The sequence below is a fragment of the Ambystoma mexicanum genome, chromosome 2q (assembly GCF_040938575.1).
Source record: "Ambystoma mexicanum isolate Mex_15411 chromosome 2q, UKY_AmexF1_1, whole genome shotgun sequence".
NCBI classification, from domain to species: Eukaryota; Metazoa; Chordata; class Amphibia; order Caudata; family Ambystomatidae; genus Ambystoma; species Ambystoma mexicanum.
Genome location: NC_090924.1, coordinates 529,695,914 through 529,840,092, shown reverse-complemented (window position 1 = coordinate 529,840,092; position 144,179 = coordinate 529,695,914).

The window sequence follows — 144,179 nt, the reverse complement described above, 5'->3', positions numbered from 1 at the left end:
ACCATTGTGAGCATTCTAAAAAAGTTTGTGGCAGATTCTGGGCCAAGTTGGGACATCCGATTACCGCTTGTCCTGATGCCATCAGAAATGCACCATCTTCTGCAACCAAAATGTCTCCATTTGAGCTAATGACCGGACGAAGGATGGTGCTACCACAGCATCTGCTCTACTGAACAAGAGAGCAGACACTGATAAACGCCTCCACAACTCATGAATATGTTGAGAATCTAAGAAAATGCCTTTAGCATGCTTTTGCGTACGCTCAGCGGAATCTAGAGAAATCAGCAGAGGGGATGAAAACTCAATATGATTTAAAAACAACCAAAAAGCAATACCAAGTAGGAGACAGGGTCTACCTGTACAATTTTCAAAGGAACCAGACTAACGAGAGAAAATGTTTCCCCTCCTGGCGTGGTCCTTTTGAAATTGTAGACATATCACCTGTCGCCTACAGAATCTGTATCCCCAAAGGAGAGCTGTCGGAAGAGAAATGGGTCCCCATTAATCAGTTAAAGAGTTGTCAATCCAGGCAATCTTTGCAGCTGATTGAGGAGCCCAAGGAAACTCAAATAGAGGAGACACCTGGAGAATAAGAAGCAAGAAAAAGAAAAAGCAGAAGGGAATAGGCAGGTCCATAGGTATATCTATCTAACAGGGAGTACTTTTCGTCATTATCATTGCAAAAATGTATCACAAAATCATGGTGTAAAAGTTCAATAACTATCATTGCCTTTTTAAGTCATTTGTCTGCTGCTAATTGTAAATGTGTGTCTTGTTGCACTGATAGCAACCTTCCGAGAAGACTGTCAGTGAAAAAATTCTAAAACCTGTCTTTATCTATCTTCTATTTAGTACTAATTCCATTCTTTCATAGACAAAGGAGGACCTCCCCGGGGACACAGAAAGGGAAAGAAGGAAAGGGAGTGTCGCTCCACACTCTCCAAAAAAAGACGAAGGGAGGATCATGGCATACCACTCCCTAATGGAAGAAGAGCTCTGCCCAATGAACCCCACTTTGCCCTATTCTCCCTCAACAAGAAGTATCGGGAAAGCAGGAGTGGGGGGAAATCTGTGGGGTACATTTACCAGCCCAGCAGAACTCCCCCACATTACCGAACTGCACTTCAGCAGTTACCAGCAGAATGGGTGCACTGGCTCTATTGAGCACTATTGCCTTGCATCAAAACTGCGTTTTGCAGTCACCAAAATAATGGCTGCGCTGTCTTTACCAGGCACAAATGGTGCGAGATGAAACATAGAACACCCCGAGAATTGCTGCAAGTTATTCTCTTCATTTGCATCAAAAAGAAGAATTCAAAAGCAGCCTAGTGCAGCGCTGCTATGTTGGCAGCTTGAAAGTTTCCAATTAAAGAAAAGGAAATGTTCTGCGTTAAAATGGCTTTGCACTGATGCCATTTCCATTGTTTCAACATTACACAGTTGGTTGCAGTAAGACACATTCATGCCCATTTCTTTAGGCTATACACCAGCAAGGGAGGACAGTCCTAATCTGTGACATAGCAGAGAAAGTCACTCCAAGCTGCACGGCAAACATTTTACTTTTGCAACAATTTAACACAGTCAAACCCTTCAGAAAAAGCTCTCTCTCTCCTTTTGCTTTATGTCAGTTTCAGAGAACCCTTGTGTTGGACAGATATCTGTGTATTATAAATTGACTGAAAGCACCACATTTGTAAAGCAACATCCAAGAAGAATTAACCCACGTGTAAAAGGGTGCTTTTGCCAAAGAAAAAAATGCCTTTTAAAAAGTGAAATGTTAACCTAAGGCCCTGTGCTTGCATAGAAATATGAGGAGGTATGGGGGTTTGTTGTAAAATATATATACAACACTTGCTTTCTGGTTAGAGAAAGAAAAATAAAGAAATAAATATAATTACTGTGAGGCCAGCAGAACATGTTTGGCAGGCCCTGGATTCAAAGGGCCCTGCTTCCCCTGGGAACAGATTCACTTTCCCCAAGTGGACCAGTCCCTGGGTGCATGAAAGGGGCCAAGGTGGAAAATCTAGCACCCTCATCAGATGAAGCGGCAGTGCTCCAGTATGAGACAATGGACTGTCATGGCACAAAGGTGTGAATTCCCTGTCACACTGCCCCTCAACTCAAACTGAAGGACTTCAAAGGCGAATCCATGCCAACACTGGGCTAAGCTGCCAAGAGCCTGACATTTGGCTGGGGTTTGGAAGGAATGCCCATATTTGGAAAACAAAGCCAGCCCTTTTGATTTCAGAGACTGTTCAGATCATGTCATTTATTTCAGTAATCAAAAGACATATTAATGTGAATTTATGACCGTTTAGATGTCATGTTTGCACCATTAAAATAAGATGTTGTGCGTGTTCCTAGCATGTTGGGAATGCAAACACCAGGAAAATGTCATTTCTGGGAAAAGCATACATGGTACAGCTTTGTAAATTAATGAAAACATGCCCTGTGATAATATGTATACATATATAAAATTGTAGAATTTTAGGTGAAATGTTTTCCATGGAAATGGCAAAAGATTGCCAGAACGACTAAACAACATCGTACAAAGTTGGGAGTTGGAATGGCATGTTCTGTGTAAAATATTGAATCTTCCTATGTGATTTTTAAAAGCGTAACAATTGTACAAAGGTGCATTTTTGTGTCATAACTGATTTTGGCTAAAGCAACTGTGGGGTGGCCATGTACATAATAAAGCACACACCATGAAACTGATGTCATGTCCCTGAGTCGAACCGGCTAACAGGGAGTCGGTGACATCCACAGCTGACCTATCCGATTTTAAGAGGTATGTCCAGCTTGAGTCTGCCCCCATAGAAACATCCTCTAATGTCATGCTCCTTATATAAGGGGGAGGTGTACGGAGTTCTGGACTCTCTTCTGTCTTTTCCAGCTCCTGCTCATCCAGTATTCCAGACATTCCATATTCACCCTGCAAGATTCCAGAAGCCAAGCCAGAGGTAGCTGATCTTACCCAGACTGAACCTCTGTTCCAGAATTAAAACCCTACTAAAATCCCAATAATTCAGGGGGAAAGGCTGTGGTACCCTTTTTGGGAGTATCCTGTGACCAACAGGATTTTGCTGAGCTACCTGCTTGCCCAGCTGATGAACCTCACTGTTTCCAGTGACCAGACTAGGCCCAGCTGTCCCCTTCTAGGAGAGCCCACTGCGCAGTGGCCAGTTCTTGCCTCGCTGTCCAGAAACCCGGTTCACTGCCCTAGCTACCCCATTCAAGTGCTCGTTATGAGTATTTCCCTTCCCCAGTAACCACAAACTCCATTCCTTGCTTTGTTACCTTGTATTAGATCCAGTCCCATAGAGATTTTATAACTGCCCTAGCAAAATCCTTAAAATTGTCAGAATCCTCTGTGTACCCTGTTCTTAGGAAAATCTGTAGTGATCTCCATGTGTTAGCGCTGGTCCTTTCCAACCATTTCAGTCTGTGGTATGTGTCCATAGCACTATTTGGAATAAATTAATTAAATTCCCATCTAAAGAGAAACACAGCATGAAGGGGTTCTAGTAGCAAAGTAACCTGTTTCGTGGGCACCGTTCCTCTTTTCTAGGCACTAAAATATAGTCTCAGTAGAACTGGTAATTTTCCTTTTGAATTCGATTTTTCCCGTGTAGTGAAAACCGATTTTTTTCTTTACCCTTTTAACAATCCCATCCTGCCATTCCTTCAGAGTTATCCTTTCAGATCCTACCTGTGAGGTGTCTCTGTCCTTTAGCATTAAAACCGAATTCCGATTTTGCCTGTTTAGCCCAGTTTCCAAGCTGGGTTGCTATTTTTGACCCGTGAAACCAAGCAAATGCAATTTCTCCAAGACTGATTTTGCTGCACTGTGTTTTTCCTTCCAAAGTTGATTTCTTGAACTGTATGCCCGTTGTTAGTACATTGCCTTGTAGCTTGCTAGTTTTCTGACTTCTTTGATACTGATATACCCATTTTTGCCTTATTCATTCAACCGCACATGTAAAACTAATAATTAGTAATTCTGAGTGCTATTTTGCTCAATTTTAAGGGTTTTCTTTTTTTAAAAATGTATTTGTATTATTTTCCACATGTATAGTTACTAACAACATAACATTATCAAACAACCAAGAATTCCCTGACCCCCCCCCCCACCCGACCGGGTAACTCCGCCTGTGCACGTCTTATCTGGGAAGTCTCTTACGCCCTTCACAGGAATATGTACAATATCCTTATTTTGTGTGGGCACCATTGTTCTTTATAGTCTGATTGGAGGTACTCCAGAACTAGCCCCCAATTGTTTCTGAACTTTTCGTGTTCTCCTTGAATGTTGTATGTTAGTAGTTCCATGGCCAGAAGTGACCAAACCCTTCTGGTCCGGTCCACTGTGAGTGGTGGGGTTTTATGTTTCCAGTTATGTTATTTCCAGCCACGCCCCTATTAACCTATTAATAGGCTCATAAAGTTCCTTTTACAGCCTTCATTATCTCACTGATGTGCGTATTGATGTGTCTGAATCGTTTGTTGATCCATAACAAATGTCTGGTGGAGGTTGTTGCTACTGCCCTATCTTGCGTCTCCCCTATTTTTTTCCCATTTTCCGGAATCCATTCCTTCAGCACCCAGAGCTGAGCGGCTTCATAGTATTTCTTAAAATATGATAGGGCGCACCCCCCCCCCCCTTCTGTGTGCCGTCAGGACCGCGTTTAAAACTCTAGGGGTTTTATATTGCCATACATAAATTGAGACCATCTTCCTGAGTGACTTAAAGAACGCTGGGGGGATTCTTATCGGGAGGGCTTGGAATAGGTACATTCGTTTTGGGAGTATCGTCATTTTCACCGCTGTAATTCAACCCCACCGGGAGGTTGTTAATGGGTTCCAATTTAGTAAGTCTTTTTTAATATTAGCTACATTTTAAGGGTTTTCAATCCGATTTTGACTCCCATTCAGGGTGGATGGTCAGATTTTCATTCTGTTTGTTGCCTAGTAGACTCCTTGCTACTACTTTCTACCCACACAAAATTCGGTTAACATGGGTGAGAGGGAATGTTGCTGGGGTAAACATTAACTGTGGTGCTATCTGAAAATAATACACAAAAGTAATTTTGCTTTTATTCAATTGTGAATTGTATATCTTACGTTAAAACATCAAACTAAGTGTGTTCTATCATTTACCGTGTAATTATCACCACACTGGTGATTGCTGCCCTATATTAATTTTGTGTGATTTTCATTGGAATTTAAAAATAAATAAATATTGTATTCTTACACATGGCCTGGTTCATGGTCCATTGCGACCCGGGGTATTGGTAAAGGTGGGTGTGAGACAGGTTGGGTGCCTTCTCAAACTGAATTAGTAATAAATAAAATAAAAGTGTTTTAATTGTGCTCTGCATCCCCGGCCAGAAGATAGAGTCCTGGTCTGGAATGTACCGTGCCTTTAAAATCCTTAACATTGTTCAGACCACAGATACCTATGGGCGAAGAGGGGGGACAGACCATCCCTCTGGAATTAGAAGCAGCCATAGTACGAAGGGAAATGATGATGCTCGAAGGGACGGGTGATGAGGGTAGACCATGGAGGACAGTGATAGCTCTCGAAGAAGGGTACAGGCTGACTGACAGTACTGATGATCACATGTTTAGAGAAGAGCCAATAGATGATGCAGTAGTGTTCTTTATGAGCATTACATGCTGGATAAGAATAAAGAAGAGGGAAATCCCACAGAGAATGCCGATAATGTGGCAGCGTCCCGCATTTTTTGATGAGGATTTGGAGAAGGTACCAAGCTTCCTATGGGCTACAGGCCCTTATGACGTAGGATTATTAAAGGGAATAGGGAAAATCAAAATAAAGCTGAAGCCAGGAGCAATTTTACCTCGAGCAAGACAGTATCCCATGCCTCGAGAAGCTGATGAGAGTATATTCAAGACCATTTTAGCACTGATGAAACAAGGCATTCTGGTGCCAGCAGAATCATTGTGCAATATCATGGTGTTTCCTATCAAAAAGTCAAAGGGAGTGTCGTGGAGATTTATACAAGACATGAGACTGATTAACCAGATTGTTCATGCAGAGTTTCCTTTAGTTCCTAACCCTGGTGACAATACTATGCAGTATCCCAGTGGAATCACGATATTTCACGGTGATTGACTTGAAAAATGCGTTTTTCTCAATCCCGTTGCACAAGGACTCACAAGACTTGACTTCATTTACGTTCCGCCAGACTCGTCTGAAGCATAATAGGCTGCCTCAATGGTACTGTGAGTCTCCATCGATCTTTTATAGAGTCCTACATATGGACTTAGGCAATATTCATTTGAAAAGTATGGCGATATAGTACGTAGATGGCATTTTAATTTGTAGCACCACAGAAGATGAGTGCAGACAGGATTCGATTAATTTGATAACTATTCTGGCAGACAAGGCATACAAGGTAGACAAAGAGAAGGTACAGTACTATCAAGAAGAGGTGTTATACATAGGACCGTTGATTTCATATGAGGGAAAGAAAGTAACACCTGAAAGAGCTGAGGCAATTATGAAAACCGCAAAACCGCGCACGGTAAAACAGATACAACACTTTTTGGGGCTATGTAATTATGTTAGAGCCTGGGTTTTTGACTATAGTTCGTACACAAAACCTCTCTGGCAGGATTTAAAGAAAGCACATTTAAACGAGGAAAACATGTAATGGACTGAGGAAATGGAGGAAGGATTTGAGGAGTTGAAGAAAGCAATTTGCACAGCTCCTGTTTTGGGAATCCCGAATTATGCAGAGTTTTTCTTATTCTCGCACACAAATGGGACAGTCATGACAGCAGTGCTTACACAGAGGACTACATTGGTGTACAAGCCTCTAGCATCTTATTGTGGGATTTTGGACCCAGTTATGAAAGAACACTTTCCTTGCGAACAGTCATTGGTTGCTTTTTGTGGAACATGCTTTGTTTGACATTTTAGAGAAACCCAAAAGTACATTGACAGACCAGAGAGCTTCTGCTTATGAAGTAATGATTTAGAATCCAACAAATCAAAATTGGCAGGTGTAAAATAGTGAATCCTGACACATTTGTAGCTGAGCCAGTAACAGAGGGTGATCATGTGCCTGTACGTACAAATTATGTTGAGTTTTATGATGATATACCGCGTGTGAAAGAAAATGCTTTGTCAGGAGGGGAAATTCTCTATATTGAGGGTTCTTCTAAAATTGATCAAACAAGTTGGGAAAGACATTCTGGCGCAGCTGTAGTAAGGCATAGATTAAATGGGGAATTTGAGATTGTAGCAGGTATAAGGCTACCATCTCACTTTTCAGCACAAGCAGCAGAATTAGTAGCGCTTATTGTCGCACTCAAGAAACACAAAGGACAGGAAATGATGATGTACAGTGACTCCGCCTATGTGACATCAACCGTACACGCAGGACTACTACATTGGAAAGGAAGGGCTACCTCTGTGCGGATAGCACTCCAGTGCAGCACGCATCAGTTAAATACACAGCTCATATTAATCTAACAGATTTTATCTCTTGCAGGAACGAAGCCGGAGATGTAAAAGCCAAAAGGGTTGCATGTTCTTCAGATAAATCGAGTTTTGATACTCCAAGTATAAGAGAGGGAGTAGCCATGACCATAATAATGCGAGAAGGGTTCAATCATTTGCCAATAACCCAATTAATGGAGATTCAAGGAAGTGTACTGCAGGAAGAACAGGAATTATGGAAGTGAAGGGGGTGTTCTTTATCCCCCACAGAAGCATTATGGCAACAGGATAGCACTGGAAAGCCAGTGATGCAGTATCATTATAGAAGATCGCGCTAGAACAGTTGCATTACCCCGCGCACGAACTACGGAGCGTCTTGCTGCAACGATTGTGGTAGACTGGTTGATTCCGAATTTGTTGGAGCATGTTGCCTTCTTTATAGTGAATTGCATTGTGTGTCAGAAATGTACTGCTCGGGATACACTGAGAACGATTAGAGTAGTCATTCCTCGACCAAGTGGTCCTTTTCAGCATTAACATATTGACTATGTTGATATGCTTCAAGTATGTCATGGATACAGGTATCCGATAGTGGTGGTGTGTCCCTTCTCCGGGTGGAGCGAGGCAGGTCTGTGTACGCACCCTGACACCACTTGCGCAGCAAAGTTTTTAGTATGTGAAGTCTTTCCAAGATGGGGTGTGTGAGAAGTGCTGAGATCCGATAATGGGCCACATTTTGTCAATGATGTATTTGAACAGATAGGACTATTATTGAACATTAAATGCAAGTTTACTTCTGTTTATCACCCACAAGCAAACGGGATATGTGAGAGACTCAAAGGCCTCCTTAAACAAAGGATTGCCAAACTCAAACTGACTTTGAAGAAGGGATGGCTATATTGCCTGCCCTTAGCTTTGTATGCCCTACGCAATCAGCCTGGGTAGGAACACCACCTCACTCCCCATGAACTATTCACATGGAGGTGAATGAGAATGCCTCTTACACGTCTATCGAGGAGTAGAAGTGATGCCCAGAGTACAGCTAAACTGTTAGTTTAGTTTATTCATTTGTATTGCGCACCAGACCCGAGGGTATGAAGGCGCAGGAGCAACAAGGTTATTCGCAGCTAGGTTACATGTTACAATGCAGTACAGTAATTACAATGGTTTTATGGATACAATGCAGTAAATACAGTGGATAATAGATGATTGAAGCAGTCATGAAAAAGGCAAAAGTTTACCGATTTATAAATATACATATTTACAGTTAGGTAGCGGTGAGGTGGGATGAAAGGAATTAGCGGTCATTGTTCTTTATCCAGTGTATGTAGTTGCGTCTAAAGTGTGTGTAGGTTTGGGGTGTTCTTAGAGAAGGTGGTAGGGAGTTCCAGTGTTGTGCTGCTTTCACCTGGAAGCTGTTACCACCCATTTTGGTGCGTTTGAATCTGGGAACTGTGAGAAGATTAGTGTTGGAGGTTCTAGTAGGTCTGTTGGAGGTGTGTTTACTTATTCTATTGACTAAGTAGTGGGGGGCAGCGTTGTTGAGGCATTTGTGTGTTAGTGAGGCTACTTTGAGCAGGATTCCATCGGTTGTGTTGAGCCAGTTATGGGCTCTCCTAATGATGGAGATGTGTTCTCTCTTGGGGATGCTGAGCGCTGCTCTGAGAGCGTTGTTTTGTCGCGTCTGTATTTTGTTAGTAACTTGTTTGCTAGCTCCCACGTAGAGGGCATTGCAATAGTCCAGTTTTGATAATACAAGAGCTCTGGCTAGAGTAATGCAGCTCTGGGTGGATAAGAAGGGTTTGGCTGCTCTTATAAGTTGACATGTGTAGGCCGTGGAGGATGCCATGGAGCTAACCTGTTTATGGAAGGAGAGGGAGGAGTCAATGTATATTCCTAAGGTTTTTACTTCCTTAGCTACTTTGATCGTGTTCCCGTCTATAATGAAGCTGGTGTAGTTGTGGTCCAATTTGGCTAGGTTTGCGGTGGAACCAAGTATAATGAGTTCAGTCTTGTCATCATTCAGGCATAGACTGTGAGATGCCATCCATGCCTGGATGATGAGGTACACCCTGTTCACCAAGGCCAAATCATGGTTGTAATCTCCCTTCAGCAGGATGAGGATCTGGGTATCCTCGGCATAATTAGTGTAGGTGATACCCAGACCATCTAGATCATCAAACAGGGGCTTTGTGAACACGTTGTATAGTGTAGGGGAGACGCATGTGCCCTGGGGGACTCTGCAAGTGATGGGGATGGGGCCGGCGGCAGCTGTGGTGGAGAAGACGCGCATGGATCTGTTGCTGAGGAATTACTCAATCCAGCCAAAGGCTTCTTGGGAAAAGTGGGCAGCTGAATCCAGGTGATTGCATAAGATTTTGTGATCAACTAGATCAAATGCCACGGGGAGGTCAAGGAGAAGCAGTAAAGTCGTTTTCCCGTTGTCTCTAAGAGTGTCAATTTGAGCATTCAGGTCAATAAGGGCTGTTTCTGTCCCATGTTGGGGTCTGAAGCCTGATTGTCGGATACCAAGGAGATGGTGTAGTTCAAGGTATTTTTGGATTTGTTGGTAGGCTGTCTGATCTAATATCTTGAGCAGGAAGGGGACGGTGGTAATAGGTCTGTAGTTGGTGGGAATGGAGGGGTCCAGAGAAGGCTTTTTGAGAAGGGGGAGGACCCAGGACTCTTTGAGGTTGCTGGGGACAGTGCCTGACGAGAAGGAGGCGTTGATGAGTTTTGTGATGAATGGTGAGAGGTTTCTTGCCGCATCTTTAATAATTTGTGGGGGGCAAAGGTCGCCCTGACAGTTAGATGGTTTTTTTGGCTGAGAATGATTTTTTCCACTTCGAGAGTGGAGACTTTGGAGAAGCTAAAGTGGGAGGGGTTGGGCAGAGGGTGTTGGGGAGTGGGGTGCGGGGTCGTGTTAGTGGGGTTGGTTGGTTTGGCTAAGGAGTCTTTCTTATTTTTGATTTTACTTTGGAGGCTTGTGACTTGGTTGTTGAGGGCATTTTGGACACTGGTGCACCATTGTTTGTCCTTCACACAGGTGTCTGGGGTTAGCACAGGTGTTTCCAGTTCTTTAATGATCGTAAAAAACTCTATGGTGCTGGAGTTGGATTGGGCGATTCTCAGGTTGTACGACTCTTGTTTGGCGGCTATGATTTCTTTTTTGTAGTTGGACGTTATTTTATTGAGCAATATTTTGTTTTGGTCTGTGGGAGAATGTCTCCAAGCTTGTTCCATTTCGCGTTTTTCTAATCTAAGGGTTTTGAGGTGATTGGAGAACCAGTGGTTGAGATGCTTTTTCGGTTTACATTTTCTTAGTTTTAATGGTGCAATGGAGTCTAGGGCAGTGCGCATAGTTTTGTTATAGCCTTCTACAAGGTCGTGAGGGTTGGAGGAAGCAGGGACTTGGTTAAGAGTAGGGAGGATGAGAGGTATCAGTTTTTCCACTGTGATATTTTTTTTACTTCTCGTGGGGAGGGCTGAGGCTAGCACTTTGCTGGTGATGGGGCTCGAGGCTTCGAGGTAAAGGAGAGGAGATGGTGGTTGGACCTTGATTGAGGGGAGTTATCTGTGATGGAGGCTGTGCAGTTGTAGTCTGCTACCCAGTCGAGGGTTCTCCCTTTGTTGTGGGTGGGGCCAGATACTTTTTGGGTAAAGCCTAATTCAGAAAGAGTATTCTTGATGAGGGTAGCCTGGTGATCTTTGGGGTCTTTAAAGCCTAGGTTGAAGTCCCCTAGGAGGAGGCTGGTGATGAGCTGCATAATTATTTGACATGTATGACCTCTAGCATCGCTCTCATTTCAGATCAAATCAAGCATCAGGGGTGTCAGTCTCAGAACACAGATGAAGACCATTCAGCAACCGGATCTCCTGAACTATTATCGGCACCTAAACTATTTGTTGGTGACACCATTCTGATCAAAAATTTCACCCAGAAGTGGCACAAGCCATGTTTCAATGGCCCCTTTTGCATTGAAAATATAACCCCATCAGCAGTGAAAGTCCAAGACAGTTGAGCTTGGCTTCACTTGAACGTCATAAAATTGTATGAGGCGAGACCCCACCTCCCACAGCTGCCGATCCAGAAGCAAGCCAAGAAGAAGAATTTCAGCGTGTACAGCCTCAATCGATGACGAAGAAGGACGATAAAGCGACCAGTTAATAAATGCACATTTTGGATATGGACTAGGGTTTAGTTGGACACTCCTTATAGATATTATAGAAGGAGTGAAAACCTTTGCTGTGAGCCTTAGGAATCTGTTGAAAAAATGAACTTTAGTAAAATATTGATGTATCACGAATATACCTGAACTTGATTTCCAGTTTGAAGATTGGAAACGAGAGCAATATCCAGATTTGTTTCTCACTGAGTATCTTTTTGGTTAGCCCCATGGTTCTAACCGATGGGGATGTACACAGACATGTATTTGCTGTTTTTGTATTTATCCTTCAAGCTTATCCTGCGCTTGTCAGAAGAGACGTTGATGTTCACATTTTTCTTTTTACAGGATCCTAAAAATGGCCTTGTAATCAGGAGACTGCTCATAGCGATAATAGAAGAGATATTGCAGTTACAGGAATAAAGTGTTTTTTCCCCCCTTAAACAATTGTAGTAAACATGAGGAATGTTGAAGCTAGTACAATTTTAGGGAATGAGCAAGCCCGACCAAGGAGAGAGAAGTGGATGTCCATGGTATTGTGCATAGTATACGGCTGTACAATTACACTCCTTGTCTTTCTATCTCCCTTCATTTCCAGTCTTTATTATAAAAATACTCCCATTGAGGTAGAGGCCACTATGAGTTCCACTACTACAGGAACTGCTTTTGATTTACTCATTTCCACAGAGGTAGAACCTCTTGTGGTTCTCCCCAAGCCAAGAACTCTTTTTGATTTACTACATGATTACCATGCAAGCACTGACTTAGTGGTGGTGAGACATAGGAGAAATGCAGAGGAAGATAATGAAGGGATAAACACTTATCTAGACAATACAGCACACTTGGGTAATAACATGTGGTACCAGCACATGAAAAAGGTGGGGAAGAGTCAATCTAAGGAGAGTTGCTATGTTTGTTCCCTAATCCCCTATCCTTTGGGAACCTCTAAAATATTCATAGCCACAGAAGTATCAGTGAAAAAAGCACATTGCCTGACACATCTCACACTTTGTCTGACAAGAGGAAAGCTCCAAGGCAGAACAGCATCCATAGTGTGGATGGATAAAGCGAAACCTCAAAGAGAAGACAGTTATGTGCAAGATTTAAAGATAAGAGAATAGCCAGAAACAAAGCATCAAATAATAAAATATGAACAGCCTGGAAAAAATGGAGCAGGAATCAAAATTGAAGAAAACAAGATTCTGCAATTCAAAGATAAGAATGGGAAGGACATACGAGAATGCTGGGAAAGAGGTCAACTACAAATCAAAGGAACAGTGCGTACTCACAAAGGATGTGTCGATGGACTAATTGTGTGCAAAGCAACAGAATTAACCAGACAGTGGGAAGTAGTTGTGGCAAATGCAGAAACAGAATGCTAAGATCAATGGCCGAAGATTGCAAGATTGTTGACATGGATCGACGATAAGGGTGGACCATTGAAGATACTACCCCTGAAGGATGCGTCCTTATGCTTCAGAAATAATGGTACGAGGAAAGTTGGAGAGAATCGTCAGTGTGGCTGAATGTTTGATGTAACAGGCATTAAGGAGGGTACAGCCGTCCAGATGGATCATTATTGGGCTTGTGGGTCCAGGGCCTACATGAATCTGCCCAAGGACTGGGGAGGGACGCGCTCCTTGGTGCTTATCCATGTTCCAGCATTAGTGATTCCTCAGAGTGACCTGAACATTGCTGAATTTCCGAAAGCAGATGCCCATTTAAGAAGATCGCTTACATTTCTCAATCAAAGAGAGATAATTATTTCTCGGCAAAATCAATAGAAGCCTTTGATGCTATTCCACATGAGCACAGGTTGTTTAGCCAGACTGCTGCAATATTCACAACTATCTTTATGCCTTGGATCCAGACAATGACGAATGCCAAATGGTTACAGATAACCAGATGGGAGCCTCTGCAGACCATCAACACCACTATAAAGGGATTCAATGCGATCAAAGAATAATTGAGGGCCATAAGGCTGATGATCCTACAGAACAGATATGTCCTTGACATGATCACTGCGATGGAAGGAGGAGTTTGCGCCAAAATTTGGCAACCATGTTGCACGTTCATACCTTCTCACGATGACGAGAATGGGACCTTGACAGAGGCCATAACGTTGCTGAAAAACCTGCACAACAAGATGGAAGACGAGAGAGAGGACATTGCAGATGACGGTTGGTTTGCGTCTATCTTTTCATGGGTTCCACAATGGATGGCGAACATCTTCAAGTTTCTTGGAGCGGTATTAGTGATAGTGATGTTTGGATTCTGTGTGATCAGGATAATAATTACTGTGTAAGAAGACAACAAAGAAGGCAGCAGGAATGAAGATCATGATCGATGTCGAATCAGGGTTGGGACCCGTGGAGTTGACAGAGGAAGATATCAGAAAATATATAGAGGCCACCATCGTAGCACCTGAGGGAGCTAAGTTCCTGCATCCAAGAAATCAAAAGAAATATGTAGGATGATGGGTTTATTGTAATCTGAATGGACAGTGCAGCTACATGACCTGGTGTGTGGATGAACATGTAAAGTCAGCAGGATCCCTGAAGGGAGTAGTAAAGATCTGTACTCCGAAGAAGCACTTCTTCAAGAGAAGAAATCCAAATGTGGAGATTAATGAAGGTGTGGTTGATGAATCAACCAGAGGGGGGAGTGTAGAGGAGCAGCCAAGTGCCCCTGCAGGAAGTCCCGCCCCCTTCATGCCTATATGCTGGAAGCCAGAAATCGTGCCATGCTTGACACCAGTGGTTGTGACTATTCCGCTGAGAGTCTTTGAGAAAAGGTATCCACTAAGAAAACCTTATCTAATGTATCGCGGAAGAGATGACAATCTCATGGAAAAGGTCCCAGAAGGAATATGAAAAATCAAAGAAAGAGAAGTTGGTGACATCACAAGAGACGAGGGTGACACACTGAGAAGACTGGCTGTAGAAGAGAACATATGGACCTTATAGAATCTAGTGATGAAGTAAAGAGTGGAGTAAACTTTCATATGCAAAATGAAGATTGCACGTGTGAAGAGTACTGCAGAAAATGCAAGCCGTTCAATAACTGTACAGATGCAATAACACAAGTATATTGATCATAGAAGCTAGCTATACATAGTGAATAGACTGCAGGCGAAGCCATCATTATATAGAAGCTGGACATCAGTGTCACAACCTTAGTAAACTCAAACCCGTGGAGAAGGGCTGAAGGCTGTGTCGCAGCAAAGAAGCAGCTGGGATGGTGGAAGAACTGAGAAGGGCTGCTTGGCCTGGTGTCAAGGACTGGAGCAGCCAAGAACTGGTTATCTATTCTTGAAGACAGTGAACATGGGAAGCTGAATCATCCCTTGTTAAGGTGCTAAGAAGGAACACCATGAGTGCCAAGTTTTATTCATTTAAGACAATTAAATGCAACAAAATGGGCCAAATTGTGGTCTGCTGTCACGTGAGCTATGGATGGAAATAGACGTTGGGCATGCGGCTCCAGAACTAAGATTGCGCATGCTCACACTCCCTTATATTCTCAGAAGAAAGGATACTTTGCAAGGCCAAGTTCAAAGACAATCTTCATGGCAGAAGGCATGGGTGATGAGAGATGATGGGCTATTTGGGTGGGGAGGTAAGGTCGTGTCCACCTCCTACCACCTGGGGTAAAGCTTACGTGCTGCTAGTGAGCCGAATGATCCAGAAGGGCACGAGCATGCCAACCAATTGTAGAGGGCCATATAACGAAAAGGCCTTATAGTTTGAGAGCCAATGATATACCATGTATCTAATAACTGTTGAAGATTACTTGCACTAGGTGTGGGCAGGAGTTGTCCTCCTGACTGTAGAGACCCAATCACAACCCGACCCCCTTTTAGAAAGTATACTTAGATGATCCTTTTTAGCCAACCACAACCCCCGTAGGTTTCGCTTATTTGCCACATAGTATGATGCCACGTATGAAAGGTTTTTACTATATAAAGGTGTTTTTTATGCTTCAAGTGAGATAATGCTGTACAATGTCCGTTGATGTCCGTTGTAACTCCCTGTTTTAGACAATTGCTATTAAAACAGTAAAATTGACTTTGCCATCTTCCAGAGTTGTTTGATTACTTTGTGTTACTCTGCATCCCATCCACTGCATGACACACTACCTGCCAAGGCCATAAGGTCAATACATTCACATCATCCTACATTCATTCACCTAACAACACAAGCATGCACGCATCCATACACATAATTTAAATTTAAAAAACAGAACATAAACAAACTTACCTTGTGCCGCGGGCCTTTCCTTACCAGCGATCAGGCCCCTGCTAGCATGAACAGGAATCTGGAGCTTCCTGGTTTCTGCTCATGGGTCGAGGAGCCTGAATGTGGGTGACGGGATGCCCCATTTCAGCCTGCTCCGTCTGTATGTGCAAGGAGGCGCAGCAGCGCCCACTTGCACATACAGACATGCAGTTCTCCAGCCAGCATTTCCAATGAGCCATGCGAGGCTTGGGAAGCAAACACCCCCAGCCTTGCATGGCTCACTGAGCCTGCACTGCTAGGGAACTTTAACTGATAAAGGGAAACAGGGTTTCCCTATGACAGTTAAGAGCACCCCGTCTGCTGAAAAAAAAAGCTTAGGGAGTGCTCGTATTTCACTGGGATGGCTCCTCCACAATGGGTGAGATGGGGCTAAGACCCCGTGGGTCGACACCCCTCGCCCATCATGGACGAGCCACCCCTGCTCCTCAAAACAATGTTCTTCACTCTTCCCCAAACCCCAGCTGAAATGAAGCTGTACTCAGTCGGGCTACTCCCCTGAGGATCAGATAGTTTAACTTGAAGATCACCATGCATGGACCAGTTTTGCATAACATCACCCACCTGATTCCCTGGACTCTAACTTCGGTCCATAGCAGGAATCCCCTCAGAGCATCAAAAGGCAGGACATCCTTGCCATTGGACTTGCCAACCATATAACCAGTCAAACCCACCATAACATTTTCTTCCTTAGGGCCCGGCTTATCCTCTTAGCTCTGTCTCAGGGTAAAATGGCTGGACAAAATGTGAGGACACATTCCGGCCCGCATCTGCATTGCATATGCTACATACGTCCAGGGTCCCTTGAGAGCTTTTTCTCGTAATTTTAGTTGCAGAAAGTGCAATGAGTTGGTACAGACCAGTCTTAACGTTACTGGCAGATTCATAGATATCCATATTATGAGGCAACCCTTAGCCTTATCTCTAATAGTGGGACTAACTGAAGAAACAAAGGTAAGAAATCCCTGACCATGGATTGGGGAGGTAGCCAGGTCTCCTCCAAGGAGAAAGGTTATATTCAGAAGGAAAGTGGAGGAGAGACAGAAGAGGTTGATGGTAAAATCAAGAAAGAACAGACTCTGAGAGAAGCACTGGAAAAGGAGTAGGCAAGTCTGAAGCCTTAGTAGCGGGAGCAAAGGAAGAGAGGATGCACGTGCATGTGGCAAAGCATTGAGGAGGTCCAGGAGGATGGAAAGAGGGTAGAGGAATTGGTATGGAGGAGAGGTCCCATTAGGTATAAATGACCCATTACAGAGGAGGGTGAGGATGGAGCTTTTGGAAAAAGAGCCTTGACCCTTTGACTTGGATGTGGCGAGTGTCCTGAAACCAAGCCTGTAGACAAATTAAGCCACCTGGTGAAAACTATTTGTGTTTGCCAACGGTTACCTTAGACAACTTCTACTACTAAGTGGGCCTAGCATGCGTGTACAGGCCAACATCGAGAATGAGAAGTAGAGGACCAGAATCTGCAAAACCAGGAGACAAGATGTGGGGGAACACTAACCAACCCCAGGACTGTAAACAACGGGGAATTGATAACATTTTCTGGGAGAGGAACCCAGACTGCTGTCTGCAAACTGAAGTCTCGAAATGCTGAGCTAAGAAGCTAGTGGAAAAGCCATCAAGTTTTACATAACCCTTTTCTTATTTTGGCCCAAATCTGTAACTATCCCTAATAAACTCTAGTTTAGTTATAAACAATGTGGGACTCATCTCTGTGACAGGGGATCGGAAGGGTGGTTCAAGATAGAAGAGAGACAGGATGGTCAATATTTATGAATGAATCATAGTTGAAGGAAAATGGCTATCCAATGAGAGTAAAATAGTCAATCATTTGGGGCACGGTATAAGCGCAGTACATGGGAAACCACTGTCAACATCCTTCTAGTCAGAGGGCTAGGTTTGGCACAAGGATTTAAATACAAGTGATAATACACCTAGACTGTCTCTGTTGTCAGCAGGATGAGCAGAAAATGGATAGCAACATTACACTGCTGATTTTTACTTCAGTCATACGCCGAACCTGCTGCTACATCAGGTATACTCTTAGTTTCATGGTTACACTAAGGAGGGCCTTGGTGTATTTGGGAGGCATCTGGAACCTGGTTTTTTGTTGTGGTTGCCTAGGAGTTACTTGTTTTCAGCAAAAGCACTTTTGAAAAGGTGGGTTTTTAGGGTGCATTTGAATGCAAGTTAGGAGATGGGCACAATCCTGGGTTCCTGATATTAAATAAGGTACAGTACACGGAGAGTGAGGTTTTGACACTTTGAGGCTCTTATTTAAAAAATCACCTAAACCCCACCCCCCCTCCTCAGTTGCACCTTAGACAGGTGTCTAATTACCCCTTTTCTGGGCTCCCATCATTCTCTTTACTCCCCACTTTTTATTTGAACCATTTTAACCTAGGCAGCTGCTGTCTGCCTTTAACTTCCAGTCACAGTCCTCGTTTGCCAATTATTTCACAAATATAGTGACCCCAAAGTACAGTACCTTCTTGTGCAGTTCTCCACACTTACATCGTCCAGTCTTCTTGCAGTTGACATTTCTGTATTTGTACCCGCCCTGCCGCTGGTGGCTGTCAGATGTAACCACCCTGCTGTTTGGAGCAGTGCCTGATGAAGAGTGTACACACCTATTTTCTTCATGGTTTTGATAACGAAGGAGACTGTCATTCTTGTAGCTTGAGCAGCCCTTATTTTCCCAAGTGACAGTGGTGTTGTTAATGTTGCTTGTATATCTCTAATGTCTTTCCTTACTTTCTTCTTATCGGCTAGTGAGCACCTTAATTTCCTGTGTGGCGTTAATGTTGTTTATGGGTCTTCTATAGCCCTCACCTTCTCGGTGGTGACACCTCTTTAATTCTCCAGGCTGCCCTAACCCTTTTTTCCTCCATGGTGGTGATTGCTTTCACAAGCTGCCCTTCCCCCGCTTGCCTCGCCCACCTGAGCAGCGGAGAGCCCCGGCTGCATAAGAAGCGTTGGCCAGGACTCCAGGTAAGTTCCTTTCACCCCGTTCTCCCCACCTGGCCCCAGGATGAGCAGATTCCCTTAGGCCCCTGGGTGACTTGAGGAGTCCCACAAATGCCGCTTGGTCGGCAAGGTCATTTATCTTCACCGGCTGCCCCAGGGCGGGCAGACTGCTCCTAGGCCACCCAACCATCTTCACCCAGGCTGCCATGAGCCACATGGCCTAGGTCTTTGATTCTTCTCCAGTGAACCCGGACTGGCCCCTGGGTAGACCATGGCCTCACAGGCCGCTCCCCGGTTCGGGGACGCCCACCCATGCATCCCTGGGCAGGGGGTCATTTCACCAGGCCGCACACACTATACTGCCCAGGCTTTCTGTTCATCCTGGCCTGCCTGGTGTTGCCCTCCCCCCCCGGGGGGCATTGCCTCTCAGACCATGCCATACATTTCGAGTTTGCCATAATCTTCTTCCCTTTTTCAACTGTCACTTCTAACTGTCTGTTTCTTCTTTTAATTCCTTTCTAGAATCTTTGGCAGGTAAGTCCATTATTGTTGGCAGTCCTCTGCTCATTGTCCACAGTCTCAGTGTTCCATTTGTTCCTTATGGTGGGGTAATATTGTACATCCAGGTCAGTCCTTACAGTTAAAGCACATAGTTACATTTAATAAAACTATTTGTTATCTTCCTTACAACACCCTTGAATAACGATGATCCGCACACTGCAAGGTAAGGTTTCTTCAAATGTTTATTCACTTCATGTAACAGCAGTAATGGCCACAACCCTCCTCCATCCTCGGCCAGCCTGTCTTCTTACTCTCAACCTTCCAGAATGCTCATTCCAGCATGAGAATTCCATCCATGCGTTCCAACTAATGACAACCACCAAGTGAGTGAATACAACACATGTTCCCCCTTTCAAACAGACAAACCACTTGATAGTTAATCCATACACCTACTCAGATTTCACCAGCGCAGATCACTTGTCATCACACTCAGGTTCGTGACTTTGGACACCCTAAGGGGATCATTAAATCTCGATTCAACCTTTTGGCACACCGTGTGGTGATTTAATTTTGACTACATCACCCACTCTGATGCCCAACTGCCCCCCTCCTTTTCTCCTAGCATACCTCCCCTTCAAACATTCTTTTTTTTAATGAACTTGTAATCCACATCCTTATGTGACTCTCGATCCCTGTTTCCCAAAATGTTTCCCAAAATGTCCTCCATCCATTTTGGAAAGCTTGCATCGCCATGGGATCTTGCCCTCATCAACACAAATGGTGTTCTGCCAGTACTGGGATGTTTCCTTACCCTGCATGCATTTACTACAGAAATCATCTCCTCGCCTGAATCCAAATTCGAACCTCTACATAACTGAATTAAAGCTGTAATCACCCTGTTAACTCTTTCCACCACTCTTGGGGATGATACAACGGTGTGGTCAAATATTTGATATCATTCTGCTCTAAACACCATTTTAAGTTGATACAAATGGTGTCCGAGATTCTGTAACAATCTCCTTTGGAACACCTTCTCTTTGAAAAATCTCCTGCATGAATTGTATTGCCACATATGTAGTAACTTCCGTCACAAATTTCACTTCAGGCCAATGGCTATGATAATCCATCCACACCAAAATGTTTCTCCTTTCTGCTCTTACTCCATAAAAAGGACCCACTATGTCCATGGCAGCCGTTGACCATGGTGCAGTCTGTACCTTTGAAGGCACCAATGGGGGCGTTTTAGTAATCAATACTATGCCACGGTTCCCACACTGGGCACATCCCCATACATAACTGTCAAACTCCCTACCCATGCCCGGCCACCAAATATGTTCCCTAACTAACATTTTTGTGGCAGCCATACCAGAATGCCCAGCATGAGCATTTTGTATAATATCGCCATGAATGTCCGGTGGTGGTATCACTCGTTGTCTGTTTCTCGACATCCCACCCTCTGTAGATAATTCTTCTACCACTATGCTGAAAGGTTTCACCTTCCCATTTTGATTTTTCAATGGCCACCCTTGTGACACATACTTGCATACTTCCTGTTTAAGGTTGTCATTACATTGTGCAGCCATCCAACTCTCTTGCGTTACCGCACATCCAATCGACAGAAAAACTTCAGCAATTGGCATTGCCCCATTAACCATTATTTCTGCCTCTTCTTCTCCTGCTACAGGGAGCCTAGATAAACAAGCGGCAACTTTATTATGCTGACCCTCCTTAAACTTCAGTTCGTAATTATACTTAATCAACCTTAAAGCAATACTAAACAGTCTGAGAGATGCTCTCTCCTCACCACCCCCACTTAGTACCTTCAATAGTGGCCTGTGATCCGTGCACAATATGAACAGCGCACCCCACACAAACTGTGTGTAATGCTGTGCACCCCATGCACAAGGCAGTGCTTCTCTCTCAATAATTGAATATCGTCTCTCTGCTGGTGAGAGAGTTTTTGAAGAAAAACCAACTGTTGCTTCTCTCATTTTTTCATCTTCTTGTCTCAAGACTGCTCCAAATCCTCTAATGCTAGCATCTACCATTAATGTAGTCTTCTTTGTCACGTCAAATGGCTTCAAGGTCAGAGCTCTAATTATGCATTCCTTGGCTTTCTCAAAAGCTTCTGTTGTTTCTCGAACCACTCAAACTTCACTCATTTCCTCATTAGTTCTCTCAAAGGTTCAACAACTGACGCAAAGTCTTTCATACATTTTGTGTAATATTCACACAATCCTAGGAATGATAAAATGTCTTCCTTATTCTATGGTTCAGGTGCTTCAATTATGCTCTTAACCAACGATTTCTATACTCCACTTGACCTTGATACAATTGGCACTTTTACCATTTGACAGTCCTTCCGTATTCTTGCAATTTTTCCATTACTTGGTTTAACTCATGTTCATTTTCATCCTTGGTAGAAATTAAGATATCAACTTGAAAGAGCATAACGCCTGGGATCCCTTTAAAACGTCCCCCAATGAGTTTCTGGCACACTGATGCTACAGATGCTAGCCCAAATGGCATCCTATCACACTTAAGCAAACAGCACAGCATTGTGAATGTTGCCAGGTGTTTGCATTCTTCCGTAAATTTAATTTGGTGATACACACTCCTTAGGTCCATGGTTGAGAATCTTGCAGCATCTTGAATGTTACGTGTCATCTCTGTTATATTGGGCAGTGGATGCATGTCTATCACGGTTATCGTTTAAGCTCCTTAGATTGATGCACAATCTGATTGTATTATCCAGCTCCATCACTATCACCACAGGAGAAACCAACTCTGAATTCTCAACTCTTCTATTATTCCTTGTTTTACCATGTCTTGTAACAATTGCAGTGGCTCCATCTGTCTTATCCGTACCGTACTTTTAGTCACCGGTGTAGCTTCAATGATGTTAGTACCCCTTTAAGATGCCATTACTTTCTAGGAATTCCTGTGGGTACTTTGCAATCAGATTTTGTTGCTGCATATTTTGTTCTACTACCAATACTTGATCCTTTGCCCTGGGCCTCAGTTCCATATCAAATTTCGCTTCATGTCCCCAACTGAGCATGGGTGGCCCCTTATCCACAACATTTATTTTTCCGACAATTTCCCCTGTCCTTGAATCTCAGCCTTTGCACGAACCAACCTAACATGCCGATTTGGTGTCTAGAATATGCACATAGAAATTTTGTAACTGGATACAATGTCTTCGCTGCGTGTTCCAGTTTCTCTTTGTACACATAGGGCCTCATTACACGTTGTGCGTTCAAAATCCACAATTACCGGCATGGCGCTCTTAACGTGTCCGCCCTCGCAAGAGGGCGCTAATAGCGCACCATTACGAGTACGCGGACACGAGCATAGCGCCATGCCGGTAATGACCCAACCGCCATGCCGCTAAAGACCCCAAAAAGTCACTTACCGCCCTCGACGAAAGTGCAGATAGCACCTCCGCCCTCACGGTGCATGCAAATAGCGGTCACCACTATTAGCGGCGACCGTTAAATTGCGTAACGGGAAATAACGTCATCGCACAGGAACGGGAAAGAGCACGGCGGCCATCTTTAAAAACACAATCCATTGCCATCCTCTGCCCCCTGGACCTGTTTGTGGTACTTTGCTGTCTGAGATTCACTGGAATACCCTTACCATGCCCAAGGCACTGAAAAAAAACAACTGACCACCAGCGGAAAGAAAAGTTTTCTAATGAGGAGTTACTCATGCTGACCCAAACCTTAGCAGACAATGCTGCAGTGGTCTTCGCTAACGACATGCGGCAGGAGACCCTCCTTAAGAAAAAGGCTATCTGGGCTGAAGTGGCAATGAAAGTAAGTGTCGTGGGCACCTGCACCCGCAATGTACGCGAGTGCAGGAAAAGATGGGATGACCTGAGACTCTGGGTCAGAATGATCCTGGCAGAGAATCATAACACTGCCACCGCTGGCGGATCTGGGTCACCAATCAAGCTAAAGGAATGGGAGGAGACATGCGCCAACCTGATCGGATTCGAATGGATCTAGGGAGTCGGGAGGATGGAGCATGGCAGGGCAGACACGTCGGATGGAGGTAAGTGTACTGATGAAAGCATGCAATGTGTATCTACAGGTCCCCACAAATGTCAGCCCAGACTCACCTCATGGATGGCCATACATCCACACATGCATCCCACCCTGCCCATGTCAGTGCCAGACCCAAACACACACACATGCACACATCAACAGAGCCAAGTGCCACACACAACACTGCATGGATGAGCCACTGAACTGGCACATCACCTGCACCCTTCACAATGAATTGCAAATGCCCACAACTGCATTGATGATGTATCCTGCATTAAGTACATCGAACCCTAACCAATGCCATTCCCCTTCTTGTCCCCGACAGGGTCACATACTGACAGTGAGGATGCATCCCAGGCACCCCCTGCGCAGAAGAAGAAAAGGCCACAGCCCACCGAGGACACCCCCACGACATCAAGGGGAAAAGGCGCAAGGCTCCATTTGCAGGGTTCCAAACATCGTTCAAACGCCACTGCCAAGGCCACACCAAACCCAACAGCCCCACCTCACGAGGTTCACTCACCACCACCACTCACAGCCATTGAGGGACCACCCTCAGCTACTGCTAGTTCGGCAGGAGAGGTGGCAGCCACTGCACCATTAACTGATGTGGAGGACCCAACTGAATTCGAGCTGGGAATGCACACCCCAAGCCCACCTGGAACCCCCGAGCCATCACTCCATCACACACCTGGCTCCAACATCACTGGTGACGAAACCATGGGATCCTTCAGTAGCCCCCTGGTGCCTCCATCTGTACACCTGCCAGCATCACAATGCACAGCAGCCACACCACCAGAGGCCGACACTGCCCTTGACCTGGCCAGCATCATCCAGCGGCAACAGGGTCTAACTGTGCTGGTTGGTCAGCATGTGGCGGAGGCTGCCCGTCTCAGGGCGGAGATTGGGGAGACATCCAGGCCCTCCAGGGAGAGTATGGAGACTTGCACAGACAGGCTGTGTGGGGAGCTCATCAGAGTTCGTGAGGTTCTCACACGCATTGCGGATGCAATGGACCGTTAATTTCCACCACCACCAGCACCAGGACAGTCTGCCACTTCTTCGTCCGCCGGTTTGCGGCAGACAAGCCCACTCCGGCGCTCCGCACACACCACCAGGCGCTCCTCCCGTCAGCCTCCAAATGCTGGATCAGGCAATGACCAATAGGGAGTGAATATCCATGCTTCCGCGTGCATGCCTGGATGCAAAAATTGTGGAAGACACATGAGGGACAGTTGTGGGGTGTGGGGGTTAGGGTGTGATGGGACAGTTGTGGGGAGTGGGGGGTAGGGTGTGATGGGACAGTTGTGGGGGGTGGGGTGTAGGGTGTGATGGGACAGTTGTGGGGGGTGGAGGGTAGGGTGTGATGGGACAGTTGTGGGGGTTAGGGGGTAGGGTGGTGGGATGTTTGGGTACATGCACATTTTCCTGTTTGAGTTCATAAATACACTGGTGTTACAGCAAAACACAGGCCTGGACTTCTTCATTGTGTATGTTTGATTTATTGAGGCCAGGGTCCATTGTTAGCTAACAAACATACACCAGTGCACCACTAGCCATATCCAGGTGACAGTACGAGAACTTGTTACTCAGAATATTTGGTTGATCAGATGCTGCCTCACAGCACGTCCCTCCTGGCCATCCCCTCCTGCAGGACCTGCATCCCCTTCACCTCCATCCTCATCACCATCATCATCCTCATCAGATGATTCTATTTCAACATCAGGGGGCAGTGGCACATTCCGTCTGATACACATATTGTGCAGCATGACACATGCCATGGTGATCTTGGCCACCTTCTCATGGCCATACAGGAGAGCGCCACCAGACCTGCTAATGCACCTAAACCGTGACTTCAATAGGCCAAAAGTTTGCTCGATCACGATGCGGGTACGGGTATGTGCACGATTGTATTCCTCTTCGTGCCTGTTCTGTGGGTTCCATAGAGGTGTGAGGAGCCACCTCTTCAGGGGGTAGCCGGTGTCACCTATATGGGGGAAGGAATGGGGTCCTGTTACTGTTCACCTCAAGTGTGGCCTGTTCATTTCATTGGCATGTATGTGCATTTGGACGATGGATTACAGGCTACACCCAGTTGGAGTATCTATCTCCCCCCCCACGCACAGTGCCATGTGCTTGGCTTGCTACTCACCAAGTAGCCATGAACGCTGTCCCGTTTGTCGCTCCATGTAGCGTGGGATAGTTGAGTTCCGCAGGACCATGGAATCATGGGTAGATCCGGGAAATCGGGCACAGCAACGTGTGATTATCTTGTTGGCGTCACATACCATTTGGACATTGATGGAGTGGAATTGCTTCCTGTTTCGGTACACTACTTCATTGTGATGTGGGACGACCAATTCCACATGTGTACAGTCGATGGCCCCGATGCAACTTGGGATGCCTGCCAGTGAATAGAAACCGACTTTGGTGTTTGCAATCTCCTGGGCAGTCTATGGCATGTATATGTGTTCGGGTGCATGCTTCAGGAGGGCATCGATTACCTGGTTCAGTGTGCGTGAGAATACTGGTTGGGAGATGCCATGCATCTGCCCCACTGTATGCTGGTAGGTGCCTGTGGCCAGGAAGTGGAGCACAGTCACCGCCTTCAGTAGAGGGGGATGGCAGTTCTGATGTCTGAGGCTCACAATGTCGTGGTGTATCATGTCCACGATGCTGGTGATGGTATCGCGGTCCAGACGGTACAGGGTGTGTATCTGCTCAGGTGTTAGGTTAAATGGACTGGCTCTGATCCTGGGAATTGGTGGGTGCCTCTGTGGTATGATTAGGTGCTGTGGTGGTGCTTGCTGTGCCTGTCTTGCCCTCCTCCTCCTGCGTCTCCTCTGTGCTGCCTGTTGTTGCAGCTGCGCTGCTATCAGGTCCTCCAGGCCATGTAATGCTGCGAGTATTGGAACTATCTTGGTGTGGGAAGGGGTGTGGTGTGCTCCTTTTGAGCAGCCACAGTCTCCATTGCCTCCACCTGTGCTGATTGTGGCCACCTGTGGCAGGTGGTAACACTGCACAGTTATTTTAATGGGTGGTTCGCGATGGCGGTATTAGCGGAATGCCGGTACGGGTTTTGGGGGCTTTACCATGCCGCTATTGGCATGTCCGCTCGCCTTGTGATGGTGTGCTATTAGCGGCATTGCGTTATTTAGAGGATGGAGGGTCGCGCGCCCGTGGACTGGCTGTTATTAGTGGCACTGTACTTAGCGGTGCCGCTAATAGCGGTGAGCCGGGTCGTAATTAGCATGGGGATTTAACGTTACCGGTATTCCATTACCGGTAACTTTAAATCCCTACCGCCTACCGTGTAATGAGGCCCATAGAGTGGTATTATGGTGTGTAGGCATCCTGAATCCGCAATTAGTGACAACCTTTCCCCTGCAATTTCTATTTCACAATTTGGCCTCTCAATTTGAGCAAATTCACTGAGATCTTTATCAGGATCCCATACCATTAAAACATCCTTGCTATGAAAGGTCTCATTCAGCTCCTCCTTCTCATGCTCTGACTTGTCAATGCTGGCTTCGCTTAGTACTGCAACCTCCCTTCTCTCCTTATTGATGTTCATCCTATAACATCGGTTCCTACAAGCTTTGGCAATATGTCCTAAACTACTGCATATATTACATGTTTTATATACTGCTATGCATGCTTTGGAAGTGCCAACCTTATGTTGCCTTGCCTCTTCTCTATGTCTTTGTGTACTTACTTTTATCTCCTCTGTCCGCTGTTGCACACACCTGCGCAGTATTCACAGACACATTTTTTGTTATCTTTTTGCATGCTTCTGATGAAGGTTCTATGCTCTTATCAATGCGTATGACCTCTTCCAGAGTTGGTCTAGATTCTTCCCATATTCTTTCCCTTATTTGATCTTTGTTGGTGTGCACCATTAGTTGATCCCTTAAAACCTCATCAAGGAATTGGCCAGAATTGTTGCTCTTCCCCTCAAATGCTGCAAGAAAATTGTCAATGATTCCCCTGGCAGTTGATTCCTGGTGTAGAAACAATGGGCCTCATTCCGAGCCTGGCGGTAACCCTGCCGGTGCTACCGGTGGGTTGCCGCCGGACTCGGAATAATTTACCGGTGCCTGACTTCCCGGTAACACCGGGGGATTCCAACCCCGGCAGTCCGGGAAGTCAGGCACTGGCAAATTGTAGGTCCCCATTCCCATAGAGTCCTATTGGACTCTATGGGAATGGGGACCACGGAAGCACCGGTGCCGCTGCTTCCGTGACAGTCTGCCTACCTTGGCCGCTGTGACCGGCAGGGTCAGACCTGTTAGGCGCAGCGGCTCCGGCAGGCAGACTTGTACTTTGCCGGTCCGGCAACAACAGTGCTGGCAAGCTTACTGACACCTTTGTTTCCTGTCTGGCAAAGTTATAATGAGCCCCAATGTCTATCAAGATCACGCAGTCCTTTTTATTATATTGCCTTCCCATCCTTGTTACCACCGCTTCATAGACATTCATGCCTTTGCCCTCTTGAGCTTCCAATATGAGGTGAGGGGGGTACATTTCTACACACTTCTTGTCCCTCTGAAGCTAAATTATGCATGAATATGGATTTTTTGCGATCCCCCTACTGCCTTCAAGGTATGTATCGAATTCAGCTTTCCACTTTCGCCAGGGCATAGGTGTTCTGCCAGCAGATTGCAAAAATGTGGGTGGTGGGGTCTAAATGCTGCATATTCACTATATTTTTATTTTTAACTTCTACACGTGTGTCCCAAGATTCCACTAGATATTGTAAAACGTTCATGTCACTGAAGGTCATTTGTAGATGTAAGAATGGAGAGCTTGTTCATAAAATGTTTCACGACATAGAATAACCGTGCCCTGGTCACTTGAAACTGCGGCTAAACAACCGTGCGGAAGCGTTGGTCGTTAGTTAGCAAAGGTGTAGGTGGCATGCAGATGTAAGCGCACGTGATCAGGCCCTCTTTTCTAATTCAGCCGGATAGGGCACTCACTCCGTTCGGGAAAGTCATTGGGCTTTGTAAGTCGCACTGGTGAGGAGGTTGCGGGCAGAGCTGAATTTGCTGGAAAGCGATGCTGGGCGCTCACCTTACCAGGCTCAGACTCGCCCATAGGGCAATAGGCCCATGGCCGAACCAAAAACACAAAAAGTTGGCGTGGGCCAGTTTTTATTTGTTCAAAGTGGGCCACTTTTTTTGGCCAATTTGGGCCACTTTGAGTTAATTCACTCTGTGGCTAGCAGTTTTGACCAGTGTTGCTGAATAAATATTCTTTAAAATTCACAATTTACATCACACTTATCAAAAAACTCCCCCTTGGTTACTATTCAAACAGTGGCACAAAAGGAATGAATAGCCATTTGCAACTGTGGGCCACTTTTTCATTGGTGCCCCAGACCATTTTATGGCCCAGTCCGACCATGCACCTTACCCTCGAATCCAAAGGTGCATTTGTGCACACGTTGGGATCATCTGGAGGACTCATATTGGAGCAGAACATCTGTACAGGGCAGTCGTGGCCGAGCAGGTGGCCAAGCTCGTCGCCATTGTTATCTTCCTTACAACACCATTGAATAACGATGATCCGTACACTGCAAGGTAGGGTTTCTTCATATGTTTATTCACTTAAGGTAACAGCCACAGCCCTCGTCCATCCTCGACCACCCTGCCTTCTCACTCTCAGCCTTCTAGAATGCTCATTCCAGCAGGATCCTGCCATCTGTGCATTCCACCTAGTGACACCCACCAGGCGAGTGAATACAACACTATTTAAAACCCTCTAGGTGTCTTCTTTTTCTTTCATTGCCTCCTTTACTATTATCTCTTCTTATAACCCCCTACCTGGCAGGGCCCCATTTGTGCCGTGGGTTACAGTAAGGCAGATCATTTTCAGTATCAATGCTTTCGGGAATTTGTTCCACTTTCTGGAGGCATGGAATGCAAACGTCCGGCCCCCATGTCGGAATCTCTTAACTTTGCGTGGGATCCCGGTTTTTCCTATGTGGATCTAAGAGCAGAGATGTTGGACAAGCTGGATTGAGTAAGGCAAAGGGGTTTAAGGTGGATTTGGAACTCTATGGACAACTCACTGCAGTTAGGGGCAGGCGACCCACAAAGTACTCAGAGCACTACAATATACAGCACAAACCTCTTTCTTTGACAGTTTTCATTACCTATGTACCAACAGCTGAATGCTACCTGCAATAAAGTTCCTCGTGTAATATTTGGGCCCAGGTCTGTCCCTCTGCTCCTTTACACAGCTGTGTGCTTTTGCCATGGACACTGTCTCCCACAGTTCAACTGTTTCATCTTCTACCGTAGTAGAACACAACTCAGTGGTGGACCAAATGCAGGGGCCACACTCGCCTGAGGCCATTCCCTCTTTTCCTCCCTGGGCTGTTTCTGGGCTCTATTCACCCGCTTAACTTCGCCCTCTTGCTGGGCTGGTTCAGGTCTCCCCTACCGATATAACTCCATTGGTCAGGAAACAGGTCCTTCTCCCGTTCTAAGAAAGCACTGGGCTGATTCTGTCTCCCTGCCCTTCCTTACCACATGGTAAGTCTCTTCCCTACCAAAAACATTCCACCCCCAATTTATAATGATGTGTTACGCCCACCATCTCTTCTTCCCCTAATCAGATTGTTAATGCCATGCCTTGTCCTATATTGAGTGATTTCGTACAAATGCAGCCCTGAGCCAACATCCATTCTGCCTTCGAGTTCCAGACTATGCGTGCAGGTACAGGGTGACAACACGCACTGAACTCCATGCACCACTTGCACTGTTACTCAAAGCTTGGCAGCCTCATTCTCCTCTTCCTTCCTGTGTGCATTTGATAAGTACATTTTGACAAAGAAGGCAGTCTCAGTTAACCTGAAATGAATCTTTTAAGGGCCTACCACATCATGCATTGCCACATGCCAGAAAGGAAGGGGTCTTTCCTACAAGCAAGTGACCATCACAAGTAAGGAGGAACAGAACACAGTTACAGGAATGTAAAAATTCTGTCAGCCAGATCATTTTCAGGAACAGAATGGTAGCAAAAGGGCAAAACATCACAAAGTGGCCCTCTTGGCTAGGATGGATGAGGAATCCCAGCAAAAGTCTAAACCTGAGGATGAACCAACATAGAAGAAGACTTTTCACCAGAATGCACTCCTATGGGATATTGGTTCTAAGGAATGATATGAAGCTGCAACACCCTGCCTGCTTTCAGGATCTAAAAGGGTCCTTCTGTGAGCCACAGTGTCACCTGCTTGGATTCACTATGGGCTGGAGAAAAGACTGAGGTGTGGGAAAATCAAAAGTGAAATGTCCAAGCAAACTACCTTAGGGGACCAGAAGGCCAAAGTCCATCCCTAATCTGAGCCTACCCTTATAGGACAGGCGGTCTATAGTCCTTCCATACTCTAAAACAAATTAAGGCTCCCAAGCATATGACCAAAACAATGATCACCATACTTATAGTTCCCAGGAGTGGCGTGCCCGTACACATTTCTTTTGCTATGGTTCTGGCATGGATAGGTCGCAGTCCTGATGTCCTCTGGTTTCAGCCTCATCAAATGCCTTGGTTGATGCTGTCTTTGTCGTGAAGGATGAAGTAACAACTTCCTGCTAGTGTCTTTTGCCCGTAGGACAATGTGACAACCTTCTACAAGGTGTCTTATGGAAGAGGAGACCACCTCCTGCCTGGTGCCTTTATCCCAAAGGATGAGGCAACTGCCTACTGCAAAATGATAGTCAAGCTATTCCGCCCCGTTACCCCTAAGGCGCTCTCTGCTTATCAGGTGTAGGTATTCCCTCCTCTCTGTGGGTTCATCCAGGTAGCATTTATTTTTATTTTTTAATGTTTTTTATTAAAGTTTTTCAGATACAATGAAACATATGATCTCAGTATGGCGTTTTATCATCTTGTCAGATTTTCATTCCCATACTTCCCTCAATATCCTCCCTAGCCCCAACTTAGAACAGTAACTGTGTCACTAAGCAATGCTTTCGAAGCTGCAGGTTTCCTAGGCCCAGAGTCTGTGGAGATAGAGCGTGTTGTTGGTTATCAATCTTTTAGTGGTGCAGGAGTTTCTGGGCTTATGTAATTATTGTAGGGCCTGGATTCTAGACTATGCTGCATACACAAGACCACTTCTACAGGCCCTTAGGGAAGCACAAAAGACAAAGGACCACAGGTTACAGTGGACGGCCGAAATGATCAGACAATTTGATGACTTAAAAGAATGATTAGTTTGGCACCAGTACTGGCCACCCCGGATTATACACATGCATTTTATTTGTTTTCACATTCTGATGGTGAATTTATGACAGCAGTGTTGACGCAAGAAAGCACTATGAGCCACAAGCCATTGGCCTATTATAGTGGCACTCTGGATGCAGTGATGCAAGAGCAGTTCGCATGTGAACAATCTTTAGCAGCTGCTGCCTTTGCAATAGAGAAAAGTTCTACGATCATAATGGTGTGTTCAGTAATGTTTTATGTGGAACATTCTTTGTTTGCTATTCAAGAATGGTCAAAATCTACCCTGACTATGCAGAGATTGTCAGCATATGAGATCATCTTCTGTAAGCCCCATATTCATGTGGTTAGGTGTAAGACAGTGAATCCTGCCACCATTTTAACAGACATGCCTACTACAGAGGACCTGACAGCGCACAACTGTCAGTTGGATGTGCAGAGACAGACAGGGGCAGCAGTGATATGACTTGAGGAAGGGGAGTACAAGACAGTAGTCATGAAAAGGTTCCCTACACATTATTCTGCACAAGCGGTAGAACCTGTGGTGCTCATCAAAGCACTGAGAGCGTCACAAGGGTGTCGTTTTACAATATATTCTGGCTCAGAATACGTTGCAACAATGGTACACGTTGCTCTCTCGCGTTGGAAGAGAAGGGGGTTTCGGAGGGTGGAAGGTTCACCAGTGCAGCATGTGGCACTGTTAGAAATACTGATGGAAGCATTATCACAGCCATCTGTTGTGGCAGTCGTTAAGTGCGCTGCCCATACTCATGGGACAGACGAAATATCAAGGGGGAACACAGATGCCAATGTGGCAGCCAAAATGGCAGTGTATCTGCCAAATGAAATATCCACTGAGTACGTGGTGACTACCCCAATGGCAAACTAGCATCCAGTGCCCTACACCTCATTGCCATTCTCCCAGATTATTGAACTACAAGGAAGGGGACCTGAGAGGGAGAAGGAGTTGTGGTTATGGAGAGGGTGTAAGCAATCTCCGACAGATGTTTTATGGAGGCAGGAGAGCTCTGGAGAGACAGTAATGCCCCAGGAGCCGCTAGTAGTAGCATTTGAACAATTACACTACCCATGTCACAGTTCGAAACACCACATAGCCGCAGATGTACAGGAGGACTGGTTTATACCAAACATCCAGGAAAGTATTACAGAAATGGTCATCCATTGCACCACGTGTAAAAGTTTTAGTACAGGGATGACACTACAGATGTTACAGGGCACCTTGCCCCACCCTACCGGGCCGTCCCGTGAATTACACATAGACTATGCTGACCTGGGTGAGCGTTGTTATGGATCCAGGTACCTCATTGTGGTGGTCTGTCCTTTCTGAAGCTGGGTGGAAGCAGGGCCATGTGTGCACCCAGATGCCAAGTGTTCTTCAAGGTTTCTAGTGCAGGAGGTTTTCCCGCACTGGGGTGTGTTCAAAGTTTTAACGCCCGATAATGGCACACATTTCTTTATTGCATTATTCCAACACATTACAGCACTACTTGGCATCAAGCATCGGATGCGTTCGATTAATCATTCACAGGCCAATGGCGTTGTGGAGAGAATAAATGGCCTCCTTAAGAGCAAGTTATCCAAATTGTGTACCACATTGAAGAAAGACTGGGTGCACTGTTTGCCCTGGGCCCTTTTCAGTTTACGCGCGCAGCCAAGCAAAGATACCACCTGTCAGCTCACGAGGTGGGCCCTGGTCGGCGTATGCATACTCCCATATCCCGTGTAAGAAGGGCGCCTGACGCACATAGGGCTGCAGCGGTATTTGGAGAGGAATTAAAAGAATATTTGACGACATTTACTCAGGCCATTAAATGTGCCTCCCGACAGATTGCACCACCCAGGATTGTGATGACCGAAGCCAGATGCTGAACATACTACAGTGACAGATCCTGAGCACATAATGACTCGACCACTGCTGCCTGGGGACTATATGTTTGCAATTTTGTACGCAGATGGAACAATCCTCGGTTACAAGGACCGTACGAGGTGCTGTTTTGTACTCCCCTCGCAGTTACAGTGAAAGAATTACGCTACCGGGTCCACCTCTCTGACGTTCGTAGGGCACCTCCAGAGAATTGTGAGAAACCTGAAGGTGTCTCCCTAACTAGTCCCCGGGGATCTGTCATCCAGGTGGCCAGGACACAGCCATCGCTATTGGATCCAGTTCCTGGTGGTGGACCAGTGAGGGAGGATCACCTAGATGGTTGTCCTTGGGAAGTGGGAGTGGGACACTGACGGGTGAGTTGCAGTATCCCCTTCTTTCAACACCTTTTCCCCATCCTACCATGCAGGACATTCGAAATCACTACTCCCCTCCCACTTTTCTGACCCAAACACTTTTGAAGACACACTACAGAACAGACTAACAACAGAGCCGTTTACCTGACATGTCCCAATACAAGGGTCAGGCAAAGTCAGGCAATTGATCAGAATCACACACACCTGACTGCCCTTTCCCTTCTCCACAGGAATAAAAGGTGGAGCAAGAGAGCACAGTATGAGCAAGGCAGACTGCACGACAAGACAGCTATCCAGGTCCAGCAGTTCAAAAGGAGGAGAAAGGCGGTGAATATCGAGAGGCTGATGAGGAGAGACACAACCTTTCCCTTTCCGACGCAGACCCGCGAATCCTCTGCAGAGGGAATCGTGAGACCCATGACAATAGGTCAAGTGTGCTGCAACAGATGTCAATGGTACACAGAGTGTGTCGATGCTGATAAGCGGTAGTGAGGAAAACTTTTGTTTTGTTATTTGAGCATGTCAGCCCCTCGAAGGCAAGAGACTTTCTAGAGAAACGAGACTTGTCCATCGAGGCTCCTGATGAACTGGAACAGAACTGCCAACTCGTGCCGAGGAAGCTCGAGTGTGTGCTGTGCTCCAAGAGCCCACCTTACCCCGTACTTAAAACGTGAGGGAAGGGCGACTCCAGCTACCGCATCCTGACATATTATTTGAGAACACTTCTTTCTTTTCTTGAAAACTATCCCACATGCCTTTTTGTATTAGCTGTGAGGTTTGGCAATAGATTTCTTAGTATAGGCCCTTTTATTTTGACACAACGCCACAATAACTGCCTTAATTTCATTTTGATGGTTGATGCCTGCTCCCATCTTAGATTTAGGTTTAGTTTAGGAGTTTTTCAACCATGAAAACATTGTTTCATAAACACTTTTGAACTGTGATCACTTGTGTCTGTCTTTACTGTTGCCAACATGAGTTCCTCACATATGGTGTCAGTAGTGGGATGTGACTCAATTGAAACAAAATTGGGGACACCTACAATTTCAAAAGCATACTCGGAGAGCCTCTAACCCTTCCATTGCCACCAAGGAATCAATAGGGTTTGATATCTGTAGCAGTAGGGAAGCTATTATACCCCCTGGGAAAAGAGGAATGATTCCTACAGACCTGGTTTGATACCCCCCAGGGTGTTAAATACAATTAGCCCCAAAATCTGGATTAGCAGGGACGTTCTGGATAGCCGGGTTAGCGGGTGTTATGGACCGCAACTTCAGGGGAGACGTAAAGGTTCTCCTACAGAATCATGGCACAGTCCCTTCTGAGGTATGTTTGGGAGATCAAATTCCACAGGGAATCTTGGAAGGAGCTTTGTTCCCCTTAGTTTAAAGAAAGCAAACCAGATAAAACAGAAAGAGGTAACTTAGGCTTTGGTGAAGCTAAGCAATCTCTTAACATCGAAGACAGGAAAGGAGCAGAACCCACCATCTATCCTGACCTAGCCTTTGCCCAGCGAAATGATCCAGCCCTCGCTGAAGCTTTTTTACAAGCAATCCTAGAAGAGGAAGGCATAGAGAAGGGAAGCCCTTTTTTCTTCTTGAACCTTGGGTTACTTAACCGAAGAGAAAACTCCCCAAAAGGTTTTATAAAGACCCAACTAGTAATACTTAAAAGCCACCGAAAGGTTGTGCTAGAGATCACATATTACCATCTCACAGGTGGGCCTTTGGGACACGTGAAAACCCAGGCACATATTAGTGGAAGGTTTTACTGGCCAGCTATCCACGCCGATATAAAAACTTTCATACAGACCTGCGAAATATGTTAGAAGACCAGCCCGCACATCCCATTACCTGCCGTTCTGAATCCACTGCCTATCATAGAAGTCCCCTTTTCTAGAATTGGTATGGACATAATAGGACCTCTAGAAACATCTAAATTGGGTAACAAGCATGTCCTGTGATTGTAGATTATGCAATTCGATATCCAGAGGCTTTCCCCATGCAAAATAATACCACTCAGCAGATCCTAAAACAACATCTACCATATTTCTCTAGGGTTGGTTTTCCCAAAAAATACTAACAGACCAAGGTTTGAATTGTATGAGTAAGCTTCTGGCCGAAGTCAAAGAGCTTCTCCATATCACCACCCTGTGAACTTCGGTGTACCAGCTTTAGACCGATGGCCTAGTAGAAAGATTCAATAAAACCTTGAAACTAATTCTATAGAAACTGGTAGACGGGGATGGGAAAGACTGGGATCGAAAGATCCCATGGGCACTATTTGCAGTGAGGAAAACACCCCCAAGCTTCCACTGTTTCTCTCCCTTTGAGCTACTCTGTGGAAGAGAACTGAGAGATGTCTTGAATATGCTCTGGTAAACCTAGAAAGAACGAGAGTAAGCTCCCATTCCAATATCACAAATCGCCACTAGACTGCAAGAACACATGAAGTTGGTTCAAGACTTTGGGCCTCATTACAAGAGTGGCGGAATGGGTTAACGGGTGCTGCAAAAGGATGCGGACCCATTAACACCATTCCGGCACATTACAAGGTCCCATCGGCCCGTTGTTAGCTCCCTCCCCCATTCCCATTCAGCCCTATGGGAGCTGAAATGGGAATGGGGACGGTCCGGGCCCGGGTTCCTGGAGGGAGGAATTACCGGGCTCTCCGAACTCGGAATGGCCCGGTAATTCCCCATTCTGGGAACCCGGACCCGGACTCAATTTTGGCAGCAGCCATGCCGCCAATAGTGGCATGGCTGCCGCCAAAATCGTAATGAGGCCCTTAGTTTGTACTCATATGGAAAAGGCCCAGAGCCAACAAAAGGCCAATTATGATTTAAAAAATCAATTTAACAATGTTTTCTATTGGACAGAAAGTACTAGTCCTTTTACCCACATCAGAGAACAAACTTGTTTCCAAGTGGCATGGACCTTACGAGGTAATATAATTAACAGGGACGTGCACATATAAGATAGCCCAACCTGACCGAAAACAGAAAGTCCACTTATATCACATTAACCTCTTAAAAGAGTGGAAAGAGACCCTGTCAACCACTCATGCCAAAATACTAGAATGCCTGGATCCCGAAGATATAGATAACTTTGATTTAATTCCATCCGAGTTAGCTATACAACAACGGGAAGATCTAAAAGATGTAGTGGTCTCATTCCCTGATGTAATCTCAGAAAAACCAGGAAGAGTAAAAGGTGCATACCATTATATTCGAACCCCTAAAGGCAAAGTAGTTAATTTAAAACCCTATTGTCTACCCGAGGCAAGAAAACAGATAGTGATTGAGGAAGTCAACACGATGTTGAAGGCTAATATCACTGAGCTCTTCTTAGGTCCATGGTCCTCTCCTATCGTGTTGGCCACTAAACCAGACTGCTCCTGGAGATTTTGCATAGACATCTGTCAAGTTAATGCCATTTCAGACTTCGATGCCTATTCCATGCCACACATCGATGATCTAATTGATAAACTCAGAACAGCCACCTTTCTATCCACCCTAGATGTAACAAACGGGTACCGGCAAGTTCCCATATGTGGGCCCAAAAAGGAAACACATTGCGTTTTCAATGCCCCTCGGATTATTCCAGTTTAAAGTCCTCCATTTCGGCCTTCATAGTACACCAGCTATGTTCCAACGTCTTATGGATAACATCTTTCAGCCCTATTCTGATTTCTGTGGAGCTTACATTGACGATATTGTCATTTATAGTCAAACCTGGCAAGACCATCTCGTCCATCTTTATACCATCATGAAAGTCCTCAGGAATGCATGCCTAACTGCTAATCCAGCTAAATGCAGATTGGCCCAATCAGCCGTGAAATGCTTTGACTTTTTCGTAGGGAATGGGAATGTACAACCCCAACATGAAAAGGTCAAGGCAGTCTTGGATACTCCAACTCCCAAAACCAAAAGAGATCTCATGTCTTTCCTTGGTCTTATAGGATATTACCATAGGTTTATCCCAACTATTCGGATAAAAAAGCCCAGCTAACAGATAAACTTAAAAATGACAAACCTCAGGAACTCCATTGGAACTATGACGATGAGATGTGCTATAACATCTTAAAGCAGACATTATGCCAACACCCAATTCTAAAGCTAGTCGACTTCTCAAAAGAGTTTGTGCTTCAGACAGACACCTCTCTTACTGGGTTAGGAGCCGTCTTGTGCCAAATTAGCGACGGACTAGAACACCCCATACAATACACCAGTCGCAAGTTATTCCCACGTGAAAAAAACTACTCTGTGGTAGAACTAGTGGCCCCAGCCATCAAGTGGGTATTACCTATTGGGTTGAAGTTTTACACTGGTCACTGACCACCCACCCTTAGTTTGGATTAGCCAACGTAAAGAGCCGAAACCCTTGGGTCATGCGATAGTTTCTTGACCTACAACCCTATTGTTTCACAGTGGAACTTCAGAAAGGAAAAGACCAGGGATTTTCTTTCTCGGTTCCCCTGTGAAGCAAATGTTTCTACATCGCATGGAGGAAGGGCACGTGAGAAACCTAAAGGTGTCTCCATAACTAGTCCCCAGGTATCTGTCACCCAGGTGGTCAGGGCACGGCCATCGCTATTGGATCCAGTTCCTGGGGGTGGACCATTGAGGGAGGATAACCTGGATGGGGGTCCTCGGGGAGTGGGACACCGACGGTGAGTTGCGGTATCCCCCTTCTTTTAACACCTTTTCCCCATCCTACTACGTAGGACATTTAAAAACGCTACCCCCCCCTTTTCTGACACGAAAACTTTTGCACGACACACTATAGAACAGACTAACACCAGAGCCATTTATCTGACATGTCCCAATACAAGGTTAAAGCAAAGTCAGGCAATTGATCAGAATCACACACACCTGACCGCCCTTTCCCTTCCCCACAGGGATAAAAGGTGGAGCAAGAGAGCACAGTACGAGCAAGGCAGACCACACAATGAGACAGCTATCCAGGTCCGGCAGTTCAAGAGGAGGAGAAAGGTGGCGAATATTGAGAGGCTGACAAGAAGAGACATCACTTTGCCCTTTCTGATGCAGACCCGCGAAACCTCCGCAGAGAGAATCGTGAGACTGAGGACAATAGCCCAAGTGTGCTGCAACAGATGGCAACGGTACACGGAGCATGTTGATGCTGATAAGCGGGAGCAAGGGAAACTCCTGCTACCATTGTACCAGCCTTCACTCCAGTTACTGAGAAAGCCAAGCGGTTCATTGCAGCCGGTGAGTCGAGGGGAGAGCCGATAAGAAATGGGCTGTGTTGAGTGATAACTGCAAAGTTGTAAGTTTGAACCAAGTTCAATGAACTGTGAGAAGTGTTAAGGGGAGACCAGCTGCAGAGGGAATTCGGCACCATGTGGGTGCTAACTCGAGAGACTCTGGTCAATGCCCATGTGAAGGCGGTAGGAGATCCGCCAAGTTAGGTCAAAGTGGTCATAAAGGCGGACACAGAGCAGCACAGACTATGCATGGCGGAACGGCATACAAGTGACTATACAAGTGTTTGAAGACACTAACAGTGCGAGATAGAAAGCGCATCAAGTGCCCTTTTGGTAGAACACACAGGGGCTTTGCATCGATGGCCACACCCTCCTGAGCTATCTGGCTCACATCGAGTGTCATTGGAAGAAAACCACATTTGGGTGAAAAGGGATACAACTGCAAGATACAAACAGTACTCCAATCAAGAAGGAATTTTCCTCCTGGTGTGGCCCTGACAGAACTGCATGAAGCCACTGCATTTGAAGGCAGCATAACATAATTTAGTGGCTCTCCTGGAAACATATTTGGCTTACAGAAACTTGGCACCCTGTAAAGTGGAAAAAATCAGACATTGAACATTAGACAACATTTATTCACACCAATTTTGAATTTTCACAAAAGGAATTGTCTATTTTCTTGTAATATTTATGTCCTGATGAGGTGCACCAGACGGAAATTGTATAGGCCGTTCTGGTTGCCCGAAACTCTAGTCGACATCACCATAGAGCCTAGTCCTCCCAGAGTTGGCTCTAACTTGGGTTCATACAGAAAAAAATTGGTAATTTATACATGCTCAAGCGCAACCACTTTGGAACATCTACCCTGTCTTTGGTTTTCAAAATATTGTCAACTAGGCATTTTGAGCGAATAAGGCACAAACCCAAATAGATAGCGGGTTCTGATTACAGAACAGAATTATTAAGATTGCGACCTTTGCACAAGTACGAGTGATGGTTTGTATGAATGGGGATGAAAGAGTATGTGAGAAATGATGTGCGAGATGTGAGCTTTTTGGTGGTGTGATATATGTGTATTGGATAATTGGTTTTTAATATATGTTATATTAATGTGTTTCATGTGATTTTTTATAAACTTTTTTTTATGACTATATTTGTTTTATGAATAAAACAAATGAATTCTAACAAATACTGTCTTTTGTCTAGATTACATACCCTTTAAGTAGCGTTGTACTTTGGAAGGGATTATGTGGCGTTTTTACGCATGAATTGTATTATTAATGATTGGAGGGTGTGCACTTATCTACGGATAATTGCAGTTTTGTACCATACAGGAGGTCAAGCAAAATCTGTGTACAGTCGAAAGTCTTTGATCTATGAACTTGAGAAAGCAAGGGAATTGAATCCTGCAAACACATGTGAATGTGAAGTTGGCAAGTGTGAGCCTGACCAAGGGAGTCTGACGAGAAGGTGACAAGTCTAAAGTCCCAGAAAACAGTGTGTTGACAAGAGTAAACCCGGCCGAGGGATGTCCACTGAAACTGTTGAAAAAGGCATTAAGATTTGTGAAAGTGGGATCTATGTCGGAAGATGGAGATCTAGGGGTGAAGAATCCTCACCCTAAGTGAAGCCAAGAAACAAACTTTAATTTCGGTGAAGGACCTTTTGTTTTGTTATTTGAGCATGTCAGGCCCTCGAAAGCAAGAAACTTTCTAGGGAAATTAGATTTGTCCATCGAGGCTCCCGATTAACTGGAACAGAACTGTCGACTCTTGCCGAGGAAGCTCGACTGTGTGCTATGCTCCAAGATCCCACCTTACCCGGTACTTAAAACGTGGGGTAGGGAGACCAAAGCTACTGCATCCTGACATATTATTTGAGAACACTTCTTTCTTTTCTTGAAAACTATCCAACATCCCTTTTTGTATGAGCTGTGAGGTTTGGCAATAGGTTTCTTAGTGTAGGCCCTTTTTCTGTTGACACAATGCCACAAGGACTGCCTTATTTTCATTTTGATGGTCGACGCTTGCTCCCATCTTAGATTTAGGTTTAGTTTAGGGGTTTTTCCACCCTGCAAACATTGTTAAATAAACACCCTTGAAGTCTGATCACTTGTGTCTGTCTTTACTGTTGCCATCATGAGTTCCTCACAGAACACACTGGTGCATCAGTTATGTTATCGTAAACCAGGGGTAACAGTACTTGTACCCCCGATTACCTCACCGGCCTGTCCAGGGGTGATAAGGGTGTGGTGGCACGTGCAAGTGACCAACCAATGCTCAACTACTAGCTCCACATATTTCTTTTTTCTGGGAGTGTTTTTTTTCCTCCCTCTAGTTTCTCTCTCTCTCTTTTCTCTCCCTCTCATTTACAGAGTACGTCTTGTAAGTTTTTCCCTCTTTGTTGTCTTTTGTATCTGTGCTCCTATTTCAGGAAAGAAGATGATCAACACAATTAATGTACATAGTTTGTTAAGTAGGGACCTGAGGTGTAGACACACGTATGAGAGATTGTGGACATGTATCTATTATTATGGGTCAGTAATTGCTGGAGTATTGTGTGTGATATTGCTAGTACTACTGGGTGTGTATTGGGGGGTGTTATAAGGAGAGGTCCTATAAAGGGGGGAAAGGGGTGAAATGGGAGAAATAGGATTGTTTATCATCCAAATGGAACGATACATATAAATGTTAACAGTACGAGTGGATTTACATATATCAGTACTAATGTGAACACTAATAATAATAATGGAAACAAATATGATGACTCTAATATGCAGTTTGCGTCAGTGGAGGAAGCAGAGAATAAGTTGTTTACAACAAGTACGGGATTGTGTACCACTGTGAAACAGTATAATGTTATTACTGACAGTACTGCTAAAGCGGCCATCCTTGAGAATATGTCTAGAAGAATGAAAAAAAGAAGTACAACAAAAGTATGACACGTATCAAGGGCTGGGTTTTGATGTGATGTAGGATATTCATCAACCTGAGTTCACTAATTCATGGTACTCTGATAGGAGTGGGGAGAAACGCTGAATGGGAGCCGTTAAGTGTGTTCAATCATTCCACACACGTCAGGGACTCCCAAGGTCTTAGTATCAAAAGCAGTCCCAATTATAGAGGCACAATGCTTGGTTCATCTTGCGATATGCCGAATAAAAGGAACGTTCCAGAGTGTGCAACTGCAAATGGTGGGCCCAGATTTTGTAAAATGCACCGAAGACCCAAAAAACATCAAGTGTGTGGAGGTACCCTATCTGATGGTGAAGTGGTGGAAACATGTCAATAACAACTGGCAGGACATCACACCACCTTGCTTGGCAGAAAGACTCGTAACATATAGCAAGGAAACGATAGCACAAGTGGTTAACTTCTGTGCGCAAATATGGACAGAGCATATCACAAAGCTGACGTGGATTGCAACGATGGAAAAACCAGTGAGAGTGCACAAGGAAGAAGAATATAGACTCTGTTTCTTCAGCAAAGGTACAGTCTTTGTTGGCACAAAAGAACACTGTAATAAAACTCTCTTGATCACAGACATGAAGAAATGAATGGCGGCACTGATGGATTACTACTGGGTCTGCGGCCGACAAGCTTATTTGCACCTCTTAGCATCATGAAGGGACAGTTGTTCGCTGGCCACATTGCACTCAGCACTATTTATAATCCCAGAAGCACACCTTGTGGAATCAGAAAATACAATATTAAGGCTTTTACACCATGCAAAGAGAAATACACCAACACGGGCTTGTAAAGATTCCCAGAATCTTTATTGCAATACTGTACAGTTTACAAAACAAAGTACACAAATAGCTATTTGGCCGTCAATACATTACAGAGACCACCAGCAGGGTTCAATGTGACCAGTGAACAGGAATTGCTAGCTGGACATCAGCGTATTTATACAGTTTCTTCATAACGATGTCCAGCCTCCTACAAGTTAATCATGTACTGGGCTAGGGTTCGTGCCAGGTTCGTTCCTAATTTACATATCTCATGCATGCGGTTTACTTTTTAATACATTTGCTAACAAACACTATTATTCTCTGGGTTTAACTTTACACTCTTTACACATTTGTTTTAATACAGGTCAAACAGATGCTTTGCATGTCGTGTTCAAATGGCGTTATTGTTCTTGTATACTTGTAGGTTAACATCGCCGATTCAAGTAATCCCCTGATCCCGAGGTCAACAAAGGACAAGGTGTACATGACCCTAACATGTAGCCTGCAGGCAGGTTGGACATTAACTCTCCTACAGAGGTTGAAGAGGTTAAAGTAAGAACAAGAGAACACAGGTCGGCCATTTTAGGCCACAGGGTGACTTTGCACGATAAACTAAAATGGCGGCTTTAACCTAAAATTGAGGCTTGATTCACTTAAGGTCACGACCTTGCAATACGGATTTCCTCGCAAAGCGACTGGGTTTAGGCCAACATATACAATGAGGACGAAACAATATTATATCAGTTTTAACAACCTGAGAGGCCAACGAGTTTACCCACAGTGGAAAATTAAGATAAGATTTTGATGCCCACACAAGAGCCCCACATCCGGTTGGAAAAGGACAATTCCAACAACTGCAGGGGATGAAAAGATCGAATTAGATATCTACATTGCTTGCTGAAATACCTGAAGAAAATAGGCTTTTCAGTTCAGCAGAATCCTTTTTCGCCTCTTTACTTTTGCCGGGAGTGGAGGCTAAAGCCAATGCGAAATGACTGCAAATAGTGAGGTCAGAACTGGTCCAGCTTGTGAATGACGCAGAGAATGGGTTCAATGTGATCAAGGTTGAGTTGTGGGCGTTGAGACTTATGTCAATGCAAAATTGATACGTGATGGACATGTTAACAGCAATGGAGGGTGGGGTTTGCCAAAAGATTTTGGTGATTCCTGTTGTACGTTCGTGGCACCTAAAGATGCGGAGAACGCATCAGTTTCCCACATCATTGCAGCGTCCATGGCCTGGGTGTTCACATGGAGGAGGGAGGAATTCAGGACAGTGATTGGCTGGCTATGATATTTTTCTGGGCCCCATCATGGCTAGGAGCGATCATGAAGATGTTAATGCCCAATATTGTGTTCATCCTGGTCATTTTTTGCACTTGGCAGCTGGTTCTTCGATGCTGTGCCACCATGACACCTGATAGCGCAAGAATGATGTTATCAATTGCGTGTTCAAAAGCACCTTGCGAAACTAAAAATGCTCAAGTACAAACTGATGTCACACAGGGTGGTCCGAAGTATGAAATGTTCCTCATCCCGTATGGAGATGAAGTTGATCCTCTATACCACACTATCATTTCCCCACCCCCTGATTCAGAGAAATACACAGAGGTTTGGGTGGAGCTGGCAGGGAGGGAGGATGTATTTATATAACTTGTTCACCTGAAGAATACGTGTGTAGGAGGGGAGGGTTTGCGATCAGTGTGTAGGGCTTGGGTGCCAGTAAAGAGAACTCAGCTATATGTGGATGCAGAGACTGGGGAGCGGGAGCGCAGAAGTAGTCCAGAATGTGTTACTGTAGAAGTAACAAAAGGGGGAATGTTGGCAAGGGGGCAGCCCCCCTAGGTGCTTTAAAATAAGGCAAGATGCATTCAAAGCACTGTCATGAGCCAGGGGGCTGGGGGGGCAGTGAGAGGGACACCTTCCTGTCAAGCAGGACCCTATGTTAATATGACCAATTACAATTTAACTACATGGTGTGGCCTAAGGCACGGGCGGAATCACTATTTTGCGTAGATATTAGTAATCCTAGGTAGAAGGTAAGGCACCAGGCCCTAAATACATGAGGCCACAGAAATCTCCAGTCATGTCTGAGCTCTCATGAGGACTGTTCGCACCCCACCTGCCACACCGTCTATTCATTGTTCTAACAGTGTTGTAAAGATGTGTTTTTTTACCTAGGAGGAATGTGCCCTACAAGGTTGCGATCACAGACTGGCGCCTGGTGTGCATGTTAGCTCACACTGCCCAAAGCATGACCCAGCCCATTCCCGGGTGACCATGAGTTATAGCTCATATAACTGACTAACCCGTAAGATCCCCACATTCCATGACACCAGGTTCCCTTTGACTACCAACCCCAAAGTAACAAGTCCTGAAATGTTCAAAGAGGATAGACAGGGCATATCGTTGAAGCGACAATCGTGTGATTTGTATTGCGAGCTGCTGGGAGGGATAAATTATAGTTCAAAACGAGGGTGGAGACCTTGGAGCCAGATGGCATGGAGGGAGTGAGTGAAATGTGTGTGTGAAGGTTAGAGTGTCCTAGAACCTCCTGTGTGTCCGTCTTAAGGCCTGCCAAGTGCACAGTATGAGTGATAAAACAAGCTGCATAGTAGGAGTATAATTAATTTGTTTTCTGACCTTCGATGATGTGAGAAGAAGATGATCCCTGCAGCACCTACATGATTGAAGACAGACAGACTGGGCTGGGACCACTAAACTGCCATCCCTTATGGATAGAGGTAGTACATGTATAGGGTTCATCCAATCAGCCATGCTGGTTTTGGCTGTATGTATTGTGTCATTTATGACAATGTTTTGCCTTATAAGATTCTGCTTGTACTACTTTTTAGCAGAACGTTCTTAGCCGCAGAGTCCTTTGCTGTTGCTCTCATCTGCGTGTGAGATTAACCTTGTTATCCATACAAGATCGATTTGGGCCTTTCTTCCCTAGGGGCTTGTATTTTCTCTGGTGTGAGCATTCAGGGGCGTGGCTTCACAAGTTCAAACAGTTCCAGAAATCCTTGAGGTTCCCTTCCCCAGGTTTAAGGAAATAAGGTTCTAAAGAAAAGGGTCTTGAGGGCTCGGTCTTCAAGACAGCATTAAGGTTCATAAAGTCTCAGGGTTCCCTTGCCCAAGACTTCAACTTGTCAACTTGGTTTCAGTCTTTCACCTTTTAACACAACTCCAAATCCGCTGGACACTCCTTCTGGATTGAATTAACAGTTCACTTAAATGACTCCTTCGTGGTTTATTTCCACAATGGGCCTCATTACACGGATGGCGGAGAACCATGGCGCTATTAGCGCCATGGTTCATGCCGGTAAAACACCGGCACCGCCTTGGCGGAAAGGGGAATTACCGCCCCATTCCAAGGTTGGCGGGGCGGTAATTCCCCCTTCCCCCATTGCCCTTCCCCATTCCCATTTTTGCCCCATAGGGCTTAATGGGAATGGGGAAGGCGCTAATTACGGTACAGCAAATTGTGGCACTGTAATTAGCTCCCTGGGTCCCTTTGCGGGTTGGTTTTTAACGCCTGCAAAAAGCAGGCGTTAAATCCCCCAACCCGCAAAGGGACCTCGTAGTAAGGCGGTAAGGATTTACCGGTACTGGTATTTTACCGGTACCGGTAAATCCTTACCGCCATCCGTGTAATGAGGCCCAATGTCTTTAGCTTTCACTATTGAGGGTTCCCTGGTCCAGGCTCAGTTTTCAGACCACATGATCCACCCACTACATGTTTCGCAACCAGGAACCCTAGGCTCTTAAGAATTAATTAATAGAGTGCAGCAAGGCCAAAGACTGGCAGAGGATATATGGCACATTGTGGAAAAGCCAAGAAGCTAACCAGGAGAAGCCAAAAGAGTGTGAACCTTCATATAAAGCCAAGAGGCCGACAAGGAAGAAACTAAGTGAGTGTGAATCTGTGCACAAGGGCAAATACAGAAGAACCTGTGTGGGCTTAAGGTGATTTCTCCACATTCACAATTCAATTCATTGGGTGGTCTTAATAAGCGACCTTAGCTTTGATGGAGAGTGAATGGTTGGAGTACTGCTCATGGGCACAAGACTAGAAGACAGGTCTATTTTGGCTCAGACTTAATCTATTTTGTCTGAAAATGATTGGCCCACTCTGCAAAGATAGCAGATTAATCTCTTCCCAAGTTGGAATCAGACGTTTTCTGAAAGCCTTAACAGCCATGCAGTGGACATTACCTTCAGACTCGTTAAGTTGAGTGATGACATCCCTTTCATGCCTTTTCCTTCCCTATAATCCTACAATGACAAGGGAGTTGCAATGACAGGATTGCGCCAGCCCTCACATGCACCAACCTGCTCATATGTTATCAACTTATTCCTCCAAGAGAAACTGTCCGGGTTCCCAAGGTGATGAGATGGTCACACACCTTGTGGAAAAACGACTGAGCCGGCCAACCAGAGTGTTAAAACCATCGTGAATACGCTGTATTTCAGAAACAGTGCCTGTGGTATTTTTGAAATTCTCATGTCCTTGTTTCTTAATAAAAAGAAAAGGACTTTCAATCCCGGTTGAATGGCGGAGAGGCCTATTAGACAGCAGCGGATCCCACTTCTATCATGAAACAATAATGCAGAGAAAGATCACTAATGCTCCTTGTGGGGAGCATAAAGCTTCATGATGAAAGGGGTGAGAATGTGAGCACCAGAGATTCTCATATTCCCATCCCCATTGTGACACCTGCAGCATCTATACTTAAGCACAAGGAAAGGAGATGACTGGGAAACCACAGGAGCTGGCAGATGAGGTGAGCAATGGCAGAAGATCTGGGAAATGGGCAAGAGGCAGTTGAACCCCATGGTCTCACAATTGGTAGGACGCCAGTCCAGATGCCCCTAGCATAAACCTTGGGAATGTGGTAGTCAGTAGCCATGAGATATCAAGACCTGGTGGGGGCAGCTTCATAGCAAAAGACTGAAGAAGGAAGTGACTTTGTAACCAAGAGTGCAGCTAGCCGGTAGCACCCAAAATGCATTGTTGTGTAATGACAAAGATTCTGAAGAACTTGTCCAGTGTTCTGGAGCCATCGACTGCTCAGTGCATAGTGCTGTTGCACCTCGGTACTGGAATCAAGGCGGAATAAAGGTTCTCGCAGCAACGCACAGAATCTTAACGTGTAAGCATGTGTGGCTTCTTGCAAAACTTGAGTGCTCCGTTAATATGGACCCAGCCGTGGCACTGACCAATAGGACATTTCAGCCTCCCTCCTCTGCACTGCTTATTTGTCTGCCTGAATCCTACACTTCCTCCCGTTCAACAATTGCTCACTGAACTCTACAATCTGGTTTGTGGCTTCCAGCTGCTTCATTTCCCACAAGTTGCTTAGAAAAGCCACACCGCCCTGGTCATCACCGTGAAAGTGCTTTGGTAAATTCATTGCATTGACCATATTGATCACCATAGCATAGTCATAAAATGGCGGGCATTGTCACGGTTGCTCCGCAGATTAACATATTTTCTGGACCATAGTAACAAAGGAGGCAGGCTGATCTCTGTTTGAAGAGAAGAACGATATTGGGTACATTTAAGAAAGCATTAAGGATTAAGCACTTTCACCGAAAACAAAAATGCCAAACAGCATTTTACATTTCAGTGGGGGTTAGAAAGATAATATTCATGCTGACAGTACATAATTATAACAATAAGGATGGGTTATGTATACACCGATTCATCAAAATACTTCCATAGATCATTTGTTTATACAATTATTATTACCCAATCGAAATTGGTACCCATCTAACAACCTCAGAGAGTTCAAAGGCTGAGTTTGCCTTTCCAGGAATTTAACCTGTCAACTGCATAATCCCACACAGATCTCAGAAGCGAGCACTTAACCAGCTGAACTATATTTGCAACAAGAAGCAATTAATAGGCAAAAATAGATCACTGATTTTGGCACCTTGTAGCTTTCACGCCCCGGCTGGGGAGCAGACATAGTGTTTAAAGGCCCGCCAGCACGAGCTTTGGTAGGCACAATCTGCGGGCCGCTAAACACCATGTCCGCCCCCCAGCTGGGGCGTGAAACTATTCGCACCCCAGGATTTCCCAGGGTGCGGGTAGTTTTCATTTTATTTTCCTTCTGACAGGAGCACATCTTCTGTTGGAATGAAAAAAAAAGGAAAATAAAATGGCCGGTGCCATTAAAATAGAAAAGGGACTAGGTCCCTTTTTGGATGACAGCGGCCATGGAAAACAGGTTCCAAAATGGCTACTGCCATCCGAAAATGGACCTAGACTGTTTTCTATTTTATGGTGGCGGCCATCTTTATTCACTTTTTTTCCCACTGCGGGCAGTGAATGCATAATCTCTGTCATTGGTCAATCTGCTTTTCCCGGGTGCGAATGTTTAATAAACAAACAATTCTGGCCGGAGTTCCCCAATATCTTGCCCTCCTGCCATTTGAGAACGATGAATTCATTCAACATTTAACCAGCAAGTGTCGGTTTAAAGGTTGACTCATGGAAGGCGCACATACTGAACCCCACATGACCTTACTAACCAATAAATTTGGCAAGCACTTCTACAGGATGTGGCTTTCCCCTGCTGAGGGAACTGGAATAACAGTGATACTGAATAGTGTGCAGGAAGCGCTAGGCTGCGGTTTATCGAAATCCAGGACATCTAATGATAAAATAATAGGGCTCTGAAAGACTGCATCTTTAGATGTCAATATTTCAGCCATGAGGTAGGTGCAAAAATGGGTTTAATTGTAGACATTATTACAGAACTACATACTATGGAGCTCAAGTAGCATTCTTAGAGCTCACTTTTGTTTAGTTCTTTTCTGGCTCTCAAAACCCCCACTCACCCAAGAAATCGATCTCCACATCTTCTCATGGAGAGACAAAGAAGAGTAGTTGGACTCGAGGACACAGACTTTCCATAGTGCTTGCATATGATATGGCATTTATAACGCGCCTGCACAGGGGTTTCTAGGCGCGACAAGACAAGGAGGGGAAAAAAGGAAGGACATAACAACCATCGTAATAGGCGTTGTGTCATTCAGATCGTACAAGTGCGGGTATCCAAGTAATACTCTGTTCAGAGGTGCTCCCTTCGGGAAGCTCCAAATCGGCAATACGAAGCTCCCTTTTCTTTCCAAATGTGCAGCACCCTTTACAGTTTTGGCTATTAAGTGGCACTTCAGCAGCACCTATTAGGCCAAAACTGTTGGCATGGGAGTACAGATAGGTGGGCGATGGGAGCAGGGGCATGTAGCGTGTGAGTATTTAGGGATTTTTAAACAGTCATTGGCCACCTGTGGTCATGATAAACCCTATGGCCATTCTCACTGACTCCTGGCATCCTCCCATTCCCAAAGAAACCCTCTAAAGATCTCTTTGAGTTAGCTGCATCATGCAGTAACACCTAACTACAGGCCTTTATGGGGGCGGCCTTTATATCTAAGCAAGCTTCGGAAAGGTAATGGATTAATTGCAGTGTTAATCATCAGCTGGTGTGATAAAAGTGTCTTTAAAAAGTGTGCCTTCAGCCACCTGATTTTAAAGCAATATATGTGTCCTTCCGTTGAATTTCTGTTGAAAACAAGCATTGGCAATGCCAACAGTTTTGGGTATTTAATAGGTGTCGCCAGTCACTGCCATCATATGCCCAGCTACTTACACCTTTTGCCAGCTGTTGCTATTTTATGGCCCAATTTTACCATGAAAGTAGGGCCTGGCAAATGCCTATCCCCACTCTCCTCAAAAGCCAAACTGTTGGATTTGCGAATGCTTGTTTTAAACCACATAACGTCCACACTCACCAAACTATACTGTCTGCTTCCACAAACATGCATCACCTCCATAACCAGCTGTATTATATTCAAAGCTGTCACCGCGCATGCTGCTTCCTACCTGGCAGACATCTCCGGTGGTCAGCACATCACAAGATGCCACGACCTGGCCTTACAACAGCAGCAGAAATGCAAAAAAGAAAACTACGAGACTAGCATTTTTTGATCTATACCCCCAAACCAGTGGAACATCAGTCTCACTCCCACCCTCGTGGATGTTGACGGTTGCCGGTGTGCCCCTCCGGTTCCGTGAGCCCCCCAGCATACAGAACACACACGACACGGTCATCTCTGTCGGGCTCGACCGTCGCACTGGTGATCCGCGGCATGCCCTGTTTATTACGTGCACACGCGGCGGAGTTCAGTAACTCGCTGCGTGTGTGCCCTTAAAGGGGCAGGCACCAGAGTGGAGGTCAAAAAAAGAAATCAAGGCCCTTCCTTATGAAGATGCAACCCTTTCCTAACCTGCCCAGGACACAACCAGCCCAGTATTCCTCCTGACAACCCCGCTCAACCACGCTCTCCTCTGCATCACTCCCACATCCCTTCTCAGCACTGTTGCATGTTCCCCACTAACTGTACATGCTAACTGCTGTCTGCGACCCTAAATGCTATAGGGTTAATAAATACTATGGTGTATGGACTGTTACTCATCTAATGTTTGCTTGTAACCCCTACCAATGTTCAGTGCCCTGTTGCTTTCCAAAGCTATGGTCACACTCAATAAATATAACCAATTAATGTAATAATAACATGAGGTAATATGTGTTTGATGCCTCATCACAATGTGCCAAGAGTAGGTATATAGCACCCACTGCACAACCGCTATCAGTTTCTGAGAGCAAGAAGGGAGGTAAACAAACGAGCAAGAAAACCAGCACAGATAAGTAGGGCTGCCGAGCAAATTCAGCATTGAAATATTAAAATAACTTTTTACGTCACGCACTGACATCATTCCCTGATAACCCATGCCAGGCCTTATGTTCACACAGCAACTGTTCTATTTCAGAAATCCCACAAAGAAAGGCATGGCTCCCCTTTCCTTGAAAGACATCAGGAAAAAGGTGTTAAGGTCTCTGGGACACCCCGAGTCCTTTAGCCTGAATCTAAAAGCCCACTAAATTGTGGGCAGGTAAGCCCTACCCCCAGTTTTCGGACTATTGGAGCTGATGTCAGGGAAAGTGGCCCCTCACCTAAGCGGGAGGACCCTGCATGCGGACGAGTTAAGCTACCTGTGAACACCTTGCTGTTCATTCGGGCAACAAAGAAGGATATTCACATTGCCTGCTCATTGATACCGGCTGCTAAATGATGCAAACTCATGCACTGCAGAGATTTAATTCCACAGAGAGCTCCTAGAAGAAGCAGTACTTGTACAAGCCAGAGTACAAGTGGCAATTAGCTGCCTCCATGCACTTGAGAACAACATAATGCCTGAATACCTATTAAAAATGATATTCTAAACACAATGCCGCATGGGCTGATTAGGCATATATCAGGTACCACCACGCCGTCCGCGTGACCTTTCATGGTGCACCCGGGACCGCTCTTCCTTTCACTTCACCACTCTTGAGGCAATCAGGTCATCAGTGTCTCTTGGATAGACAATATACTTTCAGGCAGAAGTGATCGGCTCTTTCAGATGTGGTAGGTAACATTGCAGGGTCTGCAGGGCTGGCCTAGTCTGGAGACTAGGTGAAAGCTTGGGGCAGATATCCTAGCTTTAGCAAATTTGTGACAGTCCCGGGTTTTCACGCCATGTCCCCTTGTGCAGACAAGTCTTGGCAAAAAAGTGAAATGGCCCGTTTAAAAAACAAAACGCTGTGATGCTGGAACCTTAGCAGAGGGGTTCGCTGACATAGGGTGACGCAAGGACATATTACAGGTGCCGATAAAGCATGTTGTAAGGCCAGCGGTGGGCGAAAGAGTCAAGAGAAGGAAACGGAAGCAGGGACCTGGATAATGGAGAGATGAGGGAATTGGAAGGTGAGATAAAGGCAGCATGCGGGCAATGAGACAAAGGCCCAAAAGTAATAGAAAAGGTAGGGCTGCCCAGCGGTGGCGTCGCTAGAGGGCGGCGGGGGCGGAGGGGGCAAGGGGGACCGACGGACGTGGGCCTGGGCCCCTCCTCTGAAATTCTGGGACCCCCTTTGCTCCCCCCTACGTCAGCTGGGCTACTCTGCACTATCTGCAGTGCTGTTTTCGCCCGCACAGCACATACACAGGTCCGTAATCAACAAGGAAGAGTTGTTATGTTCCCTCTGCCGTCAACACCAGCCCCTCCAATCAGAATGTAGCACACAAAACTGTGACTGATGGGTCATTATCGACTTAATGGTTTTGTGCCTACATTCTGATGGGAGGGGAGGTGCAGTGGGGTTTGTCAGTTGGTCTGCACAAAAGCTTCTCTGTAGGAGTGCTTGTGACGTCACATTTCCTTTCATAGGCGGCCCCTACTTTTATCTGTGGCCCCCCTACTTTTGTCTTTGGCCCCCTCTGTGCCCCCACACCCCCTAAATTTGATCCCCGAGAACGCCACTGCAGCCCAGTGTCCCATTATTGTTCCAAGGGCAGTGCTGGTCATTGGGCCGGCTCTTGGCGGATCCGAGATCCGGCACGAGATATGGAGCCGGATCTCGGGATCCGGCCAGAGTCAGCCGCCCAAGCCATGAACGCGCTGGAATACTTAAAAAACAAAAAAAAGAAAAGCGCAAGCGAAGGCAGCATTTTACCGCGGCTTTGGCAATGCTGCCGTCGCAGGCACTTTGTTAAGTATTCCAGTCCACTACGTGCCCCGCCCCCTCGGGCACCGCCCCCCCCAAACTCCTCCCCGGCCCTTGTGCTGTGGGATCCCCCACTACATTTTTTCCATTTTCACCACTGTCTAAGGGTTCCACAATCAGAAGGTATTATCAGTAGTAAACCGATTTACCATGCAGTGAAAGACCCCAAATCGCCCCGGAAAATATAAAACTACCCTGAAATGGTTGCAATAAAACTATTACAGCAGTGAAATGCAGCAAATGCACCCCAAATCTATCTGGGTTTAAAACAGAACTTTGATGTACCGGCCTTTCCAAACTGTCTGTAGACTTGGCCATTATTGTCATGCTATATTATGCTAGCAGTTTTTTTTAAACTGCTCCAGTCACCACAGTAGTGGCCGGCAGCGCTCAGGCTTGTCTCAGGAGTGGTGTATCATTCCCCAGCCAGGGGGATCCAGATATTATTCTGTGGAGGAATGGAAGAGGGCATCCGAGGAGAGGAAAGATGACAGTGGAGCAAAATCCAACTAACATGAAAGATTTGCACAGGTGTGAGAAGGGATGGAAGGTAGGGGTGCAGGCTGTGATGGTTTCCATGCCTGCAGCTCAGTGAAGAGTGAACGAATGCCTGATCAGGAATTGTTACCTCTGCTTCAGCACATAAGGCAGTTAGTTACCTGTTCAGGATGAGTAGCAGAAGTATTTTAGTGTTTTGAGGGCTGTGTTTTAAAGTGATGTTGTCTTTGTTATGCGTGGTGGCCACATAGATATTAATTCATGGGTCGAGGTCAGTTTATGTGGGGCACAAAGGAATGTTCAGGTCTGGGAGGCCTGTTATATTACTATGAGTTGTGTTTTTGTTGTGGCCTCATGTTTAGGTTGGGTGGGGCTATAGTCTGTGGGACTTTAGTTTTTAGTTTGAGGTTACAAGGGGGCAAGAGGTAGCATTGAAATTGAATTTTTTTGACATGTCAGGGTGCAGGGTGGTCAGCATTGGAGTGTCATTTTGGACATGTGTGTGCGGGGAGGTCCTTATGAAGTCATTTTGGACATGAAGATGTGGGGATCTCCTCATGGATTTGGTTTGGACATGAGGGTGCCGGAAGCGCATTGGAATTGTCATTTGTTTGTGTTTTTTTTGGTTAAAGAAGTTGGATTTGTTGTGTCTTGTTGCTTATTCGTTTTGCCTTTGTATGTTAATGGCGCAGATTCCAGTATGGAGTACTGATATACTCTGGGAGCCCGGTTGGATTTCGGGATGGGTGGCTGGTGTGTCGATGTTTGGGTATTTTGCATGGCTATGGGTATGGTTTGTGTTAGGCAGCCATATGGTTATTATGACATTATATTTTGTTTTTTTATTAGGGCATGGCTGTAGTTGCTGGTGGCTGTTATTATGACATGGCTCTGGGTATGCATGCCAAGTTAGGTTTGTGGGTATTGAGGTCAGGCAGTGGTTTATGCCTTATCACACACAGGGAAGCCGAAGAAGCAACTATAAAGCACCCTCAATCCACTGACTAGTCATCAATCATATAATAAAGCCCCCATGAGGAGCATCACATTGCAATCTTCCACACATACACACTGTTAACAAACGGGGTCATGACCGTGTCATATATTTAGATCATTTATTCAGTAGAAAAAGTAGTAAAAAGAGTTAACTTTCTCTTCTTCAAAAAAGCTCGTGAGATTTAATAAAGAGAAATGTCTTTATCAAAAACAGCAGGTTTATCATTATATTATAGACATTTAAAATCAAAGCAATTATAGTGCTCCCGGGGTTAGTAAGTGCAGCAGTGTTGTGCTATTTAACATCTGCATCAACTCGCAATGTTTCGAGTTAAACACTTTTCTTAAAACGTTTTTGAAACAAAACATAGGGTTAGTTCCCAAAAACTCTCGAACTGTTGTGACCATCTTTTATGCACCTTACTCAAACATCAACTGAACTGACTCAAAGAATGACACCTGCTCGTCGCTCCTTCATACGTTCAACTGAACACAAAATAACAACCAATGCCATTCATATCAACATTATCATCTGTCGACACTTTGTGTTTCGACTTTGGAAGGGTACATCAGCAAAGGAATGTCCCTTTATTAAATAATGATGACCTTCATCAGGACCAGCACATATTTCAAATTCAGTTAATACCCCCCTTGTAGAATGTCAACAGCACACTTTCCACTTCAATAGTTGTCTCGAATGCCAAAACGATTGTTTGTGTCGAGTTAACCCCAGTTTACGACTGTTTTATATTCTACCAAAGGTGCACAAAAATGTTGAAAATCCTCCGGGCAGGCTGATAGTTTCAGCCATAGGGTTGATTATAGAACCCCTGTCTACTTTTGTAGACATTTTTCTTTAAACTTTTATGCTACAAATTAGGGCCTTTGTGAAACATTCTAGTGATATGATAGTTCTGCTGGAAGTAATGACAATTCAGAAAGATTATATTTTGGCTATGCTTGATGTTGAAGCATTCTACCGCAATATTCCACAAGAAGATAGCCTTAGGGTGATCAAGTTGTTTCTAGAAGAACGTTCAGATGAGACTAAGGCAGTACCAACAGATTTTATTATTGATTGTGCATATGTGGCACTGAATGAACACCGGTTTTCTTTTTTGTTTTAAAACAGCTTTACAATAAAATTAAGAGAACCAGCATAGGAGCAACGTTTGCCCCAGATCTGACTAACCTTTATGTTGCAGATTTTGAAAGAAAGTTAATGTATGATGACACTAATCCCTTTGGTGAGAACATTGTGGTGTGACATAGATACTGTCAGAGGTCAGAAATGCGAGACAGACACAAATGTAAAGTTTTCTCAAGGTTAGTCATTTATTAAATTAAACAGGATGGGATAAACACCTATCTTTCCCTGTCCTAACAAAGTGGTCCCTGCATAGCAAACTAAAACTAAGTATAAGTGACCCAGTGTCGAAGAATTCTCTGACCCTCACACTAATGCACAAAATCCAATTATACAAGGAATGTATGGCTAATTTTAGTTCAACAAAACACTTTATCGGTTCAAACTTAAAGAGGTTTGAAAGCATTCCTTGTGTCCAGGTTTGGATTCCCTTCCCCTGGATCAATTCAGGAATACTTTGAGCACAGTTCGGACTCAACAAAGTTCTGTTCAAGTGGCATGCCTGCTGGACATACCTCTGGACCAGGAACAACCGCTCCATACAAAATGAGTTACGCCCATAGAACCATTAGACCATTCTACTCAAAATGGAGGTTGTTCGATGCATTGCCCGGAAAACGGCGTCTGCATTGTTCACGTCGTTAAAATTCACGTGACTTAGGTCCGTCACGTGTATCACGGCAGTGCATACATAAGCAGCGTGGAAACTCCGATCGCTGCTTCTGATTAAGTCAATTTTGGCGTTTTTGTAGCTGAACTCCGGACCTGCATTCTCGCATTCCCTTCAGCAACTTCTTTGGCCTATTTTGAGCGTGTTTTCCTTCACACGCTAATTCCGGAGCTGCGTGTATCCTGTTCGCGTGCCAAATCTCCACGCGGATGCTGTCTGCAAGCACGGCTGTCCTGAGCTGCGTGAATCCTGTTCGCGCGCCAAATCTCCACGCGGACGCTGCCTGCAAGCGTGGCTGTCCTGAGCTGCGTGAATCCTGTTCACGTGCCAAATCTCCACGCGGACGCTGTGTGCAAGCGCGGCTATCCTGAGCTGCGTGTATTCTATCGCGTGCTATCCTGCACATGGTTTTCTGAACTATTTTTGAACCTTTGGTACCTGTGACAGTTAACAGGTGAAATTCTAATTTCTGTTCATCGTGGGAAAGGAAGTATTTCATGAACTATTGGAAAGTTATTGTGCACAGTACTTTGGACGCTATCCTGTGGTGCACCAACCCGGTATCTAGCGAGAGCCTTGTGCCGTTCGGGATAAGTCTCCCTTACTAATATTCCCTTCCTTTGTCGTTTGTTCAACTCCTGGATTTTCTTCAAGGAACTTTTGTGGATTACTTCAGTTTTTGCCATAAGGTCAGTGTCTGAATTAATGCTAAAACTGTGTTATCTTAGTAATTCGATTGGGACAGTTTCTTATGATACTTTATCTATCGAAGGCATACTTCCTACACAATTCCCACACCCTTTCCAGTGATCCATCTCTCTGCCTGTTTTATCCAGTCAGAGAGTTGTATCATTTGGAAGGTCTAATTTGACCTGCCTACAATCAAGTCGTGTGAAAATAGGATCCGGAAGAGCCCTACCAAATTGTATCCTTTATTGGTTACCGTATCCTTTTCAGTTGATACATTGGTGATTTATGACAGAATCAGAAGCCATGGAGGGTACGGATCCTTTAGCTGTTTTGACTCAGTTAATCACTGACTTGAGAAATGAAATGATTACGGCACAGGACGTGTTACGGCATCGAATAGATGTTATGCAAGATGCCATGCATGCCACTCCTCAGGGAGCACGGGTTTCAGTAGCCACTGCATCTGGATCTGGGACTACGACACCATCATTATCACAGGAAACTCTTAAAGTTGTTATGCCCACACAGTTTCCCTTGGCTCCCCCGGAAAGGTTCACAGGTGATCCTAAAACCTACAGAACTTTTGTTAATCAGTGCCGACTTCATTTTTTTTGCCGGCCTAATTCATTTCCTGATCTAACTACTAAAGCAGCATTCGTTCTTTCCCATTTGGGGGGTACAGCTGCTGCTTGGGCAAATCCTTTATTGGAATGAAATAGCCCTTTGTTGTACGATTGCGATGATCTTCTGGCTGCTATGAACAAAGTCTTTGATATGCGCTATGCTAGTCAAGCCACAGATCTGGAGTTGCTGAATTTACAACAAGACACTCAACCTCTGTTGGCTTACATTGCACGATTTAACCAAGTAACAGCCGAAACTCAATGGCCGGAAGACAAGACGACGGCTGTTTTCTACAGGGGTCTTTCAATGCCTTGTCCACGGTCCCAGTGGTTCCTACAGGTTGTTCAGAATTTCTTGATTTAATCTTACAAATTGATGCCCGAAGAAATGCCCGCAAAGAGAGAGAAAACCTTTCCTTCATGCACCAGTTCGTTCTGATACACCGGCACCTTCTTCGAATGATCCTGAACCAATGCAAATTGGTGCGGTGAGAAGCCGGTTGTCTAGAGCTGAAAGAGAGAACCGAAGGAAAAATAACTTATGTATGTATTGCGGTTCATCTGAGCATTTATTGGCGGCATGTCCTAAAAGACCAAATAAGCCTTCGGGAAACGCCAAAACTCGACAGTAGCAGGAGTCCCTGTGTCGAGTGTTACATCGGAGTCCATTACATTTCCAGCGCATGCACCGATAGCTGTTGAGATGACTTTACATTTCAATGATCAAGACTTGGTTTCCAAGGCTATGGTTGACTCTAGAGCCACTAATAATTACATCGATTTCACATGTGCCAAGAAATGTTCTATACCCCTTATAGACAAGAACAAACCTGAAACTGTTAATACTGTGGATGGATCGGTCTTGACTTCTGGTATGGTAACTCAGCAGACTGTACCTATTCAGATGACTTTATCAAATGGTCATTCGGAGGAAATAGTCTTCGATGTCATTGCGGCTCCTCAATACAAAATATTACTTGGACTTAATTGGTTGACTCTTCATAATCCCGCCATAGACTGGGCTATGGGATTGATCCAATATCCTTCCGTTTTTTGCAACGAACATTGCTTTATCAGCCAGGTGGTGTCAAATAAATCACATATGTTGGCCTCTATTGAGGGAATTTACACTATTAGTGTGGTACATCAGAGTGGTACACATATACCAAGTGAATATGCAGATTTTGCTGATGTGTTTGACAAAGGTCAGGCAGAACAACTGCCTCCACATAGGCAGTATGATTGTCCAATTGAATTAATTCCTGGAGCTAAAATTCCTACTGGTCGAGTTTATTCTTTAACTCTCAAAGAAGATGTTGTCTTGAAAGAATACATCGATAAAGCTCTTGATATGGGATTTATACGGCCATCTCAATCGCCGGCTGCTTCTCCTTTATTCTTTGTTCCAAAGAAGGAAGGAGATCTAAGGCCTTGCATTGATTACAGGGCTATTAACGACATCACCATAAAGAATCAGTACCCTTTACCACTGATTAATGTTCTGTTAGATCAATTAGGAACTTCCAAGTATTTCTCTAAACTAGATTTGCGCGGTGCTTACAATCTGCTTCGCATTCGCGAAGGAGACGAATGGAAGACCGCTTTTAAGACACAGTAGGGCCTTTATGAATATTTAGTGATGCCTTTTGGTCTTTGTAACGCTCCCGCCACATTTCAGTTCTTCATGAACGATATCTTCAAAGATATGATGGACCAATTCGTGGTGATTTACTTGGATGACATTTTGATATATTCATCATCTTTTCCAGAACATGTTAAACACGTCTTAGCTGTTTTACAAAGACTGAGAGAGAACAAACTTTTTGTTAAAGCCGAGAAATGTGTCTTTCATACACAAGAAGTGGAATTTCTGGGTTACGACATTACCAATCAAGGTGTTCGAATGAGTCGTTCCAAAGTGAAGGCCATATTGAATTGGCCTGTTCCACACAGTGTCAAGTCATTACAGTCATTTCTAGGTTTTGCGAATTTTTATCGCAGATTTATTCGTTCTTTCTCCAAAACAGTGGCCCCATTGACAGCTTTAACTAGTTCTAAAATTACATTCTGTTGGAACCAGAATGCTTAAGCTTCTTTTGAGAGGTTAAAAGAAGCATTTACCACTGCACCTGTACTTCAACATCCTGATCCGGATGGTCAGTTTATCGTTGAAGCAGATGCCTCCAGTGTCGCTACAGGAGCTGTACTCTCGCAGGTTTGTGCAGAAACTAAGGAGGAGCATCCAGTTGCTTTCTTCTCACGCAAACTTACCCCATATGAACAAAACTATACTGTCACTGAGCGTGAATTACTTGCAATCAAGGATGCTTTCCAAGAATGGCGACATCATCTTCTTGGGGCCAAACATCAGGTGGTGGTGTATTCGGATCATAGAAATCTTCAGTCATTCAAAACTATGAAATGTCTTACAGCTAGACAGGCCAGATGGCATGTTTTTTTTGCTCAATATGATTTTCAAATTACTTATCGCCCTGCCAGACAACATGTCAAGTCGGATGCTTTGTCTCGCATCGGTGAAGAGGTGAAAGAAGAATCATCGGTGCAAAATAAGTTGTTGGCAGATCACGTGATATGTAGTTGTTCTCCTTCAACCTTCCATAAAAAACGAATTACAGGAGTGGGTGAAACTAAATCCACAATTGATTCAGGAATTGAATATTGATATATACAATGGTTCGCCTTTTAAACAAGGAGTACTCTATCTACCAACTGGTACTACTCAGAACAAGGCCCTCAGTTGGGGTCATGATTCTTTGATTGCCGCCCATCCTGGACAGAAGAAGACTCTAGAGTTACTGAAAAGATGGTGTTGGTGGCCGTCTATAACACAAGATGTTATAAATTATGTTTCAACATGTTCGGTATGCAGTCAATGCAAGAACACTCCTGGCAAACCAGTGGGTTTACTCCAGTCTCTACCTGTTCCCAAAAAACCATGGGACATGATATCAATGGATTTTGTGGTTGAACTTCCAAGAAATAAAGGCTACGATACCATATGGGTGGTGGTGGACTACTTTACAAAATTGGCGCTTTTTATCCCATGTATTGGTGTAACAACAGCTGCTGGTCTGGCTGATCTATTCATCCGGCATATATTCCAGTTTTTTGGTCTACCTTCAGTGATAATCACTGACAGGGGCTCACAATTTGCGTCACGTTTTTGGAGAGCACTAAATTCGGCATTCCTAATTGATGACAGATTGTCTAGTGCTTATCACCCTCAAACGGATGGACAGACTGAGAGAGTCAATAGCACTATGGAACAATATCTGCGATGTTTGTGCCTGCAGTTTCAGTCAGATTGGCTCAATGTTCTGCCAGCAGCGGAGTTCACCTATAACAATTCCTATCATAGTGCCATAGGTACTTCACCTTTCTATGCTTTGTATGGGTAACACCCACGATCCATTCCTTTGGATTCCAGTTTGTCTATGGATACTCCTGCAGCAGGACGTAATTTTAGAGATCTTAAGAGTCTACAGAAGAAAGTTAAGCTGCAATTGGAGCAAGCTAAAAAATGAGACAAGACCTATGCCGATGCTCATAGAATCCCTGAACCTGTCTACAAAGCAGGTATGAAGGTATGGCTGTCCACAAAAAACTTGAGAATACCCGGTAAAAAGAAATTGTTGCCTAAATACATCGGGCCATATGAAGTGCTACACGTTATAAATCCGGCTGCTGTCCGTCTGGCTTTGCCACAACGGTGGCGAGTGCATCCTGTATTCCACATGTCACTCATCAAACCGTGCTCGGATGCTACTAGATTGCCTATACGGCCTGTTGCTATTTCTGTGAAAGGGTCAGACGAATATGAAGTACAAGAGATTCTGGACATGAGGTTACGGTCTGGGAAACCATATTATCTGGTGGATTGGAAAGGCTATGGTCCCGAGGATAGATCCTGGGAACCTCTGTCTAACATTCATGCTCCAGCTTTATTAAGGCGATTCCACTCAAAAAGGGGAGAGGCTGCTCCTTTGGGGGGTGGCACTGTCATGCCTGCTGAACATACCTCTGGACCAGGAACGACCTCTCCATACAAAATGAGTTACGCCCATAGAACCATTAGACCATTCTACTCAAAATGGAGGTTGTTCGATGCATTGCCCAGAAAACGATGTCTGCATTGTTCACGTCATTAAAATTCACGTGACTTAGGTCCGTCACGTGTATCACGGCAGTGCGTACATAAGCAGCGTGGAAACTCCGATCGCTGCTTCTGATTAAGTCAATTTTGGCGTTTTTGTAGCTGAACTCCAGACCTGCGTTCTCGCATTCCCTTCAGCAACTTCTTTGGCCTATTTTGAGCGTGTTTTCCTTCACACGCTAATTCCGGAGCTGCGTGTATCCTGTTCGCGTGCCAAGTCTCCATGCGGACGCTGTCTGCAAGCGCAGCTGTCCTGAGCTGCGTGAATCCTGTTTGCATGCTAAATCTCCACGCGGATGCTGTCTGCAAGCGCGGCTGTCCTGAGCTGCGTGAATCCTGTTCGCGTGCCAAATCTCCGCGCGGACGCTGTCTGCAAGCGCGGCTGTCCTGAGCTGCGTGGATTGTGTTCGCGTGCCAAATCTCCACGCGGACGCTGTCTGCAAGAGCGGCGGTCCTGAGCTGCGTGAATCCTGTTCGCGTGCCAAATCTCCACGCGGACGCTGTCTGCAAGCACGGCTGTCCTGAGCTGCGTGAATCCTGTTCGCGTGCCAAATCTCCACGCGGATGCTGTCTGCAAGCACGGCTGTCCTGAGCTCCGTGAATCCTGTTCGCACGCCAAATCTCCACGCGGACGCTGCCTGCAAGCGCGGCTGTCCTGAGCTGCGTGAATCCTGTTCGCGTGCTAAATCTCCACGCGGACGCTATCTGCAAGCACGGCTGTCCTGAGCTGCGTGTATTCTATTGCATGCTATCCTGCACGTGGTTTTCTGAACTATTTTTGAACCTTTGGTACCTGTGACAGTTAACAGGTGAAATTCTAATTTCTGTTCATCGTGGGAAAGGAAGTATTGCATGAACTATTGGAAAGTTATTGTGCACAGTACTTTGGACGCTATCCTGTGGTGCACCAACCCGGTATCTAGCAAGAGCCTTGTGCCATTCGGGATAAGTCTCCCTTACTAATATTCCCTTCCTTTGTCGTTTGTTCAACTCCGGATTTTCTTCAAGGAACTTTCGTGGATTACTTCAGTTTTTGCCATAAGGTCAGTGTCTGAATTAATGCTAAAACTGTGTTATCTTAGTAATTCGATTGGGACAGTTTCTTATGATACTTTATCTATCATAGGCATACTTCCTACACAATTCCCACGCCCTTTCCAGTGATCCATCTCTCTGCCTGTTTTATCCAGTCAGAGAGTTGTATCATTTGGAAGGTCTAATTTGACCTGCCTACAATCAAGTCGTGTGAAAATAGGATCCGGAAGAGCCCTACCAAATTGTATCCTTTATTGGTTACCGTATCCTTTTCAGTTCATACATTGGTGATTTATGACATCAAGGTAACACAAAAAGTATCTTTCAAACACTGTGTCTTTTCCTTTGACACAGCAAATGCCCTTTCCACAAATTTTCACAATTCAAAACAACTGGTGTTTTCCACAATATCCTTCTTGGAAAGGTAAATGGCTTTCTTTCATAACACAAGTTCAAAACCAAAGCAATTGTTCTTTTCAAAATGTCGAACAATTTTTATCATATCACACCTTCAAATGAACTACTTTTGTCAAGATTGCACAGCAACTTCTCTTGCTGCACCTTCTTCAAATAAACTACTCTGTCGGGAGAGCACACCAATTTCTCTTGATGATGCCACAGCTTGTATGGTATGGTATTGTTTATTTATATAGAACCTATACACAGGCAAGTGTTTCAAAGCACTCAAGGAGGGTGGGAACACGGGAAAAAAACAACAGACACTCAGAGCCCTTGTAAATCTGAGATGATAATAGTCTGCACAGGCAGAGTAAGTGCATAAAATACATTTAAGAGTATGGGATATAGCAAATAGGCCTGATGGCGATTCTGCAATTTTAACAGTACAATTAGGGGTGAAGACAGGGGAGAAACTGTCATGATGCCCGCTCCTGGGGAGCCGGTTCAAGCCCTGCGTCCCCGAAAGCGGACATCCAGTACCCAAGGAAGGACCCAGCAACCCCATATAGGGGCCCTTTGGCCACTGTCCTGGCGCCTATGGCGCCAGGCTCATAAAGGACATCAGTCCTGGCACCATAGGCGCCAGGCTCATTATGGGAATGCTTGGGTGCACTTACCTGATGCAGACCATGCTGCAGGATCCCGGCCTCCTTGAGGCCTGAAAGGAACTACTTTACCTGTGGGACTAATTCACCATCCGGGGCGTGGTCGGGGAAGGATACATACCTGATTGGAGGAAGGATGCATACCTGGAACTTCTTCTAAGGCTATTTAAAACACACCCGAACAGCCACACGTGCTTCGCGTTGTTCTGCATCTAGCAGCTGGACGCTCACTGTGTCTGCTCCTGCATCCTGACTTCTGCCACGCCTGCCAGCATCCTGGATCACCTGCAAAGGAAGAGAAGAAGAGAACAGAAGAAGGAAAAGTCCTTACCTGCTAAATCCGCATCCCGGAGACATCTCGCCGACAATCCTGAAAAGGAAGACTTTTATTTAAAAGCTCATCGCGTCGATCGCTGCAGTGCCGCATTCCACTCACCTTTACAGGGCGCCTCCATGTTCAGCAGCGATCATCCGGATTCGCAGTCACGCCCCAGCGCCTAGGGAGAAAAAGGCCAGAACAAAAGGTGACAGAGAGAAGGGAATAAGGAAAGCTAAATCTCCATGTTAAGACTTACCTGTTGATTCATTCCCTCTTCATTTCGGGTCCGCGCCGCATCCTGGCATTTCCAGACCCCGGCCCCTAAGGGGAAAAAGAGACATCAGCGTTAATGAGCGAATGAAAAGACATTACCAAAAAACGCTCATTAAAGACTTACCTGATTTCTACAAGGATTTCACCTCTCATCTCGGGTCGGTGCCTGTTACCCGGCATTCCATACCCCGGCCCCTATGGGGAAAAAGACACTAGCATTAGTACATTAATGCATGGACACAAGGGGAACCTCTTATCAAAAAACTTACCTGGAAGCCAAGCAAGTTTGGTTCTCACCAATCTGAAAATCCAGTGAAGTAACTAGATACCAACGCGCCCCTGCATCAGAAGCAGGATGGAGACCTCGTCCTTCCAGACCCTAAGGTGAGACGCTACGAGAAATCACAGAAGGGTTTCGAGGAGGGTGAGAGGGGAAAGTGGGAGGCCGATTGCATTACCCCGCAGACAGTTAATCCCCTATTTTCGCCTACAGAAGGATACTTCTGCGAGCCAGACAAGCCAGATTTGGGGGCCCGGTCCAGTCCGTCTTCCGAACCCTGCACATCACCTTAGAAGAGGTCACAGCAGCGCGAACCAGGCCAGCGCCTCGGTGGGAGTCAGGTGAGCGTAACAGAAACAGACAGAAGATCTCCAGGCATGGTGCATACGGATTGGGCAAGTGCATAGAGGGTCACAGGAAGGTGAGGATCAAGTGCACCCGGTTGGTTGAGACTGGGTAATTGCAGAGAGAGCCACTCTCTTGGGTTAATTCCTCAGTGCATTGAGTGTGTGGGTGGGGTGTAGGGCCCTGAGGCAAGCGCGAGAGAGGACTGGCTGGGGTCCGGGTACCAGGAGACCCTGAGGTACATCAGGTGGCCACTCAGCATGCTGTAAGGAATTGGAGGAAGAGAGGGAAATGACAGAGAACTAGGTTGGCAGGGTAGCAGGATAGAGAAGGAAGAGGAGAAGAGAACAATCTTGGAAAAATCATTTATCATAAAGATGATAACGTTAATACATTATTTGATTCAACAAAGGTCTTTCCACAACACCTTTTTACCACAAATATACTTCATAAAACCATCTTCTTTTTTCCTGGTATACTCGCCTGCCAGGACTAACTACTATGATCCCTTTCCTGGTATATTCACCTGCCAGAAAGAAAACTCCTAGAACTACATGCAAACTGGTGGCAATATCAATTCCAAGTTTCTCCACACCAATCTCTCTTGGTAGGAGAGTTGAACAATAATTGCCTTTTCTTATAGTCTCGACTCTTGGTAATGTGTGTTCCAGATTTCTCCAAACGGAGAACTTGATTTAGAAAAATGATTCTGAAAATATCTCTTAACTGTTTTTTGGTAGCCTAATGACTGTTGGCAGTTTGGGTTACAAGTTTCCCCCAGTTGTGAGCTTGTTGCCTCTGTATGGTTTCACAGTCTCTTAGCTGTTGGCAATGCAGGATATACGCTTTCTCCAATGTATATCTCCTGAAAGGGGATTTACGCATTTGTTGTTTTATTGTGGTTTTCTCATAGCCTTTTAGTTGTTGTTAATGCTGGTTGTAATCTTTCCCCAATTGTAGTCCGTAATGAAGGAACTTACTCTCTTGCCACTTCTGCTCTGTTTCTTTAATTGTTCGGTTTACACAATTATGAAGTTTCTGCTTTCTTTCATTAATTGTTTGGTATTTAAAATTATAAAATTTCAACAACTTTCGTATGCTGAGCAGCCAAGGGTCAGCATTTACATCTAGACAACTCACTGGCTTTTTTTGGTAACTCCTTCTTGTGCTCAGGTGTTGCAGCGGACCTCACATGTCCCGCACGCTCTCTCTCCTGCTTCCGCGTACCTTCGGTGAGGTGCACGCAGGTCTCCAGGTCTCGACAGTTCAGTTGATCTTCCAAAGCTTCTCTCTCACTGACACGCTGTGTGCTGAGTTGGGAGCACGTCTCCTCATCAGCTGGACGACTTCTTGACATGCCGCTTCCTCCTGTGCGTACTCTGAACTTCTTATTCATCTTCACCCTTTGTGACAACTTTCACTGGCGTTATTTCCGTGGCTGCTCTTGCACCTCGGATAACTTCTGCTTCCACAGCAACGCCTTTTGCATGGCCTTCGACATCTCCATCTCCTTCTCCTTCTTCCTGCAGCTGTGCCTCGTTTTGGGATTTAAATGTCCCGCTCAGGTGTCTTGGTCTGTAACAACTAGACTGCACCTTTTGAAAAACAGCATTCTGAATCTTCTGAGTCCTTCTTCCTCGTCTCACTACCATAGGCATTATGGGTACTGAAGTCCATATGGAATTGTGTAACAGTTTGTTCTATTTTACTTTCAGTTAGATTTTACTACTTTAGGTATTTAGAATTATTAGAGAATGGGGAGGTTGTTAAAAGGGTTTGTGATTCCACATTGGAGTGGGGATTTCTAGTTAAGGCGGAATTGGGGCAATTCAAGGATTTCACTTTTCGTTCTTGAAACCCTGAGGCACCAACCTTATCCTGTCTAAATGATTTCCAATGTCATGTTCATTTGGTATTTATATGGGAGGTACGTTGATAATATCCCATTAGGTATCTGGGAATGATTTGACTTTCATCCTCAGAAGAAGATGAATACTGAATCTCTCCTAGTGGAGTCACCACTTCCCCTTGATAGCTATCTTCTCCCATGTGATCCTCCCCCTGATAACACCCCCCGGGTTAGGATCAGATAGCGGCTGCCTTCCCCTGGCCACATGGGAGGAGACTTTAGGCTGGGGTTTGATGATGACTCTGCAGGATTTATCACAATACATTGATGACGCCTTTCTTGTGGAGAGGCGAATGCACTCTTCTGAATGATTTTTTCAAACAGCGTAATGATCTTAATGTTCATCTGGCTTTTACGATGGCATTGCACAATACAGAAATTCTATTCTTGCATATCATAGTAAAACAGGATGACATGTTGGCTGCCTCTTTGTGCAGAAAGCCATCTGATAGGAATAGTCCATCACATTATGATTTAATCCTCGATCCATGAAAGATTATCTAATTTACGAGCAGTTTGTTTGCATCAAAAGTAATTGCACATACAAAAATGATTTTGTGAAACATGCTTACTTCCTCCAGGAGAAACTAGAAAATAGGGGCAATCCACGCAAAATTGTAAAGCAGGCAAAGAAGATAGCTGCTAATTTGAATGGGGAATTTTTCTTAAACAAACACGCTCAAAAAGCAGGGCTCAAGTCGAGGGTACACGTGGGGGGACGGAGTCCACCCACTTTTTTCAGAGGGGGGACTGAGTCCCCCCCAGCTAAAAAAAGAAATATTGAATGTCCTCTTTGAATTTATTAAATAAAGCCGACCTCGGGAATCAACCTGCAGTCATGTTTGTATCCGGACACTTCATCACTGCACTATATAACTTGAGGAAAAATAACAAAAAACTAAATGTCCCATTTCGGTACTACAAGTCCCAGGGAAAACATTTGTATTGGTTCTTGGAGTTCAAAACATGTACATCTTTTAACGTTTTCAAAAACACTATTAGAAGAAAATATCCTCTCTTGGTTTTGTGTGTGTGTTGATTTTATGAAAGGCAAATGCCATTCGTCCTGTGCAATTTGGGTGGTTATTACAAGTCAATTTAATGAAATGTGCATATTTCACCTTGATATGCTAATTTCTGGCGATGTCGCATACCATTGCATTTGTTGATGAGTCCCCCCACTTTCATTTTTAGGACTTGACCCCTGCAAAAAAGGACACATTAGTTTGTGCCATGACTTACAGCCCACTGAGTAATCAATTCAGGGGTATGATCAGAAAAAACAGGCACATGTTCCAGGTTTTAAACTTTAAAACTTTCTTTGAATTTAAATGCAATGTGAACCATAGACATTCGTTGGTACACATGCAACATGTAAAACAGAAACAGACCTCGACCACTGCTCAGTGTGTTCCCTAAAGCGGAATCTCAACACCATTAGCTTAAACATGGGAACTAAGGCAATTCACTAATTGTAAATTTCACAATGTCATATATGGCATGAAGTGTGTTTGTGATTTACTGTATGGGGGAAAAACTTAACAAAAGGTGAGACAAAGAATCTGTGAACACAGATCCTGCATAAAGACCAAGGTGCAGGACAAACCATTGGTGGAACACTTTGTACAACAGAAATATTCGATTCAAGACATCTTTTGGTTTGTCATACAAGTTGTGACACCTGTTCAGAGAGGAAATGATATAGACGCAATCCTATGTAATAAAAGATCAAAGGTGGATCAGAAATGCAGACACGGTTGAACGAGGTCTGAATATGTCTATTGAGTTGAATGCATTATTATTTGCAAACTAGTAACTCTCGCCCTATACTGCAGGCTGAGGAAGGTCATCGTCTACTGCTGCTTTTACCTACACACACTCACTTTTTCTTTTCTCTGCTTAATTTAAGCAGTAGCTTTTAATATTATGGAATGAGGTAATAAGGGTCATTTTTTCTGTAGACCTTATTTGATACGTACCATTATTAAGCATTTCACTTGCGTGCAGTGTTAAGATAGGTATGCAGAGTACCCACCTTTTACTGGACCATCACGGCGAATGATATAGTGCCTTCTAATTCACAGAAAGTAACGGCTTAACGATTTCAGGCCATATAAGTAATGACACTACGTGCCAGCTTTCTTGGGCCATAAAGGTTCAGTTGTGTGATTGTAGTTGTGTAGTATCCGTGACAACTAATGATGGCTGACAGAATATCTATGATTAATTTAAAATGGGCACGAAGTCAGTACATAGCCTGAGATAAATCCTGATCTCTATATATACAGGAAGACTTTACATATGGAGGAATTACACACTTGCAGCATGGGCCTGACAAGAGCGTGTGTCATTCTCCAGATCAGTTCAGTTGATGTTTGAGAAAGGTGCATAAAAGAGGATCACAACTGTTCTAAAGAGGGGAGTTTTGGGAACTGATCCTGTGTTTTGTTTCACATTTTATTAAGAACAGTGTTTAACTTTACACATTCAAATTGATGCAGATGTTAAATGGCACACACTGCTGCACTTACTAACCCCTTGAGTACAATAATTGGTTTGATTTAAAATGCCTGTTATATGATGTTGAACATGCTGTTTTTAATGAATGAAAGACAACATTTTAAGATAGCTCATAAGCTTTTTTGAAGAAGAGGAAGCTAACTCTTACTATTTCTTTGTACTGAATAAATGATCTAAATATATGACCCGGTCATGACCCCGTTTGTTAACAGTGGGTATGTGTGTAAGAATGAAATGTGATGCTCCTCATGGGGGCTTTATTATATGTTTGTCTTAAATCTACATAGTTTACCGTTGGTTTGGGTGTGGCTGTATGTCACACTGATCACAGGCATTTATGCCTGTCAGCTTAAGTCTACATAGTTTATGCTTGGACTGGGCACGGCCGTATGCCACACATATCGCAGCCAGGAGCTAATGTCTCTTATATTTGGTCTTCTATTTGGTTACATTTAAGTGCGTCTGTGTGCCACACATTCCACAGAAAGCCTGTGGATGGCTGTTCATCCACGTGGGAAGGTTTGATAGGATTGTTTCTGCGTGCAAATGTTTTCGCATGGATTTCCCGGGATGCAAGGGGCATGATCAACATTGCATGCTTCATGATGTATTCCTTTTATTACGGGCGCCGTGTAGTGATTTTGGTTACTACATCACACCATGGTATTGTTTTTTGGATATACATGTTCCAGGTGCGTAGCATGGTTTAAATGGTGTATGACATGCGTCCTGGAATTACTCATATTTGTGTTCCTAGTGTAATCCTCAAATGCAACTCGTTTGGTGGCCAGTTGTGGGTTGAGATGTGGGGCTATTTGTGTTGTGTCTTGTAGGGGGTTTGGTAAGTGAAATATTGGTGTCTTCGCTGGTCCTGTGACTACGGTTATAGGTGTGTATGCTGAGTGGGGTCTTCCTGTAGTGTTGTGGTTTAGCAGTGCCCTTTTTCTGTTGTTGTGTGGTGTAACGGAGGGTTAGGTGTAATGATATTATGCATTGGGTTGATGAGTATGAGTATGTGATGTCATATAACCCTTAGTGTGTGCGGCTATGATACCAGTGTGGAACCCTGGGTGTGTGGGAGTGGAGATTCTAGGAGTGACTGTTGGAGAAGGACTGGACTGGCAGGGTGTGGGTGGCCAACGGTCTGTCGTCCATCACATGTTATACCTTGGATTTACCTTATGCATATGGATTACCAGGTATGAATCTGCTTGTACATTTGAATCTGTCATCCTCCATTACCCAAGAAGCCACATCATTTCACTGATCTCAAGAGCGAGCCACTGAAGTGACATGAGAAGTGATGAACCCCCTCTCCTCCCCACCAGACTCTGGTGTAATATACAGCCCCAGGATGAGCATGAGAAGCTTTGTAGGGCAAGCTAGAATAGGATTGGATTAGTATACAGCCCCAAGATAAACTAGAGTACCATCTGGATGGTATGCTACAATGGGATTATCAATGCCAATGAAAAACCTGTGTATAGGCGCGTTATAAATGCCATATCGTATATCATATCAATGGTGAACAGTATTTGCTCTGGTACCACTAACTGGAAGTCTTTCCTCGGGGAAAAAAGTGTGTTTCATTTTTGTATGATATGTAGTTGGTTGCATGCTGACGAGGTGTGAAAGTGTGTATTTTAGGCTGCTTATATGGTGCTTAACTCCAACCACAGGCACATTCAAAGAACTGGAGGTAAAGAACAGAAGCGGGGGAGAAAAGAAGTTGGGAGGAGTGGCAATAGAGAAAAAACCAAGCTGTATTGATTCAGATTAGCACCTTAAAGCCACTTCAAAGCGTTATAGTGGAAGAGGAAGTTAGGTGATTTGTTAGGGTGGTGGGAGTTGGAGTGTGGGAAAGGGAGATAGTGGCTGAAGGGGGAAATAGAGGACAGACGCATCAGACCAAATGATTAACATTTCAGTTAGCAGAGAACATTCAGAGCCTGCCACAGCTTTAAGTCAGCTGCTGTATTTCTGTGGGGTGCATGGCAGGGGTGGAGATGTTCTGTGCTAATGAGAGCCGAGGCCCATTGGACCAGACATGGTATCATAATGGTAAATGTGCTAATGGAGCCAGACCCACACTTTTGTGCCATCTCCTGTAATAGGTCCATGTTATTTACTGAAGAGACTCAAATGGCAACCAAGCATCGTAGCCCTGAATTTAAGAACATAAAGATATGGCATTTCACATTATAGCGCTTCCATGTATCCAGTTTCAGCTTGCATATAATGCTTAGAAAGACTTGTTGGTTGTTGAGGGCTTGCCAATGGCGAAAGCATCACATTGCAGAACCTGGGACTCCTATGTTGCAATAACTGATTAAAAAAATGACATGCTATTTTGCAAAAGTGTGAACGCCTTTCTGCTGAAAATGAACACGGCCAAATACCCAGTTCTGTGGGATGGCGGCCAACCATGCGGGTCTACAGTCACAAGAGTAAGGGACCGAGTGATGTTTCAGCGCCCATACAAGAAATGGTACCAGAAAGACTAACCATATCGGTTGCATTCTCAAGGCTGGATTATTTGCACAGGCAGTTGGCCTGGTAAAGACAGCAGGTCACTCCAAATCCTCCTCATGAGTGGTTAAGGGTCTGCCTTCACCACTCTGGCAGAGGGTTTGGAGCAGACTGTACTCCCAACAGCTTTCCAAATTAATCCTTGTTCTAAGGGTCCAAAAATGGAACCGCCCTCTTACATAGGCAATAGGCCACAGAAAATGTGTTCCCTTCTAGCCTTCTGAGAGAGATCTGTGCTCAGAATTGTCAGCCTGCAGAGGCTCTACCCACAGGTCCTTCTCTGCAGGGGACAGCAGGCTTAGAAGCCCTAGAAAAATCCCAAATCATGGGACCCCTCTGTGAACTAGATCTCTCTCTAGGGCTGCTCTAACTCTGTCTCCTTCTCTGTCTGCCTGCATCAAAAGGACACCAGCAATCAGCACCCTGGTGTGATTAATCTATTGTACTGGCATGGATGTCTTTGAAGCTACAGTTCTCATCTAATTCCCAAAGGGAGACATCCTGCTCTGTAGAGAAGTTGCCATACCTTCTCAGAGAGATCAAAGGGAGGGCTTCCTGGCTACACCCAAACAGAATCCAAACAAGTACTGAGAGGAATGAGTGGCTGTCCATCAGGCTGACAGTAACAATGCCTACATTTATAGTGGCTGTATAATCATATTGTCCCAGTTGCCACCATGTCAAACCCTAGACATGACCTATGTGTTTATTATAAACTGCCACCCAGCAGTTTACAATAAACGGCCAATTATCTTCTTTTAAAATGCTTGTTCACGTTCAAAGGTATTCCCGTTTATTGCAAATAAAAAGCCATTGCGAAAATTAGAATAACGAGTTATTTACATGCCAGCAGAAAATCCTTTGGAATACAACTTTGTTATGTAGTTATGAACAACCCCATCATATTGTAGGGTTCCACTACTTTGTAGCAACTTTGGCAAACATAATCATGTTTGCATTTTTGAGTAAACGAAATTGGCTTGCACATTCTACCAGTGAATTCCCCTGGCAGCCATACATGTTGCTGACATGCCAACTACTCATGCCCGGCGCAAGTATATAGAGGGTGTCTCATATGTGGATTTTTGTAAATACAGAAATTATTCCAATGGCCGACAGGCCCATCTTGGTAAAAACAATCAACATTGGTTTGTAAAATACAGTGCATTGTCTGAATGTGAGAATGCTTTAAAACATATCTGGGAGATTCCCCCTACCACAAATTAATCCATTATGGTCCGCACCAAACAGGCAGGCAATTCCCCATTGAACAAGAATACCACTGGCAGCTCCAGACAGTGTTTCTGTGTTGTTGGACGACATCATCAGTGAGGTGCAGGTGAATTGTGTCATCTTTCTTCGCATGCCTACTGTCACAGCAGGTTTGGCCTGCAGATGGTCGAGTCATTAGAAAATAACCCTGGCTCATTCTCACAACAAGATGAGGGGCTCGGGCAGACATGCCACAGAGAAGAAAGTGGCACACGGGAAAGAATGTGATTGTGGAAACCTATTGTAGACACTGTGACAAGTGCTGCAAGATTGGTGAAATATGTAAAATAACATTAATAAACGGTTGACCCTCTGATTTTATGTTTAGCATGTCATTCAAAACACAACAGATTCAAATGAAAAGTGAGCCACAGCTGGACCGCCAGAGCATTTTTCAAAGGAATAGGTTTCATGAGCAAACTATTAATGCACCTGGCTTCATTAACACTGCTGTGCAGTCAAAACCAATGACTACTGTGCACTGCCGGCCCTAGGATTTGCGGGGCCCTTTGCAGCATAAAATGTGTGCGTCCCCCTTATTTTCATAAATAGTGACCAGTGATATTATTATAGAAAATGATATCACAGAATGAGTCTTTAATACACAAAGGCATCACAGGAAGTTACATTAAAAACATGTTACCATGAGCAAGGCAAAAGGCAAATACACGGTGGCGTTGAGTATATGATTTGTTACTGTTAACATTGACCTATGTGCATATATCAGGAGCGAGGCCTTATTTTGAAGTAGCAGACAAAATGAGAAAGGAAGTCTCATCAATGTACCCCTGGAGTCTTCATTGGAGGTGGCGAGCAGGCCAAAACTGTTTGGTGGGGTGAAGGAATTGAAAGGGGAAGCAAGGGATCGCATAACAGAATGTTGCAATGACACTTGAGGAGGTTAGGTGACTGTTGCTGAGATGTTATGTTTATATCTTCCTGTTATTCATGTGGCTTTTTTGCCATTCCTGCTGCAAAGTGTGATGTAAAATGTGGTGTTTCAACTAGGGGATGGGTACGGCTCCCTCGCATCACTAGGTGTGGTAACTTTTGGCTCCATAGCGAAAAACTAAAGCTGACACCTATGAGTATATGCACAGTAAGTGCACATATCTTAAAGTGAAATATAGAATTTTGCTTCAATTGACCTTTCCCCCTTTTTTAAATCACATTAAAAAAAACATTCATCGACTCTGGAAAAATGACCCAAGAGGGGAGATTTTCCAATAGCTACGCTGGCAAAGTGTTAAAGGTGCCCACCTTTGGATACCAGCAATCTATAGTGAAATATTCCCGGGAAAACAAAATCCCAGAAAGAGATGTGTTTTGATGACACTTTTATGTGGCCTTGTGGGTAAGCATCTGCACTTGGAACATGACAACCGGGTTGAAATCCTTGTAGCCAAACACTTGAGCAAGTTTGCCAAACTCAAAAACACCCACGCTGGTTAGCGGCCACCCTCTGGAAAAAGTGTGCTCACCCCCATGTATCCTCTACTTGTGCCCTGAAAAACAACACATGGCCACAATGTGGGGAAATGACCTCTCCAGGATTACAACCTATTACCACATCCTGATACCTCCGTACCTGACGGTACGCATTACAAATAAAACAAATACAAATATACCCATGGCATGCTTGCCCTCTCATCGTTTCCCCTCACCCCCATATTTGGCTTTGAACAGTAGTCTGTTTTTATAAAGATGACTTAAAAAGTAAACAACCCTTAGAAAGGTATTCACACAGATATACAAATCCTTATCGAATGATGTTAGGCAAAAAAATGTAAAGCGTGGCATTATTCTCCAGTATCTCGAATGGGAGTCTACAAATACCAAAATGCAATTCAACCAAAGGCAAAAAATGGCCTTTGAGTTTTGAAAATGTACTTTCAAGATTTAGGGCCTCATTACAAGTATGGCTGCCTCCATACCGGGTTCCAGTACCGGGTTCTGTGAATGAGGAATTACTGGGTCATTCCAACCTTGGAGGACCCGGTAATTCCTCATTCACAAAACCAATCCCCATTGCCATTTGAGCCCCCGTAGGGCTCAATGGGAATGGGGATGGAGCTAATAATGGGCCCGTTATTCGCTCCTTTGTCCCCTTAAGGGACCTGCAAAGTACGTCTGGTCTGACCAGACGTTCTGTGCGGTTCCAGCTAGGGGACCTCGTAATAAGGCATCCCGTAATGAACGGTGCCGGTCCTGTACCGGCACCCTTCATTACGGGAGCGCCAGCCTCGTAATGAGGCCCTTTTTCCTAGCAAAACGTAATTTGTGAAAAGGTCACCTGTTTTTGTTTCATTGTTTGACAAATACAGGTTTTATGTATGGTCTGATGAAAATATTAATATTAGATACTACTAAAATAAGCACTTTTTCGTGTGTTAAATATGAACATCTGAAAAAAATGTAGTTAGTTTAAAATAGCTTTTGTGTGAAATATTTTGAGTGGCCTGGAGGAGGGTGTAGATTTAGGCAGCTAACTAAGCTTTATGTGTGCTTTTAGAATAAAAAGGACCCTTTGCATTTCTTAACATGGAAACGCTTTGCCCAAAACCATGTTCTCTCAAATGAGCCATGACCTATAAATCGCTCCGACTTTAAAAGCTAAGATAGAACAAAGAAAAGTGATAAACAGTAATTATGGGGCCTGCAGCATCTGATGGGCCCCTGAGGGGGGCATTTGTCTTAAGAGCATCACAGGGGCCTCACTCGGACAAACAGAAAAGCTTGAATCGTCCAAGGAAGCAGCACAGCCCCTCTTTAAAATAATGTGACTTGGGATAGTGGAGGCAGGTCTTGGTGCCTGCAGAGCCCCTCCCTGACTGCGGTGCCCTGTGCATGCCTAGGGCCGGCTCTGCTACTGTGCAGCAGTAGCACCTCTCCACTGTGTCTAAAGTTATGTGCAAAGATGTCACATTTGGTCCCCTGCAAACACATGATGTCGCTATTGACACAAAGCCAAGTGGATTCCACCGAGGACACAGCTCTAAGGGCTCGAGTTTGGGGTTGGATTCCACAGGTTTTTAAGGGATTATTGTTGTATCTGGGATGTTTAGTGTGACTGTCTGAGTGAATGCAGGGCCTCATAGTATGGTGAGGTGGAGCCTGGAGTGTTGGAGGCTTCGGGGTGACGGTTGGGACTTGGAGTATGGCAGGGAACCAGGACAGCTGCTTGTGACCTTCTCTCCTACCTTTCATTATATGCATCTATGTAACCAAGAACAATAAAGCATCATCTGTTTGTTACTTACCTGGGTCAGCCTGGTTCCTGCTCCATGTCATCACTGGCCCAGATACAACAATTATGCACAATTCAGGGGCAAACCTAAATATCCAAAATTACATACGTGAATTCCCCTTCTATCGCTCTCATTTCAAGCAAAATATTGTTTTTCCTTCTCTGCCTCACCTACAGTTGCTAGCCAAACATTCCTTCATTAAAATAGATAAAGTGTAGGCATGTGGATAGGTTCTCTCTTGGACAACAATGGGTGAGCTCCTGTGATGTAACTCCTACCAATTCCTGAACTTGCTTCCGCATCTTGCTTTTCCCTACCACCTCTCCAACTTATTTTCACTTGTCCTTTTCTATATATTACTTCTCCTCTTCAGTCGTGCCTCTCTTCCAACTCCTCCTTCAAACTCTCCACAACCTCTAATTTCTTCTTTTGTTGTTCTCCTCTTTCCTCTTGCACCCTGGCCTCCTCCAACCTCACTTGCTTCTCTTCCTCCTTCTGCACTTCCAGCCCCTTTCCTCTTTGCAGCGCTTGTGTGCTAACCCAGCTCCAACCTCAACTGCAACTCCAGAATCTCCTGCACCTCCAGACTCTACTGCACCTTTGGCTTCTACTCCATTCTTCTTTTTTACTGCTCTGCTACTCCAAACACCCACGCTATTCGCAGGTGCTTCCTGTATTATTACGGTCGAAGGCTCCATTCCTCTGGCCAGGCTACAGCTGTTTGAACCTGTGAAGTCTTATAACTGGGAGTGCGGGATTGGACCAGTGCATAATTCCAAGTGAAATCTGATGTAAACATTGATGGGCTCCAGGATGAGCAGACTGAACCTACAAAAGCTGGTCTGCCATGTTGGTTCCCTCATTAATGGGCATGCCTGGTGATGCACACACCTGGAAGTTTGCAAGCTGGGCTGGGCTAGCCTTCTTGCGAAAAGACAGGCTCACTGCTCATTCTTTGTTTCTTGATTGCCTGACATACTGCCTGCTTTGGGAATCTGGGGCTGAGCTTTACTTAAGCAAACTCTGATGTAACGTTATAATATTGTATAATGAGCGTGGTCCAGTCTTCTGAGCTGGTGGCATGCCAGCCTTGATCTGGTATCCTTTCTAATTAGCCAGTGTCAACCAACCCCCCAGACATCACAACACATTAACGGTGGTGGTGCCCGACCCCTTCAATCACCCCACACGCTCCCCACCCAGAATCAGGCAGAGGACATCATCACACACTCACACACTGTACACATATAGAGCAGAATCCCACGCTGGATCAGTGTTTGTGTTTAGTGGGACACCGCAAAGAATGCGTAGGTTGTACTAGAGAAGGTGCAACATGCAGGAACCTTAGGAAAGCACCACCTGCAGTATCGTGACAAAAGCACTTTTAATGAGTGTGGCGCGACCATGAGGCTGTCGCTAAAGGCTCTTTTGAGTTATGAAGGGTATACAAAAATGCCAATCAGGCAATGGTCTGCACAGTGATGCAGTGGTGCAACTAGCATGCCACCACGTTCCATACCACGAACCTATGTGGGGGTAATCAAATACCGACATGATGAGGATTGTATATTATGGGCCCATATCATCAGAGCGACCAAGTGAATGTAAAGAGAGGGTGACATGGGATAAGGAGACCATGCACTTTTAGACTCAGCTGTCCTGCTCCCTTTCCTCTTTGTCTAATATTACACTCTGTTGTCGTTCCTGAAGTCACAGATCAATGACAACTTTTGAAGAAGGGGCAGAACAGCTGCACCTGATGAACATGCAGAGTATGAGACGGAGGCTGATATTTTCCTCTACTTTGGACCCGCTTACCACCTTAAAGTTCTGAGTGACAGCAGATACGCCACTGGCATATGTATATGTCGTCACTAATTCCACTTCCGTCACGGAAGGGAAGAGGAACTATTTACTACCTTTTTCTTTATAATGTACCCTGTGCTTTATCTTCATGAGGTGCATTGGTCAAAAACGGACAATACATGTCAATTGATTCTGAAACAGGACAATGGGCCTCATTACGAGTATGGAGGTAGCCATGCCGCTTTTAGTGGCATGGCTACTGCCATACCAGGTACCGGGTCCGGATTCCTGGAATGGGGAAATACCGGGCCATTCCGACCTTGGCGGGCCCGGTAATTCCCTTTCCCGGGACCCGGACCCGGTACATCCCCATTCCCCTTTGAGCCCCCATGGGGCTCAATGGGAATGAGGAGGATGCTAACAACGGGCCCGTTAATGACGGGCCCGTTATTAGCATCCTGTCTGCTAGCGGGTCCCGCTAAGGACGCCTGGTTTTACCAGACGTCCTTAGCGGGAGTCGCAAGCAGACCACGTAATGAGGCGGTAGCGGGTTAACGGCACCGGAAGTTCTACTGGCGCCTTTAACCCTCTATCGCCTGGGTCGTAATGAGGCCCAATCTGTTTCGGACACTGCATCATGGCCAGTCGGTTCAAATAATTACGCATTTTGAGCACAAAGTACCAGGACAATGCTAGTTAGTAAAAACTCCAATGTTTTTACACTTTTACTGCCTCTAGCCTCATGCTCAAAATATGGGGTATCTCTATTTTTTGTTATTAGCAATTTTAATTGCATTTTCATTACATCACAAATGCAGAAGTGCATAACATCGTGGTTGCACGGTTAGTCTCTGGAGGATAGCTCACGGGCAATGTGCTTGCCTTGGAAGCAAGATGACGCTAAGTAATACAGGTTTGATCCCCGGGTCCGCGCTTATTGATACTGATATTGATATTTTATTTGTATGACGCTCATACACAAGTGTTTCAGAGCGCGAGGAGGGAAGGGAGGGAACAAGGGAGAACAAAACAAGGATCTTACTATGCCCAGTGACATTGAGAACAGGCAAGGGAAGGGGGAAAGTGCAGGTGCGGTGGGGTAGATGTGGAAAGTGCTGAGCAAAGGAATAAACAACAAAAGTGGTAGCGCAGCCAGCAGGTGGCAAGTACTAGGTTTAAGGAACAAACAGAGGGTGTCTGATAAGTGCAGCAAAGGGGGGGGGCGTGACTGTAGGGTTACAGATACAGACCCAAGTGCTGGAGTTGCCAGGAGGCAGTGCAGGTGCGCGGCAAGGTCAGCAGGTACCTGGGCACGAAATCGGCGGGTAACCAGGTGCTTAGAAACCTCTGGGTATTAGGCGCGTTATAAATAACCAATTACAAAAAGTTAGCCCTTAAGCTCGCGAATTTGCCTTTTCGTCTGGTTTCACATTCATTGTCCTCTTATTTACCCCACTGTGCCGTCTGCCAGATGCCATGCTTCTGCGCACCCGTCTTCGCTGAGGGCTTCCCGAGCCCACCAGTGCGTCACCTAGGGCCGCAGATTCTTAGCTAGACACTTATGTAAAGTCTCAGATTCTTGCTTCGAATAATTTCGACATTAGCTCATACAAATTGCAAAAAAACGTATTTTGTCACGATATGGGTTACATAGTTTGATGAGTGGAGAGGGGATCTTCAGGCAAACCTACAAAGCAAAAGCATGAAACCTCTCTATCATGTCCAAGGAAGGGAGTACATCCTTCCGTTTAACATAAATGCTGCCTCTTTTGTGAAGAGGGATGCATTTTTCTTATTTGTATATATGAAGTGTCAAATTACATCCCGTCCATAGCCCAGACTTTATGAATTGCAGCTATGCCGAGCCAAGATGTCCACACTGTGGGCCATGCAATAACTGGAGAAAAGGTTTGTTAAATTAGGCACCTAGACAAGTGAAATAGCATATAGTGAGATATTCTACGATTCGACCTATGTCCTTGTCGGGATGGTTTTGGGGTAAGCCAGCGTAAGGTGTTTGCTTGGCAGTTCCCAAGGAACTATGAGGCAACTGTCCATGTAAAAGGCTAGAATTCCAAACACAGCAAACACGCCAATCTCACTCTGTCTTTGTTCACTTACCTGTCTCCATATCTCCTCTGGTAAGGTCCTCACTTACTTAGCTCAAGGGCCCTCCAGGGCAAGCCAACAGAAAGCCATGATGGCCTGGGCAAAGCTAACACCATAATTAAAGGAAGCTTCCAGCAGACAAGGACGGGCTTGTATGTGATGCTTAAGGTAACAAGGAATTGAAATCGGGTCGCCATTTTGAGTTGGGACATTCAACATATCCTTACTCCATGTAACAGAACCATATTCCAGTAAGTTATACTACCTGCTTTAAAAGAGAACATTTCAGGAATCAGGAAAATGAACACGTGGCCGGTGTATGAATGCGCAAATGACTGGTTTCACCACTGCACCCATACACAAGGTATTTGCTATTTGTATGCCTTAAATCTAGTGGGAGCTAAGAAGGATCAATTGTGCAGCCTGTGGTTACTGCCCGTAATAATCCACAAGTCCCAAGGTGAACAGTGTGGGATGACGCGCATGCCCTTAAGTATATGCTACGTTGCCAACTTGGGTATCACAATTTATATTTATTTTACATAATCCGGATTTGTGCCACGCGTTTTGTAAAGCCCCGAGACCACCTATCGCAAACAGCGAAAGAAAACATTTTCTTTTCCCGTTTTATAGTCCGGGGCACACCTCAGGAAGAAACTCGTTCGGCTCGCTCGTTTCACAACCCATTTGGAAACCCTTTTTCTGCCAGAATTATGCTCACTTGCACTGCAAAGCACAGGAGGGCACGCGGCCAAGGGAAACACCGGATTGACGAACCATTCCGGACCCCCTATTTCTGGGTGGAGGGTTCTCTCCTGCAAACCAGCAGACCATTTCTGAACAAACATATTATTATTCCAAGTATATAAAGTATGGGAACATTAAATTGGAATTGTTCAAGGGGCAGGCCATCCAGGCAATGCACGCACAATATTGCCTGCAAGACATGACACAACTGAGCTTCAGACATAGAGGTTCCAAACTCATTGGATGCACAACATTGGGATTGTATTTCCCTGGCCCTTCTATAGCTGTGTTACCTGCAATGGTCCAGATGGTCGGGTCCATTCTAAGTGATGTCAATAGTCTCGAAGCCTATAAGTGTCACATATCCATAACATCCGAAAAATCAGTCGCTTTCTCACATTCCACACCGCAAAGACTCCCATCTCAACCCTCCCAAGCGGGCTGGATTGCTGCTCCAGCCGCCTCACGTGACTCCCTCTGTACCCCTTTTCTCGATATTCAACTTTGCTTGCTGCACCCTCTAAAACCTGTAATGACCATCACCCGCCTATGCCCAGCACTTCCAGGGTAGGAGGGCTATTCATGCACAATCATGCTCTCCTTAAATTCCTGCTGCCAGGTTACAGATGTATTCCTGGGATGACCGACACCACCCCCGACCCCCCCTAACCTGGCGAGCTCCATCCTTTACTTTATGTCCCCTCATACCCTGCCATCTCCAATCCTCAACCTCTTTGTTCCGTGCCTGCCATGTGCTACCAAACACTTTCCTTCAACCTACATATCCTCCATCACTGGAACTTCTGTCCCCTGGCACCAAGTCCATCCCCACTTTGTCATGTTCCAAAATATCCTGAAATCCTGAAATAGGTACCTCTTCTCACTTGAGATTGAGATTCCACTCCCCGATAGCGATAGCCTTCGTCTCCCATCTCCTTCAAATAGTTGTAACTATTAAATATAGCAATCCTCAAATAGGCTTCAGGTGAGGCGGGGTAGAGAGGCAGGACTTTAAAGAGGGGATTATGTGTGAGTGAAGACCACCCAGCCAGTGGAGTAACTTTGCTGAAAATGTTGGGGGGGACAGGTTTGGGGTGGAGGTATGGGGGATGGTGAGTCTTAGGGATCGTTTCTGCCAAATTGTTCAAAAAAATGTGGTCGAATGGTAGATTTGACTGAATTCGGTCACCACCATTAGTTCAAAGCCGAAGATACCGAACATGAAGAGCTGGTGTTGCGGGGGTGTCCCCCGCTCGCCATTTCGGTATTTTTTGCTTTGGCGGTTGCAGGGATGTCCCCCGCTTCCTCAGCATTGGTGACAGGGGACCCAACAAAAAAATACAAAGAAAATGGGACCCTGAAGCATCAGATCCGACTCGCATTAGATGGATGGATCTGACGCTGCAGGGTACAGGAGAGGCGGGGGATGGAGAAAACGTAAGTAGGGGGGTTTATGGGTGTGCTGGTGGTTTCGGGGGACCTGGGTTTGGTTTTTTGTACCAAGGTAAAAACGTATTCGCAGCGAAAATGACTGCGGTCAATTCCGCCGTGATTTTGTATCTCGGTCAAACAACCTGAATCCCTGAGGGATAACCCTAGACTACTACACCACAAGAGTCCATTGCTGACTCTCTGTTATAACTATCATAGTACTGGTGACGTATTATTTTTATTCAATTGGGCCCCCACACATCTTCAGCCGACCTGTCATGCACCCGGTGACACAAAATAACATTCGCAAACTTAATTCCAAGAGAACATACAAACAATGCATTATTTATCATTCATTCAGACACAAAAGTCAACACACATATGCTTGCATACGCTCTCACACAAATGCACCCACTACCTCTATTGACATACACTGTGTGCACACAAAATGTATATGTACATATAAAATAACACATGGAAACAGTGGCACAAAGTCCATTAAGCAGACCAGACTTTATCACCCCCTTATCCCTGAAATTAATTGACTTGACTTAGCTGAACTATAAAGCCATGGCCGAAAGGAACAGATTCACTGGAATGTCAGCAATTCCCTTGATTTTTCCTTTCATTCAAAGGCAGAAACCATCGGTTAATGCAGTGCAGTGGGTGACTAAGTATAATTGGTATCAATTTTTAAATGCCATATATCTCCAAACTTGGGTTCTGCACAGCACCTTATATATGTACGTGCTGATAGATTTTTTTTTACAAGATTTTGACTGATTAAAATTAAGGTATGCTTTCCTGTGTTCAAATGGCTCCAAGCAGTGGAGTACCGAGCGGGAGAGGCAGGGTGGGGCAAGCTGCCCCCTGTGGCTCTTTTAAGATCCAGACCGGGACATTTGTCATTGGGACACCTCTCCCGTTTGACACCTTTGGCAGGACAATGCATGCTGAGCAGTTCCTGCTCAGCACACTCATTGGCCTGGCAGCAGGACACCTTACCCGTTCCGAATGGTAGAGGTGTCCCACTGCCAGGACAATGTCCCAAGGAGCTCCGGGCAGCAGTGGGTCCTCACGTTGCTTTGTATCAACAGAGAATTACAATGTGAGCCATTAGGGAATGATGGGAGGGAGGGGGTACTATTAGCATGGACTTTTGTCCCTTTAGAAATGTGACTGGGAGGGAGTGATCAGAAGTGAGAAAGGTGCATAATGCTGCATGCTTTATGAAATAATGACTATGGCTTTAAAACCGAAGGGGGATTTGTTAGGCTCACATTAATCTACATGATGCTATTGTGACTTTGCATGCAGAATGGGGAGAATAAAACTAAAGCCATACTCCCATTGCTCAACCTATTTCTATGACAATATATATAGTGTATGGTTAGTTTACTATGAAAGGCTATTTTATTATGTAATGTGGTTTGTTTCCAAGGCATTGCTATAAATAATTATTTAACCACATGAAATGTAAAGCAAAACCTTAATAAATATCTATATCAACTAAACCTGGAAAGATGTGCGCGGTTGCTTAAATTGTCCACATCCCAGTTTCACCATTTAACCAAGTGTGTGATCCTGAGCAATCATTTAATCACATTGTACCTTATCTGCAAATCTGCAAGTGACTCTGATTCACTTCAATGCTTAAGTTAATGTATCATGGTATTATAATGGAAAAGCCTAATGACTATATAGAGTTGCTCCACATATAACAATAGTGCAATTTAGGTATTTTGAACCACAACGTTCTTTGTCACTTGGCTTATTTATGGCAACTTATTCTAAAATCACTTCCATGGTGCCTCCAAGTATCAAAGACTGATGATGCGCCTTGCAATTTCCTCTTCTGTGAAGTCACTTCTGTTGGTGCAATCCATATAATAGGAAGTTTGCATATGTTTTTCCTCATAGTGCTTGGACAGAGCTCTAATAGATGAGTTTCCTGCATCCGGAATGATCCTGCAGATTTTTTTTGTTTGTTGTGTGTTAAAATGACATCTTCCACTAAGGTCACCAAAAAGATAGATTGGGGCAGGGGTGGGTGGCTTGGGGGCTCCAATGAGACCATGTGGAATTCCACACACTGCATTTCGTTGCTCACCCCCTCAACGCCCACACTTTACAATGCTGGATATTCCTCTGCTTAGTTTGGTAAGTGAAGCAGTTTTTGGTGGCCTGTAACCTGAACCATGACACCTATTTACTCATTTGCACCAAACAGTCCTGAATAAGTGTCTGCAAAACTCGAAATACATTTGCCCTGCAACACCAGTTCAGTACCCTGGCTGCTGACTTTGAGTCAGGCCAGCCAGGCTGAGGGACTGAGCCACGCAGGGCATCCCAGCTCTGAATTTGTTGCAGCGCGACTGCCAGGTATCTCAGCATTATGTAATGAGACATTGCAAGCCCTTGCAGGGCACCCCAGCCAGGCTTGCGCTGTCCAATTACATAATTGATGATTGCGGCCCCCACTGCCCTCCCTCCAAAAGATGGGGGGACAAAAAGGCATGCCACAGAAGTTGGGGGGGGGACAAAACCCCCTGTACCCCCCTATAATTACACACATGCACCCAGCCTGGCATGGGTAGGTGGAACTGGACATGGGTGGTGAAGTTGAAGGCTTTATAATGAGCTTTGTGGGGGCAGGGGATTGGAACTTGCTAATGACATGCACATAGATCAGGGTTTTGATAGTGTGAAAAGAGAGGTGTGGTGCTCTTGCTCTTTTTAGTTTGTGGAGGTGGGTTACAGTGGAGGACTTGGCGGTGAACAAAGACCAACACGTTTTGTCCACATTACAAGCACGATGGAGGAAGTAGTTTACTTTACAGGTGCATACATGGATATATGTATGATAGTGGATTCAGTTTGCAGAGGCATTATTAATGAAACAACCAAAAAAAAGATCCTAAAAGCTTGGTGGCGGCCCAAAGACAGTGTGGCAATCATTGAGCAATCACAATTCTATATCACGGTTAGCCTATCTTGCATGCATCATTGCACAGTCACAATTCTATATCACGGTTAGCCTTTCTTGCGTGCATCATTGCGCAGTCACAATTCTATATCACGGTTAGCCTATCTTGCGTGCATCGTTGTGCAATAGCAATTCTATCACAGGCGTAACAGGGGCCCCTGCAGCCCCCGCGGTGCAGGGGGGCCTGCTCGCACAGGCCTGGGAGGGGGCCCCACTTGGATAAAAAATTTAAAAAAAAATGTTTTTCAAAATCTTTTTTTAAAATTTCTTTTTTAAATCAGTTTACCTTCATAAAGACAATATTTCTGTAACAGAAATAATGTCTTTATGAAGGCAGAGTGACTACAAAAAGAAACTTTCTTTTTGAAGTCCGAGAGCTCCCCGTACCCCATGACATGGAAGACCCCAGGATGGAGGCCTCCATGTCATGCGGTGGGGGAGCCCTATGGCTTCAAAACGAAATAGTTTATTTTTGAAGTCATTCTGCCTTCATAAAGAAATGATTTCCATTATGGTTTGGTCCTTAACAGAAATAATTTCTTTATGAAGTCAGAGTGATTTCAAAAAGAAACAATCAGTCGCCAAACTTGTGCTTTTTTCCGGCACCCACGAATGGGCAATTACCGGGTCATTACGGCCCTGCCGGACCCGGTAATTGGCCATTCGGGGGCACCGGAAAAAAATGCACCCCATTCAAATTTGATCCCCATAGGGTTCAATGGGAATGGGGAGCTCGGATGCACCAGCACCATTCAGAATGGTGCCGGTGCATCCGACATGCTCTGCCCGTGGGTGCCGTTATGCCCGCCAGGTCAGACCTGGTAGGCGGGAAGGCACCCGGGAACAGAACTCGTAGTTTTCTGGTCTGGTAACAACAGTACCGGCAAGCTTACCGGTACTGTTGTTACCAGACCAGCAAACTTATACTGAGGCCCAATTTCTTTAAGTAATAGGGCTCCCCTCAACCCAATGACGTGTGTGAGTGTATGGTGAAAGGGTGTACGCTTAAATGTGGAGGTGGCTGCCTGTGTGAGTGTATGGTGAATAGGTGCACACAAATGTATGGGTGACTGGGTGTGCGTGTGTGCGTGTACAGTGAAAGGATACACACTTAAATGTATGAATGGCTGCCTAGGTGTGCCTGTATGGTGAAAGAGTGCACACTTAAATGTAAGGATGGCTGGGCGTGCATGCGTATTTATGGTGAATGGTGTTTGTGCTTGTGTTCAGGGGCACAACAAAACCTACATTTCGGGGGGCTGATCCTTCAAATTTTGGAAAAGGCGTTAACTTCACGGGTGATGGGGGAGGCAAACTTATTTGTGTGGGTGCATCTAACTTCTTTACGCATTTTAATGAGACTATTCTAGTGCAGCTTCAATGTTACAAGCAGTTTACTCTCTCCTTTAAGTGAGAAAGCACCCACTTATGAACTGTTGTGAGAATGAACAGTCTCCTGTTCCCTTTCTACCCTACCAATCACTTCCCTGGCATGAAAGTACTAAACCCACATCACAATTTCAATTTCCTAAAAAATGTGGCATTTGGTTGCAGGTACTAACAGTGAAATGCTTTACATTAGTAACTACTGGGCCCTTGTTAACAGCGAAACCCAGGTGCCATTTAACATCTGTGTCCTGTTCTGTCCGGTAACTGCTCTGAAGGTCAACCAGGTTGAGTCAACATAGCCCAAAGTTTCTGGGGGTGAGTGCTGCAGCCCAGTCAACTGAATATTGTTAGGCCCCTACTTGTGTTAATGCCTTAGTTACTTATTGGTAATCGTCATTACTCTTAGCCCTATTCTTCCTTGTCCCTGTATTTGTGTATGAGGGAGTACTTGTGTAGGAGGGAATATGCCTCATACACATGCACTGGGATGAGGTAGAGGTACATGCAGGTAATGCCTGAGTTAGCTACCTCTATATTTATTACTCCTAATCCCACTCTTCCCCATCCCAGTACTTACCTATGAGGCAAGGAGCCTCAAACGTAAGCTCTGGGACAAGGAAGAGGGAAGTGAAGGTAATTCTGGGCCAAGGGGCTCATTCTGGAGGTTGGGGTAGGGCATGGGAGGGAGAGGGGATGTGTGGGTGGTAGGATTGTGTGATAAATCATAATGGTTGTCCATGTCCAGGCTAAGCCGGCATGATATGTGGTATTAGTGGCTATCGTTTTGGTGCACCCAGTCTAGTTATTCCTCAGTTTGGTATGACTTTTTTTTTGACTGCGCATTTCTGATAAAGCAGTCCTGCTAAGTGTAATTACCTGGCTAGATTGGCATTTGGATGCTGCCAGTCTAGCCATTTCTTAATGCAGCATTGTATATTTTTTGAGCATCTGTGATAAAATGATATGATATAAGTCTATTAAAACCCGCCTATACACAAGTGTTTCTTGGTGTGACAAGCAATGTAGTGAAGATAGAGGGTGGACAAGGCAAATGATCTTACTAGGCCTTGTGTCATTCAAATCGTGCAAGTGCGAGAATGAGAAATGCAAGGGGAATTGGAGGGGGGAAGTGCAAGGAAGAAGGGAGGGGAAACAGGGCTGTAATGCTCTGAGTAAGTGCAGCCAGGACATTGAGGCTCTAGGTAGTGCAAGGAGAACAAGGGACTGTAGGGCTACATTTACAATCCCTAAGTGCATGGTAGGCCGGAGGCAGTGCAAGGGTGACTGATCAAGAAAGAGCCTGGACTCAGTGAGACTCTAAGGGTAGCCAAGCAACCAGTCAGTACAGCAGACAGGTAGGTCAGGTAGGTCAGCAGGGGAGGGAGAGAGCAAAAGCAGAGGAGAAGAGGAACGTTTTGAGCTGCTTCCGGAACATCAGGTGGTCCACTAAAGTTTGAGAGTGGCAGGAAGGCCATTCCAGAGGGAGGAACCTGCAGAGGAGAGAGATCTACCCCCACTCTCTGCCTGAAGAAGCGTCTAGCCCTTAGAAAGTTGCAGGTAGCCGGGGAAGGGCTAGATAAAAAAGGTATTTTGGAAGAGAGCGTTGGATGTAGTGTGGGCCAGACCCCAGAAAGCCTTGTGGACAATGCAAAGGGTCTTGAGCTTGATTCTTGCAACAACCGGGAGCCAGTGGAGAGATTTCAGGGCTGTAGCGATATGATCCATGGGCTTGTGGCCAAGGATAAGTCTCGATGTCCTGTTCTGGAATAGTTGCAGAGGGCAAAGAGTAGAGGAAGACAGCTTGAGAAAGAGGCTGTTGTAGTAGTGCAGCCTAGAGAGAAACAGGGCTCTGGAGATAGTGAGCTTCTGGGGTAAAGTGAGAAAGGGAGGGTCCCTTTGAGTAGGAGCAGCTGGTAGGTAGTGGGACTTCTTGGCAATGTCCGAGATGCTAGGAGAGAAAGAGAGAGTGGAGTCGAAGATGACACTAAAGGTTTTTTGCCTCGCAGGAAGGAGAAAGAAGAGGGCCCAAGGTAGGCGGCCAGAGTGAGAGAGGGAAACCAGGGACAGGGGTCCCAATGAGACAGATCTCCATCTTAATGGCACTAAGTTAGATATCGTTGGAGGTGCACCAATCCTGAATCACGGATAGACAGTCAGGAATGAGCAAGAGATGAGAGGAGCCTGAAGGAAAGCGGAGTGTCATCCCCATAACACAGTTAGAGGAGAAGGTAGAGATCAGGTGGGCCAAAGGGGCCATGTAGAGGTTGACAAACCAGGGTGAGAGGATAGAGCCCTGGGGAATGCCACAGGTAGAGAGAGAGGTGGCAGAGAAAAGGGACCAAGTTGGACCTGGGAGGGGCAGTCCAAGAGGCAGGAGATCAGCCACTCCAGGGCCTGATCCGTGATGCCCAGATTCTCACAGAGTCGATTGATCAGGATGGGGTGGTTGACTGTGTCGAAAGTAGAGGAAAGATCAAGGAGGATTAGGACAGAAGGAATTCTGGAATCTTCACAGGTGTTCAGGAGAGAAGTTTCGGTGCCTCTGGCAGCTCTGAGGCCAGACTGATGGTCATGGAGACAACCAACAGATGCAATGTGGAGAGTAAGCTGGGAGATGGGCAGCTTTTTTCCAAGAGTTTGCCCAGGAATGGGGAAAAGGAGATTGGGTGATAGTTTGCCGGACAGGTAGGATCAGCAGATGGCTTCTTGAGGAGTGGGTGCACAAGGGATTGCTTAAGGGGAGAGGGGAAGGTTCCAGCGGTGAAAGAGTGATTACAGAAATCGTCCAAGGTGCAGCGAGGGTGTCAATATGGTTCTTGATGGTTCTGGAGGAGCAAGGGAGCACCTGTTTGGACGGCACTTTCATGGATCAGACTTGTCTAGAAACCTTGTCGGGTGTTGTCAGAAAGAAAGAGGAGAAAGGAGGAGGAGAGGTAGAGATGGCCAAAGGGGGGGCCGAGAGAGGAAAAGGGAGAGGAGGAGGAGATAGTGGACAGGATATCTTGAGTTTTAGCGGAGAAGTGAGAGGCCAGAGCCATACAGATGGCCTGGGAGGGAACAGGAGAGGTGGAGACCGCAACAGGATTGACCAGCTCAGTGCAGATTTTAAAGAGTTTAGCTGTGTTGTTAGAGGCAGCAGAGACCCGGGCTTCAATGTGTGCTCTCTTCTTGATGAGTGTTATTGCTTCGACTGGCTTTTTGCGCAACAGTCTAAGTATGTCTAAATGTGGCCTGGCATGCTTTACTGTAATGTTATAACGTCTAAACTGGTCTACATTGTACAGACAGTGGGACATGTTTTCAATGTGGCATGGCATTTTTAATAGCAACGCATTAATGTTCCTGTGCACTGTTGGTGACTTGCATGTATTGGATTGGTGTTACCCTACAAAACAATGGCAACACTCTGGCTTTTTAGCCAATTTTTCTCAGAAAGTGTGCTGTATATTGCATTACAACACATATTTATATCTTTCTCCTAGTACAGTGTGCGGTATACCCCTTCAGCAGCACGTTCATGCGTATTGTGCTAGGCCGGCCCAGAGTGTGGCACGTCCCGTGATTTGTTGCCGAGTTGGGGGGGGGCCCTCAGCATGGCTCGCAGGGGGGGCCCCACATTTTGTGTTACGCCACTGAATTTTATATCACAGGTAGCCTATGCTTCGTGCATGAGAATCTGCCTTTGCCTGCTCTCACATGGCAATCAAGAGGCTGAGCGCTAAAGCCTTACTCTGGGGAGAGGCAATGCTCTGGTTGTGGACAATCATATGTGTGTGGATGCATTAACCCTCAACTTTGCGTCCAAAGGTTGTTTTTAATCAATGGTTTAATGCATTTATGAAGTGTCGCTCTTACTGCCTTCACAAGTTGTACAATAGTTTTCAGATTGAAAGTGATGTGGACAGCTGCATGATGTGATAGCTGCATGTGTCATTCCTGATGCTGCAGTATAAAGATGTACACACAGCACATGCTGAGAGTGCAATAGCTCTTTTGTCACTCCCTTGGAATCGGATGGTGATGGCAATGGGCCTCATTAGGACCCTGGTGGAGAGGGTATTACGCCAGCGTAGTGCATGGCGTACCTCTCCGCCATACTACGAGTTCCCGTAGCGCCATGGAGGTTTTCTCCGCCTGGTTTTACCAGCCGGAGAAAACCATGGCGCTACGGGACCTCGTTGTTAATTACGCCACCGTATTTTACGGTGGCGTAATTAACTCCTTCCCCACTCCCATTATACCCTATGGGGCAAAAATGGGAATGGGGAAGGGCAGAATGGGGATTGGGGATTTACCGCTCCGCCGAGGTCGGAATGGGGCGGTAAATCCGCCAACCCCCATGGCGCTATCGGCGGCTTTCCGCCATGCTTCGCGGTGCATTTAGCACCGCGAAATCCGCCTGGGTCGTAATGAGGCCCAATGTCTCTAATGAAGAGCCATCTTTTAATAATAATAATAATTTAGCGTTTATATAGCGCTATGAACCCTCAGGTATCTGAGCGCTGCTTATTATTACCCACGGTGTGTGGTGCTCATTTATCGACCTCTGAAGGATGAAAGGCTGAGTTTGGCCCTGCCGTGATTCGAACGTCAGCAGGCTCTGCACAGATGTCAAAGTGAGCGCTCTACTCGCTGTGCTATCGGACCGGCCGACCGACCCTTTTAGGGGCCTCTTCGAGAAAGTTGAGCCTGTTACCTCTCTTGGGGAGCCCACCGGCCCAACATGACATGCTGGGTGGTACCAGGTGCCTATTTGCAGTTCTCCAAGACTGACCTTTGCCCAAAATGTGGTCTTGTGCAATCCAGCGACATTTGACACTGCAATTAGGGTGGAGCAACCCTTTTGTTTAGACACTAACCAGCAAGGGAAGGCCTGGGGTTCCATAACTCGAGGTGTTGTCCCAGCAATCCTACAAGCATAACCTGCTCATCTTCTCCTTCCCTGTGACGGAAGAGCAGTAACAGGCCCTCTTTCGCCGAGACCTTTAGAACTTCACTTGACCAAATAGTATTAGTCGTCAATAGAGGTTTTCGATGGTCTTAACAGTTGTGTATCATGTTTTATTTTATTTCCTCATTTTTAAACTTCTAAACTGTCATGGTTATTTTCTTTGATCTAATTGTATGAATTTGAAAGCTTTTATGGTTCAGTGCCGAAATAAAGCAATTCTGACTCATTGACTGAGAACTGTTTGGGGTTCAAGGTCGATCCCCGTGTAGAACAAAAAGAAGAGGTTAAGAGGTAAGTGGGGTAAAGACTTGCTCCACCCCTCTGGGGAATGCTACATTTGTTTTACAGATGGAGTAAGGGAGATGCATACGTTTCTACCTCCTCTTTCCTTCGATGCCTGCGTAACCACCATGTATCAGGCCATCATGATATTCTCATGCTGGCGTCCAGCTATTGCAATGCTATGGAATCCATCTTTTTTAAGCATCCTCTAATAGCAGGTGGACTCCATAAGAATTCATTGCAAATGCTGTCTCAAAAGTGTTTCAATTATGCCAAAATGGAGTGCAAAAAGCAAGAAGTGAAGTCGAATTCTTAGCCTTTACTTTTGCACTCCGTTTTGCAAAAGTTGAAAATTGCAATAAGAGAAGCCAAAAGCACAAGTGCTAACATTGCATGTTCTCTGCATGCAATTTACACTCCCTTTAAAAGGCCTCCCTTTGTGTCTTGTGCTCCTGATGAGACAGTAACAGCCTTGCGGTCTGCCATGCCTTGTCCCTTTTTAGCACACACCATTTTGACTGATTGACTAAGGTGTTTTAGTACCGCTGCAAACCCTGCAAAGGACCTTGGAGCGTGGTTAGGAATGTTTAGCCTATCCATTGGCTGTCCAGTTGTGTAGAGCTTTAGTTTCTGAATTTTGAGCTCCCTCTATCTTGGTATGCCACCTTAGCCATCTTTCCATGGATTTGTAGTCTACTGTTCAAAAGCTATTGGGAGAGTTATCCCAATCTGGGGTGTTCAGGGAAAGAATTTACCCACTGCCAATGCATGAGCTGAAAATGGAATGCTGGAGCGAGGTACTTGCTTTTTAAAAAAATTCTAAACAATTAATTTTTCTAATATTCTAAAAAAGGTGAGAGGTGTTCTCTTCTGCTGACCTTTATTATCCATAGATGTCTTAAATAAAATTGTGAGCAATTATTATTTTTATTTTATTTAAAGTGTTTAGTCACTTATTGACTTTTTTACACTACCAATAAAAACACAATCAGTATCAAAGTGCCGTACACACTACTATTAAAATAATTACCGAATAAAATCACAATCCTTATTAGCATACATATGACATTTAAAAACAATGCTAAACAGTGCTACATTAACAGAATTCATTATTCATCTCATTCTAAAATCAGTTGATTATGATGCAATTAAAAACGCAGTAAAGTGGGATTAAGTTTGTATGTACTCATTTCATTCAGACCCTTTCCAGTGTGTTCAATAATCTACTGGCTGCTATTTTCCATTCCGACAGGGCTGCGGCTGACACCAACAGTGACTCCACCCTGAAAATATGACTCCACCCTTCATCTGATGAAGTCAGGGTAAACTTTGCATAGGCTCTCGCAAAAACCGGCCAGGCCCCCGTCATCTCCCAAACCAGGAGGGTCTGTAACCTTATTGAAAGGATCAATCTAATGAGGGCTGGTGCTCTACATTTGACCACGTATGTCTTTGGGATCCCCAATGTAAATCCTTGATGGGAATATACCACACATTTTCGGAGGGACCCTATATGAGTTAATGCCTGGTCCGCGTAATGAGTTTGTGCTTTCTTTGGAACCTTGGCCAGGTTAAATTCAAGCCATGAGTCCGGGATTGGGAACACCGCAATTTCCCCCAGATATCCTCTGACATACAGCACTAGCTTCCTGAACGAGCTGCCATTTGAGAATCTCTGCGCATGATGGACCGTATGGCCAAGTAGTGAGTCCTTTCCCCCCAGCTCATAATGGATTTTTGTCCAAAGATTGCATGTTGCCAAGGCCCAAGTTGTTGCTAATGAAGGTAACCCAGGTTCGAGCCTAATTGCCTCTACTGGGGTACCAGGCGGGAGGTTCAAAAGTGAGCGGAGAATCTTCCCCTCTAACTCATTAAGGGGTGCTACCAACATCCAGGGGAAGACCTCTAATGCATACATCATAGTTGGAACAATCAATGTTTTATAAGCCAGGATTCTAGCTTCAATACACCTTCCACCCCGAGTATTGTTCAGTTTTGGCAAGGTAAGCCACTTGTTATGTGTAATATCTTCAGCTAAGTGGGTACTTGACATATGTGGCCTGATTAAAATGCCCAGGTATCTGTACTCCATCACTCTCTTCAGCATCACTTCCCCCAACCACCAGTTTTGGGAGCCCTTTGTATGCAACCCCTTACTGCATACCATGATCTTAGTCTTGTATTTTGACTAAGACCCAGGTTAGTCGCAAAACTATGTAGTGCATGCAAAGATCTCTGGAGGCCTATCTCAGTGTGGTCCAGTATAACTACATCATCCCCATACGACATACACGGAAGGGCCTCATTCTCATATTGTGGGGGGAAGTTTGACACCTCCATCAGCGTGTGGACTAGCTGGGAAATATACAAATTAAACAACAGGGAGGCCAATGAACACCCCTGTTTCAATCCCTTACCTGTGACAAAATGCTCTGATAGCTCCCCATCCTGTGACAATCTGATTCTAACCTCGTTTCCACTATAGAGTGCTTTCATGAAGTAGAGCAGAGAGGGATCTATCTGCCAATTTTCCAACATCTCCAATGGTTTACCTTTATCCACACTATCAAATGCGGATGAGAAGTTTACAAAACAGATATAAAGAGATGTCCCGGAGTGGGCGTGCGTGTCCGACGTTAACGTCAGGAGGGTCCATATTGAGTGGGTTGTGGCACACCCCTTTCTAAATCCTGTTTGCTGGTTATGTAGTAATCCCTTCTCTTCCTCCCAGGCTGTAAGTAGTTCTAATAAGAGGTTACCAAAGGTTTTTTTTTAACTACAATCCAACATAGCCAATAATATACAATTGGCTGGGATGTCCTGGGGCACTTTTTTGTGTACTGGGATTACGATTCCAGTATTCCATGTTCTTGGAATAGTCCCTGTTTCACAAATATGTTTAAATAATTACTGCAGGATATGTGCCCACAGCATCACGTCGGCCTTCAAACCAGGTTTGATAGGCCATCTGGCCCGACCGCACTCGATGCCTTTGCTTTATTAATACATGCCTCTAGGTCTACCCACCAATGAATGTACCATGGGTATATCTTCATCTGGTCTCTCTTGGCCACCCTTGAAGTTCCTCTCAATAAAACCAGCCCAGTTATCCACAGTAACCCCTAACAGTTGCAGTGGGTTTTCAGGATGCCTTTCTAGCCCTCGTAGCCAGTGCCAAAATATCCTAGTATAATTTATCCTAATTAGCCTATTCACATATCTCCACCCCATACCATTTTCAGAGATCCAGTGATTCCTTAGCCAGTTCTTACAAGGGGCCCTTAGTTTAGCCAATTCTTTTTTCTGGTCTTTCTCCAGGAGTAAATGTTTTCTGGATATTTTTTGGACAGCATAGTTTAGCTCCTGCTTTTTTTTGGCTATGACATCATCGTAATGGTGCAATTTACTTTGCGTGCCATTCGATTTAACAACACATCTATACTCCGATGGGCCAAACAAGGGAGTCAAGTTACTTAGATCTCCATTACAAAGTGTAAGCAATTCCAGCTCACTCAACCCGCTGTTTATCAGTGAGCAATTAATATACTCAATCCTACCTGCTGACCATCGGAGTCTATTTCCCCCTGGATTCACCTCTGAATTTCCACTCAATCTTGTCCCCGGGTCTATCTTTCCCAATACTGGTTTACACTCCGCTAAATGGGTATTTGTAATATGAAGTCAATCCTACTACTGTATAAACCATTTGTCCAAGTCATCTTATTTACCTCTTCACCTTGGGCTAGTGGGTGGAGATGAAATTCTGCCAATGCCTCTAACCATTCCCTGGCCCTCCCTTTCTGCCCCCTCTTCCTAAGGGGCCCTTCTTCAGCCACACCTTCATCCCCACAGTCCATGTTGAAATCCCCTGTTATGATTATTATTCAATCCGGGAAGAGTAATACCCAGGCTGTAAGTGTCTCCCACATGGTGTAAACTATTTCTGACATACTTATACATCCCGGTGGATCATACAGGGTGCTATCCACTCCTATACTCCTCATCTGAGCAGCCAGAAAATTAGAATGGGGCAGGCCGAGGCAGAGCTCCGAAAGGTTGACAGACATTTTTCCACCAATACATAGGCCACCTTTAGGTCTTCCTTTCCCCAGGGCCTCAGCCAGGCAAAATATAAAAGAATAGGCGTCTAGATCGAACATGTCACATAGCCATGTCTTCTGGAGACAGAAACAACTAGTGCTCCGTAATGTCGCCAGGGTTGGAGTATTAGCTAAAAAGGAACTATGGCCCCTAGAATTCCAGGAAATGATTTGCATGGCGCTAGCTATTGGTCCTTCGCCCTGTCATTGTAGGGCTAGCGGGATCTCAGCCCAAATCCTACACATTCTTTACAGCTCAAAGGCAAGCCTTGTCCCCCCAGGCCTGCTCCGGGGTTCATCGGGTTGAGAATCTCCCCTGCCTGGGCCCCCCAAAACACTTGGGACAAACACCAATATTCCAAAGCCTATCTGGCTTAAAGCCCTCGCATTTTTACAAATATGTTCCACCACCAGGGATGAGACGAAGGTTGCCACAACCCAGTTGTCAGTGCTATTGAATTTTGGTTGTTCCAATTTAGAAATGTCTTTTGACCAGATTAACCCCAAGTCTGGAATCATATGAAGCAGTTCGAGTAGCCTTGATCTATTTAGAAACGAGCTGTGTGCTGTATTTTTTTCCCATAAATGTAATATGTACTATATCTGCACAGCAGTCCGGATCAATTTTTTCCGCTCCCTGGCCCTCTGCCCATGGTCTTAGTTGTTCCACCCGGTCCACCCATGTTAATTGTTTGGCTGGAATCGCTTGGGAGCTTTGTTGAAAGGTCTTAACAGTCATTTCTCTGGTTGCCCCTGAGACCAAATGTGTCTGTAGCAATTTTCCAGAGGGGTCACTCCTCCTATTTGGTTGGGCCCATTCTCTTGTCGTCATTTTCATGCCCCCCCCACCCGCGGTGTCTGACCCTAATGGTCCCGGGACAAGCGGTTTGTTCCTTTTTGGACTTAATTGATGGGTGGTCTCCAACTGCCTCTCGAACTGAACGGGAGGGCCCTGGATGGTTGGCCCCACCTTAGATGCCTTTCCCTGAGGTCCTATGACCCATGGGTCTATCGGACTGCTGAGCATCGCCTGCCTTGTCTCTCCATCCTCCCAGGTTTTTGTCACTTTGATCCCTCCTTTGCTCGGCATATTTCTCTTCATTTGGGTCACTGCAGATTGCTTTGCCTCAGGTTTCCTCAATATGCAACTCTCCTTCTTCTTTGACCTCCTTTTTAATCTTCTAACCTTACGGGGAGGATAATTTGGGGCATTTAGCATGGAGAGTTCAGCACAAATAGACCCGAGTGCCCCACTGTCTGATTCTGCCACCACATATGCCCTCTCATGTTGATTTACCTCGAGTCTTGGGGACAGCGTTGCATTTATAGAACCGGTGGCTAATAGGGGACCTGTTTTGCAAAAATGCATGTCCTTTACGGACGTTAGCAGGGATGTTATGCCCACTGGCCATATTGGAGCAGAGTAAGAATAGCGCCTCCATTTCTGCCTCCAAATGTCCCAGGGAGTTATTTTCTAATGTTTATCAGATTCCACCAGCTCTGCCCAAGTCTCCCCCAAACACTCCTCACCATCACTTTCAGCCCCATCTGACTCAGAGGTAGTCATGAAATTTTCCAGATTCGGGGTTCTGGAGAGGTTTCAGCATAGGATATTATCTTTCCCAAAATCCACTGGGGCCATCGAGTTTCTCTCTACCACGTGGCACAGTTTCAGCAGTGAACCATTATTGTCTATTGAGTTCACTGAGTCCAGATCTGTCCTTGCCATTGATATATTGGGCCTCATTACACGGTAGGCGGAGAACCATGGCCGGTAAAATACAGGCACCGCCTTGGTGGAAAGGGGAATTACCGCCCCATTCCAAGGTTGGCGGGGCGGTAATTCCCCCTTCCACCATTGCCCTTCCCCATTCCCATTTTTGCCCCATAGGGCATAATGGGAATGGGGAAGGCGCTAATTACGGCACCGCAGATTGCGGTACCGTAATTAGCTCCCTGGGTCCCTTTGCGGGTTGGTTTTTAACGCCTGCAAAAAGCAGGCGTTAAATTCCCCGACCCGCAAAGGGACCTCGTAGTAAGGAGGTAAGGATTTACCGGTACCGGTAAAATACCGGTACCAGTAAACCCTTACCGCCTACCGTGTAATGAGGCCCATTGTTTTTTGCATTCGGGTTCATTGGCACCACCAACTTGACAGGGGTAAAGAAAAATTACTTTATTTTGGGCTGGGTGGTAGGGTTTGAGACGCCCGGTAACTCTTTACATTTCTTTTTTGCACCCCTCCATTTTTTCTACCGCTTTCTTTGCGGCCGGGCTTCTCTCCCGCTTACCACGAGTCTTCATCTTTCTTTTATGTTTACCCCAGGTCGGTAATAGTCCTCCCACTCAGTTTCTATAGCAAGGGGAATACTATAATGGCTGGCAGCGCCTTACCGTGTCACTGTGTGAAACGTCAATCTGCTGCTTCCTCCAGCAGGCTGGCTCCTTTTTCCTCCGCCCCTCGGTCCCACAGACCAATTGCACCCACTTCCGCACGTGCTCCGTGCCTGAAGGGCGCTTAAGTAGTCTGGACACCACGTTCTTTCTCCACGCCGGGTCGAGGATGTCAGGAAAAAAAGAAAAAAAAAGAAAAAGAAAAGCCCAAGCTCTTTCAATTAAAGGGCCAGAAGCATGCAGATCAGTTTGTTTTCCCTGCAGTCCAAATAATTCAGCAAAGCTGCGTTCAGGAGGCAAGGACAAACACAGATACGAAATACCACTTTCACCCACTTACAGGAATTATTCTGAAAGTAAACGATATTCTTACCCCCCTCATACTGGAAAGTGTTGGAAAGATTCTTTGAAAAATAAAAAACATATCAAGAAAACAAAATATGCAGTTTCGTGCCTCTACCCATTCATTGCCCAATAGACAAAAAAGGTCAATTTTTAATGGACTTCACAGCCAAAACCACTGGACAGATTTGGATAACTTGGGCATGAAGCGTTATTAATTAACAAATGAATTTATTTTGTCATTTGTATAGCGCACAAAGCCCAGAGGCATCTAGGTGCGTTATCTTAAGAGATTGGTTACATTCATTTCTTGCAATAATAACAGGTTACAGTCATGGCATGCTGCATAAGATATGCAGTTACAGGTGGCTAAGAAATAGCATATTTTAGGCACACACTTTGGAAAGCCTCACCTCATGGTACGGGGTGCTACATCAAAATATGCAGTTACAAATAGGTAAGATGCAAATGAATTTAAGGAACACACTTTGGAAAGCCTCACCTCCTGATACGGGGTGCTACATCAAAATATGCAGTTTTAGGAAGGTGGGGAATGCGGGGATCATGCTAGGGGAGGGGTGATCTGGAAGGAGGGTATTGCAATACAATCTTAAGGTACCCCAGCATGGTATGGCTTAGTATATACAAGATTCAGTGGTAAAATGAGTAAAAGGCTCCTAGTGCATATGGAGGCATCTGATGGAAGGTACAGACAGTGGGGGGCCAAGGGTGTAATAGTCGAACATTAACATGGTATGGGTGAGATTTAGAACAATGCACCAGAGAACAAGTTTTAGGAAGCTGAATGGCAATGTTAAGGTTCATTTTATGGCATTTGTGCGTAGAGCTGTGCCCAGCGTGAGAGTACAGTAATGCAGACAGGTGAGCGACAGTCACCATGGATAAAGTCATTGGTGACAATGTCACCGAGAGCATCTGGATTCGGAAATCTCTGCATGGGGCGCGTACTGGTACAGACAGGGACAGACAGGGCCTTAGAATGCAGGCCTTTGGATGAGGGGCCGATTAAAGCCTGTCGGTCCCCCATTGGCCAGGATAAGCATGAAAGTGGCAAATTGGATACTGCTGCTGCAGTAGGAGGGCACCAAAAATTACCTTCATAACAAAACAAATGCGCCCGCCATCATGGAAAGTGCTGCAAGTTTGGCAAGCAAGTGTCTTCGTAGCAAATTGTGGCCGATGATACACATGAATGGAAATGCCATATAGCGTGGTGCAAATTGTGCACTTTCCCCATATTTAGCAGACAAGATTTTAAAGGTTTTTTTTGCCCCCATCCAGTCACATAAAAATAAGTATATTCTTCCTCCTTATTTCAAGTTGCTTCTACCTTATGCAAGGGTAGATATGCCGGCGGGCAAGGCCTCCAGGCATGCAGGCCGGCTGTCCATAGAGGAGAAGGAGCATGCTCGTGCTCCAGTGCCGAGGGTGAAGAAGAAGAAATAGTGCAGTGTTGTGGCCTTTAGATGAGGGGCCGGCTAAAGCCTGCCAATCCCCCATTGGCCAGGATAAGCATTTTGTGGTTTGGGGTTATTCCGTCCAGTACTTTTTTAGTATTTGACATAGAAGAGGGTGCCCCCTTCTCCAAAATAGAAAGCTGTATCTAGGGCAAATTGCCAAGAAACTGGGTGTTTATAAATGATACAGCCACCATCTTTTTTTTCTTCAATCCATGAGATAGCCACGGCTGTACACTCAGTCAAAAACGAAAAAGCAGGAAAATGCCATTTGCAGATGAAAATTCAGGGAATGTCTTTAGGGTAGAGGTGTGGGGACGGGGTGGGGTAATAGGACACTAAGTTAAATTTAGGAGTTGGAGGAGGTGTAGGGACTGAGTTTGCAACACAAAGCTTTTCTGTAACCTCGGATATCAGACAGAATAGCTGCAAATAGCTGACATTTTGTAGCAAACTGCATCATAGAAACAGTGAGTGCTGAGGGGGGATAGGTGAGGGCAGGGGATGTGAGGAGGCTTTCAGGGAAGTGGGGCAAGCAGGCCACATGAAGGGGCACTTGGTGAGTCTGGGAGGGAAGGGAAGCATTTTGGGGTTTTGGCCATTTTTCCCCAATAACAGCGGGTATAACCAAGGGTATTTTGTAGTTCATAGCCATGGTTATAGAAAAAATATATTTTTACAGCTAAAGTGACATCGGGGTGAAAAATCACAATAGGCATCATCCGAGACTCCTATCCATGCAGTAACTGGCACCAACCCTAAGCGGGGTAGAGGCCAGACCCCTCACGCTATGTTGCCTAATAAATGATGACAGGTTTCAAGACCACCTAGAGCAACATGGCCTGAGGGCGCTGGCCCCTTCCTTGCTTTGAAGCTAAGCAGAGTAAGCCCTGCTTACTGCATGGATGGGGACAGTTCACAGTCCCAATTGCCATGTGTTTTCTTAGTTTTAAATATCTCATAACACACTAAGAAAACACACGGCATCCCTATTATTTTCTTTAAACCATGCTACTGTCAGTCCTTGAAAGTATTGCACTCTATTGGTCAAGCTGCCAGGAGGCCCACATGAAAAGAGCAGCTATCTCTGGGTAAGAAGATGCTAATACATAGAGAATTGCAAATCCAACCTGCACGTGAGAGGCACACTAGAATAACCTTTTGTTTATATAATATGCCCCAGTATGGTTTAAAGATTTTCTATGTTCCCAGTGCTCCTTGAGAGGTCCGAGAGACCATTCCCCTGCCTTTTGCTGAATTGAATTCTGGTATTTATAGTCTCCCAGTCAAGATGGGGGGACTAATGCCACATTTGTACACTTTTTGCCTAACATAGTTCTATAATGATTTATATATTTGAATGACACTATGGTATGTGTACTTTTGAAGTTATTTTTTTATAAAGCAGAGCATTGTTAAAAGCCAGATATGGGTGGCGAGGAGGCCAATGATGAGAGAGCAAGTACGTTATGATTATTTGCCCAGGATGTGGCAAGAGGAGCGATGATGGATGCTGGGCTAATTGGGTGGAGAGGCATGACCGGGCCAACCCTCCAGCACATAGGGTACCAGCTTGCGTGCTGCTAGTGCGTGGATAATTCCAGAAGGGTACAAGTATGCCAACCAACTGTAGAGGGCCACGTAGCAAGGAGCCCTATAATTTGAGAAGCCAATAGAACGTTGTGTATTAGTATGACATGGAAGATGACTTGCACTAGGGGTGGGCTTAGTCGTCCACCTGACCTTAGAGACCCAATCACAATCCCGCTCTTATAGAAAGTATATTTAGATGTTCTCTTTAAGCCTATTGTAAAAACTAGATACCTGGAGTACCACTCGGACCAGCAGGTAAGATATATGTAGGTTTATTGCATGTTAGTTGCCAGGAAGAACATTGGCATGTCCCCTCAAGCCAGCATAGATCTCAACTGTAAATCTTAGAACCCAGCTTTCAGAGCATAACATCCCAACACTCCACTCACTCTGACATCACAACATCCATGTAACAGTGATGTCACCACCTCACCTCAGATGCACATTTCAACACCTCTCCCTCCTTCCATTTCTTGAACAAGGAGAAAAATTCCACTAAAACCACCACTGACACAAACCCCTACATACAAGTGTGGCCAGCACGATATGTACCAACTAACTAAACTCCACTGATGACAAGAAACTGCCACCCAGAGTTCACCAATGACCCTCAACACTCCAGATTTATGACACTAGGGAAATGTGCTCAACCACGAAACCATGGGGCAAACAATACCTACATGGCACCCCAAAAATACATTATCTAACTGTGCCACCAACAAATTGGACTACACAAATCAACCCGTGTCAACCAAGACACCCAAGTCCAACTCCACATCTACTACTCCCTCTAAAAACACACAATGAGGAACCCAATGCAATATAATAAGGGCTAACTCCTCCCATAAAACAGAACTGGAAATACCCTTGAGAAACAAAAACAATAAACTAAGAACTACCACCTGTTCCAAGCTGCTCCTTGGAACCTAGGACCTGCCACGAGCCAGCGTTCCCACAGATACACTACCTAATGTGCCAAACCATCTGTGCACAAACAACCTTCGCCCCTAGTCTGCATCCTAGGGCACCAGGGCTGCCACCCTGGGCACGAACCCAGCTCAACACGAGCAACAACAAGCACACCATCCCAAGATCAGTCCTAGACTCTACGATCCAATGAAGAAAACTATCTGCAACAACCACGTAAAACCTTGGAAAGAGTTGGTGGCACAAACTTTACTCACTGGGCTCCGATGATTTGGAATGCTGTACCATGACGAAGGAGAAGTCTAATGGAATCTCTACCTTGTTCTCCTTGTAGTCTTGTGTTCCATGTTGTTTCTGTTTCTTTTGTGAGTGCTATGAGGCCTATGGGCGATAGGGTACTATATAAAAACCGGAATAGATAGATAAAATTGATATAGGATAAAGTCTTACTCACATAGGAGATGACTTTATTGACCTTGTTATGTTTTTGATATAATATTGCTGTCAAGCATGTATTCGAGAACCCCGTCTCCAAGAAGAACTCCTTGTTTTTGACAGGGTAAGCTAGACAAGGAGCTTGTGAGAGGCCTCTTTTGAGTTGTTTCACTGCCTCGGCTTGTTCTGGACCCCACTCCCACTTGACCCCCCCTTCAATAGATGGACCAGGCATCTCATGACCTCTGCTTAATCCTCAATGAACTTCCTACTGTAATTAGTTAGTCCATGAAGGCTCCTTAGTTCACGCAGAGTTGTGGGGTCTTTTACTTTTAGTAGTGCTTCCACTTTCTTCGCTTGGGGACAGAGACCTGCAAGGGTGATTTCATGTCCCAAGAGGTTTATACAGCTTCTACACCACTGTGCCTTCTGGAAGGACAGTTTTGCTCTGGCAACCTTCAACTGGGTCAGAACATAGCGGATTTCCGCTATGCATTCCTCCACAGTTGAGCTTATGATCAGGACATCATCCACATAGGCCAGGTTACCCCTTTCACCCAAGTCAGGCATGGCCTTGTGTAGGAAGATGTTGAATTTATTGCCAGAGTTTATGTATCCGAAGGGAGTCCGGGTCCATGTGTACAGCTGCCCCCCGAAGGTAAAGGCCAGCTTGTACTGGTCCTCCCTACTAATGGGTATGGTCCAGTATCCATTGGTCAGGTCAATGGCGGTGTACACCCTTGACCCCTCGATCTGGGCCAGTCCCTGGTCAATGTAGGGAAGAGGCCATCAGGACATGTGTACCCATTTGTTCAGCTCCCTAAGGTCTGCACAAATTCTCCATTGGCCATTTGGTTTTAAAATCCCCAGTACCGGATTATTAAAGGTACCGTGGACTGGATGAATTATCCCACGGGACTCTAGGTTTGTGATGATTTCTATAAGTGACTCCATAGACACGAGAGGCAAGCGAAATTGCTTCACGAATACAGGAGTCATTCCAGGGTCCGTGGGAATTGAAGTAGTATGTATCCTGGTGCGACCACAGTCGTACGAGTCCACAGCAAAGATATCTTGAAAATCTAAAAACACCCGTTTTAACTTTTGCTTTTGTTCCTCTGTCTCACAGGCATCAGTGAGGTTGACCCCTTCTTCAACCATCTGTCTGAAGCCTGAGAAGACCTCGGGTTTTGCAATCTCAGTGGCCTCATCCAGCTGTGTGGAGAGATCCTTGGTGAGGGTGTTGACCTGGACTGAGGGTTTCAGGTAGGAGAAGCAGTCATTATGGACCTGGAATATCCCCTCATCCTTCCTGATGTCACAGGTCATCTCTCCCCCCCCATCCCGTAATGGCAGGAAGAGTACACCAGGAAATTCCCCCTTTGCTGGGTGAAGATCCTTTCTGGCGGTATGTCATTGTCACCGTCATAGCAGTCATTGGGGATCGGTCCTATGATTTCATTTCCTAAGTCTATGGAAAAATAATGGTCATCAACCGCCATTCCAGTAATGGTGCCTGCACCCAGAGTGATACTCCTAGGGTCACTGTTATCTACCAATATTGGAATGGGGTTGTGTTCTATGTTAACTAATGGTGTTGGGTTTAAAAGAGGATAGTGGTTCTGGATAGGTTGTTCTGCCTGGACCTGGATCAGTGGTTTCTCTCAGGATCTAGATTTGGGTCTGAGTCAGCAGGTCAGGAAATCAGGCAGTCAGTCAGTTATGAAGCAACTAGTCAGTAGATTGAGTCAGTTCAGTGCAGTAAAGTCAGTTCAGTCAGTGCAGTTAGTCAGTTTGGTCAGTGCAGTTAGTCCCCTGTGTCTCCCCGTCCCCTATTTATATAGGCAAAGTGACATCAGAGACTTTTACAATATGGGCAGAAGTTCTCTGGACTTACGCCTCAAAGGGGTAGGTCAGGCTATTTGTGTTGCCTCCTCCTTCCGAGCTGATTGGTTTGGGGGAAGTGACCTCAGTTTAACTGTGTGCATTTTATGACTTTCTTTGGCTCACCAGTTACTTTAAAAAATAATAAGTTATGGCACAAAAACCTCATATTTGCAATAGTCACCATTATAAAAATCAGATCGGCAGATCCCATATTTCACAAGGAATATTCCGGTTCGAATGCCAATTCTGTGCAATGTTGCCTCATCCATCAGTGCAATTTCGCAGTTTTCAGGACACACATCACATCTAAAATTCTGCAAAAGGCTTCATTATATGCACACTAGTATCTGGCATGTTCTCCCCAATTGTAATGTTTGTGCCATTTATGCTTCACCTCGAAATGCCTTTTTACTGCCATTCCAGTCCACACCATGACACAGTGACACATATACTCTTATTGTGCTTGTCCAAAAATCACATTACAACCAACATAATATCATATTACTGCTTGTTCCGCTTGCAGGGAAAAATGTCTTACAGTATAAATGTTCAGCATTGTCAATGAGGTGAATTTTCCAAGATGTGGGCGGCACTGCCACCCCCACAATCCAAATTGTGCCCTGGGATAGCTTGCACAAGGGTTTCCATGACTCCCTTTTTGAAGTTCTCCAGTAGATACTGAGATTAATGGAGAGGAAATCACACCTGTGAGGCTAAAACAGGGCTTTACCCCCCATCCGTTGTCCTTGAGGGCAGTTCTGCCTGGCAGTCTGGGGGAACCTGTAATAAGGAACAATAATCCCAACTCAGCTGTGGCTAGACATTGGTTTGACAGGAAACACAACCTGGCTCAGATCCGGTTTGTGATTTTGGAAGTGGTAACTAAAAGAGATACCCACGAGAATCTACAGAAAAGGTTATAAATGATTACTGTAACATAATGTTTGATGGGTCACACCCTAATGAGAATTGACACTTGTGATATTGAAACTACAGCACACTGGAGTCCCTAACCGAGAGATCATTTTTTTGGCTTTAAGTTTAACTTTAATTGTGAGTTTCACTATGATTTTTGTGACGGACAGTGAGTTACCATTTATCTCTGTTATCTTGACAATGTATTGTGTGATGCACACCAAGTTTTTGCGTTAAACATGCTAATCTGTTGTTCCCAAAGTGGAGTTAACCATATTCATCAGTGTACACTCCCTAAATTTTGGTTCTAGACATTATGCATCTTTAAGCGTATTAAAGACCTTCAACAGACCTTACGAGATTAGGCCCGTTCACATATCCTATAACATAACGGGGAGGAGTATGCTAACTCCCCGGTTCTAACAACATATGATCTGTCCCCAATTCAGCTCCCGTCATACCTACGCTCTTTTGGCGCTTACTTTCACTTTCTCAGTGCTTCTCCCTAGCTTTAGGGTTCTTTTAAACCATTTACAAATGTCTCCTTGCATTGCAGATACACTCCCATACACCACTTAAGCACAACACGTCAGTAGTAATACATGTGCAATACAGGCGGTGGGGCGCGAGGCGTACGTGCTCCAGGGAGACCACGACGCCTCATAACGTCGCCATGGCAATGTGTAAAAAGAACGAGAACCGGCGCGAGCACGCTTTGCAGCGGCTCACTCGGCTCGAAGGACTAGCGAGTATCTGCTGAATGGTAAGCACGGCTCGCATTATAGAAGCAGCACATATATTTTCTTGAAAGTAGTAGCCTAGTGACATTCTACTTTTTACTTTTAGATATTTCTGTGTACAGGCACGTATATATAGTCGAGAATCCTACATGACTCAGGTAGGACATGCAGGTTTATATGGTACTTTTGGATAGAGTAACTTGCACTGTCAGCTAACTAATTGGTGTATTTGTTATATTTTTTTCATCTATGTGCACGCACGCTATCAACATTTGATATGGTATGATTTGAATTTATTTTGAAATTTTTTTCTGAATTAATGGGGACAAGATGTAATGTTGCTTGATCATTGACAAGATATGAATGCAATATCGGTTATGTAACAACTTTTTGCCTTTACACCGCCCTGAAGAAGGTTTAATCCAAAATGCATTGGCACTTGTGTATTATGGGCAATTCAAGATGTAAACCCATTGACTAATTTTGGATTTGCAAGATTAAGTCTTTTTTAAAGAGAAGGACAGGAATGTGAATTAAACATTTCCTGCTACAAACAAATACGTTTGATTCTTCTTACTAGTACATTTTTTGACGCAGAAAGTCATATATTTTACAAACTGGTAGCAACCGTATGGGGCAAACTGTGAAGTGCCATTCCTAACAAAGTAGAGCTACTTTGTTTTTGGAGATTTCGGAACCTGTTATGATCACACTATCAGGTCCTAGAGAACAGAGCACATATCCTTGCAGCCTTAGTCGATGGTAGGTGCGAAATTAGCCTTGCTGCCAAACTGGTTTTGACAGAAATTCCTAGGTCCAGCTAGGATGATTTGTCTTTTGCCGGGGAAAACGGAGCACAATATGCATATATTTGTTTAGACTCTCACCGGACATGTATAATTGTGTTTCTGTGTGAGCTACAATATTATTTCACATTTAATTTGACAAATGTAACTTTCCTGCTTTGCCAAAAGCAGATTTCACACGTGTGCTTTTTCTCATATGTTACTGTCACAAAATACAGTTTCCTTTGCATTTAACTTTCTGAAAGGCTCTTTAAAGATCTAGTCAGTTTCTGGACACAGAGATATGCTGGAAATAGTTTCTAGGTAACTGACAGGCAGCAAGAGAGAGCATTTTTCCTTTGAAATACTTTTCATGTGTTGATTTATTTCAAAAAGTAAATCCGAGCCGTGCAGATTTAAAGCAGAATTCTTTTGCTTTTCATGGACTTTACTTATGAAACAATGCTGTTCTGGGAAAGATGGCATTATTTGATCATGTTCAAAATGAAATACACGGACAGGGCTGTGTTTTACTAGAAGAAACCCGTGTGAAGTTTGAAATGAAGGTAGCACTAGCGCAATGCCGTTTTAAATGCAGGTCATTTTCCTGTGCAGCCGTGAATGTTTAAATGGCAAAACAGCAATGCTCAGCCATTCTGAATTGAAGTTATTCTCTCTGGATTCACATGAAGAAAACAAAATGCAGCCATTCTTGGGGTGGCTAGGTTCACAGCTTGCCCCATATGTGCTCAGCAGACCAAAGCACAGCCATTTGTGGGCGACTGCTGAAATGCAGTTTTTTGTTGTTGGGGAGTTCTGTTTTGGCTTTAAATGTACCCCACAATATCTAGAATGTCTAAGCTATGTATTGATTCCCACCTTTTCATTGGATATACAGGACATAAGCTGGGTCAGGCTGTTACTAAACAGACCTTATCCAGGTGGATAATTCTGGCAATCTCAGAATGTTACAGGCTGGCAGGAAAAGACCCTCCTGAAGGTTTAAAGGATAGTTCCGGGACTCTTTTTTTATTGTTCCTATGGTTCGGCCATGTGTTTTTAAGCATAAATCGGTAGATCATAGAAAACTTTCCTATGGACCTTACCCGACTTTTCGTACATTAACGCACTCGAAAACAGCCGCCATTTTATGATAATCCTATCATTTCCCCCCATCGCCCTGGCTCACCTGCTTTTGCGGCACTAAATCAAATCCCCCGCCCCTGAAACAGACTTGATCAAAACATTCATATTCCCCGCCTCTATCCGTGACGTGACTGTGCTGCGTAGGCAAACGCGCCCAGGCGTCTTCTACGCGACTCCACACAGAACCAGGAAATCAACACAGATGAGCTCACACAACACAGCGCGCCACAATTGGGAATATGAAACTGTACTTTTAAATTAAACCGCAAGATTGTAAATTTGGTAAAGTACATTTATTTGACATCAAATGTTTTGAGAATATTCAGCGATTTGCATTTTTATTTGCTCAGGTTCCAAAAAGTTCGTTTCGAGGCACACGATGTTCCTTTGCCGTACACAGGGTCTTAGATCATCTCACAATACAGCGCCACAATTCGGAATATGAAACTGTGGTTTAAAAGCAAACGGCAAGATTGTACATTTGGCAAAGTACATTTATTGGACATCAAAAGTTTAGAGAATATTCAGCGATTTGCATTTTTATTTGCTCACGTTCCAAAAAGTTTGTTTCGAGGCACACGATGTTCCTTTGCTGTACACAGGGTCTTAGATCATCTCACAATACAGCGCCACAATTCGGAATATGAAACTGTGGTTTAAAAGCAAACGGCAAGATTGTACATTTGGCAAAGTACATTTATTGGACATCAAAGGTTTAGAGAATATTCAGCGATTTGCATTTTTATTTGCTCTCGATCCAAAATAGTTCGTCTTGAGGCAAGCGATGTTCGTGTGCAGTACACAGGGTGTTGGTTTACGATAAAATAAGCTCTTCGGTCGCACTGATAATCGCATGGCTGTTCCAACAACGAGGCACTAGGCCACCACAACGGTCTGTATATTGCATCTAGCCGTTAGTACTGCGTAAGGGCATACTTGTACTTGGCGATCGTCCCATAAAATGGTCAGGGTGGTAACGTTGTTCACGTGGAGAAGCAGCTGGCGGTTAAAAAACCCATCCGCCGGTGTCTGGTACTCGTGACACAGACAATAATGGATGATGTACCTGTTTGAAAAACATAAAAAATGAAATTAGTCTCACCATCAGATCTTTATTAAAATTATTCATTTTATATATTAGGTCGGGAAATTATTTCATAGCTAGGACAGTGCAACTGGGTATTATACGTCAAGGGGGGGCTGTAGGATACTGAGACAGTCCCCCAGTGCAGGGGTTGACAGGGAGTGCAGGTGGAGAGTGGAAGGGCACAGGACCGAGGTTGCAGACAGTGGACCAGTTGTAGCAGGGGAGAGGGAGAGAGAAAGCAGAAGCAAAGAGGAAGGTTTTGAGGTGCTTCCGTAAAAGGAGATGGTTCTCCCCAAGATAGTGCGCGGTACAAAACAATATGCCACATAGAACGAACAAGTACAACTTAACCCGTCTTTAAAGCTACTGTATAGTAATTAAATTGCGGTATAAACTCATCTAAAGAGTTACTTACATTATATTTGCATTTTCCATTGTGTCTGTGCGTAGGGCAGCCCCGAAATACCACTCCTTCTATGCCGACGTTATTTCTTCTAATGAACGAACATGAAATGGCTTTCGTTTCTGAAATTATATTCATTATCGTTTCTTACGTTATTGCCCCACACCCCCAAAAAGAAGTCTTTCGGGATGGTCCCGGCCTGTCAAGGTCAAATAACAATAGAACCTTATACTGAGTCGTGGGCCATTCCGGCACCCGAGCAAAAAATCAAAGCAGCTGACCTTCACTTTGAACGAGCACACATTCCTAGTTAGCTACATTCAGTGTAAGGCCATCTCACAGGACTTGAAATTTACACTCCATCTTTGCATTTTGTCTGCGTGCTTTGCAGCCCCAGAGAACCATAAATACGGAGACATTCTATATTTTTTGAAAAATTATTTATAATACTGTTTGGTTTAATTTAATGCGCAAATGAACAAGGTTGGATAGACACATTGCATGTACACTGAGCAATCACTTTTATTTACACATTACATAGATACACATATTCAATGGGCCTGCGACATGAGGAGACTCGAGAGAACAGACAATCAAATTACAATCATTTAAACCGTGATGTGTATTTCTCAATGAGCTCTTCTTTAGGTGGACATGGAACAGAGGCAATGTTGGGTGGCAATGCAGTTGTCCCCTGCACAGGTTCGTTCACAACTCCATTTATGTGCCTATCTAGGACGTCAACAATAAGTCCCTCAATAAACTCATATTGCATATCCTCAAACACTGGTTTGATCACCCATTGTTTACTTCTTTTAGTGAAGGCCTTATTGTAGCAAAGCGTCCCTAAAGTTCCGGTCGTCCTACTTTGTTGACGGCCAACATTATGGTTATGTGCCAAGACCGCTAGAAGAGTCCGATTTATCATGCCCTCCATGCCAAAATGCAATCGTTTTGGCCTGTACTTTAGGCACATATTGTGGAACACCTCCAAATCTCCTGTGTGGCAGAATTCCGTGAGTCCCCTCAAATCTCTTGTTATAGTTTTATCAAATACAATCTTTTCAATGGCTTTGTGAGTGGGTGATGAAGGAATCAACCACTTCTTCTTCCGTGCCTCCTCTGTGGACAAATGGCCATGTTCACAATTGTGGAAATGTTGGTTTGTGTTCCAACGGTGAACGTTGGTACAGTGTAACATTACTGACCGCCATTTTTCCAGTAGAATTTCCAACGACCCTCCACATGTTTTTGAGCTCCACCAAAGATGGTTGCTGATTGACTTGGACCACTGTGAAATACCTTGCATTTCTTTTTTTTTACCTGCAGCAGACATTTTTTTATTGATTGTTTTTGCAAGATGCCAAACGTCAAATTGGTGATTTATATTTTTGTACTCTTCTCTCATTGTCTTGGCAATTGAAACGTGTCTGTCCGTGGCTATCAGGTCGATCACCATTCCCCGCGATTGTAGTTCTTGCAATGATGCTACAAAGCCAACTTTCTCCATGGCCACTGAGGATGTACTTTGTGACACCTGCACGACCACCGAACTCACAATTTTCTTACTTTCCATGTCCTGAAAGTGGTAGGTGCAGTACTTGGCTGAAAATCCTGGGCTGTCGCACTGTCCATCACCGGCTAGCCTGAAACGTTTGCCCGCGAATGTACTATCAATAGACATTTTTTCCATTCTCCAAGCTTCGCTAATGGCTGGAAATAGATAATCGGTTTGGTATTTGTAGAACTGAGTTTTCGCAATGAAATGGATTCCCACAAACTGAAAGAAAGACTCTAATTTTTTAAAACTTGAACCACTAAAAAGTGCAGCCGCTGCACAAAGTAGATTGCCTGCTGGCAGTTGTCCCAGCATGGGTTGTGCAGACCATGAGAAAGGATGATATTTTGTACAGGTGGCATGTATTTTAAGGTTAGTGCCTCGAATTGCACGAGTCACATTAATGAATGGCTCCCCACATACTTCCCCACCTACCGAATGCCCACATTTCAACCGAATAATAATATCAATCAAACAACTATCGAATACAATGAATTTGGCCTCTTTCCTTATACTGTCACTCTGCATCCCAGCTGGTTCGGCCTGTAACGTTGAGGACATGTCACTCACATGAAAGGTAGAATCTCTGATATCGTCTTCCGCTATGTTTAGTGATATTGAAGGTGTTTCATTGTAGTCCACTTCATTCTCTTCCATTGCAACATCTGTTCCTTCTCCGGCAATGGGTGAATAGGACAATTTCTTCAACTTTCTTGCGGTCATAGTTTTTGCGGGTGTGGATTCTGTGAATTGATCTCCGACTGCATCCGAACTACCAGGAGGACATTCACTATCAATGGCTGCTGGTAGCTCCGTTGTCAATCACTTCATATTCTTCCCATTGGCACGATGCATCTCCAGTCTCAAGTCCCTGCCAAAAGGTTTGACAAGCAACATCTCTCGTTCGCTTCACTGTCTGTGTAGATCTAGTTCGTACACCCACTCGCAACTAGAGGACAGATTGGAAAAGGGATGTTCAGTTTAAACACAACTTACAGTATTGAACTATTAACAGTGAAAAACAACATAATATAGTGACCAGGACACTAACCTTCTTTTGCTTTCTTTTCTTTGAAACTTTCTTGCCTCGAACTTAAACATCAGGACGCTGTTGCTCCGACTCGTGTGTGCATGTCTCCACTTCCTCTTGCGCTGCAACGACTATATTTTCATGATAAGCACATCCATCACGCACTGACGCTCCATCGACTCCCTGAAACATAGAACTTTCATTAGTATGTATAATAATATCGAAAACACAAAATGTACTTGGGGACCAATACCCACGTACATCTCAATAGCAAAACACGAATGAACGCTTTGTGTAGAACATTCAAACGACAATTATTCACGCATTGTTGATCTAGTTAGATGGAACTGTCAAGATCCATACCTCGGGCTCCTCATAGACTTCCATTGATGATATTATTGAAGATGATGCTTCAGTGACTCCCTGAAACACAGTAATTGCATTAGTATGGTTTTCTATTTTGATAAAAAGAACAGAAACTTTGTGCAGGCGTCAACGGCTCATCTAAATAGACCTGCACAAATGATCAGTTGTCTAAAATAAATAATGGATTTGTAAATATGATTCGATTTGCTCGATCGTTGGAAGTGTCACCACCCAGAGATCTGCATCAACTACTAGGGGTGATGTTCTTGTAGAAGAAGGTCCGTCATCTCCCTGAAACATAGTACTTGCGTTAATAAAGAAGGAAGTATAGCGGATGTAATCACGTCATATGATTTCGCTTGATCGAACTGTCAGTATCCATACCTCGAAATGCATAAGAACATCAAGGGACGATGTAACTGCGGTGCACACTTCTGCAAGCTGTTGCGCCGACCCGTAACTGCATGCTCCCCCTTCTTCTTGGACTAATGCTCCATCGACTCCCTGAAACATAGGACTTTCATTAGTAATGAACACAATATTGAAAAAAGAAGACACATAGGAGGGCGACGACAGAAGGACATATCAATGGCTAAAAACGAAAGAAACATTGTGTGTAACAATCACGCTACAAGAATGCAAGATCTGATGATCTCCATCGATGGAACTGTCCGGAAACGTACCTCGAGCATCTGAGTGACATCAACGGTAGTCGTCAATACGTTGGACTCCTCAGCATCTCCCTGAAAGACAGTACTTGCATTATTTTGGATAACAATAATTATAACTGAAAACAAAGACTAGAGGACGAGTACAAGGGTGTACCATTAGGTAAAATAATTACACGATAAATTAAAACTATTGATTTACATGCCTAAAACAAGTCAGTGGCAGAATAGCAAAGTAAGATTACCCGATAGGCGCTTGAAGTGGCTGATGACTGCAATAACGACACGGATGGAGAATCTTCCGCCTTCATATTGAGTGGATACATAAATGGGGAAATTATTGTTAGCTAATGCTACACACTACCGCAAGGCCGAGAGATAAATACGTAAACTTGACTCACCAGTGGAGGGATGTGGACGAATAGAGTGGGAATAGCGGTTGAGAGCAATTTTCGCCTCGCTCGCGGTGTGTTCTTCTTTATTAGCAATGATGTGGAGTACATGTCAGAGGTAAAGTGCCTGCTGCAGATGCGGTATCGATCACCCCTCTTGTCCGCAAAGACTTCCATGACTCTACTTTCAAGCTCAGACGGTGGATATCCGCAATATCGGACCCATTCTCTTATCTGATCTATTGTCTTAGGGAAAACATGCATTATAGTACCTTCAGATTTATTATGGGTCTTCGAAGGGCAACCGCCAATGGAACAGGCAGGCATTGTGGAAAGTTCTGAAAAGTAAAGATCAACAATTCTCTATGAATACCAATGTAAACTCAGAACATGTGACTAGTTCCTTGCATGTACTGTCTTGAACGAAAAGAAATTGGACGCAAAATGATTATGGTACATGGCCTTACCTTGACAAACAAACAGTTAGATGCAGGGATCAGAGTAGTTTCTTGTCGTAGAACAGGGAGCAGTTCACAGGTTGCAAACTGAGGAGTTTCCTCGAAGTGGTCACGGAAGTTCACAGAGACGAAGAGCAGATAACCAGCACCTTCACGGGTTGACTAGCAAAGCGCAAAGAAGTGCTCATTAGAAATATGAAGTGGGTTATAAAGGATTCGAAACTGGGGTGTGTTTGTGAATGAATGACGTGTATATGTCGTGGCATTATGCGGTTTGCAGGGGGGCGTCCAGCGTGAGGGGGGATGCTTGGCAGGAGACACGGGGTCTGGAGGTAGACATGGGAACAACAACCCATGCTCTATAGACCACTTTGAAGTGTAGATGGTCTTTGGCACCTCTTGGCCTTTATCGCTCCCTGACAGCTCCACTTGCCAGCGCAAGTACCCCGGTGCGAACTGCCTTTGATAGGGCGGGGGGTGGATTGGGGCGGTGGTCGTGCAGACAAGACACAGGAAGACTCGTGAATGGAGACACACTTATGTGGATTGCAGGGGGGCGTCCATCGTGAGGGGGGATGCTTGGCAGGAGACACGGGGTCTGGAGGTAGACATGGGAACAACAACCCATGCTCAATAGACCACTTTGAAGTGTACATGGTCTTTGGCACCTCTTCGCCTTTATCGCTCCCTGACAGCTCCACTTGCCAGCGCAAGTACCCCGGTGCGAACTGCCTTTGATAGGGCGGGGGGTGGATTGGGGCGGTGGTCGTGCAGACAAGACACAGGAAGACTCGTGAATGGAGACACACTTATGTGGATTGCAGGGGGGCGTCCATCGTGAGGGGGGATGCTTGGCAGGAGACACGGGGTCTGGAGGTAGACATGGGAACAACAACCCATGCTCTATAGACCACTTTGAAGTGTACATGGTCTTTGGCACCTCTTGGCCTTTATCGCTCCCTGACAGCTCCACTTGCCAGCGCAAGTACCCCGGTGCGAACTGCCTTTGATAGGGCGGGGGGTGGATTGGGGCGGTGGTCGTGCAGACAAGACACAGGAAGACTCGTGAATGGAGACACACTTATGTGGATTGCAGGGGGGCGTCCAGCGTGAGGGGGGATGCTTGGCAGGAGACACGGGGTCTGGAGGTAGACATGGGAACAACAACCCATGCTCTATAGACCACTTTGAAGTGTACATGGTCTTTGGCACCTCTTGGCCTTTATCGCTCCCTGACAGCTCCACTTGCCAGCGCAAGTACCCCCGTGCGAACTGACTCGTTTGCCGCAGGGCCTCACCAAGGAGAGGCCATCTAACTGCATGTAAGAGGCAGGCTGCAGGATCTAGTACATGGAAGGCAGGGGGTGAGTTTATAAATACCTCACCCTCCCAGGAGAATATATGGGTGCAGTTCACCCTGGAGACCCTGGATGCCTAGGCAGTTAGTCAGCAGCAGGCTGGCCTGTGGTGGCAAGGCGGCACGGGCCAGAGGGGGTCATCTCTGTACCCGGTGCCCAAAAGGATGATTTATTGGGCGGCCTGCGTGAGGGAGGATGCTGGCCGGAGACATGTGGTGTGACAAGACAAGGCACAGGAAAACTATTCAATGGAGACACACTAGATTCATTTAAAAAATCAAAACAACCATTGTTAAAATATATGTTGGGTTTTATTTTAGATCTTAATTTCAATTGAACATAAATAATAAACATTACACATTGTAAAGTTCCGGTTGCAGCACATCCAGGGAAAATCCGCGGTATTGTCCACTGTCGCTGGGGAAATGTTGTCTAATGGCAAGTACCGCACAGGCAGGTATTACTCTCCGAACGCGGTGTCCGAGCCTCCCGTGAAGCCACCAAGTGAAGCAACGATAGGCCACCAGCCTGTACCACCTGTGAAAACGAAAGATGCAAACTGTATTAAAATGACAAAACTTTCTTATCACTGTCGATTCAGGTAAAAAATGTCATTCTGCTTTGAAAAAAATTCTATCTAGAAAATGCACAATATGGAACCAATTTACATGCATTCGAATGATATGTAGATGTAATTTTATATGTGGGAGACGACCATGACATAGTAGTGGCATCACTGACATCACAACCAGAGTATACTTACTCGTTACTCGGATTACGCGGACGAACAGTGCCGCGAAGTTCGTGCATAAGCACCATCATCATCCTCAACACGGTCCGTGAGAGGCAGGCTTCCCTGAACTCTGGCAGCTCGGTGATGCATTGCGGACTTGGCTCGCCTTCCGAAATGTAGGCCAAGCACCCGGAATTTTCACGGCAGCAGCAGTTCTCCTCCTCAGTTGGCATTAGCTCGCACCGATTGCACGTGCACCAGGTGGAGACGCCGTCCATGCGACATGGTCCAGGCTCTTCATCCGTTGACTGGTCCTCCCAACTGCCGTCCGAATCCCCATCGTTTTCGCGTGCTTGCCTTTCCAGTAGTTCTTCCTCGGTGTACTCGGGCTCGTACATATACGGCATTATTGTAGCCATTGTGTGTTAAAGAAAGTAAAATAATTTACAGAGATGGTACAGGTGTTCACAAGGCCTAGAAGCGGCGAAGGTAACTGACCAGAGCACAGAAACGAGTCGCAGAATACCCAAAGTAACACAGAGAGAGGAATGGAATCGAAAATCTGCTGCTGTGTGTTGTGAAACGGTGTGTTTATACTTATAGAGGAAAGAGGCGTCCTGCCATTTCCATGGCGACACTTCATTAGCTGAGGCGCAGCGATTGTTGACACGAAACGTGCTTTGGCGTTGGGAAATGGGCGGTACGCGTCTGCTGATGTCAGGCTCAGGGGCGGGGGATTTGATTTAGTGCCGCAAAAGCAGGTGAGCCAGGGCGATGGGGGGAAATGATAGGATTATCATAAAATGGCGGCTGTTTTCGAGTGCGTTAATGTACGAAAAGTCGGGTAAGGTCCATAGGAAAGTTTTCTACGATCTACCGATTTATGCTTAAAAACACATGGCCGAACCATAGGAACAATAAAAAAAAGTCCCGGAACTATCCTTTAAGGGTCCATTGCGCAGGGGCATGGCTACCTCTACAGCCCTGGAAAGGGGCATTCCAATTAAAAATATTTGTGAAGTGGCAACATGGTCTATCATCCACACGTTTACAAAGCATTATTATTTGGAAACTTCCCTCGGTCAGGAACGTACCTTTGGCAAGGCAGTCCTGCACTCCGTCCATGAAAATATATGAATTGAAATTATACTCGGTCCTCCAAACGAAATACTGCTGTGGGAGTCTGTCAAAGATGAGTAATACGTGGGAGGACACAATCCATTCGAAGAACAAGTTACTTATCCCTTGTAACGTTACTTCGAATAGATGTTCCTCCCATGTATTCCTCATCACCCTCCCATCCTACCCCTCAGTAGACTTTCCCGTGCTATTACAGCTTCCGCTCCGTCAAGGCTGAGTAAAGTCACTCCAGTGTTTTGTGGGTAACTCTGCTGTTAAAGGGGGAAAAACAGAACTGAGGCCAACGGGCACTGCGCGTGCTATATATGCCTTTGATGACATCATCCTCGACTAAGGCATTCGAGGGACATCGACTTGACGCCATCAATGCACAGCACCCTCTCCTGAAAGGTTTTTTTCTGAAGCAGCTGAAGCTAGTAAAACATGTCAAAGATGAGGAATATGTGGTAGGAACATCGAGTTGAAAGAACATTACCAGAGGTAAGTAACTTGTTCTTCTTCAGCTTTAGTCTCTGGTTTTAGGTTTCTTATTTTCCAAGGTTCGCGAAAGTAACAATCTGAAAACTTCAAGGGAACTTCCCTCCTTGCAACCCTATCTGGTCTTGCCGTCTTTCTCCTTGTTTTAAACTGCTATCTTGGAACTGCTGCCTCCTTGTGTGCTTTGCCTTGCTCAGAGTGTGCTTTTGTGCTCCGCCTTTTATCTGTGTGGGGAAGTGTGATGGAAGTCAGATGTGTGTAATGATCAGTAATTGCTTTACCTTGCCTGACCATGGTACTGGGACATGTCAGGTATACGCCTCTGGTGTTAGTCCATTTTCGCTCTCTGTGAGCTGTCCATGAGAAAGTGTTTGTGTCAGGAAAGGGGGGATTGAGTTACTAAGTATCCCACCTGGTAGGATGGGGAAAGGGTGTTACAGGGAAGGGGATAAAGCATCTCACCATCCGGTGTCACACTCACACTCCCTGAAGACCCCCATTTAAAACGCTCTTCGTTTATACTTTAAAATCAGCCCTGTTACTTTTTAAACCACTGATTACTTTTTTAAACTACTGATTACTTTTTTAAGTTACTACAATTCCTTTAATATATACATAACATGTCTTATTATGTTTTCCTCCTTTGCCTCTGTCCCTTACAATACATACCATAATCCACAGATGCCAAGTGCCATCATCATGCCGACAGCCATGGGGAGACCTTCCCAGTTAAAATGTGGGCACACTGCAGATTAATTTACTTACCCTGCCATTTTCCCCGGGCATCTCCCCAACTCTGTCAGCATCAGCATGAAGCCTGGATTCTTGTCCCTGAAAAATGTTTAGGGTCCCTTCAAAGTGGTCACCATGTGTCCAGGAGGTACCACTACATCTTCATCAGCTTTCTGGCATCTGTGGACCCTGGCACTGGGACAGGAATAAAGGAACGGATGCCCAGTTACAGGTTCCTAGTCATCATTAATCGTTCAAAAAGACAGTCTGGAAGCCCCCAGAGATCCTGCAATCAGCTTGCTTATATAGGTATTTTCACTGATGCAATACGTAAATGCAAATTCAGGATGCATATCTGATTGGTTCCTTTACCCAGAATAAAAGCCCTCCTTTTCTCTGATTGGATGGCTTATCTGTCACTCACAAAGCCCATATTAGCTCACTTTGGAAAACACTGGTTGACTGACACAGACTGATAAGCTTATTTTAGAGCCAGCTGAACACAATTACACACCCTTTAACTCCTGCCAAGAACCAGTCCTTAGCTGTTTCAGGAGGTCCTGCCAAGCTTAATTGGCAGCACATACTGTGGCAACCCCCATGAGCTCATTTGTTTGCTGCCAACTAACACAGCTGATCTGTACTAATTGGTACCTTTCTTGACTTTATCTGATTTACTATCAATCATGTCTGCTTTCTCTGCCAACATGTCTAAATATACTATCCCAGATGTGCTTATCTTACAGTGAACTGCTGCCAAAGAATATTGAATGTCGGCATGGTTCAGGCCTTTTTGTCACATGCTCCCAAGATGCCATTTTGTATTTGGCATCCATTTTAAATCATCTTTCAATTTGTTCGGCGATACTAGCAAATGGTGAGTCAATTTACTTTTGAGCATAGCTCATTTTCTATCCAGTTTCCAGAATATATTTTTACATATTCATAATGTGCGTGTAATACCCGAGGAACCCTTCTCTTCCTGTGTCATTCTGCCCCCAAAAATATGTGTTGCCCCACATTCACGTTTTACCTTCAAAACGCACTATAATTCTGATTTTTAAAATACTGGAACCATTGATCAGCCTATCATGTTATCTGTACTCAGATTTGCAGGGTGGAGGGTGTCTGATACACTCACACAAAAGAGAAGTGCAGGTTCAGGTTAACAGAAGTATCATACCTTTGGCATGTTATTGCCTGGCAGGGCATCAGGCCCAATGATGATTTGATGGAGGCAGTACTGAAGGCCCCAACACTTCAGAACAAGGATGCCTTGGAAAGTTCTTGGGCTTAGCAGAGTACTATTCTAAGTTTATAGAAAGGTTTGCTACCATTTGCTACCATTTGAGGGAACTATTAAAGAAAAATGTCAAGTTTGTATGGAGCACGTAGTGTGAGGGAACATTCTCCCAAGTGAAGAGCAGCATTGCAGGTGCTCCCACAATTAGCATGTTCAATCCATGTTGTAAGACCATCCTAATGACAGACGCAAGCGCAGTGGGGCTTGTGGCTGCTCTTATTCAAATCCAGGAGGGAGGGGAATTTGTAATTGCGTTTGCCTTCAGAGCCTTACAAGGGCCGGAGAGGAACTACTCTACTGTGGAGAGAGAGGCGTTGGCTTGTTTTTGGGCAGCCAACCGTTTTGAGCTTTTATTGTGGAGTGTGCCATTAATTTTTAAAACTGATCATAAATCATTGGTTCATGCATTGAGCGGGAAGAATGTGGGTGGCTTCCCGAGGATTAATCTTTGGGCTCCAGCCCTACAAGAGTATATTTTGTCAGGCTGTCTATGTCCCGGGTTCAAAGAATGTAGTAGCAGATTGCCTTTCCTGTCTTTCCCTTACGGGGAGAGCAGATGTTTGAAGAAGGATGGTCCATGATATGATATGTTATTTATAATGCACTTAATACCCAGAGGCTTCGAAGCCCAGACCCGGGGATCAAACCTGTGTTGCTCCATGTCGTCTTGCTTTCAAGGCAACCACACTGCCCCTGAGCTATTGATCAGAATGGAGTGTTGGATTTGGCCAGATGGTGTGTGGAGAGTGAGGCATGTAAGTAAGGCATGGTATCAAACAGTAAGACAGACACAAGTGATCACAGTTCAAAGGTGTTTATTGAACTTCAACTGGGTTTGAAAAACACCCATCTCATCCTAAATCTAAAGATGGGAGCAAGCTACGACCATCAAATAATAATAACGCAGTCCTAGTCGAGTCTGTCAAAATAAAAGGGCATATACTAATAAACATATTGCCAATCCTTAATTCTAAATAGTGTGGGAAACAATGTTATGCAAAAGAGAAGTGTTCAAGAAATGATATGTCATGATATTTTAGCCATTGGCTTCCCTTCCCCATGTTTTCAGCACAGGACAAGGCAGCTCACTGTCATGACCGCTGTGAGGGGGCACACGTTGTGCCAGAAGCAGGCTCCCACCAGAACCCTGAGGGCCTTAAAACCACTGCAAAAGAGCTCCTGGAGCCAGTCCTGGCACCTTTGGCACCAGGCTCATATGTAAGAAGGAAGGGCTGTTCAAACTAGGTCCAATTTATGTACATGGGGCTTTAAATCCAACATGGAAACACCAACACAGTCTAGTTCTAAGAACCAAGCCATGCGGTCTAGTGTTTAGGGTGTGGCAGGCCTGGAACTACTGTCCCTGGAACTACTTTACCTGGGCTATATAAACCACACCCTGACTGCAGAACACGCTTCGTGTTATTCTGCAACCAGCAGCGTGACGCTCACCGTGTCCAGCTCCTGGTCCTCAGCATCTTCCTGTAATCCTGCAAGAACAAGAACAAGATTATTCTGTCTTACCTGAGAAAACACCATCCAGCACTCAGCATCTCAACTGGGCTGCAATCTGTGGAAACCGAGAGAAGAAGAAACATCACTCACCTGTGAGTACTAGCTTAAGGACTTCTGGCGAACCGCTACCACAGCTGCTGTTCGAACATTGCAACCTGCAATAATGAGAAACGGAAAAACAATATTAGAACGCGTGCTTCCAAAATATCGAATTCCATCATCCTTACCTGAATTCCATCGCGTTTGCCACCTTCCATTCGAAGCACTACAGCAACATCTGCAAAGGAAAAGAGACATATTCAGGTTCGCTTTAAATATTAAACAACTGCACAGCGCTGTACTTACCTTAACGGATTCCGGGGGCCTGCTTTTCCTCGCGCTCTCATCCACTCGCAGCACCACAGCGGCATGTGAGGAGGAGAAGAAGAAAATACAGGTTAGCTTTAAAAGTCAATAAAGGCGCTTCGCGCTTTCTGTTACCTAGAAAACGTGCCTCTCCATCCAGCACGCCAGCATCAAGACCTTTGCACCTAAAAAGAAGGAGCTAAAGACATTAACGAATTCCCACCATAAACAGAATAAAGACTTACAATTAACAAACCTACCAGCAGATTCAGGGTCACAGCAGGCCTGGGCCCAAGGAAGGCGCACTGCACCAGTGAAGCAACTCAAGCAGCTCGCCATCAAACGTCAAGCGCCCCTGCACAGGAAACGCAGGATAGATAGCTTACCTTACAAATAACTAAGATTCATTATTCAGCACTGGGCAACTACGCATCCAGGGTTCGAAATCTCAGAGCCTTCCAGACACCCCCAGGGATATCAGGTGAGCGTAACACTCACTCGAGCTTAGCACACTCTATGGCTTCTCCAGCATGAGGATGCAGTTCAAAACCTTAACATCAGGGCCTTCTGGGCCAAAGTCTCTTTGCCATTCAAAGTCTATATTTTCAGATAGCCTGATCTAACACAACAAACAATTAAAGTTCCTTTCATTTTAGGATTTCACATATACAACTTCTCAGATGATTTACTGTTAACCCCGGGTCCCCCTCTGCTGGGCTCAGACCCACTTTAACACAAAACCCTTCAATTGGTCTCCCTCTGCTGGGCTCGGACCAAATGTATCTACTTTTCCAAACTTTCTACTTCATCAAAATCGAAGACTTTCAACTTTGTGCAGGATTTTGCTCGACCTGTCGTACGACCACTTCGATTCACAATTACTCGTTCTCTTCTTGATATAACCTTTTCCTCACTTTTGCTTTTGCCACTTCTCAGCCGGATACCTTGCAGAGACCTTCGATTGAGCACCCACGTGGTGCCGGACCACTCTGTCAATGGTATTGTATCTTGCTTTTAAAGTTCAATCACTCATCAGCAGTTCAACTTTGCTTGCGTCTCTTATCACAAGTGTTTTAACAACGTCTGTTCCAACGCTCACCATACAATGTTGCTGCTTGCAACCTTGGCTTCAACACAGATCGGTCTTGTATCGGTCTCCCCATCTCAACGGCTTTGTTGACTTCACTGATGCTGCTTTGTTCTTGGAGCCAAGGACTGTAGCAGAGAGGCTGGTGATTTTCCCTGCCTTGATTATTGATGCGGGAGGGCCCTCGGTATCTCAGACACACAATGCAGGATTCTTTAGCCTGGTTTCCTGGTCTTACACTTTCTATTTTTGAGGCTTCTGGAAAGTAACGGTTCCTTGTCGAAAAGGTCAAGGGAACTTCCCTCCTTGCGATCCCTTTCTGTTTTGACATCTTTCTTCTTTCGTTGACCTGCCATCTTGAAACTCCTGTTTCCTCGTGTGCTTTGCCTCACTCAGGTGTGCTATCGTGCTCTGCCTTTTATCCGTGTGGGGAAGCTTAATGGAAGTCATGTGTATGTGACGTTCAGTAATTGCCTGACCTCGCCTGACCATTGTATTGGGACATGTTACGTAAACGGCTCGGGTCGTAGTCAGCTTTCTCTCATAGCAAGGCTGTACATCTTAAAGTGTTCATGTTGTAAAAGGGGGGTAGAGCTCGTAAATATCCTACCTGGTAGGATGGGGTAAAGGTGTTACAGGGAAGGGGATACCGTGTCACCCAGGTGATCCTCCGACACAGGTCCACCCCCAGGAACTGGATCCAAAAGCGATGGCTGTGTCCTGGCCACCTGGATGACAGATCCCCGGGGATTAGTGGGTGAGACACCTTCTGGTTTCTCACAAGCAGAAGAAGAGATAACTAAGCCCCATCAGCTATTGGAGGGTGGTTGGCCCAAATGGGTTGTTGGGGTATGTGCACAGTTCAAGCAGGTTAAAGAGGAGCTTTGGATGTATGGTGAAATTGTGTGCAATGGTGAGAAAATGGTTCCTCCAAAAGGCATGAGGAGTTTCTAGGAAGGAATATGACTAATAAGAGGATAAAAGAGGCATATTGGTTGCCAAACATGGATGCCGAGGTGGAGCATCTAATTAAGCATTGTGTACCATGTGCACCTAGTGATAAGCTGCAGGTAGTGATGGAACCTCCATTGTGTCTCATTAAGTTTCCTGATAAGCCGTGGGAGAGAGTAGCATTGGACATAATCGGTCATTTACCCAAGTGTCATCAAGGGAAAAGATTCATGTTTGGACTCATTGACTACCATTCCAAGTGGCCTTGCTTGGGGTTGTCAGATGACACCACAGCAAAGTCTGTGGTGGAATTTCTGGATGCCATTTGTAGAGTGGAAGGGTTACCGTCAATTCAAATCCAATGTGGAGGCTGATTATTTGAGAGGGGGATTGATTCATCGAGAGACTACAGCCTTATATTGTCTGCGCCAAAATGGAAGGGTGGAGCGTTTCAAAAGGGTGGTGAAAGGGACGCTTCAGCTGGCTGAAATGTCCAATTTAGGTGTTGTATGTTTGATTCATGATATGCTCTGGGCTTACAGGACAACGCCCCATTCCACTACAGGAGTTACGCCCTTTGTGGCATTGAGGGGCAGGAAACCGGTAGATGAGCTGATTCTGGAATGGCTGGGGACCTATGGCCCAGTTAAAGTGAACTGAGAGGAACTTATCAGTAGGGCAGAGAAATGCCAGGAAAGGTATAAGCAGTTTTATGATAGTAGGAAGCACTTTAATATGGAGCCATTTGAGGTTGGTGGCTTCATGAGAGCGAGAAACCCGAGGGTGAGAGGTGCAGGTACTCCATATTTGTCTGCTCACAGGAAAATGTGCAAGGTGATGGGTACTGTTGTTGTGTTGGAGGAGAACACAAAGTGAGTCTAAGCCAGTTGGTTAAATGTAAGGACATGGAGCGCGGTGTGCGTGAGTTTAGTGGAGCTGTGCACCAAGAGGTACTTTGAGAGTTGCCCAATGATGGTGGCTGGTGTGGTGCAAGTAAAGATGTTTCAGTGGAGTCCCAGGAGAGGTGTGAGAGGCCACCTATTGTGGGTGTGGAGACTAATTACGCCTCGGTTCATAGTGAACATTTTAGTAATGTTTTAGTTCAGCGTGTAGATGGCGAGGAGCTCCTGATGTGTCGGGGCGACCATCAGGTGGGCTAGCCATTGCTGTGGACTTAAACATGAGATGCGAACATTATGAGATTGAGACCCAAAATGACAGACTCTTAGCGATTGGTGTCCGTAACACATGTTTAGACACAGAGCTGTTGCTTGTAAATATGTACTGGAACCCAGCCAAGTCTAAACTCTCGGCATTCCATGCAGCTCTGGACACTTTACTTACCAACTGGTTAGAGAAGGGTAATTCCCACACGATAATACTGGGGGGAAGACATCAACTCTAGATGTGACGACACATTTAAACTTAAAGACTGGGATCCTAGGTTTACTTTTGCCATGCATAATGTTACTACCGTAGGAACTCTGTGGGACCATTACCTATTGAATTGAGATCTTGACATGTGTCTGCCTAAAGAGGGAAGCATGGGTTCAGAGGTTTACACTTGGCATAGAGAGTCAAAACATTCTTGGATTGACTACTTTTACGTTTCCAGAACCTTGCATCCTTTATGTGACCCTCTCATTTTTGGGTCGACGTCTAACAGTGACCACTTGCCTTTGTTCCAAATTGTTCGCACACCAATCACCTGATCGCTGAGTGCTGCCTTGGTTACTCCAGCTAGGGGTGGTCTCGCTGTCAGATGCAACACAGTAGCGTGTAAAAAATTCACTGCCATCCTAAAGTACTGATTTATAGGGCTAGTGTAACTAAAGGTAGCTTTTCGGTGAGAAACTTCAATTCCACTATAATCCAGTCCTTAAATGTTTTGAACGACAAAGGTAATTTTATTGGAACAAAAATGCACATTCATCTTTATGACAGAAGAGTCATGGAGGCAAAGAAAAGCAAAGAAAAAAAGGCCATACGAGATCTTCCTTGCCTTCAATACTCTGGGGAAACTTACAATCACACAAAAAAGGCTATTCTTTCAAAATATAAGAAATGTATCAGATCTATAAGAATAGGAATGCATATCAAAGAAAACCAAGTGATACTAGAATCATTGGCCAAAAGTAACTCCACAGATTTCTGGGCTAACATCAACAGGAAAATGAGAGAATCTCTGGACTTAGTCGTATGTCCGATTCCAGGGCATGTTTTTGTATCCTATTACGGGGACAAGTATTGCTTGCCCATTAGTAAGCAAAGTTGTCTGTCCTCTGTCTTGGGTAAGAGGAACTTTGGTATATGCCCTTGGGAGGATGACATTTTATGGGTTATAGGTAAGGCAAAAGCGTCAAGGGCTTTGGGTTCCGGACGGCCTTTCTCCTGCTGTCATCAAAACCACTCTGTTGGTTTGGCTTGGCTAAGGACCCTATTTCACCAGACATATGGAACTCACAAGGTTCCGCCCACCTGGTTGGAATCTACCATCATCCCTATTTACAAACAAGGGAACAGTAACAACCCCAGAAACATCAGACCGATCGCCTTACTAGATGCAATGAGCAACATTTTTGCATTCCTCCTTCTGAGAGACCGAAATCAGGTGGTCTCGAGATGCACTATTTTGTCACAATACCAGGTGGTCTTCCAGTCCGGCATGGGGACTTTGCCGAACACAAATGTGATGGCGCACATGTTGGCAGCAGTGGGAAAGGGTCTGGTGGGTACTACCTACATGTTATCTATCAATATATTAAGTGCTTTTGACACAGTCAGCAGAAGTTAAGTTATTGAAAAAGCTTCTCTCTTGGAATATTCCATTAAAGATCGTCCAACTGTCGGCAGTGCTTCAAACTGGCACCTCTCTGAGGGTTAGATTGATGTTTGGAGGGGGCTGTGTCCACCTCAGTGGCCACCTCTGTTGGGCTGAAGCAGGGCTGTGTTTTGGCCCCCTCCCTGTTCAATCTATATACCTTTGATATCAATGGCCTTTGGTCTCAGGGTGTTACCTATCCTATCAAACTGGGTCCTTAAATCTGAACTGGTTGGATTTTGCAGATGACTTCATTCTCTTTGACAAAACTCTGATTGGGCTACAAAGGAAACTAAACTTCTTTAACTATGCCCTGGATGATAACCTAGTAGTTAAGGGAAGTAAATCCAAGGTTATAATCTTTACAACAAAAACATGGCCTAAAACATTCAATTGGAAGGTGAGTAGCCATCCAACGGAAAGGGTTCTGTTGATGAGATACTTGGGCTACAACCTGTCCAATACAACCTCAAATGTTGTCTGGAGAGCCAGCTTGAGAGGCAGATCTGAACCTTTTCTTTCTAAAATGAAAAGAATTTACACCCAACTGTGCAAGTATTCCCTTCGGCCTCTCATCTTATTTTATCAGTCCAAGATTGAACTAACGATCCTTTATGGAGTAGATATCCTACTCACTGATATAGGCCCCTATTTGAACACTTTTCAAGACTTGTTTTGGAAGAAGACCTTGCATTTGTCCACTTCCATCCCAAACGTGGTTATTCAGCATGCGTTCAGCTTAATATCACTGTCTAGGAGGGCTACGTGGAGGAAACTAGTTGAGTATGCCAAATTTCTAAATCCTCCTCCTAACTCATTATCCAAAGACCTAATTATTGACACCTTGTATGGCTCTATAACTGCTTCAAAGAAAAGATGGCTGCTATGTTAAATTCAATAGGGTCTTCTGTGGAAGAGTTGTCTGGGAGTCCAGCGTTCACAAAAAGGAAGTTATTCATGTTAGACTGGGGTGAGACTGTCCATTCTCTTGATGCATATTCCACTTGCAAGGAATATGCCAGGTTCCCAAGAAAAAGAAATTTGCTAAAATATATCTATTTATTCCCATGTGCAAAGGTTCGTTCAATGTATATTTGTTTCTGTTTGAACCAACTTCCCACCTTGGATCACATGGGAAAATGGGGTAAATGTTTGCAAGCCACTCATTGTAGGCTTTGCAATGATGAAAGCTGTGGGGCAACTCCCGATGATCAGTCCAAGAAAACACAACCAGATAGGGAACAAGACTTGGTGCACACACTTTTGAGAAAGATAAGAGTTTTCTTTTGTACACAAAAAGGAAAAAGCAACAGGGTATTATAAATCCACTGCCACAGAGCTCTGCGACGTCTTACGAGTGAAGTTTGGGTTTTAAACACACAAATCGTCACTCATGGTGTAATCTATATGCAGTATTAATCCCCACCCTCATTGGCTGCCTCCTATTTGCATGCTAATGATTACACAGAGCTCCCTCTTCAATTGGTTCCACTGTTTGTTCACTTATCTTCACCAGACGTAGGCAATGTCTGTGTTCATCATGGGATGCTGTAAAGCCATTGGTTAACATCAAGTGGCACCAACCTACCTTTTATCTTAGCCAGGTGACATGCACTTGGTAATCAATATGAACTCAGTGTGGCTCTTCGAGGTCAGCCTGGTGCTTGCTGACAAAGCAGCCCTTTTCTCATCCCAGATACATTGGCATCTCCATCATGCCCTCCCCACTGTATGGGACTCATTCCTTAGCTCTCCCTGGAACAAAACGTAGATCATGTTGTTCTCTGTTCTCATCTTTATCGGTTTCCCCTCCCCAAAAGTGAATTTAGTGTCCTACTAATTAATCCAGTTCACGAAGGATGTAGGGCTCATTTCCCTGCACGTCTGGTAGTTTAAATGGAGTGACCATCATCCTGTGGTGCGCTAATATCTTAAATCTTGGTTCATGTTTTGGCATCCCAAAACCTCTGCCTTCGTTTTCATAAATATGACCTTGGTTCTAGACTGCAGCCCTGCACATCTTCAGCTACACACATTCCTACATAATTAGTTCAATTACCTTAACTGATGTGGGGACTTGTGTGTGTTACTTTTGCTGCGCCTGGGAATAGGGATACAATGGTGAGATGAAAGAAGAGGCCTCATTGTTCTGTGTTGTCTGTGCAAACACGGCCTGCAAGGATTCAGGTTTACTCGTGAATGCGATGTTAGTTTGTGCTAAGATTATCATGTGTATGCACACACTATAGCCTACATAATTGAATTGTGACATTGTTTAATCAACTTCTTCCCCCTTCCATGGGTTTCCTATTCCCACTAATGACCCCTCTCCATAACACACACCCTACACCATTCTGTGTTCATTTACATAATCTAATATATGTTTCACAGTCTAAACCATCTAGGAGGGGCATGGTCTTGACATGCAACCCAACATTCCCCCTTTAGTTAATCCTTCTCTTTCTCTTTGCCGATCCACTTCATCCTTCGGAACCCAAACCCTGCATACATGGCACAAGCTACCTCCATCTCGCACATACTTTTCTGGAGTACATGTGAGATATATACAATCCCCATCACCAGCTAAATACACCCATTGCTCAGGTTTGTTCTCAGGGTCTGGTGGGGGCGATGTTAATGTTCCTGGGAGATGGAGGGGCTGTTAAACCTTAACCATACGTGGTTTATTCAAATCCTCAGCTTTGGCCTGCCCCTCTTTTTTGCCTGGGAGAGCCACTCTTGCCCCCATAGTGACTATTCTTTTTGTGTTGTTTGGGATACTCTAGGCACAGCATAGAACCATCATCTGGCACATGAAAAACACCACCAACAGGAACACCATGATCGGAGCCAGCAGCTTCACCAGTGCCCAAGCCAAGATGTTGCCCATGAGAACAATGTGTCAAACCAATCTTCAGGCTGCACTCCTGCTTCATATTCCGTTCCTGTCTTCAACTTGCGAGAGGCCCCTATAATATGCATCAGGGACTCATTATCTGCATTTGGGGGTATGTACGTGCAACATGGCAACCCAATCTTCTTGCACACACCACCTTCCATCCCAGTTAGGAATCTAGAATGTATCCATTTTGAAGCTTCATCAGCCGAGTCTCCCTCAGTTCAGTGATAGCATTAAGTCCTTGTTTGGTGTAATTTGGCAACTGGATCACTTCCCACTGAACGATCTGCAGACGTTTGGTATTCGCTGCAGCCTGGAGGGAGACAAAGAATACTTCAGTTTTAGTGTACAGCTTGTACTCATCTGGAATTGACTTAAGCAGTTTGATTCTTCTGATAGATAGTTCAAACTCTCTTCTCACATTCACTGACCGCTGGTTCTTTTTCACTTGGGGGTTGGATAGGTGGTAAAATTGACTGTACCACCTCTCATTCAGATGCCAGTGTTAAGTGTACTTCTAGCGCAACCAGGATAGCTGAGTGCAAGGTTGTCAATGCACAGGTGCATTGCCAAAAGTGTGGAAGGTGCAGGTATGCTTGATGACCGCATACCGAGTAAATATCCATCAATGCTGCTCCTCCTTTTGCAAGGTCTGGAATGGACAATGTCTTATTGCACTTAGTGTTAGTGCCTACTGGAACAGTTCTGTGCCCTCAAAAGCAAAACTGATATTCATCCTTCGCTTGTACGTTTACCAGTGTTTCATGTATTTCAATCCATGTCAGCTTAGATATATGTGCAGACCATATTGCAAAACAGTTTATTTATATTCCATATAACTTCCTCTCCGATCCCTGCCAACCACCCTGCTGCACAGCTCACCACTGCCTTCTCCCATCTGTTTTATATAAAAAACATCTCCTGGGGTGCTAACATGTTGGGTGCTCCTGACGCATGGGAGATGAGGGAACAGACATACCAACTCCTGTTTTACCTCCGTTTCCCCACTGAGTTCATATAATTGTATCATACATTATGAAACTCTGTGTGGTGCACATTGGACATTGTGTCAAGCACTATTCCATTGTACTGTTCATATTCTTTTTCCTTCTCTAAACCCCTTTTTAGTCGTATCTTGAGATATTCATCATTTGGTGTTGTAGCTTCAAAACATGTATCAAAAGGTGACACATATGTATATCCTTTTCCAGTACTACTACTACAACATTCCCACCCCCCTTTATATGGCCTACCCATTTAACAACACTTAATATATATATAAACATCATAAACAGAGACCCACACATAAGTGCATATAACATGGCTCTGCAAATACGATCAAAATACTCATGTGTAATCTTGTGCCACACTCTTCTGATTCTCCATCCCCTGGCTCAATCTCGACAGCAGCCAGGCCTCAAGGGTTCTCCCTGCCCTCCCTTCCCTGGTTTCTGGCCCCATTCCGGGGTCTCATGCTGTTGGGGCGATGTAGTCTGCTGATCCCTGTGACAATAAAGCAAAGGTTGAACCAGTGGAACAGGATGACACGTAAATTATTCGATGAATTATACATTTTAATCAATAAATATTTTACATAATCATTGTATGTATAGTATAAAACAATTAGTTCATTCCATCAACATACCTTTCATATCTTAAGCATTAATTCACAGTCCCATGCTAACTCATTCATACATTCCTATATAAAAACCAATTTGACATCTAGAACAATGTGTACTGATAATATTACACAAAATGTCCTTCAGTTATGACATTTGTTAATGACCCGTTCCATAGTATCAGGTGTCGTATCAAATTTGTTTTTTTGTTCTTCCAGATAGTCACAAAATTGTCGACACGTGTTTCGGTCACAAAGGACCTTCTTCAGGACATCGGCACAGAGCAGTAAATCCACCCTTTTTGGAAAAGTATAGGCCAATTTTCAGTCTAAAAACATACATAAAAACCATCAGGATATAGTGTCATCCCTATGTATTCAAGTCAGTGACTAATAATGTCCCATCTGTGTTTCTAATCCATATACACGTGCCCCACGTGCATCGAGGGGGGCACCACTTCACCAAGTCTAGGTCAGTTCCACCACACAGTCAAAGGGCCTCCGGGGAGGGGTTCGTTCTCAGAAGGGTTTGGGACGGCCTCCATCTGGGGCTGCTTTCATACTCACTGTGCCTCTGCCTAGGCCACTCCAGGGCTTGCAGCCAGCCATTCCTGTCACCGCTTGATGGCCAGAGGATCACCACCTTCCACCTACCAGCTGCTTCCATCAAGGCCAGCAGGGCCCGGTATTACAGCAGGCAGCAGGCCACAGGGTATGCAGCTGTTCCCCCTGGTAGTTGCCAGCACACACTGGGTCGCGGCCCGCCCACTGGTTCATTGCGCTCTATTAATGTCGTTGGTGGGCTCCAGACTGCCTCTGCCTTCAGGCCGTCCTGATGCTGCACTCCAGTGCTGACTTCTCCAGTCAGTGTACCTCTATGCCTCATCAAGTGTCCCTTCCAGGCCTCTATGTTCCTGCAGCCCGCGTCCGGCCACAGACAGCTCACCCCGTCTACCACGGAATGCACACGGGGCAGGCTGCTTGCCGCAAGCCGCCCCTCCCCTCTGTGCTAATGGATGTTTTCGGTGCCAGATGGGCCCACTCTCCTGCTGCAAGGCCCGGTGCCATGGCTGCGTCCCTCCAGGAGTGTTGTTGAGCCGGTTACACCAGCCCCACCATGTTGGAAAGCACACTGAAGAGAGAGTCCCTGGAATGCCCCTCCTCAACCCCAAGAACATGACAGCCCGAAGAGTCAAGAACGCAAGATGCAACTCACTGTTTGGACAGCCCACAGGAGGGCCAGTAACATCCACATATGCAAACAGATATTCACTCAGACAACCATTCAAACCTTATCCAGTCAACGTCTTTATGGATACAGTTTCCACAACAATGATCATGGATCCAAACACTTCACTGGATCAGATTAACTAAATACCGAACAGCCATTGTGCTGATGTCATTAGTGACACCACAAAATAGCAATGTTAGTCATGAAGCAAACTCTCACCCATGCACGAAGTTACATGGACAAACACGTGCATACACAAAGAACATGCTTACACAGTTCTGTAGAAAGAGGACAGATACATATACATACTGTCAAAAGCCATTATTATTTTTCTCATTAGCCAAACACAGAAATGCAAAACGCAAAGATAAGAAGGGATGCAGAGCAAGCTTGCAGACGCTTATTGCAATTGACCATATGGAACTACATGGTCATATAAGGAGCCTGGAAGAGCCAAATACTACTAACCTATAAGAAACGTAGCACGATATAGATATATAGAAATCATAGTATAACTGTAGTGAGGTTACATGTGGCCCCGGGTTGAGGGACGAGGAAAAGCAGAATTAGGCTGCACGAAGCAGCAGGCCAGGGCTCGCAGCCAAGGTCAACGACAAGCCGAACATTCCTGGGCCTCAGAGACAAGGAGAAACCTGCAACATACTAGCATAAATCCTCCCAAAATGCAGACCAGAGAGCTTGATTTCGCTTTCCTCAACCACGTGGTTCGGCTTAGCCAGACAATGGTCATTCAACCGTGGTGGGAAGATGAGTAGTTCCCTGCGACACAGACATGAAGTGAAACATAGATTCTTTAACAATGTTGCAACCTTGTGGGCAATCTGAAAGGCAAAGTAGTGATACTAACGGCTGCACTGGGAACACATAGTCTTTCTCGTCACCTTGAGAAGGTGCGCTAAGCGCTGAGAACAGAGCTGGGTCGCAGACCTGCGGGGAGGATCAGCTCCAGCCAATCAGGGAACACAAATCCAGGGGTGGATGGCAGAGGGCAAGGGCCAATGGTAATCATGCAACCCTGCAACAATGTAATAGATAGTTTGTGGGGAAGGGTCAGGCAAGCCACCTGACATGCGAGGGCTAATAGAGTAACATCTATAGGTGCCGTGTATAGGCACTACCACCCCAACTATCCAATCATGTACCCTCATAGGTTTTTGGGGAAAGTCCCATGTTGTGACGCAGTAACTGAACAAAATTGCCCGGCACAGGCTCAGGAGCTGTGATTTCGGCAGATTCTCAATGCCCTGTATGATCCCTGTCTGTTTGTGTAATAAACAACAGTTCTAAGTTGTCCTTGGCTGAGTCCTCCACCTGTGAACTGGGGGGGGGGAGAGGTTGTTGGGCCCTTGGTGAGCGTGAACCCCCAGCCCCTCTGGTATACCTAAGCCAACAACACAGTACTGGGCGGCCACCTTCCGACTTCCAAATCCACCGGCAAACACATTGGGGTGCCTCCCAAGCTGCTATTGCAAAGGATATTGTACAACCGACACACAGAGCTCAACACGAGTCTCCCATTTCTGGACGAGCACTCTAGCACCACATCATCATGTGCCACACTCTTGATAGTTGATTGAACATTATAAAAAACTAACACCGAAAAACCGTCAGCAAAAAATAATGATATCAAATACTGCTGTAAACATAAACCTGTATTCATGAAATATTAACAATAGCTCAAAAACATTCAGTCAGAATGATCGGCATGAGGGGACACGGATTGTGGTGCTTTTCGAACATCAGATAAATGTACCCAATATGACAATTCTTTTACTTTAACTGCAAGGGGAGTAGCACATACCACAGTGTACGGGCCATTATAACGGGGCTCACTCCATCTCCTCACAAAGTTTTTAATATACACCTGGTCATTTGGGAACAATGGTGATGGGCTCGCAGATTCTGGTGCATTGCTTTTATCAGTGTCTTCTGATCTTCGTGGAGCAATCTGTTGAGAAAGGTATTTAATAAATACACCTGGTTAACTGATTCAAATACAAATGGAATTCCTCCCCAGGATCAAAGTAGCCCTGGGAGCATCACACAATTGGATGTAAACAAGGATAACAATTCCTGAACATTAGTCACATGCCAGTCTTCCTGAATATCTACTGCAATATGCTGTTTAGATACATGGGCAGGGTAATAGAGCTGGTCAAAGGCTACCAACGCCAATGCTCGAAGCATTATGACCTTCCCTATAGTAATTTGCCTCCACACCAAATCAGTTGGGGATTGTGCACACCCTCTCTTTTGCCACACAAATGTTTCACTTTGTGGGGCTTGGCCTTGGATTTCGATTATTTCTTTAACAGAGAGCCATAAACAGCACCTGCAACTGGAGCTGTGTGTTCACAAACGCTGGATGCTCAGGTATCTCTGGTACTGGCAAAAAAGCGGTCTGTTGCACCGCAGTGTCTGCCACTTAGTTCCTGAGGGAGACGAAGTGTACGCCGCTTGTGTGGACGGGCACGTTACAAATGCACAAGTGTAGGTTGAGCGAGCACATCAATCAGTCTGTCCAATAAAGCTGCATGCTGTGCGGGAGACCCATCTGCTGTACGAAACCCTCTACTCATACATCTTGACAATCCTGAGTGGACAGTCGTCGTAACATAAGCCAAGTTTGAATATATTGTTACTCGGTATCCCTGTGCTGCCTCAAGTACTTCAATAAGGGCAATCGGTTCTGCTGCTTGTGCTGAATAATGACCTGGCAGCCTCGGCTGCAAGACAACCTCAAATGCTCTCTCAACTAGACGCACTAATACCGCTCCAGTATGTCTCTGACCCGTCTCCTGGTCGATAGTTGAGTACCCATCAACAAAATACACTTCTCCATCAAGGGCATAGTCACAGGCCTTAGGAATACCATCCTCTAGGCCGTCATAGGTGACACAATCATCCACATTGTCATTGTCAGCAATGGTTCAGTCAAAAAGGTAGCTGGGTTTACTGTCTTGCAACAAAAAATGTGAATAGATGGGCTTGACAATATTGGTTCATATGCAGAAGCCCTTTGTGTGGTCAAAGTGGATTTGGATCCCTCCAGTATCGCAAAACCTGCATGTTCCACATACAATGTTAGGTAACAACCCATGACAATAGTCGCAGACTTCTCAATATCTAAGGCAGCAGCTGCTAATGCTTGTTTGCACAGGAACTGACCTTGCATGAGAGAATCTAACATGCCACTGTAATAGGCCAAAGGGTTATGCCCCATTGTGCTGTGTTGTGTCAGTACAGCAGTCATCATTTGACCATGGGAACATGAAAAGAGATGCAACTCTTGCATATAATGAGGGGTAACCAGTACTGGGGTGGTAGAAATAGCATCTTAAAGCTCTTGAAAGTTAGTGATCATCTCATCAGTCTAGATAATTGTATTTTTTGTATGCTGTGCTTCCTTGAGAGCCTGAAGCAATGGTTTGGTGTATGACTTATAAACAAAAATCCATGCTCTACAATAATTACAAAGACGTAGGAACTTCTGCATATTGTTCACCGTCACTGGCTGGGGTGTCTCACGTACTACTGCTGCTCACTTGGGAGTAACTCTTTTACCATTCACAGAAATCAACTGTCCCAAGTACAACACCTCCTGCTGAAAATATTGCAATTTTGCTCGGTCTACCTTGTACCCTTTGTCTGCTAACAATTAAAACAACACTATAGAATATTCCCTGCATTGGTTCTCCGTATTACTGTGCACCAACAAATCCTCCACATATTGAATTATAGTACTAGGGACAGAGATGTTACCTAGCTCTTCATGTAGCACCCTATTAAAGATACTTGGAAAAGCACAGTACCCTTGAGGAAGCCAAGCATGTTGGAATCAGCTCCTGGCAAACGTAAACGCGGTGTGGTACTGCGAATCAGGATGCAAGGGCACTGAGAAAAAAGCATTTTTCAAGTCCACTACTTTCAATTTCTTCACCGGACAGATAGGTGTATTATGAGGTGAATTTGAAGGTACTATAATGCCCTGATGTAAAAGGGCCATAATGGTGTTGTAAATCCCCTCCTCTGCTGCCTTTGACAGGGGATACCGTTTTACTTGCGGCAATAGAGCACTAGGTTTCAGAGTGATGCGTATCGGCGCAGCGCTTTTAAAAGTCCTACATCATGTGGATTGTTTGTCCACAAATTGTCTGAGACTTTGGCCAAATCTGCAGGTGTAAATGAAGGATGGGTCCCTACCAATAATATGGAGCACACTGCATGTTTGTACTGAATCATGATTTCACATGGAACACACACTTCCAATATTATTTCTTCCTCCTTTTCTCGGTTCTCAAAAAATCCCTCATCCGAGTCATTTTTCACCGGTTTCGTAGGGTCAATGCACAAAACCTTGCACCATTCCATGTTGTTAGAATTGACTGCTATTAAAACAATCCAGTCTTCTGCCACTAATACTCCTATATCCAGTTCAATGATGATGCCTGCAACTACCACTTGAGGCTGGGCCGGCCTGAACAAAAACTCAGAAGGTACTCACCAATGCTTGTTTGCCACTTGTGCCATGGCACTCAGTAATATAGTGATACCATACAGAAACAAATCGGGGGCCACTGGTACTCCTCTTGCCATGGACTGAACACCTAATACATTCATGATCAACATTACCCTAACAGCACACATACAGGGTGTGGAACACACCACTCCTCATTCGGTGAATGAGATGATCATGTTGAGCTTGCTTAAAATATCCCTTACCAACAAATGTATTGGCGTCGCGGTGTGGTATTACAAGGGGGCCCACACCTCTCTGCCTCCTATTTTAATAAGTAATTTCTTTGTGAAAGGAACAAATTGAACTGCCCCACAGAAGACCTGCGCTTCCATGACCTCACTTGATAGAGGGAATCCTCCTTCATTAATGCATGATTTGGTCACACTTGTATCTACCATATAAATGAATGGTTTATTTGCTATCTCCACACCTACCAAGGGCTCCTCTTATGCGTCAGTAGTGCATGATAGAACTGGACATGCTAAGGCTCTCTGTGGGCTGTCCTAATCTGGATACGTGTTTGTCCTCGGAAAGACGAATGGGTTTCCTGTGACCACAGTGGTTGCCTGATAGTGAGTCACTGTACCATTTGGAACAGTGCCGTTGCCCGGGATAGGGGGGCCCTGTTGCTGTCCCTGATGTACAGCATATAATGGCACATTACCAGCTCCTGGGGTGGCTAACTGCGGTAAAGTTGGTGGCGGAGCGGGCGAGGCCATGGGCAGTGGTGCACGATAAGGGGCCGTTGGAGTTGTCTGTCCGTATGACTGGGATTATGGACCTGGACCTCCGGGTGAATAGGGATACATCTGTCATTGAGGATATGCATACACCTGTCTACTTCTACATTCCCTTGAAAAATGACCCATGCGTCCGCATGTCCAACACTGACCTGCTCGTCCTCATGGTCCCATTCCACCAAAACCCCCTCTCACCTCCCCAAACACCCCAAAATAAACTGCACCCCATTGAAACCCCACTGGGAACACCCCTTGATACTGAGGTTGATACCCACCTGTCCACCCGTTTCCTCCTCCCCACCCGGGTGCTGCATGTTCACCCACCTGAATTGCCCTAAGGTCTGCCAAGCCTTCCGTCTGCACTGCTGCCGCAGCCCCCTCCAATGTAACCTTTGCTAACTTCTTTTGGGCCTGTTTCTCTTTCCCTGCTTGCGCTTGGTGCAGTTTCCTTCTCCTTTTCTTTAAACCGTTTACAATGGTGGATAATAATAGACATCTATTCAAATAGGTACAACAGAATCCCTATTCAAATATGCACATCTTACTCCACCAATAGGGATATCGATATATATCATAAAATAAAGAGTAAGATGATAGATTTCCACTACTCACACCACTACTCCTCAAATAGGACCCTCTGATAGATTTTCCGGCACTACAAGTCTTGGCAACATAGACTGCAGGCAACACTTTAACTTTCAAAAAACATATTTTGTTTATTCAGAAAAATGTTCAAGTAAAACATAAAACACTACCCTCACCTAACACAGTGCAGGTTACTAACACTAAAACCACAGTATCTAAAACGTAGGCCTCAAATTATACACATACCCAAGACACAAACGATATCACATAACAAAATACAAAAAACCTCAATGTTTCATTTTCTGTTCTTCAAAGCCCTTTTCGGGCGAACATTCTTCAGGGGATAATTTAAAACATCCACTATTCTCCTCAACACCATGTTGAATGGGTAGTATCAGGCAAACAGAGCCTGTAAAGGAAAAAACAGAGGACACTAATAAGTTCCAAAGGGGGGGGGGGGAAATACTACAAAATGTAAATAAGAAGTCGGCTCAAGCTATGATGCCAACCTCACACGGGTCTAGATCAAATGGACCCCTATGATTTACCTTCAATTGGTGAACCTCCAAAGCACGTCTGTAAGTGACCAGTATTTGAAGGTGAGCATGTCAGTGTCAGGAAGACATGCGCACTGTATTTACACACCATTTCTCACTGCATGTTACCATTTGGTCTGTGACTGTGGTGTAGCCTCAGTGTGATTGCACCCATATAGACACAGGACACAGCTGACCAACGGCTTCTTTTATTATACGGCATGAGAGTGTTTTACAGTGACACCGGATTTCTACGTCATTTCATGCTGCATGCTACCATTTGGTCGGTGACTGGGGTGGTGCCCCTTTAAAACTGCTCTGATATAGACACGGTACACAGCTGACTAGCGGTTTCTTCACTGCAAGGCATGAGAGCGATATACACTATGATGCACCCTCATTTCTGCTAATGCATGGGGAAAAGGTGGAGAACCTGACTTATAGAGGCATTATAGGTTGTTCATTTTTGCTTTACAAATTGCTACTGTGAAATGCCATTGAATTTTGTGGATCTGGTCTTTTTTGCGCTGCCAGGGAGGCTTTTCCTGTGTTCCCTGCAGTGGGCATCTCTACTTGTGTGGAGGTAATTATCACTATATTTGGCATGAATGTGCTACAGCTGAAGTTTTTTAGTGATCTTTGGCTGACATAGAGTACATGGTTTCTGAAAGTTGGTTTGTCCTTTTAGGTATTGCGATATCTCTGTGGACTGTGACGCCCTGTGAAGTTTTGGTTTCTGATTTGCGAGAGATTAGCATACTGGTCACTTACAGACGTGCTTTGGAGGTTCACCAATTGAAGGTATCTTAGGGGTCCATTTGTTCTAGACCCGTGTGAGGTTGGCATCATGGCTTGAGCCGACTTCTTATTTACATTTTGTAGTATTCCCCCCCCCTTTGGAACTTATTAGTGTCCTCTGTTTTTTTCCTTTACAGGCTCCGTTTGCCTGATACTACCCATTCAACAAGGTGTTGAGGAGAATAGTGGATGTTTTAAATTATCCCCTGAAGAATGTTCGCCCGAAAAGGGCTTTGAAGAATAGAAACATGTTGGGATCATATGTTTTTTAATGACACATTGAGGTTTTTTGTATTTTGTTATGTGATATCGTTTGTGTCTTGGGTATGTGTATAATTTGAGGCCTAAGTTTTAGATACTGTGGTTTTAGTGTTAGTAACTGCACTGTGTTAGGTGAGGGTAGTGTTTTATGTTTTACTTGAATAAAAATGTGAATAAATAAATATGTTTTTTGAAAGTTAAAGTGTTGCATGCAGTCTATGTTGTCAAGACTTTTAGTGCCGGAAAATCTATCAAGAGGGTCCTATTTGAAGGGTTGGGGTGTGAGTAGTGAAAATCTATCATGGATAATAATAGACTACATTTCCGCCCAACCCTTTGCCTCGATCCCCACTATCTTGTTGAGTGTCTTCTGTACTTCTTTCAGGAGCCCTCTTTTGATCAAAAAATAGAAAAAAGGAATAGCTCAATACCATGAATCCCTGCCTCTGCCCTCCACATTTCTTGTATATCTAAATTATATTGAGCCGGATCCTCGTTATCATGCATTGTTTGTTGCATAATCGACTGAAGATCAGGTGTGTCTGGATATGCAAACCGCAATGCTGCCCTTACCTGGGGTCGGACGTCATTGAAATGTGCTCCGTTGTGGTTATCGCCACCCAATTTTATGCCCGGATAACCTGCTTTAATCCATATGGCATCCGCCTTGTCACCTAGTATCGACACAAATAAACTTTTCAAGTCATCGACAGCCAGGGGAGTCCAATCTGTGCGCTTTTCAAATGCATATATCCATTTGCCCGCCCCCTTGACTGAGGGATGGAAGTTTCTTTATGTGATTATTTTTGTCCATATGTGCCCAAGGGATATACTGTGCTCTCCCTGGGCCCTTATGCAACAACAGAAATGGTGCCGCTACCCTCTTCCCAACTTTCTTCTTTCCCAACACTAATCTCTTAGCTACTGCAATTTGCCCAAACCTGATACATAACCTGGGTACCCACAAATGTTCTACTCATGGGGATATTGCAAGTGGCTGCTCTGCTTCTTCCAGTTCATCTCCCATATCCCATTCCTCTTCCCCTTTGCGTGTATAAATCATATTCCTCCTCCGACCTTGCCATCGCATAATCCACACACCCTTCTCGCCTCCTCCTATATTCACATTCCTTTTCTGTATGAACATCTTTGATAGCTGTACTATCTATGCGAAACAAAATGTCCCCTGCTCTCCATTCATCCACCTCTACCGGCATACGTTGTCCCTCTCGTCGTTCTAAATTTAAATATTCCAATTCACCTTCCACCTTCCTTAACGCATCTACCAGCTCGTTTTGTGGCTTTGCATCATCTCCCTCCGGCCCCTTACCTCATCAGCAGCTGATGCTTTGAGGTTAGGAATATTCTGATAGTGTACTGATGCAGATGGTGGGGGTGTTGTGATGGGCAGTGGGGCATACATAGGATGTGTATAACCTGATGCAGCACGCGTAGGGTAGCAGCCTAATCATGGTCACCTGTCTGTTTCCATAAGGGACGCGGGGGTGCACGGGACAGTGGCTGCAGCAGTGTTAATTCTACCCACTGTAGTCACCTCACATACTACCTTAGAGTAATCGGTGGGGCAATCCTCTAAATCTTGCACAATTTTCTACAGTTCTAGTACCTCCTTTCTGTTTTTTAATTTACGTACCTTATATTTAGCTGTTAGAAACATATACATACGACTTAAAATCTCTCTGTTATTTGGGCCCTGGTCCGGCCAAAGCTTAACATCCCTTCCTTTGTTTCCGCGCACCATTCCCAATGATATTTAAGGATCTTGTCCTGTTACAACAGAAGGGCCTTACACATGTAATGCAACAGAGTATTTGGCTCCATGATAACTACTCTTTCTCATCAATAATTTTACAATGTTACCGATACCCTTGTCCCTCCCAAACAAATCTGTGTCCCTCCCCCGTAGCCCCTTCTCACAACCCACACTCACCTTCTTTGCCCACACACACACAACAAATACGCACAAGTCTTTCACTCTTCCCGTGTCACACCTCAATCAACTCTACTTTAACCAATACTATCCATCACAAAAAACAAAGCTTACAAACAATAAAATCACAACAAATTCGACTTTTAAGTTCCAACACCCCTACTATATCGGGTGAGGAGATCCCAGGCCACTAGGGTCTCTACCACAACTACCTTTTCGTTCCCTACCTTCTCCTTGGATTTTCTGGCCATTGAGATTGACGGTGAGGTGGGCGAATGCCATCTCTCTAAGGATACAGTGAGAAATGTCAGGGAGGCAGTAGCTGCCTGCCTGAGGGCTAAGAAGGTGACTTTGGGGCAGGTACAGAGTTTGGTGGGTCAGCTGAATTTTGCTCTCAGAATGATTCTAATGGGGGTGAACATGTTCCTGGTACTTCGCTGGGGCAATGTCAGGTTTGACAAAAACACATCACCACACTAGGTTGTCCAAGGAGCAGAAGCAGGACCTAGTGATATGGGACAGCTTTTTAGTAGATTTTACAGGGTCTGGATCAGGGTCAGGGTCTGCGGGAGGTGGAGTTGGGCTTGTATATGAAAGCCGCAGGAAGCATGGGCTTTGGGGCCATTTTTGGCAAAAAATGGTGTGGACAGCGGTGGCCGGGTTACTAGCAGAGGGAACGGTTGTGTAAAAACATTTTTTGAGCTCTTTCCCATTATTATAGCTCTAACTATCTAGGGGAAAGAGTTAAGGAGAAAGGATGTACTTTTTTGGTCAGAAAGCATGTCGGTAGCCTGCTCAATAAACAGTCCGAGGGCAACTTGCCCAATGATACTAAGGTTACTCAAGAGATTGGTTTTGCTGTGTCTAAAAGCCAATATTCACTTTCGGGCAAAACATGTGCCAGGTGTCCTTAACAATGCGGCTGATGCTTTGTCCCGTTTTAAAATCCCGGAGTTCCAGCAATGTTTACCAGGGGCAGACATAGTGATGTCTTCATTCCCAGAGACAATATGGGAGCTTGGTGCCGAGAGTCAACATCT